The sequence below is a fragment of the Ambystoma mexicanum genome, chromosome 5q, assembly GCF_040938575.1.
Source record: "Ambystoma mexicanum isolate Mex_15411 chromosome 5q, UKY_AmexF1_1, whole genome shotgun sequence".
In the NCBI taxonomy this organism is placed as follows: Eukaryota; Metazoa; Chordata; class Amphibia; order Caudata; family Ambystomatidae; genus Ambystoma; species Ambystoma mexicanum.
The window spans coordinates 1,332,627,365-1,332,771,543 of NC_090933.1; the positions used below are offsets into that span (position 1 = coordinate 1,332,627,365).

Genomic DNA, 144,179 nt, shown 5'->3' on the forward strand with positions numbered 1-144,179 from the left:
GTGGCACCAGCTTCGTTCTTTGAGAAAGGTACTGTGTCCTGTTCGAGGAATTTTGGGTGAAATCCCAATTTCTCTACTTTAAGTCTTGTCCTTACTTTTCCCTCCTTCTTATAACTTTTGCTTCTGAACATTGACAATATCAAAGTACTCTTGGCAACGTTGAATCGCGAACTGTCCGACTGTGTGATCCTCGACAACAGGCACCCGGTGTCACTTGACTTTGGCTCCACCCTTTTGATTCTTGAATTCCTGTCTATGTGTGTTCATCGATTCTGTCTGCCTAACCAACATATTGCCTGTGATATTTGCCCCAACTCTCTCTGGGTACTTCGGGCCCTAAGTGTGTTTTTTGCCCCGGTAGCATTTCTTACACGCGTTTATCTAGTAGACCGAACTGTCAAAAGTGATCGCAATTGTATTCACGGTAACGTGTTCTGTTTCATAAAACCGGTCCATTCAAACACAGGGTACTTACCTCGAATAATACTGTAAAAAGTGAATTGGTTAGTTGTAGTATATTTTACGTGTGGTTTTTGAATTTATAGAAGTGTTGTGTTGATAACAAATGGTGTAAAAATGAAGGTACTTATATTTTTTACCTACAAACTTGAGTCAGTGTTTGCTTGAGTCACAGTAATTGTGGTCCCTTTGTGTAATCTCTGGTACTGCTCATATACTCTTGAGATAAGCATGGCTGCTCCGCTACTGCTACCACTCTAACATAGTAGTACAGGCTTGTACCAAAGGTAAAACTTGTATTGCCACCTGTAGTCTTAATTGTGTGTAGTGGTCGCTAAGGGCACTGCACAGGATTCTGCCTAACAGAGGGGTCCCAGAAGCCTGCTGCCTTGAATCTTCCCTTTGAGGGTCGAAATGTGTTTGGCGATACACTGGAGTCGAAGGTTCACCGGGTCTTTAAGGCAGATAAACATGCAGACAAATTGAGGAAGAAGGTGGCTCCTGCCTCTTCTTGTGCTTTCTGACCTCCTCGCAAGTCTTATGTCCCTTGTCCCCAGACAGATCGTAAGAGGCAGGGTTTCCGGGGTCCTTTCTGTAATCCCATGTCCCCCCCACCAAACCTCAGAAGTCCTGATGCCCAACCTTGGCTGGTGGGGGGATGGGCGTTTAGTTTAGTTTCTTTATTTATACCGCGTGCCCCTGGGGTAACTGGGCACCGGAGACATAGATGAGGTTACAGCAGAGTATATACATACATACAAGATGATAACAGGAAGTGCATTTGACCGGGTTACATGGTGGTTGGGAGAGAACGCTAGAGTGTCAGATAGCGGTGGAATTCTTGTTGGCGAGCCAGGACTTTGTTTTTGCTCTGAAGGTCCAGCAGGAGGGTTCTGCTCTGAAGGTCCAGAAGGAAGGTTCTGCTCTGAGGTTCAGCGGTATAGCGTTCCATTGTTTAGCGGCCAGGACAGGGAAGCTGGATCCGCCTGCTTTTTTTAGGGAGAATTTGGGGATGGAGAGACAGTGAGAGTACACCGTTCTAGTTGGTCTGGAGGAAGTGTGTTTGGTGAACTTGTCTGCAAGGTATTTGGGGGCGTCATTGGAGAGGCTTTTGTGGACCATGATGAGGGATTTTAGGGTGATTCTATCTTGTACAGGGAGCCAATGGGCATTTTGTCTGAAGCTTGAGATGTGTACGTGTTGTGGGATGCTGAGAGCGGCTCTGAGTGCATTATTCTGTAGCACCTGAAGTTTATTCAAGTTGCGTTCAGAGGATCCATAAAAGAGAGTATTGCAGTAGTCCATTTTTGAGAGCACTAGTGCTCTGGCTAAAGTAATGCAACTTAAGGGCGAGAGGAAGGGTTTGCAGGCATTGATGAGCTTATTTGTATAGGCCGTGGAGGAGGCTGTGGCATTCACCTGTTTTTTGAGCGATAGTGTGGAATCTAGATAGACTCCGAGAGGTTTCATTTCTTTGGCCACAGTGATTAGGTTACCGTCTATGTTGATAGATGCGTAACGGGGGTCCAGTTTGTTTAGCCGAGGTTGGGAGCCGACAAGAAGGAGCTTGGTTTTCTCGTCGTTGAGGCAAAAGCCATGTTCTGCCATCCAGGCTTGGATCTCCAGGTATAGGTTGTTGATCCGCATGGAATCCTCTTCATAGCAGCCTGATAGGGTGATGAGAACCTGGGTTTCGTCAGCATAGTTGGTGTATGTGACACCCAGGTTGTCAAGGCGGTCGAACAATAGCATGGTGAAGATATTGTATGGGGTTGGCGAGACGCACAACCCTTGTGGGACGCCACAGAGGATGGGGATGGGGTGGGCTGACGCCCCCAGAGAGAAGACCCAGGTGGATCGGTCGGCTAGGAAGGATTGAACCCAGGCAGTCGCCTGGTTAGAGAAAGCAGCTGAAGTCGTCAGATGTTCCGTGATGATCTGATGGTCGATGAGGTCAAAGTCTGCTGAGAGGTCAAACAGCAGGAGAATGGCTAATTTGCCCTTATCCTTTGTCTCGTCCATCTGGATTTTTAAGTCCAGGTTGGTTGTTTCTGTTCCGTGCCTTGGTCTGAAGCCAGATTGTCTAAGGCCCAGGAGGTTGTTCTCTTCCAGGTGCTTCTGGATTTGTAAATAGGCCACTCCATCTAAGATCTTTAGGATGTAGGGGACAGTGGTAATTGGCCTGTAGTTGGTTGGGTTATTAGGGTCTAGGTTGTTTTTTAGAAGGGGCATGACCCAAGCCTCCTTTAGGCTGCTAGGGACTGAGCTTGATTTGAAGGAGGCGTTAATAAGGGCTGTTGTGAAAGGGACCAGATTGTTGGCACCTTTCTGGATGATGGGAGCTGGGCAGGAGTCCCCTTGGCATCAGGAGGGCTTGAGGCCTTTGATGATGCTTTCCACTTCTTTTGTTGATACTGGGGTAAAGGAGAAGGGGGGCATGTGGGAATTTCAGAAGTGGGTGGAGGTGGATGGTTGTTTTTTTTGGCTAGGCTGAGCTTTTTCGGCTCGATTCTGATTGAAGCATGGCGATTTTGTCTGCCAAGGCTTTTTAAATCCTCTCACACCAGTCTGCATCTTTCATGCATGTTTCACAAGGTGTGGAAGGGGACTCGAGTTCCCTAAGGATGGTGAAGAGCTCTTTTGTTTTAGATTTGGCGCTTTCAATTCTGTTGTCATAGGTCTCTTTTTTGGCTTTGAGGATAGAGGTTTTGTAGGTGGTGGCAGGTATCGTGAGTAGTGTTTTGTTTGCCTAATTAGGAGTTTTTCTCCAAGTGGCTTCTGCCGCCCGTTTGGTGTTCTGAAGGGTTTTAAGGGTGAACCATTTGTTCAAGTGGGCTGCTGGTTTACCTTTTGTGAGTTTGATAGGGGCGATGATACCTACTGCTGATTTGAGTGTTTTATTGTAGAGGTCAGCAAGTTTATCCGCATCTAGGTTGGCATAGTTTTCGGGAGTGAGGATGTTGTGGATTAGTGGATGAAGGCTTTGTAAGGTGATGTTGCAGTTATTCCTGGTGAGGGTCTGCTGGATAGTAGCTGGAGGGATGTTTGGTTGAGTCATCCCTTGGATGGCGAAGTGGATGGCGTGGTGGTCTGACCAGGCAATTGGCTCATTTTTAAGGATGGTTGTGGAGCAGTTGTGGTCCGCTAGCCAGTCCAGGGTTCTGCCCTTGTTGTGAGTTGGAGCTATGATCCTGAGCTGGAACCCTAGTTGGGAGAAGGTATATTCCTTGGAGAGCGCATTGGCATCATTGGGATCCCCAAGGCCCATGTTAAGGTCTCCCAGTAGGATGATTTGAGATCCTATTTTGGTATTGTTGGACAGGCGGTTGGATATCTCTTCCTCGAATGAGGAGAGGGGGCATGGGGGTCTATAGATGAGATGCAGAAGAACAGTTTGTGTGGCCGTGAGTTGGAGCTTAGCAGACAGGAGTTCAGCAGACAGGAGGCTGGATGGAGGGGTCATTCTGAGGCCAAGGGATTGTTTTGGCGATAAAGGCTACTCCTCCTCCTTTGCCTAAGTCCCTGTCGTTCCTTAGAATTGAGTAGCATTCTGGAATAGCGAGGGATAGAGCTGGGCCTGCTGCCTGATGCAGCCAAGTTTCGGGGATAGCTAGGAGATCCAGATTGTTAGCAGTGATGAGATCTGCAATGTGAAGCGCATGGGCGACCAATGAGCAGGCATTGATGAGAGCACTTTTGATCGTGGGAGGTTCAGTTATGTTGATGGGGGTTTATGGGCGTTATCCAGAGTTTGTGTGGTACTGGCTTGAGCTTGGTTGTGACGAGGGTGAGGGGGCTGTTTTTTAGTGAGCGATCTGGGAGGTACGAACCGTGAGCCAAGTCTTAGGTTTCTGTCCTTCACTGGGCAGGGCTTCCACGGTGTGGGAGGAGCAGCAAATCGGCGGATCCCTTCTAATGGGCTGCAGGCACAAGTTTGCTGGTTAATTTTTTTTAGTATCGGCATACCCCATAGTTGTGGAGTATGTAGGATGGTGGGGTGGGGGTGATTGGGGAGGCGGGGTTGAGGGGAGGCCGGTGTTGTTAGGGTGAAGTAGGGAGAGAGTTACTGAGAGGGTGAGAGTGGGTAAGAAAAGGATTGCCATGAACAATCGGTTTGTGTCCACGAGTATAGTCAAAGTTGGCTAGAGACTGGGCAGTTCAAAATAGATACACTAGGCAATAAGTGGGCTTGAATCATAGTTAGCACAGTTCGAAATAGACACAGTAGGCAATAAGTGGGCTTAAATCACAGTTAGCACAGTTCAAAGTAGCAGAAAGCAAATAGTAGGCCTGCTAAAGCAGAATTCAAAATGGGCACTGGTGCAGTTAATACAATTGGATAAAGAAGGCTAGTTCTGGTTTTGACTAGATGAAGTAAACAGTAGCGCATTGGCAGATGCAATAGTTACAGGTAGGCAGGGGTTGTTTAATACTTGGCTAGTAATAATAGAAGAGCATTTGGTGACTAATAGGCACATAATACGTGACCCGGTGGGGTAGGGCAGTTGGGTGTTTTGATATGAGCCCACGCTAGATGCTGGCTGAGTGGGGTTCTGCACTTGTGGAGGAGCGGAGGTGCTGAGACGCTGCAGAAGAGTGCTTGCAGTGTAATAGGTGAATGGGGTACATTCAAGTGAGACAGTTCACTAGGCTCACTGAACATGAATCCTTATGGTATACAATAAGCTACATGCAATAGTAATCATCTTACATAGTGGGGGTTGGATAGCAAAGGTGCAGTTAGATTACTTACTCACGTAGGTTAGTCCATTGATAGTTAGTTTGGCCGGACCTGGGGCAATCGACATGAACTGCAGGCTGGCTGAAGGTGAGACTGGTGGGAGAAGTGAGTCTGGATGAGGGGCTGGATTTCTTAGATGCTCCCGGTGCACACAGGGGCAAACAGGGTTGCTTGGCCTTATAGTGGCCTTGGGGGGTCGCCGGCTGTTCCGCCTGCAGGCGGACGTGTTTGTTTAAATAGCAACAAACACACGTTACCTGGCAACGAGGCAGATGCTAAGCCTCGTTTTCAGGCCGCATCGCACCCGACATTTTGAATTTGTGAAATGTCAGCATGTGCGGTCCTGGTGAGGAATATGGGCAATAGCAGCGGTGATCTGCACAGGAGGGTGCAGGGTGAGGCCCAGGCAGGGCAGGGGGCGAATCCCTGATGCTTTCCTCGGGTCGCTGCAGATGGTCACATGGTTCCTGGATGGTGAGGCACGTGAGGCAGTGGGGCGGCTGGGCTCCTCAGTAGATGTGGGGGCTCCTGCCCTCTCCGCAGTTGGGGGCACTGTAATGTTTGTCTCACTTTTCTCGGATCTGGGACTGATTGGCCTCTGACTCCTGGGCCTGTTGCACGGGTTCACCTGGGGTACCAGCTGAACTTTGTTTCTTCTCCTCCGGAGTCTTTCTCAGTGTGACTCCTTTGCCCAGGGACGTTCGTCGCCAGTTGGCCTTCTACTCTGCTCTCCAGGACTCTCCATGAAAAGGCCACTTTCATGGTTCCATCGAGCCGGCAGGGGTCAGGCTTCTATTCCCGGTTATCTATGGTGCCCAAGCCAGAGGGGGTTCCCCTTTTGCCTCATCATCCACCTTTGGAGCCTGAACACCTTTGTGCAGTCTCGATGCCTCAAGATGGAAACCATGCAGTCCGTCATCCTTCTCCCGATGGCCAGCATCTACCGGCTCCAGACTCTTCTCAGGCATATCATCCGCAGGACTCGGGCTACGTCGAGGGAGTGTTTGTGTCTCTGGGGTCACATGGCTTCCTGTGGATTTGCATGTGCCCTTGGCCCCTGCCTTGCCGATCAATCTTACCACTGACGCCAGTGGCCTGGGCTGGGGGGGATTCTACTCGAATGGACTCATCAGGCACAATGGTCTCTTCTGGATGTGGGGGGGTACTCCAATTGGAAGGAGTTGGCTGCTGTTCAGAGGGACTTGGTGATCTTCCGTGTTTCGGTCCAGGAGGAGGATGTTCTGGTTCGGGCAGACAATACTGCTGCTCTGGCTTATCTAACAAATCAGGGAGGCACGGGGTCTCGCTCCAAGGAGGACCTGGCCTTGTTCATCAGGACACCTGGTCTCCTTGTGGGCTTTACATATCCGGGAGTGGATAATGTGACTGCGGACCATCTCAGCTGGGTGTTTTCTGGTCTTGGGAGAGTTGTCCTTTTGGCTGAGGATTGTCTGCAGGTGTGTCAGAGTTTTGGTCATCCCTGGTTGTAGCTCTTTGCCTCCCCCTGCAACGCTCAGCTTCCCCGGTTTTGTTCCCAGACTTCGTCTACAGGGGCCTGAGGGGTGGATGCTCTTTCCTTGGCCTAGCATCCGGGGCTTCTTTGTGCCTTTCCACCTATCTCTCTGGTTCTGAGGGTCATCAGCAGGATCAAGATGTGTTAGGGGATGTTTATCCTGGTGGTCCCTTACTGGGCTTGGTGGGGTTGGTTATGTTGTCTTCTGGAGTGGCAATTGGCTCCTCTGTGGATCCATACATGCCAACATTCTGTGACCAAAAATCTGTAGGAATCTTAAAGTTTCAAAAATATTGAAAAAAATCTGCATTTGTTGCCACTAAATCGGTAGGCGGTAGGACTGCTTAAAAAGCAGTATCCTATTGCCTAAATCGGTAGGGTTGGCAAGTATGTAGCAGGTGCCGGAGAGAGTGGCGCTGCGTTGTGCAGCTACGCTGAAGAAATAGCATATTGCACTTGCAGGCGGGTGGAAGTGGCGAGACTCGTGCAGGTGGTTTCCCCCCGGCTCCTGGCACAAGCTCACACCTGCCAGAACTCATTAGGAGGAGTGGCTCACCATTGCTTCAGCGGCTCGCGCCAGCATGTAGATGACTGGCACCGGGGAGCTCAGGTACAGTGAACCATGTGGCTGTTGATCTCCTGAAGTGCTGGAGCGGCTCTCACGGGTACCTCTGACAGTCTGGGGAGGTTGCACTGGCGCTTTGGTCTGCTACCTGCTGCCAGTAAGAACACACCATTATAAAAGCAGCAGCTTGGGCACATCCCCACTGAAGACCGTTCCTCGGATTCTGTGTACTTGCGCACCCTGCAACCATGGCTGAACAGGCTGCTAAATCCAGGCCAAAAAAATAAATAATCATGTTTGACGTCACATCAAGAGTCACAGATAAGAATGTCCCCAACTGGCATCGAGATCTCATACAAGTCTGTGAAAACATCCCCATTGTGCTCTGTGGCAACAAAGTGGATATTAAAGACATGATGGTGAAGGCGAAATCCATAGTCTTTCACAGGAAGAAGAATCTCCAGTACTACGATATTTCTGCCAAGAGTAACTACAACTTTGAAAAACCCTTTCTGTGGCTTGCAAGAAAGCTAATTGGTGATCCCAACGTGGAGTTTGTAGCAATGCCTGCCCTTACACCCCCTGAAGTTGTTATGGACCCAGCATTGGCAGCACAGTATGAACAAGATTTACAGATTGCCCAAACCACTGCACTGTGTTATAATGAGAGTTTCCTCTCATGTGTCTTTCCTGCAGTGGTGATGTCAGTGGAATGTGGTGAGGTCACTGTGCTGAGAGTGTTGTGATCTGAGTGTATGTTCCATGGGTGACAGTTGGAGATAGAGAGCTGGCTGGTAAGGATGTGCCGGTGTTTCCTACTATGAATGTAACTAATAAACCCTTATAACTTACCTGCTGGCTCAGGTGTGTTGATGACGGGTTCACCTTGTTACACACTGCCAGATGAAGACGACAATCTGTGAGGGAGAGCGGCTGGAGCCCAGCGTCAGAAGTCGAGTTGTATAGGCAACTGTCCTGTGATGTCGATGGTGCAGTGGGTTTGCCACTTTATTATCTAGCTGAGCAGAACATGTGCCTAATCTTTGGGATGCTGAAGGAGATGAATGGGCTTCGGAGTGAATGTGGCAGTAAAATGTATTCCTTCATATTTTGGACCTGCGTATTTAGCTGTTTTGGACTGCAATTACTTTAGCCCTCAAGTTTCAAAACTAATTTAAAGACTGCTACAGTCACATCACTTCAGTGGTGAACCCTGTTTGTTACTGTCATTCCCGTTCCTGGCTGGCAAGGATGTGCTGGTGTTTCCTACTATGAATGTAACTAATAAACCCTTATAACTTACCTGCGGGCTCAGGTGTGTTGATGACAGGTTCACCTTGTTATACTGGTGACGAGGATGGGATCCTGTCGTGGAGGGGACAGTAGCTGATCAGGACACCGCCCTCCAAGTGTCCACATCCTGGGAAGCAGTCCAGCTGTGCAAACCTGGAGTCCGGACCAGAGTTGCAGCCCAGCAGGCCGGGTGGTGCTGGAGCGAGTATGAGGTTCCTTTGAAGTTGGAGCCTGGTTCCGGTATTCAAGGAGGTACCGGCGTAATTTTGGCTTCACGTCCAGTGTTTTTTTACATCTGCCGAAGTGGAGGCCTGTGAGGTTACGGTGTCTCCAGGTCCAGCAGCTGGAGCGTGGCCTCTGTGGAAGACCACTGTGAATGCTAAAGCGGAGCATCGTGTTTGGGTGGTGTCGCCTCCCCACATTCTCGTATCTTTCCGAGACAGCGGGGCAAGCTCGAATATTGCCCCGTAGTCCGGTATTGGTGAGATGCCGGACGAGGAAGGACCGCTGTGAGGAGCAGATTGATTCTGGGATTGACAACGGAGTCTGTGTTGGCCGCCGTGGAAGGTCTGGTAATGGAGGTCTCCGGCTGCCGGGGTCTGTGTACTGACGCCCGGCATTCCATCCGCAGGAGAAGTGAACTCTGCGGTGTTGTTTTTGAAATGATGTTTCTTTGTGTTTTCGTAAAGTTCCTGTACGGTGTGCTGGAGCACAGAAGGATTCTGGAATGCTCTACGTGCCGCGTACGCAGACAACGTAATGACAGCCTCATTCCTGGGTCCGGAAGTAAGTTGGAACGTCCAGCGTCCATGGTGAGCATGGATTGTTTTGTGGTCCATGGGCAGCGATTTTGTGAAGAGCGCTTTGTCACTATGGATTGTTATGTGCTTGCTAATGGCTGCAACTTGGATTTACTTCGGGAGTACGGCACTGGAGCGTCTCCTCAGGACATGTGTCTGCCGGGTGGAGGACAGCACATCTTACTTCAGTGCGGGGGCACTGTGCAGCCTGACGGAAGGAGGACGTTTTGATTTGTGTTGGAACTTGGATTAGCAGTAAGGCCAGTGTGTGATGTCATGTGTACTTGTTGTGGCCTGCTCATTGTTAGCTCATTATCATGTGTCGGGCCAGTATGGTGAGAATGTACATGTTGTGGCCTCATAAAAAAAAAAAATCTAATGGTACAGTTGCTTTACAGTTTGTTTTAAACTGCTTTTGTGCTTAACATGTTTTTCATGCAGGTGGGACTGGTCAGATCTGGGGACGGGGGTCGTACTTTTCCCCCCCTTTTTGCTTATAATTAATTGGGTTCCGTATTACGGCTTCATTGCTGGAACTTGTGGGAGGGGAGTGTCCGCGCCTTTCGGATTTGCCCACCTTTGCTACTTTCGTTGCTGACATTCCATGGATTAACGGAAGAGTAAAAAAAAAAATGCAAGAATGTTATTGTAGCATCGGATTTTCATTGCTATGTGTTTGAGATGGGCAGTTTTTCCGTTCCGTAACTTGTGGGAGACACTGACTGATCTCTTTTGACCTGGGTTTCATACTGGCCGATATACTTTGGATCTTGTTTAACTAACGTGTTTTTTTTTGCACCATTTCAAAGATTCGTTTTCTTAAGCAGTGAGAGTTCACACTGTAGTTGTTTGCCAGTGTGCGAATAAACCTACGATTATTATGTGTCATGTCTTTTTGGAGCATTGCATTTATTTAAGAGCTCAGTTGATATTTCATTTGTAATGCTACAGTTGTTTTACAATTTGTGTGTCTTTTGTTGTGGTGTGAGTCTGGGTGTGAGTGCGCATGTAGGTTGTGCGCGTCTGGTGGTGCCTGTTGTAGTAGCCACCGTGGTAGCCTAGTAGGTGCTAGGGGTCCCATTTCAAGGTGATGTGTCTGTCATTTTGCACCTTGTTAATAGTTTGTCCATTGTGGTAGCCTGGCGGGTGCTGGGGGTCTCACATTAGGGGATGGTGTAGCGTGTTTGGCTGGGACCAAGGGTTCCGTGGGTGCAGTGGTGTTCTGTACTTGGCAGGGACTAGGGGTCCCATGGGTGTAGAGGTGTGTCACTTTCGGCAGGGACTAGGGGTCCCGGGGTGTATAGGTGTTTCGTTTTGACAGGGGCGCGGGGTTCCTTGGGAGTAGCAGTATTGTGGTAGGGACTTTGGTTCCTGTGTGCTAGGTGTGGTGAGTTTTCACAGGGATTAGATTTGCAATGTATTTTCTGGTTGGGTCTGGTCAGAGTTATAGTGTTCTCTGGTTTTAGGGAGTCTTTTTCTTTAGAACTGATGTGTTGGTTGTGCTTGTTGTTGCTCATTTGAGTTGGGTTAGTCCCCGGTGGTTGCTCTTTTGAGTTGGGTTAGTGCCTGGGGGTGGCAGCCCTGGTGCCCTGGGGTGGCGGACCAGGGTGGAAGGTTGTTGGTGCACTGAGGGGTTTTTGGTTGTTAGAGGTGTATCCGTTTTAGGGGGCTCTGGGGTGTGGCAGGCCCTAGGCTTCAAGGGGCAGCTTGAGGCAGGTGGAGTTCTTGTTTTTGTTTTGTTCCTCGATATGTATTCCAGTTCAGTTGAGGGGAGGTGCAGCCCTTAATTCATGTCGGTGGATTCCTCTGTTGTCAGTGGTTTGGTGGACAAGGAGAGTTGTAGTATTTGTAGGGTGGATTTGTGTTCCATTTATTTGGAGTAATTGTGCAAGGTTATGTTTCCACCTGTTCCATACTTTGGGTTTTATTAGTGGGGAGATAGTTTCAATGGTGTCAGTGTTTTTCTGAACCTTTATGGTAGCTTAGAGCTTTTGTGCTCTGTTGTGGGCCTTGGTTTGTGAATGGGCTTCATGTGGACCGTTTCCTGGGGTTGGGTCTTGTGTTCATGTGAGCTTGGGTGTTCCTGGGCAGGTACATGGTGGCCACGCATATTTGTATAGGTATTGTGTTGGATGGTAGTTGTGCATGAGAAGGATCAGTACTTTACAATGTTGGTGTGTCCTTTAATTGAATTAAGAGAGGGAGAAGTGTTATAATGAGAGTTTCCTCTCATGTGTCTTCCCTGCAGTGGTGATGTCAGTGGAATGTGGTGAGGTCACTGTGCTGAGAGTGTTGTGATCTGAGTGTATGTTCCATGGGTGACAGTTGGAGATAGAGAGCTGGCTGGTAAGGATGTGCCGGTGTTTCCTACTATGAATGTAACTAATAAACCCTTATAACTTACCTGCTGGCTCAGGTGTGTTGATGACGGGTTCACCTTGTTACACACTGCCAGATGAAGACGACAATCTGTGAGGGAGAGCGGCTGGAGCCCAGCGTCAGAGGTCTAGTTGTATAGGCAACTGTCCTGCGATGTCGATGGTGCAGTGGGTTTGCCACTTTATTATCCAGCTGAGCAGAACATGTGCCTAATCTTTGGGATGCTGAAGGAGATGAATGGGCTTCGGAGTGAATGTGGCAGTAAAATGTATTCCTTCATATTTTGGACCTGCGTATTTAGCTGTTTTGGACTGCAATTACTTTAGCCCTCAAGTTTCAAATCTAATTTAAAGACTGCTACAGTCACATCACTTCAGTGGTGAACCCTGTTTGTTACTGTCATTCCCGTTCCTTTTTTCGTTTAGACCATAATAAAGTTGTATTTCAAATACCTAAGCTAGTGAACTTTTATACACTGTAAGTACTTCTTTTAAGGATGCAGTTCTTGTGGAACCACCAGTACTGTTTTCTGTTTGTTTTAATTTATTTTCTGGTTCTGTGGCACTGTAAAGACACTAGTGCATTACCCTGTGTATTGAACATGCTACTTGAAAGGGCTTGTTGCTCTGCTGGTTAGTGTGACGGTGACTCCGTGTTGGCCGGTTAAACCATGCTGAAATGTTGCTCTTGTCTGCAGCTGCAGATGTTAACTCTTTGACAAGTCATTCCTACTCCTGTCTGTCTTTTGGACCTCCGCTAGGAAAAGGGTCACCTCGAGATACTATATAGCAGTCTAAAACATTACTGTTGGTGCTATCCAAGCAGGTGCAACCGCTGGCTTTGGTATCTTTGGACCATAGCATACAAGTTGCAGCTGGGTCATACGTGTCCAGACGCATGCCACTTTTAACACGCCAATTCTAGCTTTTCATTTTGATTGGTTTGGCAAAATGATAATTTGGGTGCTTTCAGCTGTCATCCGGGGTGTGTACAGAGATGGAATATTGAGCAAAATAGATTGTGTTGTGAATGGTTTGTAATATGGGAATTCAAATGTTGGAGAGCTTGGACTCACACGGACCCAATGTCCACATATTGGCTAATAAAATATTTAAAACCCATAAAAAAAATGTTTTTTTATTTATTTTTTTTACAAAAATCAGTATTTGTTGCCACTAAATCGGTAGTCGGTAGGACTGCTTAAAAAGCGGATCCTACCGCCTAAATCGGTAGGGTTGGCAAATATGTGGATCTTGCCCAGTTGGCCATCTCCCATGAGGGTGGGCGGTTCCCCCTTTTGTCTCATCCGTTGGGGGTCTGGAAACTGAGAGGAGGGTCTGCAAGCGTTAGGCCTTTCTGCAGATGTTGCTGGGATGGTCCAGAGGGCACATCGGTCCTCTACCCTTAATTCTTAAATCCGTTATTGGACCAATTTTCTGTCCTGGTGTTCTCCGAGGTGTGTTCAGGCTCTGGTCTGTGGGCTTCCTGACATTTTGCCTTTTCTCCAGGAGGGTGCTGAAAAAGGGTTGGCTGTTTCTGCTCTCCGTTCTCAGTGGGTGGCCATTCAGACCTTTTGTGTTTCCTGGTCTCCTCCAACTGGAGGGGAGGCTCTGGTTTCGAGGCTCTTGAAGGGGGTGGGCGAACTCTCGTTCTTTGGGCCCGGTTAGGGATCCTCCTTGGGACCTGCCCTTAAGGTCCTGGCTATGTTACAGAAGCCTCCCTTTGAACTGCTGGAGGATGTCGAGCTGAAGTGGTTGACTCTCAAGACTACCTTTGTTACTGCAATGTGAACCTTCCTTTGTATCTAAGGTCTCCTCTTGGTTCCATCGGTGCAGGAGGTTGTCCTTCCTGCCTTTTTCCCTGATCCGTCCTCTCCTGAGGTTGCTTTGCATTGCCTGGATGTCAAGATGGTCGTTCCGCACTGTCTTTCCTGGACCAAGTCCTTTCGTCTTTCTGACCATCTCTTGGTTACCTCTCGGGCGGGGGAATGTGGCCGCAGGGCTTCCAATACTACTATCAGCCTGTGGATTAAGTCCTTGATTCTCCTTGCCTATGATTTTTCTGGAATCTGCCCGGCGGGCCGGGGCCAGTGCACAAGGGGGGTGGGCCTCCTGGGCTAATTTGCGGGGGGTGCCCTTACTGGACATTTATTACCAGCTCAACGTTGAGGGGGCACCGTGCACTTCCTTTGGTGTGCGGTTCTGGGGGCTGTGTCTGATTTAGGAGGGGGCAGGGGACTTTGTCTTCCTGCTGTTTTTTCTTCCTTGAATAAATAGGTGTTGGGTTGCTTTTGCATTACCCTTGGTGTTTGTGTCTTTTGTGGTGTGCATGGGCATCCTTCCTGTTTTGCTATGGTATGACTCAAAGGTAAGTACTGAACAAGGAAGAGGGACGCAGAGGTAAAGACGAATTACTTTCTTTATTACTCCTAGTCTTACTCTTACTCATCCCAGTACGCACTACTCTTCCCGCCCGCCCATTGAGGAAGTTTGGATTTACTGCCTTGGATTAAGTAGGAGGTGTAATGTCCTATGTTTATGTCTATGGGGACAAGCGTTTAGCTTGCCCCATTTCACTATCTAGATCGGGTGCCAGCCGATCACGTAGTGTGGGCGGAGTTACTGCTAAATTGGCAGTTACAAGCCAGTGAATAAAGAAGCTACACCTTTAGCGCTGTGCATTATTTAGACTTCAACATGATTATTTTGAATACTGGTTCCCTGCACGCATGAATTTATCAGGAGGTTATACCAACTGGGGTAGGAGGGGCCAGAATGAGCTAGCTTGTAAAAAAGAGTTCCAGTGAGCAATGTCATACTCAAAGGTAAGTACTGAGACGAGGAAGAACACAACGAGGAGTAATGAAGATTACCGGTAAATAATCCGGGCATGCCTTTCCTTCTAGCATGCCCTGCCCTTCGGGATTCGTAATTTCTATTTTTGCGTATGCTACCCATGAGCATGCCTGCCCCACTGTGTTCTCATCCTGTCCTGCGCATTACACAGGTACACTGAGCATGTGCACTACCTTCCAAAATGTACGAAGCTCATCATTCTAATTCTACGCATGCTCGGGTGATCGGTGTCTCAGTGTCCCAACTGTTCATCACCGCTGCGTCGTAGGGTAATCACTGAGCATGCGCTGTGTGTGCCTGTGTTACTCGTGCCCGACTCGGTATCCTTTTACTGCGCATGCTCTGGATATTAGTGTCTCAGCAGTGCGCATGTCCGATCTTTAGTCTGCCCGATCTGCAGTCACTCACAGGGGTCCCTTATTGTCTCCCTGGGACCTCAAATACTGCCATTTAAAATGTGAAATACATCACAATATTATAAGAAATCATTGGGGAATAATTTGCTGTGGGTGAGAGACCGGCGACTATTCACCCCTGCTTTGGTGAGAAAGTGATCATCTTTTTTGGCCAATGAAGTATGGGGAGACAGGGTAGGAGTGTATATATATATATTTATTATGGAGTTACAACTAGTATTATTAAGTATTATTATTAAATAAGAAGGGGACATGAAATGGACGTCTTCTCTCCTTCTCTCCTCTTCCAACTGACATCCGAGCCAACGTTCCAGGCTTCTTCACCTCGCTCTCTTCCACGTGCGTCCCCTCGTGCGGATGCACAAGCTATGTACAGTGTACTAGGACACTACAGCCAAGTGTAAAGTTCTTCATAAACCTCCAGTTATTCCTGTCTTCTGTGTATGTGATGGAGGGTGCCTTCCTGGGCGGGGAGAGGGGAACGGCAGCTTCTTTTTGGAGGTTGCGAGTATATATGGTTATAGGATGTCTTGCATGTGTAGTATTTAATAACATATTGTCTTCCATTTCTAGATCTAAACAGAATATTGTGTCATCCTACTCTGCAAAGCGTAAGAAGCACAGGCACCAAAAGGTAAATAACTGCTGTAGTTTTTGTCTGCACAGGTTGTTCTATGCTTCTGAGATAGCTGGTCGCGCTCCCTGCGTTCCTGTACCCTTCATGTCCCCTTCTCTCCTGTCTCCATTCCTGCCTCTTCCTGAGACTGGTGTCCAGATCCAGGTTTAGCATCCAGGTCTGTGGCTCAGTGGACTAGTGCATTCTCTGGTAGGATCCATGGTTGTGTGATCTCATAGTCACTAGTTTGAATCCTGCAGGTCCACCCAGCCCTTCATCCATCCAAGATTGACAGAATGAGCCTCTGAGTTTTGGAACAATGAAAATCTGTTACCTTATGTCTAGGACATCAACATACATCAGTGTGTGTGTGGGGGAGTGGGATGCATTCTACAAATACACATATTATGTTATGTTAATCCTTTCCTCTGTGCCATCCTATTAAACACAATTGGTAATTCGCTCTTGGACCTCTATGGTGGTTCACAGTACACTGCTATAGGGGGTGGAGGACTGGAGTTCTACAAATGGATTAAATATGCACTTTGGTAGCTACAAGCAGTATTGGTTGTTCTCCTTCCAGATCACCTGGGGAGCAAGGGATTGAGGAGGGGCTGAATGAAACAGAACAACAGATCTGCACTTTGGTGGGTGACTACAGCATCTTGTCCATCTTGGTGGTGTTATGTGTATAGATATGAACGCGTGGGTGGTCTGGAGGGGTATTGAGAGCATGAGGTGGAAAGGATGGTGTGGGATGCTGACGTTTAAAACAATTATTTAGGTTTATTATTGGTTAAAAACTATTCACCCAGTTGCACCAACGACAATAGATAAAATAGTGTGGGAAAAAGAGGAAGCATTTCATTACATTACTATGAATAAACATGATTCCTAAAAGCACTGAGTTAAAAAAGAAACGCAAATTTCTCAAAACATTATATAAATAGCTTACATTGCTTTGAAATAATAAAAGAAAAAGGTACAAATACGTTTAATCTTTTTTTCATTCCATTATTATTAAAACTACTCCAGTAAATTGTAATCAAATCTTTAAAAACATATTTTCCCCTAACTATCGGCTGTGGAGTGCAGAAGTATGACAGACCCACACTCCCCTTGCCTGCCCACCCGCTAGAGGGGCACAACATGAGGTGATTTAAAAGGAAGCCCTTTTCTCATGCTTGTGAAGGAAGGTGAGTCAAGGACAGTGACATGCCTGCTTGCACCGGTTCATGACCAGTTAGCAAGTCAGGTGATCAGAATATTACAGGCTCCGGAAATCATCCGTATCCCTTATTTATTAACTTCTTGTGTCCAGTTATGGGAAATAAAGACCAAATGGCATTGTTAGGTGGTAGGGCCCCCTATTGGCTAGCACCCCATGCACATTTCTGATGAAGACCCACTTTGAAGCACTCTCCCACACATTGCCCTAGGAGGGAATCTCCAAGATGTGGCTCCATCAACTCGGCCTAGGTCTACATCATGTCCTCACAGCTCACACCCTGCAGATACTGTTGCTAACAGCAGCATGATTTGGCCATAACACCTCTCAAACTCTGCAAGATGTGCTATGTCAGGGATCTGCCCACCCTCGCTTCCTCCTCTTCCTGCTCCTCTACCACTCCTGGCCTGTCTGAGGCAGTCTCTCCTCCTCCTGTCACCTGTTCACCCCTGATGATGTTTCTAGACATGTCCGACCTATGAAAGTCTAATCGAAGCAGGTTCTCCCCTGCTCATCTAGAACTATCAAGGACCACATCGACACCCTTGCTCCAGCCTTGGCCGATTTCTGCAATCACTTCATTGCCACTGGCACTTTCCCCTGCCCCCTTAAGCTTTCTCTTGTGCACCCCATTCTAAAGAAGCCCTCGGCCGATCCTTCCTCTCCGGCTAACCATCGCCCGATCCCCATCACTCTGGGCAAACTCTTGGAAAAGCTGGCTATCTCCCAGCTTAACCTACATGCTGAATCTGTTGGTTGCCTCTATGACCACCAGTCTGGCTTCAGAGCTGCCAGAAGCACAGAAACTGTTCTCCTGAACACCTGTGAAGACTCGCTGTCCAATCTTGACTCTAATCTCCCTTCTGTCCTCATTCTCCTTGATCTGTCCTTTGCTTTTGACACAGTCAACCATGCCATCCTGCTCAATCGTCTCTGGGACAACCTTGATATTACTGATCAGGCCCTGGCCTGGTTGACCTCCTATCTCACCAACCGACCCTCTCGGGTCCAACTGGGGTTCTCTCTCTCTCTCTCTCTCTCTCTCTGTCTCTCTGTCTCTCTCTCTCTTTCTTTCTTTTTCTCTCTCTTTTTCTCTCTCTCTCTCTTTCATTTTCTCTCTCTTTTTCTCTCTCTCTCTCTTTCTCTCTCTCTCTTTTTGGCACCTCTTGCCCAATGCATCGCTACTTTCTGCTCCAATTTTTAATGTTATGCGGATGACACTCCTCTCTCTTTCAGGCTCCCCTCAGCCACCTCTGTTTCTTCTCTCATACCAGACTGTCTGGCCGCAATTCAGGAATGGTGTGCCGCCAGGGATCTCTGCCTTAATGCCAGTAAGACTGAGATCCTCTTCATTGGGACACCTGCTCCCTCCTTTCCACTCTCTCTGGCCGCCCACTCTGGGCCTTCTACCTGCTTCTTCCTGTGAGGTTAAGAACCTTGGTGTCATCTTCGACTCCACTCTCTGCTCTCTCCTCACATCTCTGACGTCTCTAAGAAGTCAAACTATCAGCTGCACCTCCTCAGATGTATTCTTCCTTTTCTCACTTTCCCCCAGATGCTCACTGTCTCCAGAGCTCTGGTCCTCTCTTTCTAAATCTTCCTGCCTCTACTCTTCGACCATTACAAAGTATCCAGAACAGGGCTGCGAGACTTGTCCTTGGCCTCAAGCCCAGGGATTGTATCTCTCCAGCTTTAAAATCTCTTTGCTTGCTCCCTGTTGCTGCAAGGATCAACTTCAATACCCTCTGCATTGTCCAAAAGGCTTTCTGGGTCGTGGGACTGCTCTACTTCCAAATATTTCTTCCAAAACAACTTCCTTCTCGAGCTCTCCGCTCATCCACCTCCAACTCTCTGAGGGGCAGACACTTCTCTAAGCAGAGAGTTGGGGGCAGATCTATCTCCTCTGCTGCGGCCTCCTTCTGGAACAGCCTCCCTGCCTCTCTCAAACTTGAGCGGAACCACATCCGGTTCCGGAACCAACTTCAGACCTTCTTTTTCGCTTCCGCTTTCTCTTCCTCTCCCCTGCTGGTGCACCTGACTGTTCCATGCAATTGTCACCTGGTCACCCCTGAACTCTGGCCCAGGCTCCTCCATGTCCAGTTGCCCTCGCACTGCTTCAGGGCTCCCCAGCACTTAAGGGTCTGTATCTGCAACTCTACAGTCCTTTCTGTCTACACTTATGAGCCACCTGCTCACTGCACTTGTACGTTAACTGCACTTCCCCCTTCCCAGGCACTTCTCCCCCTCCCTGCACTTGCGCGATCTGAATGACACAAGGCCTAGTAAGATTGTTATTTTGTCCTCCCTTGTTCCCCCTCCTTGTCTTATCGCGCCTATTTATTTATTTATTTTTTGTATTTGTAAAGCGCCTGCAACATTGAGGTGCTGTTTCAAGAAGATGGGCCTCATTACACAGAAGGCGGTAAGGGTTAACGGTCACTGGTAATGCTACCGGTGACCGTTAACCCTTACCGCCTTACTACGAGGTCCCTTTGTGGGACCCGACCTTAACGGCTGGTGTAGACCAGCCATTAAAGTAGGGACCCGCAAAGGGACCTTGGTGCTAATTACGGTACTGCAATTTGCGGTACGGTAATTAGCGCCTTCCCCATTCCCATTATGCCCTATGGGGCAAAAATGGGAATGGGGAAGGGCCATGGCGGCATGGGGAATTACTGCCCTGCCAACCTCGGAATGGGGTGGTAATTCCCCATTCCGCCATGGCGGGATCAGTAAATTACCGGCATGAACCATGGTGCTAATAGCACCATGGTTTAGCACCTACAGTGTAATGAGGCCCGATGTCTTAGTTGCGTGAACAAGAGGCATTGCAAATGTTACAGGGAGCAAGTGCATTGGAGAATACAGTCATATTCATATGATACATACAAGGGATGTCTTAGTTGTGTGAAGAGCCTCTGGGCCTCATTACACGGAAGGCGGTGAACCATGGCGCTATTAGCGGTTCATGCCGGTAAAATACCGGCACCGCCTTGGTGGAAAGGGGAATTACCGCCCCATTCCAAGGTTGGCGGGGCGGTAATTCCCCCTTCCACCATTGCCCTTCCCATTCCCATTTTTGCCCCATAGGGCTCTATGGGAATGGAGAAGGCGCTAATTACGATACCGCAAATTGCAGTACCGTATTTAGCTCCACTGGTCCCTTTGCGGGTTGGTTTTTAACGCCTGCAAAAAGCAAGCGTTAAATTCCCCAACCCGCAAAGGGACCTCATAGTAAGGCGGTAAGGATTTACTGGTACCAGTAAAATACCGGTACCGGTAAACCCTTACCGCCTACCGTGTAATGAGCCCCTCTGTCTTAAGGAGTACCGTTCTACATATATTATACATATAAGACCGCAGGTGTTTAGGAGCCTACACAAACAAGAGTGTTTGGATTGCTTTCCTGAATGCTGTGTGAAACTCGATGCTCCTGAGTGAGGGGGTAGAAGTTTTCAGTTGGTGGCCGCGTTGACTGGGAAACTTGCACCCCCTGCCCGTGCCCTGATGCTTTTGGGGATGGCCAAATGGTTAGTGTAGGCTGTTCTTGTGGGTCTGTCGGTGTGTGGAGGGTTGAATCTCTGAGCGAGGTAGAGGGGTGCTGCGTCATGGAGACATTTGTGAGTGATTGCCAGAGTCTTAAAAATAATACGCTCCTTGACGGGGAGCCAGTGAACAGATTTTCTAGTGGCCGAGATGTGGTCTCTTCTTGAGATGCCAGTGGAGGCTCTGAGGGCATTGTTTTGTACCGTTTGTAGTTTCCTGATGTTTCTCGCAGAGGTACCTAGCAGCAGTGTATTAAAATAGTCAAGTTGGGACCCAATTATTGCTCTGGAGATGGTGAGGCAGTTTTGTTGCTTCAGGAATGGTCTGGCTGCTGTGATTAGTTTTGAGAGATAGGCCGATGCTGAAGATATGGCGTTAACCTGCCTGACCATAGTGAGGTTCGAGTAGACTTCCAGAGTTTTTACTGCCTGCGATACAAGGATTTGAGGGTGTTGTTGATGCAGAAGGAGTTGTATTTTGCATCCAGTTTCTTGAGTGTTTCCGGTGAGCCAATGAAATGAGTAAGAGTTCTGTTTTTTGACTGTTGAGGCACAGCCAATTTTCGGCCATCCAGGTTTGGATAGTGACGTGGATAGAGTCAAGGGATTTCTGGTCAGCCTCATAGTCTCCTGTCAGGGGTGTGAGGACCTGAGTATCATCAGCATAATTAGTATATGTGATGCCTAGGGAGTCCAGATAATAAAATAGCGATCTCATGAAGGTTGCAAAGAGAGGGCGAGATACAAGATCCTTGTGGTACTCCGCATTTGATTAGTTCGGGCCTTGCACTGGCTTGGTCTGAGAAGACCTTCATTGCTCTTTCCTTGAGGAAGGATGAAATCCAGGCAGTGGTATCTGGCGAAAATGTGGCGGCTGTGGAGAGGTGGTGGCAAAGAGTATCATGGTGGTCAAGGTCAAAAGCCGCAGATAAGACGAGTAGCAGGAGGGCGGGTTTGCCTTTATTTTTTTTTAAGTCCAATAATGCTGTTTCCTTTCTGTGTTTTGGACGGAAGCCTAGTTGGTGATGAGTCTCCAAGTATGTCTGTAGTTTCCCGGGAGTTTAGGGTCCAGTGTAGGTTTTTTCGGCAGTGGATGCACCCAGGCTTCTTTGAGGCATGATGAGACACAGTTGGTTTTGAAGGAGGCGTTAATAAACGCTGTGATAAAAGGTGCCAGGGTGGGTGCACTGACTTTAATGAGCTGTGCTGGCCAGGATTCACCCTTACAGTTTGATGGCTTCATAGAGTTGAGGATTGCTAGTATGTCCTGTTCCTTCATCTCTTCAAATGAGAAGGCTGGGATTTCGCAAGCAGGATCCAGGTGTAGGTTGGATAGTTATGTTTTAGTGCATTTTGGTGACTGATGATTTTGTCTTGTAGGGTGTTCAGTTTGTCGAGCATGGCATCCTGAATCTTGTTACACCAGTCCTCGTCTTTGGTTAGGGAAGGCGGGATGGGGGCGGGAAAAACATGTCCGTAGCACATCTGCACTTCTTCAAAAAATCCATTTGAGATTGTCTATGGCCCTGTGAAATGACTAAAGAACCCAAGCACACTGTACTGTAAGGTACTCTGTGCACTTGTAACATGTTGCAGAAAAAGTATTAAAGGATTAAAGGAAACAAAGTCTCCCAGTACTGATTGTCTTTAAGGGCATGTCAGTTTCCCCATAACTAAGTGAGCAAAAAGCCCATTGGAGTGCAGCAGAAGGATGTACTTCACTGGCAATGTCAGACTATGGTGTTTAAACAGCAGCAAAAAGTTGGGGGGTTCACAACTGGAGAGAAAATTACACATGACATGGAAATCTTTCCTAACAATGGGCGGATGCAGGAATTGCAAAAGAAATGCGTTGCCAGACATTTACACACAGACACAACCCTGAGTCACAAAAGGTATGCCGCAAGGATCCAGGAAGGGATTTGCCACGCTCCAACTGGTGTAGCAGAATTATTGACCTTCTGAAGGGCAAGTCCTCTCTGAGGCCCTACTACTAACAGGGCTGATAAAATGCCAATTAATCACTAACTTTGATGGGTAGAGATTTGTTTCAGTTTGCCAGGGATGTGTCAGGGCCTTTCACCATTTTCAATTGAAATTATCCATGAGCCTCGAGAGGGTGTGGGGGCAAGCAGCTGCTCCATGTTGACAGTTTTATGACACTGCAACATGATCCTTTTAATTTGATTTGTGAAATTAATTGTGTGCCTTTCAATGCATACGCTATAGGCTGCCTTTGCTGGCACTATCAAGCCATCACCTCGCTCAGGCCTGAAGAAGTATCCAGCAACCTTCTTATGACCCTGTTGCATCCCTTCTGTCAACGAGTGACTTTTAGCTTTTTAGTGGGCATTTCGTTTGTCAGCTCCCCACTGGCTGCCTATCCATGATAAAGTCCAGATCTAGCGATACACACACTTAATATTGAGTTTTTACAAAAGATGCTGAATGTGTGTTGTTAATTCTGACAGAGTATGTTGTGGATGCGGGGGAGAACACGCAGCTCTGGCACTAAAAGCTGCTACTATGGAACAAGAAACAACTAGTGTCCCAATTAATGCACATTCCAGTCCTGTGTACACCAAAACTGTCTGGGAGAACTCAGTCAAGTTTCAAGCATGTTTCTATACAATTAGACAATCTATTCATTTATGGTTTGTTCTGACAAAAGTAGTGGTAGACCTTTGTTTACATAACGTCACTGATGTGATGTTCTCCTGCCCACATTGATGGGAAAACACGCCGGTTCTTAAAGCAGCCATTTTGACCACAGTGTGCAAAGGTAAAACCTGGTATTGTTTATTTGGAACTTATTACATACATGGAATAGCAATACCTATGGCTATACTCATGATACTGATCACTATATACCTCATATTTACAGAGTCAATTGAGCTGAATCCAGCCATTCACTAATTTGAGTTAAATTTACATCGACCACATCCAGATCCTCTAATTGACCTCTACATCCATGATTAGTTGAATCCTTCACCATGTGAGTATGTCTCACTGCTCTAGCATTGATATGTGTTTTTATATGCATGATTATATATTGTTAAGATTCTTTTCTGATTACAGTATGCATATATGTTTTCAGAATATCTATGGTGAATGCATATATGTTTTCAGAATATCTATGGTGAATAAGCACGGTTATAAAATGCCCATGAAGGGCCCCACTGCCTTCTACCTACTTGTGAAGTGGCTACCTCTATTATAAGGTAGGCATTACTCTAGTCAGACAACTCTATCCTACCAGTTTAAGTATACATTTTGTACATTGTACCATCCACATATTTTACAAAAGGTGGAGCAACATCCTTCTCCTTATGTTGAAACTCATTCAGAGTGCCTTTCCTTGGAAGAATTGACAAGTTTATTGAGTCGCAAGTAATGACCAAGGGGACGTTATATTGCGCTTATCCCACATCACAGTCGAAATTAACATACTTAAACTTAAAATATTGACTCTGCTAAAAGATCCTTGGACGTAAAGCATTTTTTTCCTCCTTGACCTTTTGGTAGGAGCTTGAAGATACATTGTCACTTTATTTAAGAAGTATTGCTCCTGATGAAGGCACTATGATCCCGAAACACATAGAGCGCATGATTTTTGTTCATCATTATTTACTACTTTTTGGATATCGCAAATTAAATTCTGCCTTTTGGATAATTGTCTAATTGTATATTTATTTTATTTCATTAACAAATCTTGCAGAAACTCGTAGGCATTGGGGTGCTGTTACAAACCAGTTACTTGCATAAGAGATAAACAGACAGGTGAGCAGTTTGAATTAGAACACAATGCAGCATGTCTTTAGTAGGGAAGGCAATTAGGCGAACAACCAGGTTTTGAGGTATTTCTGGAAATACTTAGTAAGAGGGTTCTGCGCTCAGATCGGGAGGAAGTGAATTCCTTTGTTTGGCTGCAATCGATGGGACGTTTGGACCTCTGGCTTTTGCACGTCTGACTTTGGATTGCAGAGGCGGTCATGGTAGGCTTTGATGACTGAGCGTTTCTGATTTTCTGAGAGTGGCGGGGGAGCACAGTGTTGGACAGGCATCTGTGAGTAAAGGGCATGCTTTTCAAAATTGCCTGTTCTTGGCTTGGCAGCCAGTGAGCTGCTTCCCTAGCGGCAGAGATGCGTTCCCATTTGGAAATGTTGAGAGCTGTTCGAGAGCGTTATTCTGAAAGATTTGGAGCTGTCGTACGTTTTGGAAGGAGGTCCCAGCAAATAGGACATTGCAGTAATCTAGCCGTGCCCAAATGAGTGCCTGTGGCTGTCAGTGGATAGAAAGGGTCTGGAAGCATTTATCAGTTTGGATGTGTAGGCAGCAGAGGAAGCAGTTGCACTCACTTGGTGGGTCACAGAGAGGATGGCATCTAGGTGTGTGCTCAGAGTGGACTGCAGCAAGTTTAGGCACTCTGAGAACATGAGCCACACTGCAGCATGCATGGGGAGAACATGACCCACACTGCAGCATGCATGGGGAGGAAGTCAACAGCACCCTCAGCACGGGGCCCTAGCAGGGGAACAAACAAGAACACGGTACCCCTCCCTGTATATACAGTACAGCAGCACTTCAAATCTGTGTGCACACGGGTCACTCACTCCCTGTGTACAGTCCGGGGACCATGCGTGAACACAGCACTCCTCCCTGTATATACAGGTTACAGCAGCACTTTGCATCTGTATGCACGCGGGTCACTCACTCCCTGTGTACAGTCCGGGGACCATGCGTGAACACAGCACCCCTCCCTGTATATACAGTGCACAGCAATCCTCCCTGTACATACAGTACACAGCAGCACTTCACACCTGTGCGCACGCGGGTCACTCACTCCCTGTGTACAGTCCAGGGACCATGCGTGAACACAGCACCCCTCCCTGTATATAAAGTGCGCAGCAGCACTTCACACCTGTGCGCACACGGGTCACTCACTCCCTGTGTACAGTCCGGGGACCATGCGTGAACACAGCACCCCTCCCTGTATATGCAGTACACGGCAGCACTTCACACCTGGGCGCACGCGGGTCACTCAGTCCCTGTGTACAGTCCGGGGACCATGCGTGAACACAGCACCCCTCCCTGTATATGCAGTACACGGCAGCACTTCTCACCTGGGTGCACGCGGGTCACTCAGTCCCTGTGTACAGTCCGGGGACCATGCGTGAACACAGCACCCCTCCCTGTATATGCAGTACACGGCAGCACTTCTCACCTGGGTGCACGCGGGTCACTCAGTCCCTGTGTACAGTCCGGGGACCATGCGTGAACACAGCACCCCTCCCTGTATATGCAGTACACGGCAGCACTTCACACCTGGGCGCACGCGGGTCACTCAGTCCCTGTGTAAAGTCGGGGGACCATGCGTGAACACAGCACCCCTCCCTGTATATGCAGTACACGGCAGCACTTCTCACCTGGGTGCACGCGGGTCACTCAGTCCCTGTGTACAGTCCGGGGACCATGCGTGAACACAGCACCCCTCCCTGTATATGCAGTACACGGCAGCACTTCACACCTGGGCGCACGCGGGTCACTCAGTCCCTGTGTAAAGTCGGGGGACCATGCGTGAACACAGCACCCGTCCCTGTATATGCAGTACACGGCAGCACTTCACACCTGGGCGCACGCGGGACACTCAGTCCCTGTGTACAGTCCGGGGACCATGCGTGAACACAGAACTCCAGCACCACTTCACATCTGTGTGCACATGCGTCACTCACTCCCTGTGTACAGTCCGGGGACCATGCGTGAACACAGCACCCCTCCCTGTATATGCAGTACACAGCAGAACTTCACACCTGTGCGCACACAGGTCACTCACTCCCTGTGTACAGTCCGGGGACCATGCGTGAACACGGCACCCCTCCCTGTATATGCAGTACACGGCAGCACTTCTCACCTGGGTGCACGCGGGTCACTCAGTCCCTGTGTACAGTCCGGGGACCATGCGTGAACACAGCACCCCTCCCTGTATATGCAGTACACGGCAGCACTTCACACCTGGGCGCACGCGGGTCACTCAGTCCCTGTGTAAAGTCGGGGGACCATGCGTGAACACAGCACCCGTCCCTGTATATGCAGTACACGGCAGCACTTCACACCTGGGCGCACGCGGGTCACTCAGTCCCTGTGTACAGTCCGGGGACCATGCGTGAACACAGAACTCCAGCACCACTTCACATCTGTGTGCACATGCGTCACTCACTCCCTGTGTACAGTCCGGGGACCATGCGTGAACACAGCACCCCTCCCTGTATATGCAGTACACAGCAGAACTTCACACCTGTGCGCACACAGGTCACTCACTCCCTGTGTACAGTCCGGGGACCATGAGTGAACACAGAACTCCAGCACCACTTCACATCTGTATGCACACAGGTCACTCACTCCCTGTGACACGGTGGCCTTCTGGAGAGTGAGAGGAAAGAGCAGAATTCACTCTTCCTACTGGACGGCATTCACACGTGATCTTTGGAGAAAGTAATTAGCTCTGTGTCCCTTCTCCTGGGCCCCCTGCGCCAGGATCCTATCCCATCCTCTGCACATGCGCACTGTAAGCCTAGATTGATAGCCAGGCTCGCTATAGAGATACTACTTTCTTGGACATGCGCACTGTAACCTTACGGATCTTCTGCACATGCGCAGTGTCTTCAGCTACTATCTAGGTCGCTTTCAGGCAGTTTATCTGCACATGCGCGGTGTAACCCTACGGATTACTGGCCAGGCTATCTATACAGAGAGCAATCATCGGTTTATCAGCACATGCGCGGTGCAACCCACATCCTACTAGCCAGGTTCATTTACTGCATCCACTCATCATCTTCCGAGAAAGTAATGCGCATTGTGTGCCTTCAGCCAGGCTACCTGCAGTAAACTGCTTCTCTGCACATGCGCACTGTAACTACTAAACAACACACTCACTGCAGAGACACGACCAGAACAATCTACTGGTCAGGCTCACTTCTAAAACACTGCTTCTCTGCACATGCGCACTGTGCTTCTATAACTACTTAACAGGCTCACTTCTAAAATAAAGCTTCTGTGCACATGCGCACTGTGCTTCTATAGCTACTTGTCAGGCTCACTATTAAAATAGCACTTCTGTTCACATGCGCACTGTGCTTCTATAGCTACTTGTCAGGCTCACTATTAAAATAGCACTTCTGTTCACATGCGCACTGTGCTTCTATAGCTACTTGTCAGGCTCACTATTAAAATAGCACTTCTGTTCACATGCGCACTGTGCTTCTATAGCTACTTGTCAGGCTCACTATTAAAATAGCACTTCTGTTCACATGCGCACTGTGCTTCTATAGCTACTTGTCAGGCTCACTATTAAAATAGCACTTCTGTTCACATGCGCACTGTGCTTCTACAGTTACTTGCCAGGCTCGCTGCAGACAGACGGCTTCTCTGCACATGCGCAGTATGAACTCTTACCCGCCCTGTATTTCAGGGCCATCAGATTGAAGACCCAGGGCCATCTTGTTTGCCTCGAGACCTCTTCTTCGGCTCTGGAGTTTTTCCCGCCTTTGCACCTCGTGGTGACATGAGAGAGGTGAGAGGTTTTTTATCCCGGACTGTAGCCTGGGTCCTTTAAAACGGAGGACGTGGCATTTGTCATGGCAATTGTACTAGCAGTGGGTTCGGAGGCAGTACTGAGAACTGGTGCAGGAGCCTTGCAATCATTAGGCACAGGAGCATTACAATCATTAGGTATGGCATTTGGCATGGCAATTGGGCTAGCAGTGGGCTCAGAGGCAGTACTGAGAACTGGTGCAGGAGCTTTGCAATCATTAGGTATGGCATTTGTCATGGCAATTGTGCTAGCAGTGGGCTCGCAGGCAGTACTGAGAACTGGTGCAGGAGCTTTGCAATCATTAGGTAGGCATTTGTCATGGCAATTGTGCTAGCAGTGGGCTCGCAGGCAGTACTGAGAACTGGTGCAGGAGCTTTGCAATCATTAGGTATGGCATTTGTCATGGCAATTGTGCTAGCAGTGGGATCGCAGGCAGTACTGAGAACTGGTGCAGGAGCTTTGCAATCATTAGGTAGGCATTTGTCATGGCAATTGTGCTAGCAGTGGGATCGCAGGCAGTACTGAGAACTGGTGCAGGAGCTTTGCAATCATTAGGTATGGCATTTGTCATGGCAATTGTGCTAGCAGTGGGATCGCAGGCAGTACTGAGAACTGGTGCAGGAGCTTTGCAATCATTAGGTATGGCATTTGTCATGGCAATTGTGCTAGCAGTGGGATCGCAGGCAGTACTGAGAACTGGTGCAGGAGCTTTGCAATCATTAGGTAGGCATTTGTCATGGCAATTGGGCTAGCAGTGGGCTCAGAGGCAGTACTGAGAACTGGTGCAGGAGCTTTGCAATCATTAGGTATGGCATTTGTCATGGCAATTGTGCTAGCAGTGGGCTCACAGGCAGTACTGAGAACTGGTGCAGGAGCTTTGCAATCATTAGGTAGGCATTTGTCATGGCAATTGTGCTAGCAGTGGGCTCGCAGGCAGTACTGAGAACTGGTGCAGGAGCTTTGCAATCATTAGGTATGGCATTTGTCATGGCAATTGTGCTAGCAGTGGGATCGCAGGCAGTACTGAGAACTGGTGCAGGAGCTTTGCAATCATTAGGTATGGCATTTGTCATGGCAATTGTGCTAGCAGTGGGATCGCAGGCAGTACTGAGAACTGGTGCAGGAGCTTTGCAATCATTAGGTATGGCATTTGTCATGGCAATTGTGCTAGCAGTGGGCTCGCAGGCAGTACTGAGAACTGGTGCAGGAGCTTTGCAATCATTAGGCATGGCATTTGTCATGGCAATTGTGCTAGCAGTGGGCTCGCAGGCAGTACTGAGAACTGGTGCAGGAGCCTTGCAATCATTAAGCACAGGAACATTCCAATCATTGGGAGGAGTTGTTGGGGGAGGGGGGGGAGTTAACAAAGTTGTGTTATGGGTAGGGTAGTAAAGAATGTTAACTATGTTAGAAGATTTGTACTATGACTAGTGCTGTTTGTGATATTATGCGGAACAATGCAAAAATGTGTGTGTGAAACAGATGCATATGTTCATTAGTTTTGTGCTCTTGATTTTATAAGAGAAATGCGGAAGTGAGGCAGCAGAGTGTAGCTGCAGACATTGGCAGACTGTGTCCTGGAACCCAAGTCTTTCTACTGCTACTATTGTGGAAGGTGGAGCCTGTTACCATTTAACACCTTTAAAAATCGATTGCGGTCGCGGAACGGACCACAGAGTGAGGCAACAGAGTGTAGCTGCAGACCATGGCAGACTGTGGTGGGCAGTGCGGCTTGGGCGTCTGCAAAAGGTGAAGAGGTGAAGGCTTTTCAATCAAGGATGACACGGTGTGTGTGCTTTGATTTTGATTCTGCTTCCTGGCTCGAATCTCGCTTTCCGCGAGTACCTTATGAGGTGTTAACTTATTATTGACATTAGCAACACTCAATCAGGGGCTTTGTCCCGTGTATTTAATTCTGTCTCACGACTATCTGCTTCAAGGTACTTTGCCTCTCGAACGGATTTTGACATTATCATTTGCTTTAGCTGATAGCCGCTGCAGCGTCTGTGATAGCAGCTGATAGCTGCTGCACCGTCTGTGTTCTGAGACGACACAGTGATACACATAGTCGGCTCGATTTGCATATCCTGAGAATAGTGCCCATTAGAGCTTCATGAGTCGGGTGGAGACTGCGAGTAACTTACCTCTGACCCACCCGATGGTTGTTGGGCTAGTTGCGGAATCACTGTGAAATTGCTCTCTTGCCGAGTAACCAGGCAAAGTCCTCTTCTGGGGCGGGGACTGCGAGCCGACTGCTCTCTGTGTTATCGGGTGGTTGCAGCACATTACTCTACTCTTCTGTGAACTCTGTGCAGTTTGGTTAAGTTTCTTTTCTCCTTGGGGGGGGGGTGGGGGGAGGAAAAAGGAAAGGAAGAGAAGAAGGGAAAGAGAAGAGAGCCAAGGGAAAAAAAGGGGGGGGGGGGAAAGAGAGACCTACCTTTTGATCTAATGAAGACCTATAATTTGAGAAGTGCATCAGCTGGCTTAGACCTCCGTACCCCCGAATTAGAGGATTGTGGCTCCAGTTCATCTATTATACCAAGAGTTAACAGATCTATTTTTAAATCTCTGCCTCGGAGTAAAACTATTATGCCTTTTTTTGGGAAGCAAAGCTTTTTCCCGGTTGATGGCCAAAATCCATCATGCTCGGATCTCCCGCAACTTTCTCTGTCAGTACAAAGAGAAGTGGAGGAGTCTACTCCAAAAGGGCCTCCTTATATCCATAATCTGCCTTTAAACAGCGATCATATTTTGACGGCCACCTCCATTAAAAAATACAATTTTTAACTACTTCCCTCAGGATCTCGGCCACATAAAGAACTGTGCTAGTGAGAAAAACACTAAAGGGAGTCATATGCCAGCTAAGTCGCCATCACAGGCTGTGACCTGTGGCAAATGGAGAATAGATCTCCCTGAGGAAGATTTGCTTAACTCAGACATTCTGCCGAATATGGATTTATCTTTTGAGCTGAATGCCATCTCTGCTCTCTTGGAGGTATCGAGAGTAGCCAAAGTCTTTCAGGAAAAAAGATCTGATAAAGAACTGACTGCTTTTGAGGAAGAAAAGAAGGAAACCTCCACCAGGATGGCCACCTCAATCCTCCATCTATGGGAGCCCCCAGCTTTGTCCTGGGTTCACTCGTAAAGGTCTGTGAAGACACGAAGACTGAAGCTCAAATAAATTCTGGTCACCTGTTGGAAATGATGAAAGACCGGGAAATGTATGATTCCTCCTTGGTTTCTCTAAAATCAGCTATAAATGACTTTATCAAAAAAACACGTATTGAATTGAGTCAACAAGCTATAACTCATGAGGTTCTCATGATCTGATTTTTCTTCAAGAAACATGGCTCTCCAAGCTTTTCAATATAGATGGTTTTTCATTTTACCACCAACTGTCCATGAGGGGGGAGGTTGGGCGCCCGATGGGTGGCTTATTTCTATTTTGTAGAAATAAGATCTTTTGGAGGTCAGCTGTGAAATCTTGGGGATCATCATAAGAGCTTTGCTGAAGAACATGAAAGGGGACAGGGGTTGGTTAATGGTAAATGTTTACTGGAGCCCTGCTCGGATCCCAATTATTCCCTTTGTGCAGAAATTGTGGCACTATTTGACTGTAAATACGACGCAATATCCAACATATATCCATATATTAATAATTGGAGATTTTAACTCAAACTGTTTAGTGGATAATATGTGTCATGTCACGCGGGAGACTGGGGTCTGCCGCTCCCATTTCCTCCTGGCGAGTCTACCCGCGCGTTCGCGTCTGGGGACTCGCCGGGAGGGGAGCAACGGATTACAGGGCCGGCGGCCTTCGGCGCATGCGCGGAGGTCCTCTCTCTCGGTTCCGCGCATGCGCCGTGGGGGCTTGCCTTCCAAGCCTCGTTCTGGGTTCGCCGGCGCCCGGAAACGGAACGGTTTGCGTTCCAGGCCTCTCGGGCGCCGGCGGCCCATAAAAGAGGCCGCTAGTCAAAGCTGCCCGCGTCTCAACGCGGTTTGCTTCGCTTTCCTCGTTGTTCTTGCCTCCAGCCTTACCTGTGGCCTGTCCTGGGCCTACCTGCCTCCAGCCTTACCTGTGGCCTGTCCTGGGCCTACCTGCCTCCAGCCTTACCTGTGGCCTGTCCTGGGCCTACCTGCCTCCAGCCTTACCTGTGGCCTGTCCTGGGCCTACCTGCCTCCAGCCTTACCTGTGGCCTGTCCTGGGCCTACCTGCCTCCAGCCTTACCTGTGGCCTGTCCTGGGCCTACCTGCCTCCAGCCTTACCTGTGGCCTGTCCTGGGCCTACCTGCCTCCGGCCTTACCTGTGGCCTGTCCTGGGCCTGCCTGCCTCCAGTCCTTACCTGTGGCCTGCCCTGGGCCAGCCTGACTCCAGTTCTTATCCGGGTCCTGTCCTGGGCCTGCCTGCCTTCAATCCTCACCTGGGTTCGGCCCTGGGCCAGCCAGCCTCCAGCTACTACCTAGGTTTTGCCCTGGGTCAGTCTTCCCTCAGCCCATTCCGGAGTTCTGTCCTGAGTCATCATTGTGTAGAGGGGACTTATCCCACACTAGCCTGCATTCCCCCTGTTCCATCTTGGGCACGTTCCTACAGTTCTCTAATTGGCCAGACAACTAGTTCCAACTGTCCTCACTCTTTCCTGTCTTGCCTGACTCCGAATCTCATCCTGTGTACCATTGGAACTATCTGCACCAGCCAAGCTCCTTTGCCTACTACGAATACCTTTCTGCTACACTGGTCTATCTATCAACTGTCGCTGCACTGAGGTTCTTGGAAGATTCATGGTCTGGACAACAAGCTCTACCTGGACTATGGTTCCCTCCATCTGAGCCTACATCCTCTTGTCACGCTTACCTGGGAGAGTGCCTTTGTGACATTGGGGGTTGGTCCATCCTTCACCCAGTTCCTCATTTGGGTGGTGGAGAGGCTGATTCCTCGTGCCGCTATCTCATCAGTTCCTGGACTCCAGACTGGCGACCTCTGCGAGACCAACCACCAAGACTACAGGTACGCGGTCCTCTCGGGCCAATCAGCTTGACAGATTGAGACGCCTTCCTCCTGATTCAGAGATGGATGAATCGCAGGACATGAGGAACGAGTTGCTAGCGCTCAGGGCCGAGATGACCGCCCTGCGTCAGGAGAATCAAACATTACGACAAATGATAACGCAAGGAGCACCTAGTACCTCTCAAGGAGAGGGATCATTGGCTCATACAACACCCATCAAATTCGACGGAGACCCTAGACGGGTGGCGGAGTTTTGTAACCACTGCAGAATACACTTTCTCTTCAGGTCTACCTACTTCAACACTGATAGGGCCAAGATTGGTTACATCTTGGGGAACCTAACTGGGAACGCATTAGCTTGGGCAACTCCGTTTGTGGTTACGAACAGTCCTATTTTGAATGACTTTGCTGCCTTTGAAAAGGCCTTTCTTGAGGTATTTCAGACGCCGAACCTGGCCTCCGTTGCACAGAATCAATTGATGGACTACAAACAGGGAAGCAATGACGTCATCACCTACATCAGCCGTTTCCGACTTTTGGCTACTGACTCCCAGTGGCCCGAAATTACACAGAAGACACTGTTTCGTCGAGGCCTGAGAGAGGAGTACAAGGATGAGTTACTTCACATCCCTGAACCAGAGAGCCTTCAACTCTTGATCGATCAAGTACTCCGTATTGACCAAAGGCTAGCCGAACGAAAGGCTGAGAGACGTCGGCTTGACAGAAGCGGTCCCCGGACAACCAACACACCTGCTGGTTCGTTTGGGTCGACCGAGTCCGGACCTGAGCCCATGCAAGTAGGAGCCATGAGGGGACCTTTGACGGAAGAAGAGAAGAAACGAAGGAGGTCTTTGCGTTTGTGTCTTTACTGTGGAGCAGCTGGACATTATTTGGGTACGTGTCCTTTGCGTCCGCAGAAGAAGAAGTCGGGAAACTAGGAGACCTGTCGTATACAGGAAGGGCAACGACAGGTCCCATTCCTTCCTCAGACCCTTCTGTTATTTGTTCTATACGTCTGCCCATGCAACCAGCGGTACTACAGACCCTGAAGGTCCGAATTAAACTACCAGACAAGAACCTGGAAGTATCCGGTCTACTGGACTGTGGGGCTTCCGGCAATTACATCGACGAAACGTTCGTCACCAGACATAAGATACCACTCGTTTCCAGACACACGCCTCTGTCGGTGGAGCTTATTGATGGTACTCCCTTGTCTTCTGGACCCGTTAGTCAGTTCACAGTTGGACTGGCCCTTCTGATTGCTGATCATTACGAGGAACTAGCCTTTGATGTTATCAAGTCACCGAACTACAAGATGGTTTTGGGATTACCTTGGTTGCAACACCACAATCCTTTGATAGACTGGAGAACCCAGACCTTGACCTTTTCATCCGAACGGTGTGCTCAAGAATGCAAGCTACCCGTTCCCACCAGGACCGTCTCGACTTCTCTAATAACGGACAGCAATGGGGTTCATCTATGTTCCACGTCTCTGGTCCCACAGGAATATTCCGAATTCAAACATGTGTTTTCTGAACCTGGCAACATACCCCTTCCTCCACACCGTTCTTTTGATTGCTCCATTGACCTGCTACCGGACCACGTTATTCCCCATGGGAAACTATATGCTTTGACACGTGACGAGAAGCTAGTTCTTCAGGAGTATTTGTCGGAGAGTCTAGAAAAGGGGTACATTGTGCCATCGAAATCGCCTGCAGGATTCCCCCTGTTTTTTGTAAAGAAAAAAGAAGGTACATTGAGACCCTGTGTCGACTACCGGCAGTTGAATGACATAACAGCCAAGGACCGGTATCCTTTACCCTTAATTCGCAGCATCCTTGAAACCCTGCATACTGCGCGAATCTTCTCCAAATTGGACCTCCGCGGAGCTTATCATTTGGTGCGCATCAGGAGTGGGGACGAGTGGAAGACAGCTTTCAAGACATCTTTTGGGCATTTTGAATACAGGGTTATGCCTTTCGGCCTATGTAATGCTCCCGCTGTTTTTCAACGATTCATGGACTACATCTTTGGTGACCTGTTAGGGTTATCCGTTTGGGTTTATCTGGACGACATATTGATATTCTCTAAATCCTTAGACGAGCATGTGGAACATGTTCGTGAGGTCCTTCATCGGCTGTCCGTCAATAACCTGTTCGCCAAAGCGGAGAAATGTAGCTTTCACCAACCCAGCATTGAATTCTTGGGATTTGTTATCAATCAAGAAGGCATTGGGATGGATCCCAAGAAGGTGCGAGCCATACAAGAATGGAGACATCCACACGATATCAAGGCTCTCCAACGCTTCCTGGGATTCGCAAACTTTTACAGGCGCTTTATCCCACAGTTCTCACAGATCTCGGCGCCCCTCACCAGGCTAACCAGCAGCAAGATCACGTTCGAATGGGATCTCGTGGCTTCCCGGGCTTTCGACGTATTGAAGTCGGCCTTTATGGCTGCCCCGATCCTGCGCCATCCCCAGGAAGAGTTGCCTTACATAGTGGAGGCCGATGCTTCCAGCTTTGCTGTAGGGGCAGTCCTTCTTCAGAAAGATCCTATCACGTTGGTAGAACATCCAGTAGCCTATTATTCTCGCAAGTTGAGTCCCAGCGAACGAAACTACGCGGTGATTGAAAGGGAACTGTTAGCCATCAAGACCGCATTCGAGGAATGGAGACATTTTCTCCTCGGAGCACGCTTTTCTGTGGAGGTGCGGACAGACCATCGCAATCTGCAATATCTTCGCTCTCTGCAATGTCGGACTCCTCGTCAAGCCCGGTGGGCCTTCTTCTTCTCTCCGTTTGAGTTCCATGTTACTTATATCCCGGGAACCTCCAATACGAAAGCGGATGCGCTTTCCAGGTCCCTGGAAAACGTAGATGGGACGCCCTGTCCAGAACAGCCACTGATTTCCCCTCGCCATTTTTTGCTGGCCTTGTCCTCTCACCTTAAGTCCATCGCGGAAGCCACTCGGTCGGATCCAGAAAGAACGTCCCTTCTTAGTCGGCAACTAGTATCAGAACGAGACGGACTGTTGTTTTTTCAAAGAAGACTCTACATACCCAGAGGAGCCATTAGAAGGGGCATTCTACACGGATTCCATGATTCACCCATAGGAGGACATCGCGGGGTCAGAGCCACTCGAGAGTTGATATCCCGACAGTTCTGGTGGCCTGGTTGGGCGACCGAGGTCCAGAAGTACATTGACAGCTGTCCAATATGTGCCCAGTGCAAGGTTCCCAGAAGACGACCATTGGGTTTGTTAATGCCCACCGAAGTGGCTCCCTATCCATGGCATACCATCGCCACCGATTTCATTGTGGATTTGCCTCCATCTGAAGGGTACACCTGTATAATGGTGGTTGTGGACAGCTTCACCAAACTGGCCCATTTCATCCCATTCCGGAAAATCCCTACAGCTACTCAAATGGCTTCAGCGTTTCTGCACGACATCTACCGGTTGCACGGCCTACCGGAGAAAATCATATCGGATAGAGGTACCCAGTTCCTTTCATCATTTTGGAGACAGGTGTGTGGTCATCTGGGAATACATAGAGCTCTAAGCTCAGGCTATCACCCACAGACAAATGGGCTAACCGAAAGGACCAATCAGACTTTGGAGGGGTACCTCCGCTGTTTTGCCAATGCCACACAGTCTAATTGGAAAGGTGGGCTAGATCTGGCCGAAGTATCCTACAACAACACTGTTCATGCCTCCATTGGAGTCAGCCCATTCTTCTGTTCCACTGGTCTACATCCTCGGTTAATGCCTTTTCAACCAGTTCCGTCTAGTACTGTTCCCTCTGCTGATGGTCTGGTCTTACACATCCGGGAACAGCAAGAACTTGCACACAAGATCTTAAGTGAAGCCAAGGATCGGATGAAGAGACAGGCAGACAGGAAGAGGAGTGCAGAACCTAATTTCCAGGAGGGCGACAAGGTGTGGTTGTCCTCAAAGAACCTGCCTCTCCGCAATCTGCCCGTCAAACTGGCCCCTCGATATTTGGGACCCTTTGTTATCACCAAACGGTTGTCCTCTGTAGCCTTCCGTCTTCACCTACCCTCTTCCTGGCGTGTACATCCCGTTTTTCACGTGTCCCTGTTAAAACCCTATGTGGTCGATGATTATGGCCGCACCTCTCCTCGTCCGGCCTCTGTTTTGGTACAGGGGGGCCCTGAGTTTGAGGTACACGAGATCTGTGATGCCCGGTACCGTAGAGGGGTGCTCCACTATTTGGTTGACTGGAAGGGGTACCCGGCCTGTGATCGTACCTGGGAACCGCGCCAGCACGTGCATGCTCCCCGGCTGATACGTGAGTTCTACGTACGGTTTCCCTGGAAGCCTGGGGCCCCGGGTCTTCCTGGGAGGGGGCATAGTGTCATGTCACGCGGGAGACTGGGGTCTGCCGCTCCCATTTCCTCCTGGCGAGTCTACCCGCGCGTTCGCGTCTGGGGACTCGCCGGGAGGGGAGCAACGGATTACAGGGCCGGCGGCCTTCGGCGCATGCGCGGAGGTCCTCTCTCTCGGTTCCGCGCATGCGCCGTGGGGGCTTGCCTTCCAAGCCTCGTTCTGGGTTCGCCGGCGCCCGGAAACGGAACGGTTTGCGTTCCAGGCCTCTCGGGCGCCGGCGGCCCATAAAAGAGGCCGCTAGTCAAAGCTGCCCGCGTCTCAACGCGGTTTGCTTCGCTTTCCTCGTTGTTCTTGCCTCCAGCCTTACCTGTGGCCTGTCCTGGGCCTACCTGCCTCCAGCCTTACCTGTGGCCTGTCCTGGGCCTACCTGCCTCCAGCCTTACCTGTGGCCTGTCCTGGGCCTACCTGCCTCCAGCCTTACCTGTGGCCTGTCCTGGGCCTACCTGCCTCCAGCCTTACCTGTGGCCTGTCCTGGGCCTACCTGCCTCCAGCCTTACCTGTGGCCTGTCCTGGGCCTACCTGCCTCCAGCCTTACCTGTGGCCTGTCCTGGGCCTACCTGCCTCCGGCCTTACCTGTGGCCTGTCCTGGGCCTGCCTGCCTCCAGTCCTTACCTGTGGCCTGCCCTGGGCCAGCCTGACTCCAGTTCTTATCCGGGTCCTGTCCTGGGCCTGCCTGCCTTCAATCCTCACCTGGGTTCGGCCCTGGGCCAGCCAGCCTCCAGCTACTACCTAGGTTTTGCCCTGGGTCAGTCTTCCCTCAGCCCATTCCGGAGTTCTGTCCTGAGTCATCATTGTGTAGAGGGGACTTATCCCACACTAGCCTGCATTCCCCCTGTTCCATCTTGGGCACGTTCCTACAGTTCTCTAATTGGCCAGACAACTAGTTCCAACTGTCCTCACTCTTTCCTGTCTTGCCTGACTCCGAATCTCATCCTGTGTACCATTGGAACTATCTGCACCAGCCAAGCTCCTTTGCCTACTACGAATACCTTTCTGCTACACTGGTCTATCTATCAACTGTCGCTGCACTGAGGTTCTTGGAAGATTCATGGTCTGGACAACAAGCTCTACCTGGACTATGGTTCCCTCCATCTGAGCCTACATCCTCTTGTCACGCTTACCTGGGAGAGTGCCTTTGTGACATTGGGGGTTGGTCCATCCTTCACCCAGTTCCTCATTTGGGTGGTGGAGAGGCTGATTCCTCGTGCCGCTATCTCATCAGTTCCTGGACTCCAGACTGGCGACCTCTGCGAGACCAACCACCAAGACTACAGGTACGCGGTCCTCTCGGGCCAATCAGCTTGACAATATGTTACATCTGGCTCAGCGAAAGCAAACAATGTCTGATGGTAGAGTGTGGTTTGAATTTATGAAAGAATCGGAATTGTTGGCCTTCAATGGTAATCTGGGGATGGATACTGGGGCTGCCCATCCTTGGAGAAGGGGCTCCTCACACTCTACCACTGATTACATCTTTGCCTCTCAGGGACTATTTGAGAAGTGTAGTCACTTTAAGATTGTAGAAGAAAAGTTGAGTGATCACACCATTTGATTGCTTCTTTCGATATTCCTCTAAATCAGAAAACTACCCACATGAAACTGATGTTGCTATCTAATGTAGCTGATAGTAGTTAGTAGTGGTTAGATTTGAACCTGAATGTTCTGCTGTAGACAATGATCTCTGATTGGAATAATTAGGAGCTATTATTCTATCTTGAACCAAATAATTTTGTAAAATTGTTATGGAACTTGGACCCACCAGAAGTCTGTTCTGCCAAAAAGAAAAAAAAAACTCATACCCATTGTTTTGATATTAGGATCCTAGAAAATAAGAGCGAAAGAAGAAGGGAGATCTATCTCCTAAAAAAATCCAATATGGCCAAATCTCAGTACTATCTACAGGCCAGGCAAATAAATAATACCTTTAGGAACTGGATAAGATCCCAGAATTCGTTAAGATTACAGAGAGATGGAGCGAACATGCTAAAAATGGTGTGTCTCAAAAATTCTCTTAATTTCTGGTCATTGATTAACAAAAGATCTATTCAAGGATAAGAAACGATTATACAGGAGCACTCCTGGGTTGAGCAGTTTACTAATATCTTTGGCTCACCAGAGAGTATTGCTCCAATTAATATATTTCCTGGGAACTGGGTCCTGTCCTACTCTCTGGAAGAGATCAGATTATTAATAATTAAATCATCAGTGTCACGTGCAGCAGGGCCGAACGGACTCCCCAATGCAATGTTTAAGTCAAACCCTGAACTTTGGTCCACAGTGTAAAAGGCACCATTCTATAATGTCATTAGAACAGCTATCATTCCAAATTCTTGGAGAAGCTCCGTGAACATTCCGTTCTTTAAGCATGGTGATCGCCTAGCAGCGGCCAATTATCATCTGATTTATCTACTGGACGCTGATAGCAAAATATTTGCTGGTCTGGTCCTTAGAGACCTTGAAGATTGGGCCACAGCTAAGGGAATTCTCTCTAAATTTCAGACGGGATTCTTCAGAGTTTTATCTACTACACTGAATAACCTCATTCTCACTTGTTTGAACTCGGGGAGTGCAGTTAAGAGGGGGGAGACCTCTCTTTGGGGCCTGGGTGCACCTATCCCAGGACTTTGATACTGTAAATAGAGAGCATCTGTGGTGGAAACTGAAAAGCTGGGGGATCCCGGAGTCCCTCTTGGCTGTGCTTAAAGAACTCCACCACAATTCCACCCTACGAGTGAGGTTATCTACAGCTGGCAAACTATCACAGGTGATCCTCATTCAGAGAGGGGTTGGCCAGGACTGCTTGGTGGCTCCCTTCCTATTTAATCTCTACTTATCTGATTTGCTTCATTGTTTTTTGACTCTGCTGCTGGCCAGCCCTAAGATCGGAGAGACCAGGTTATCGTAGTTAGTTTACGCGGACGATATCATTGTTCTGGATTATACGCAAATCGGCCTTCAAAGGCTCATGACGGCCCTGGGAGAGTATTCAAAATATAATGGTTTGAAAATTAACCCAGATAAATCCAGAGTTTTGATCTTTAAGCGTCCACTGACAAAAACAAAGCCATTTCCCTAGAAAATGGATGGTTACTCTGTTCCTCTGGTAGGGGAACTCGTGTATCTTGTCCAACTAAATTGGATCTGAATAACGCCTTAGATTTGGAAGCAATAAAGTTAGGATCTCATATGATCAAGATCCACTTAAAATATTGTACATTTTCACTTATCCTGCTGATAAAATACTATGTCGGGAAGGTTATACCAACCTTGTTGTTCCGACTGTAGTGTAACATCCAAAGCTTTGAAATAAACTGTGAACGTACTGAAGCAAGGATATGGAAGAGAGTATTGAATCTTCCCAACTCAGTTCCTATGGCCTTTATACGTTATGAGCTGGGTCTGTCTTCCCTTCTTTTATCAATGGAATTAAGATGGGTTACTTCATATAGATTGATCAACGTCCCTCAAATTGACTCTCTTTAAAAGGACGTTCGAATCCAAATGCTTAAGGGAGACAATGGGCCTCATTACGAGTATGCCGGTAAGGCAACAACAGCCCTGGTATCGCTACCGGCACCGTTGCTACCGTACTGCCATACTAGGGGTTCTGCTCGCGGGGGCCTTTGCAGCCACCCAGTCTGACATGGTGGCTGTACCGGCACCCGTGAGCAGAACATGATGGGAGCAACATTACTGTTATTAACAGTACAGGTGTTGCCATCTTCTCCATTCCCAATGAGCCCTATGGGGGCTCAAATGGGAATGGGGATGTACCAGGCCCGGCACCCGCAAAAGGGCAAATACCGGGTCTGGCTGGGCCCGAATAGCCGAGTAATTGCCCATTCACAGGTTCCGGACTCAGATGCGGGTTTGGAGGTAGCCTTGCCGGTAAAACCGCAAGGCTACCGCCAACCTCGTAATGAGGCCCAATATGTTTTTGGAAATACTTAAATCTAAATGTTCCGATATCCTTCGCACAGCAGACTCAGACATAGATACCCTGAATTGTAATCCTTTAAGATCTAAGGAATTTACCAAGAGAAGAGATTGAATCAGGACAATCGATAGATTACCATCAGCAAAGCTATCCATATATTTTTTTCAGCTTATGATAAACTTAGAGCTCTACCGACCTATGTACAAAAATTCCCTGAGGCCAGGATGAATTTCCTTAAATTTAAACTAAACATCCTGCCCTCCTTAGAAATTCTATACAATCGGGGATAAGACAGGTGTCAGGACTGTGAGATGAACACTATGCATACAGCAAAACATGTCCTGGGATCAGGGAATTGAGATGGGGGAGACTGCAGGGGTTCTTCGGTAGGGAGAAATGGCTGGACTCTGATGACCTGTGGGAGAGAATTATCTCAGTTAAAGTTTTCTTGACAATGGAAGTGGTAAAACCTCTCAGTGATTTAAATCTGGTTGAACATGTTCTTATTTAAATTGATGTTGTAAGTTAATGCTTGGTACTTGCACGAGGAGTCCATATCCTTGTATTTTTATCTTCTTTAGTTTCTTCTATATCCTTTGGCATATAGTCTGATGTTTATCTTTCGAGAGGATGGAAACTTTTATACTTTTTATCAAAATTGTTTTGTTTTATTTTTCTCTTTCCTTTTTATGCAGTTGAGCAAGTTCTATGTAGTTATTTCATTTCTTCATTTGTCTTCAATTATATAATTTAATATTACATGGTTTTATGCTCTTTGTATTCTGCGTAAAAAGTCGAAAATTGTTTTGGCTAAGATGCACAATACAATAAAAAATAAGAGAAATGCTCTGTTTGTGGTGCAATGCATTTGTAATGTGTTTTTAAAGAATAGGTACACTGGCCTAGTGGTAATGCAATGGCAGATTGTAGTTGGAGCAGTGTTTGGTGTCTAGTAGTAGTGGTTGGGAAAGAACAGTTGTATATATGTAAGGTGAAGTGTTCTATATAGACACTTGGCCAGTATACACACGTGTGAGCAGGTGGGAATGGTGGCACTGTAAGAGGTGCAATGAGAAAGCTTGGAAACTATGACGTTTTATATGGACTGAAAAAGGAAAAGTGCATATGTGCATTTACAGCAGCACTGTGTCTAACCTTTTTCTAAAAAAGATAAAGCAGTGGCACTTGGTTAATGTTAAAGGACATTTGTACCGCCAACTATCACCACTGAAATGGTCCCCTGGCGCTCTGGCGGCTCTGAAAAAGGGGAGGAGAGGGGGTGGGTTAGTGGGAATAAGCTGGAAAAGTGCAAGAGAGCAGTGATGTGCTTTTGGCAGCCTCAGCTCGGTTGGTCCATTGTCTGGGCTTGGGGTGTTTTACGGTCCGTAGTCGTTGTGTGCTGTTGTGCAAGTCTATGTGGTTTGTTTTGTTGTTGCATTGTTGTGAAGTTTGTGCGGATTGCTTCGTTTTAGGCTTGTGGTTGTGTTTGGTTAGAGTTTGAGAGGTGTATGCAGAGGGATGGAATTGTTAGTTGGTTGGTTAGTTGGCATTGCTGTCCATTGCAATGATGGGATTCCATCTAGGTGCGGTACATGCTGACATTACATTTCTATCCAAATGCAACGCGAGCCAAAGTTTAAAATTCTAAGTGTGGTGCATGTTAAGAATAACATTTCTATTTAGGTGCGGCACAAGCTAAACTTCAGAATTCCATATGAGTGCGGCACATGCTAACAGTCACACTTCCATCTGGATGTGACGCAAGCTAGGGTTCAGAATTCTAAGTGTGGTCCTTGCTAACTGTCACTTGGTGTGTGGAAGTTTAATATGCTGACTGTACATGTAAGTAACTGGCGGTATTCTCTGGGCTGCTTTCCTCAGCCAGTTTCCATGGTTAAGGACTTGGGGTTTAAACTTACCTTATCTTTGTCCATGGAGGCACAGGTTGGCACGGCCACTTCCAGCTCCGGCTCCTGCAATGGGTCATTCCCTATATTCCAGTGCGCCTATGTACTGGATCGTTTGCAAATTCTTCAGAATTTTGCCACACAGCTGTCCCATTTATCCGTAAACTCAGTTGGCTGCCGGATGCCAAACATGTTCAGTTGAAGGCCCTTTGCCTGGTCCACCAGGCTTTTTATGGCTGGGGCGGAATACCCTACGGCTAAATGTCTGCCTTATATTACGAGTCGTGCCTTGGGGTTGAAAATAGTTTCCTTTGAGAATTAATTAAAATATGTCCATAAGTAACAGAGATATAGAAGATTTGATGAACTTTGTGTCCATCCTTGAAGACATCATCAGTACTACATGCCACACAGCAAGTGACGTCGTGGAAAGTATTCCTCCATATCTAGTTTCTGATGATATGACTCCTGCCTCACATTTGCCTCACTAAAACTACCACAAAGTATATATTTTGTGCATATAATCGATACTACACATGCCACAACTGGAGCCAGTAATTTTTTGATGATGCCTGGAATTTTCAAGAACCTGGTTGGTCAGGGGGCACTTGATGTATCTGACCCCTTCATAACCAGCCTCGGCTTTCTTAGGTTTTTTACTGGAATGCAGTGTCTCTAAGGGTCCCCAGGAAATCTCCTCTAGTCGTGGATCTCTGACGCAATGCCTGCTTTAGACATCCAGATACTGCACTGGCCGTAGGTACAATTCTTGTGTATTACAGCAGACACAATTGCAGTTCTATCATGATTACGGACATGCATAACAAGGCAATTATCATAAATGTCATCTTATTTGTGTCTGACAGGCGTTTAGCTGAATGTATAAATATTTGCTGTTACAAAGGGAAAAACTGCATATACATTAGAAAAAGAATATCCATATCAAAGGTGCTCCATGGTGTATAGGACAGGCCTACTGTGATGTTTCTTCTTCTCCAAGATTTAGGTAGCATAAACAGCACCTTCCTCGTATCCTTAAGCAAGGCTGCATTCCTTAGATAGTATGTACCTTAAATGGAGCCCTCCTGGTCTCAAGGTCTTCCTTGTCCTCAGAAATGCTGGGGAGTTCACTAGCTAAGGTGGTTGGTGGCTGATCTTTCTCACTTCAGGAAAGACAGAAACTCATGGTTGCTTCTCATACTGCACCGGCTCTCATGGAAGACTGTCAGAGCTTGTGAAAGAAGATTGAGGAGGGTTTAAACTTAACTGCACATGTGGAGATAATGTTGCAGTAAGGGCAGTTTTGTGATTCTATCCTGTAATGCGCCAGATTCCAAATCGGCTCCCTTTTTTTTAAAGCATAACCTCACACTGATTATGCGATAGATCAGCAAGGGCTATTGCATCCCTCAAACCTCATTGTTTCATTAGAGTTATCCCGCTGTTATATCACCTCTTATAATCTTTGCTAGCAAAACACAGGTATACTCCTAGTGCAATAGTGATGTTTGGATTTGTAGGGGTGCCAAGATGGGTATTCAGGAAACATTTCAAAAGCCTTTTCTGGACCTGGATGGTTCTACTGATGAGCCCCAATTCATGTTGCAACCCATCACCCGGGGAACTAGTTGGGGGGGGGGGGGGACCGGTGACCCTCCAAAGCCCTGAGTTTTGGAGGCTTTCCAAGCATCCACAGGGAGATGCCCCCAAACCATAGAGGATAGCCGTGTTAATTTTGGACTCCATCACCTGGACACACTTATCCAGGAGTTTTCCCAAATTGAGGATAAAACCGAGAAGGCACTTTTAACCCATGGTTGCTTGCTTTGCCACCACATCTGCAGCCCCCCTCGTGATTCGTGATAAAAGGCCAAACCCAAATACCTGTATTCATCCACCACCCCAATTAATGAGTTATCCAGGATCCATTAAAAGTTTGACTTTCCTTTGTTTTAAGAAGATTTGGTTTAAGACCATGCTTCAAAAAGTACTTATGACAGTATTTTAAACTCTGTTGTAGCCAACCCCACTGTCAAATTGCCTCAATACCCACGATCATATCCAAGGCCTTCTGCACTTCCTTTGACAAGCCCCTCTTTACGATAAAATGGAAACATGGTATTGACTGATCCCAAGGCCCTCCCTTTTCAGCTCTACACATGTCTTGCATTTTAAGAATAAATCTAGCTGGGTCCTCATCATCACCCATAGTATTCTGCATCAGGAACTATACATTGGTTATCTGGGATGGCCCTCCGTAGTGCATCCCATACCTGTGCTCTTACTCCATTGAACGCTGCTCCATAATGTGCATCTTCCCCAGGGTTACTCCTGGGTATCTGGCCTTAACCCACATATCCCCAGCCTGGTCCCCAATTATAGCAACCATCAAGCTATTGAAATTCCCTATTGCCAGTGGCACCCCTGCTGCTTGCTTTTTCTAATTCATATATCCACTTGCTCGCCACTGCTGTAAGCTGCGGGAGGGCCTTAATTACATTATTTGTATCCATTTGGGGCGAGGGCACATACTTTGTTCTCCCTGCCCCCTTATGTATGAGGGTCATCTGCATCTTTTCCCTACTTCCCACACCCTTCTTCACAACTCCTCTTCTACTCTTTACCAATGCCATCCGGCCGGCCATGTTCCTCAACCTGTCTCCAGCCCACAGACATTCTACTTGAGGGTTTTTCTCACCTGCCCCTGCACCCCTTCCTTCTCCTTTGCTCTGACCCTCCGCAAATGTATCATCGTCCTCTTCCTCCACATTCTCTCCAAACATTGTATTTTCCTCTCCCAAGATTATCCACCCACCCGGGATTCTTCCTTTCTCAAGACCTACATGTCTTATTTCTTCAATGTTTCATCCTAAGCAGCACTTCCCCTGATTTCCATTCTCCCGACACTTTTCTCGATGCCCCTATTTCCCTTACTGCTCTTAGGGATGTCTATATCCTTCTTAGTTCTGTTAGTAATCCTGTCAGTCTGTCCTCAAACTCCCTTGACCTGTAACCCACTGATGCCAGTACTTCAGGCGGGTGAATATACAGAGGTGGGGAGCGGTAGCCAGCATTGTTGCTTGTGCTGCAGAGGACCCTACCACAGCAGAAGGGGTCCCTATTGCAACGGGTACATAGCTTGGATTGGTGCACCCTTCTCCGGGATATGCTGTCGAGGGATATAATCCCCCACACACCAATGGCACCACGCCCTCTCCTTCTCCCTTCTTGCACTTTCCATCTTTGTCTCTCCGCCTCTACTCCGTTCCCTTGATCTTCTGCGTCTTCAAACATACGCCAGAGATCTACATTTAATTTTCTATTCTGTAGCTGCTTTCCCTTATATTTTGCTAATAAAAATGTGGACATGTGTTCTAAGATGATGATGATGCTGCTGTTGTGTGAGCCCTACTCTGGCCATGGGCAGGGCATCCCCCCAAACCCCACGTCTCTGCAATCCACTGCTTATATTTTTCCACCCTGTCATGATACAGTGGCAGGCATTATACATATGTTCTATTGCTGTTCCAGCTCCCCATGCTAGTGGTGTCTATCTCTTACTGACCCTGCAAAGACGTACTAAGGCACCACACACGCTGCCACTTGCTTATAACAACAAAAACAAAGAAAATCAGCTTCAACCTTTTTCTATCCCCCTTCCTTACACACATACACCACTCCACAAAACCATCCAATACCATACCATACCACACCGCGATGCACACACTTACCGCCCCTTCTAGGGCCTACTCTTTATTCAATACAACACAAATACAATAAAATAAGCTAACAGGATGAACACTACTTCCAGGCCTATTATGAGACCACTGATTTTGTTTCTGTATTCCTCCTCTAAATAATATAATGTCTTGTGGTTCCACCTTCCCTCCGCTTCCGCGGAGGGGCTCCCTGCCTTACCTTTGCCTTACCGAACACTCTCTTCATAGTACATATTTTAATAACAAATAACTCTGACCTCACCCATGTCACATCGACCTCGCTCTCCATGTACTCAGGTCTTTCACACTTCCCCATGCATCTGTCCACTATTTGTTATCTCTTACAAGAGTCTACTCACGTGTGGCTCACCCAAACTCCTCAACAGGGTTCCAACACCGGCCTGCACTCTCCTCAGAGCCATGCCCCACTTCAAAGAACTCCTGCTAAACCACTCGGAAAACGTGTTTTTTCAGGACCTGTCTCTGTAGGTGGACACAGCTCCTTCTGGAGAAGCGGCCTGGAAGCCTCTGCAGGTACCAGGGTACTGGGATCACGTTGAGGGTCATCAATTGAATTCACACCCCTGAACGCTCACACCAGAGAGAATACAACCCACTAGGGAAGAAAGGCCAAAGTCGATCTTGTAAGGATAATACGTTTTAATCTCACACGCAGATGAGAGCAAAAGCAAAGAACTCTGCTGCTAAGAACGTTCTACTGAAAAGTAGTGCAAGCAGAATCTTATAAAGCAACACACCTATATAACGCAATTAAGTAGGGTAAAATACTGCACGGCGGTTGGTGTGTGCCTATAAAGAATCTGCCGACCCCATAAGGGATGGCAGGCTCTTGGTTCCAGCCCGTCCGTCTTTCATCACGTGGGTGCTATGGTGAGTATCTTCTCACATCGAAGGTCAGAAAACATATTAATTATACTCCTACCATACAACTATTTCATCACTCATACTGTGCACTTGGCAGGTCTTAAGACAAGCACAAAGGAGGTTCTGGGGCACTCTAACATTCACACACCCATTTCACTCACTCCCGTCCGTCTCCAAGCTCTCCACCCTCGTTTTGACCTATAATATATCCCTCCCAGCACCTCACAACATAAATCACACAATTGTCGCTCAATGATGTGCCCTGTCCGTCCTCTTGGAACATTTCAGGACTTGTTACTTTGGGGTTGGTGGTCAACAGGCACCGGGTGCCATGGAATTCAGGGATCTTAAGGTTTAGTCAGTTATGTGGGCTGTAACTTGTGGTCGCCTTGTGGAAGGGCCGGGTCATGCTTTAGCCAGTGTGAGATAACATGCACACCAGGTGCCGGTCTGTGATCACGGCCTTGTAGAACACATTCCTCCCGAACATCTTTGCAACACTATTAGAACAATGAAGAGGCGTTGTGGTGATTGGGGATGTGGGCTGTCCTCAGTGGAGCTCGGGCATGGCTGGAGATTTCTCTTGACTTGTGATTTTAGGCCTAGTGCATGCATTTCTGCTGTCCCCATACCCAACACAACTGAGTGGCGCTTTAAGTCAAGTGTTGCTGTCGGTTTTGCTGCATGGTGCTTTGCCTCATTTTTTCATTAGGCGCATGTTGCAATTGTGTTTTTGTGTATTTGTGTACCCTGACCACTGAGCACGCATTGCCATTTCCTTCTATGCCAGGTTTCCACATCTTGTGGCACAGGACTGGGAGCCGGATGGCCATTCTGGCCAGAGCACACCAACACCAAGCAGGAGCAGCTTGTATTGTCTTGTCCGGAAGCTCAAGATGACCATAACTACAGGCTAGCCAAGGTACGTGCAAATGTTTACATTCACAGCAATTTGGCAGTATGTGCATGCACGCACTGATAATATGAATGCTACATATGGTGATTCATTCTTGCATGACATTTTTATCATATTACAGTGATATTGTAACCATATTTGTCTTAGTGTACTGACGAACTGTGCTTAATGCCAGTTCCTGTTTTGTCAAGGTGTGAAAGGTTGTGTACCATCACTTTCTGTGATTCCACTTGGGGGCGGGGTCAAATGACATCACTTCCTGTGATATTATCACAAGTCAATGTTCATGCGATGTCACTTCCGCTAACCCAGTCATTTCGGTGAAATTACATCCCTTTACACGGAATATAGTAAAGTACTCACACAAATATATAAATCCTTATAGAAATATGCTATGCTAAAAGTTTACAATTGTCTCATTATTTCCACGCCTTGAATGGAAGACTACAAATACCAGAATGCAATTCACCAGAAGGCACAAAATGGCCTGTGTATTTTGAAAATGCACTTCAAGACTTAGGGCCTCATTACGAGTATGGAGGTAGCCATGCCGCTTTTAGCGGGTCCGAGTTCCTTGAATGGGGCCATTCCGACCTTGGAGGGCCCGGTATTTCCCCATTCAAGGAACCCAGACCTGGTACATCCCCATTTGAGCCCACATAGTGCTCAATGAGAATGGGTAGGATGCTAACAACAGGCCCGTTAATGATGTGCCCGTTGTCGCGGGACCCACTAAGGTTGCCTGGTTTTACCAGACGTCCTTAGCGGGTCCAGCGAGCCGACCTCGTAATGAGGCGGTAGAGGGGTAACGGTACCGGCAGCTCTACCGGCGCCATTATCCTTCTACCGCCTTCCTCGTAATGAGGCCCTTGGACTCCTAATAAAAGCTAATGTGTGAAAAGCTTACCTGTTTGTTTCGATGTTTGAAAAGGACATGCTACATTAATGTGAGGTAAATGCCACATTCTACCTAAAATATTTTTTTTGATGTGTTGAATATGAACATGTGAAAATAAGGCAGATAGTTTTAAACTGTTTTGTGTGTGCATTCAAAATAAAAATGTCCCTTTGCACTTCTTAACAAGGAAACATTACCATCATCTTGTCCAAAACAACGGTCACTTTGATGCGCCATCACTTGTAAATATAACTCCCACTTTGGATGCTCCCCTTTAAGAAAGGAAGTGATTAGCAGCTTGCCTGCATCATCTAGTGGGCTGCTGAGAGGGGTGGCATTTGTTTGGGGAGCGTTGCAGTAGAATGTTGAGAGGTAACATGTTGCCTCACTAGGACAACAAAAAAAGGGAGCCCCATAATTGGGAGCAGCACGACCCATTTTGAAAACATAAATTGAAATGCTGGAGGCAGGCATCTGGTGCCTACAGGCCCCCCATGACCACGAGCACACGTATCCTTCTTTTGTATATATGGAGATGGGGAACAGTTTGCAAGCTGTAACAAGGTGTGGCAAAAGGTGTCGGTCTAGGAAAAATTGACACCTCTCACGATGGACGGCAAATGCATTTTGGTGGCCGAAGGCCAAACGTCTCATGTACGTAACGATAGAAATACAGGTTTCCGAGTTTGACCAATGAACGGCCATTTTGATGTAACAAGAATCGCCATTTTGTTTTCTAACGATTGCTCATTGCTTTCTGTTCAAATTGCTTCGCAGCACATTTCTGCTTACACTGCTCGACTGTTAACATTGTTGTCTGAATGTGAAAGGACAAGGCCGCAAGGCCGCGAGGCTAATAAGAGTTTGTTGAAACACAACGTAGGCAGATCCGGAGAGGAATGCCCGGCTCCCTCCCGAATGTAGCCTTGAAGCAGAGCCCCAGGGCATTTAATCATTTCACAGATGCCAGCCAGTCTCGTTATATGGTAGAATATGTTAGAATAAAGCAGGTAAAGGCTTGAATTATGCTCTTCTTACGGCCCCCCTTTTCCGAGCCCTGTCGAACGTGTCGGCTCCTAGGACACAAATAGCACCTTATAGATCGCAAGGTCTGCAATGTGACTCTTCCCCTATTTGTAGCTCACTTAAAAGAACAGAAGCACTGTGTTCTGTTCAACAATGAAAAGATGTCTCCACACTTGCAAGGTTGCATACTGTTGCTAGAATAGATATTTGAAGGTGTCATATTCGTTGAAATTATCCATCATCAAACCGAGTTCAAAGAAACACAATAAAGGGGGGTGTTAAACATGTCACATCTGATTGTATGATATGCATTTTGTATATATGTAACTAATGTACGCAATTCACTCTCTTGCGTCCCTTGTGGTCTAGAGATGCACGTCGCAGGGCGTAAGACCGAGTTGGCCAACTGAGACTATTTGCTTTGCAATAAACCCTAGCTTTGGGAATACAACCTCGTGTCTGGCGTATCTATCGTGTGTGGTGACTCTCCTTGTTTGCCTAACGCTAGGGACCCCTAGGGGCCCCTTTCAAGATGGTGCCCGAATAGGGACCCTCCCCTACTTGTTCCATCGTGTACATTGTGATTGAGTAAAGGCGGAGAACGACGAGGACGGGACGATCGAGCCGGGATCAAGAGGTGTTCGGGGTGCCCTGTAGAAGTGATGAGAGATTCCTTTGCAGATCTGCACACATCTGATCCCTGATTGACGTATCCCACCAGAGAACAAGGAGGCGAGGGTCCCAAAATGAGGCAGAAGCCAAGAAACGCAGACACAACGTCATTGGTTGTGTCAGTATACAGACGAATTGTGTCCTGGTGGACAAATTGATTTATCAGGTGAGTCATAAATCACTCAGGTAATCCTGATATTGGTTGAGAGTTGACTTTGCAAAATCAAACGCCCTAGGTAAGGTTGATTAACCAAGGGGAGGTTGAAACATGCCTGGGGTATTGTCTACCCTAGTGTTTTTTTTTTGCTGCGGTAGACAATCTTTGGAAGATGGCCAAATTGCACCACCTGGGGGAATGCCGGCGTATGAGATGTATGTGAAGTTCGAAGTAGAGTGAAGCATGTGCGCAGGCATAAATTGAAAGGTGAAGTAGCGGCAGAAAAGGTGGAGGAGGAGTGGTCTGAGAGTCTAATGAGGTCAGGTAGACGTGACCAGTTGAATATAGAAAAAATATACCCACAACGAGAATTGAACATAGCAGATGAAGTGATGAAAAACATATTGATCCATACAAAACAAGGCCCAAGATCAGAAGCGAGGCCAAACACGTCAGTAACTATTGCTCAAGCATCTCCCGTAGCTCAAGCCCTCCCACAGCCACAGATCACGCACGTAACACTTCCTATTAGCCAACCAGGCCCACAGCAGACACTCCCCGTTCCTATTTTCCCATCTGCACCTCCCACCTTGGATACAGACTCGGTACCGTCCATCCCTCCAGGGGTTGAAGTTGAAACCACAGGGGCAAGAGGCGGGACTGAACAAGGTGCATGCACGAAGGTAACTCGCAGTGCGATCAGCAAAGAAAGGAAGGTGGAATTGCAGCAACAGGCAGAAATGTTAATAGACAGGAATGATGGGACGGCAGCATTGGCTTCGATATATGACTTCCGAAGAAGCAACAAAAGACAGGTAGTGTTGGAATGCATGGGTGAATATTTGGTGGAGAGATGGAAACAGTTAATTGGGAAATTACCACCGCAGCGATTGTTAGACTTTAATGCATTAGCACGCTGTAGACGATGAAGAAGTGAGGGAACATGTGTATGGACTTTTTGAGCTTAAAAATGAATTGGATAATGATTATGCTGAAATGTTTACTGCACCTGGGTACAGGGGTAAGGATATCGGGAGAGATAGGAAGGAAGCGGTAGAGCCATATATATAGCGACGACATTCAATGTCGTCTGTACAGAGGGGCGACAAATTGAAAGTATGTATACGAGAGGCGTTAGATGGATGTCCGATCCCAGTATCCCCACAATGGAGATACATGAGATATTTGATGAATATTCCATGCCCATGAAAAGAAAAGCACTGCAGTCAATGGCTGAACATTTAATAGACAAAGATATATAAAACGGCAAGGCCAGCCCACCCGAAATAATGGCAGTATATAAGAGAGCACTAGAGCGAGGGACAGGAGAAACAGCCCTATCGCTTGATCTGGGAATATTATTACACATGAGAGAAGGGGGAGGGACAGTAAGTGGGGCATTCCCTATGAGAGAGGTCCCACCTACCTTTGTGCCAAAAACAGAGGTTCCCGCAAAGGGCACCGTAACGGCGCAGGTAACGCCAGCCTATTATACCGCCCAGTGTGTACATGTCCCCTTTTCCAGACAAGAACAACATAAAGCAGACGATTCCCGATATAAGAAAGAATCCTGCAGGGTTTTACAAAGAAGTAGAGTCCTGCCTGCAATCATCCGTGATTACCATGGGTGACATAGACCTAATATTCCCAGTGATCCTGCCAACAGACATATGGAAGCAAATAAGAAAGGTGGATGACGTAACGGCCTATGGCGCCACATGGGCGGACTTGGTAATAGAAGACAGGAATAAAGCGGCTGGAGGGACACCAGGAACGAACATGGTAGCATTACCAGCACGCATAATACGGAAATTAAAAGAAATTGTCCCAGAGAAAAGAATTCAATGGGACAAGTTGACTGCATTTGTGCAAGGCAAGGATGAGTTAGCAACAGATTATTTCAATAAATTCGAAGAAGTATTCACAGACTTCAGTGGGCAGGATGTGAGCTCGGAAGCGGGGAAGAGGCTATTTGTTGATAAATGTGTGAGGGGGTTGAGACTTCCAATTCAGAACCTAATAATGACATCAGAAAGTGCATGGCAATCAAAAACGCTGGGTGAAGTATTGCACATGGCCCAATATTATGAGACGAGAGTGAATGCGGGAAAGGACCAGGAGGAGAAAGATAGAGTAAATCTGAAAACAAGGGTGTTACTGCAGCAAGTAGCAGGACATAATAGAGGAAGAGGGAACGCAGAAGGGAGGAGTAATTCGAATATGCACGGGGGGCCATTGGGACCAAATCAGTGTGCATACTGTAAGGAGGAAGGACACTGGCGAGCGCAATGTCCACATTTACAGAATAGAAGTGGACCTGGTCAGAGAAGACAGCACAGAGGGACCAAATAGGAATAGTATGCAGCAGCACCACAATAATGAAGGTAATTAAAACCAAGCCCAAAACCAAAGTGCTCCTAACCAGAGTCAGGGTCAGCAAAACCAACAGTATGGGAATCAGAGTGGGGGAAATAGAGGAAAGAATAGGAACATTTTCAATACGCAGCCAAATACGTATTACAGGAATAGTAGTGACTACACATCGGATGATGTGTTATTTCCCCAATAGGACAGCCCAGGGCAGGGGTTGGAACCAGTGTCTATTTCAGAGAGGACCCTACGTAAAAATGGGAGTTCGGGAATGAGGGGCACCGCTTTCTTGTAGATACAGGAGCGCAAAAGAGTTCAATAGACCATCACTTGGTTCCGGATATACCACTGCCGGGGCAAAAGGATGTTTCTGTACTGTTCGCAGGTACACTAGTAATAAACCCAGTGTCCCAACCAGTCCCAGTTACTATAGGACCATTCACTGAACATTGTCCCTTTCTCCTAACAGAAAATTGTGGGGAGAACTTGTTGGGATTGAACTTGTTGAAAAAGCTAGGTGCAATTAATTATACATTGTATGTCAGACGGGGTGTTTCTGACAATTTGGCCACAAGATGCCCCTGTGTCAGAATTCATGTCTGAAACCTTGCCAGGAGAGTTAAGAAAAGTGCCAACCTGTATATGGGCGATGCATGACAACGAAGTAGGATGCTTGAAGATAGAGCCAGTAAGGATCATTTTGAAAGAAGCAGTTACACTGCCAAGAATTCTCCAGTATAAAATTTCGGCAAACGGAGAGAAAGGATTGAAAAGTATTGTTTCAGATTTGGTGAAATTAGGGGTAATTGAAGAATTTCCAGGCAGTACATGTAACAGCCCGATTCTTCCAGTGTTTAAGAATGGAGGCAATGAAGTACCATATCGTTTCATAATTGATTTGCGCGCGCTAAACAAAGTAGTAGATCCACAATTTCCTTTGGTCCTAGACATCACTACAATATTGACAAGGATACCTGCCTCAGCAGAATACTTTAGCCTGATTGATCTAAAAAACGCTTTCTTTAGCATTCCGGTGGACAAGGACAGTAGATATTTGTTCGCGTTCACATTAGGGGGACGATCATTTACATTCATACGCATTCCACAAGGATACACGGAAAGTCCGAGTATTTACAGTACAGCGTTAAGAGCAGCTAGACATGTTAGAATTACCAGTGGGGTGTGTACTATTGCAATACATAGATGATCTGTTGATCGCTGCTGATACAGAAGAGATTTGTAAAAAGAGCACCGTATTACTACTGTCACACCTAGCGGCACACGGCCATAAAGCTGGTTTGAAGAAATTTCAATATAATCGAAAGGAGGTAGCTTATTTGGGCTACCTACTTTCGAAAGAAGGGAGAAGGCTAATGCCAGAACGCATAGAAAGTATTTCTTGTATGCCTATTCCAAAGACACAGAAAGGAGTCAGAGCCATAATAGGCATGGCTTCTTATTGCCGGCAGTGGATCGGTAATTTTGCGTTAATTGTGAAGCCAATGGTGCTATTAACTAAGAAGGATGCGGTGATGCATTTGCAGTGGAATGAAGAATGTCAGAGAGTGTTTGATCAATTGAAAACTGCATTATGTTCTGCTCCATTTTTGGGCACGCCGAATTATGAAAACGTTTTTAGATTGTTTGTATGCGAGAATGAAGGATGTGCATTAGCTGTTTTGACACAGGAACAAGGTGGAAGAAATAGGCTGTGCAGCTATTTTTCTTCTGCGCTGGACCCTGTAGCGCGCGCACTACCACGATGTTTGCGATCTGTCGCGGCGGCTGCTGCGTTGGTGAAACAAACGGAACGGATGGTATTGGGGCATACTTTAATTCTGATGGTGCCACATGCCATAGATGTCCTATTAAATAGGACACAGACGCAACATCTCACCTCTGCTAGACTGACAAGGTATGTGATTATCTTATTTGCGCCCCATATCCAAATTATGAGGTGTAGCGCCTTGAATCCTGCAGAATTAATGCCAATGCCCATAAAAGAAATTGGTGACAACAAATCACCACCCCATGATTGCTTAATGGTCACTGAGGAAGAAACAAAGGGGAGAGTTGATTTAAGTGTCTTACCACTAAAAGAGCCAGATGGAGAGTTATTTTGTGACGGCTCTTGTTTTAAACTACCTGATGGCACGTCAATTGCCGCTTGCGCTATCACTACCCTAGAGAGCATTGTAGAAAGCAAAAGAATGCCCTACAACTCGGCACAAGCCGCAGAAATAATAGCATTGACCAGAGCCTGTGAGATTTCTGAAAATTTGAACGTGAATATCTATACTGATAGTCAGTATGCTTTTGGGGTGGTTCATAACTTTGGTCGACTCTGGGCTGAGAGGGGTTTCTTGACATTGCATGGGGCCAGAATTCAACATGGCCCTTTGATTGTACGATTGCTGTCTGCACTCACGTTTCCAAAGCGCCTAGCAATAGTGAAATGCGAGGCACATAAAAAGGTAACCTGCAAAGTGGGAGAGGGAAACGCATTTGCAGACTGAATTGCGAAACATAAAATGATGACAGTCCAGACTAAGGAAGTACCCTGTATGATAGACAATGGAATTGCCACTGTCAAAGAGATGCAGGCCGAAGCCATGGCCGATGAGATACAAGGGTGGGCAGAGGGCTCTGCTGAGTTAGATTTAGAGGGTTGTCGGGTGGACAAGGGAACTAAAAACTGGATGTTTCCAAATTCTTATGTAACTGCAATGTTCACAATGGCTCACAGCCCTACCCACATCTGTGCAAAAAAAATAATACTGCACCTATCTACAGTATGGCAGAATGTAAACATAAAGAAGAATGCAGAGAGGTTGGTGCAGAACTGCATTACGTGTTTACAACACAATGTAGGAAAGGGATCATTGACTCCAATAGGCAGTTTTGGCCCGCCCTCTATGCCTTTTGAGGTAATCCATTTTGATTTCATAGAGATGGAGAGGTGCCAAAACTTGAAATATGTCTTAGTGGTGATCTGTGCATTCAGCAAGTGGGTGGAGGCGTATCCCTTAAAAGACTGCACAGCAATGAGTACGGCCAAAGTAATGCTTAAAGAATACTTTTCTCATTTTGGCTTGCCCCGTGTTATATGGTCAGATAACTGTCCACATTTTGTGGGCGCAGTGGTATTACAGATATGTGCAGGTCTTCAGATTGATAAGAGATTTCATAGTTCGAGGCATCCGAGTTCGGCCGGTCTTGTTGAGAGGCACAACAGAATCCTCAAGTCAAAAATTAGCTAGATATGTGCAGGAAGCAAGTTGAGTTGGGTGGATGCATTACCGATAGCGCTATTGTGCATGCGTACATCTGTACAGGCTCGAACTGGCCTCTCCACGTATGAGATTGTCATGGGGAGGCCGGCGAATGTTTGGTGCGCACCTCAGCCAAAACGACTGAGTGAAGTGGAACATCATGTACTTATCACTTATTGTGGCCTTTTAATGCAGAAATTGTGTTTGATTCATGAGCAGGTGCAGGAGACTCTACCCGTAAGATGTACTGGTCCGGGGCACGCGCAGGAGACTGGGTGCTGCTTAAGAACTTTGAGAGAAAATCATCATTAGCACCCAGGTGGCGCGGCCCCCATCAAGTGCTTCTGGCAACGCAGACGGCAATACGGGTGGATGGGAGGAAGACGACGAACTTTGTCATGAAAAAAAAGGACGGTGAGAAAAATGTCGGGACCGGTTTCAGCCTCCTCCTGCACCACTGCTGAGAATGAGTTAGGTATAAAGACTGTAAACTTAGGGAAAACGCATGATAAAAAAAAATGTATGCTGGCTTTGACAATAATCATGTGCTTCATGAGTGTGGTAGCACCAATAACGACAGCCTTTGTGTTATGGTATCTGGAGTCTATACACCCATTGGGAATGTTTTTACCAATAGATAATATATCCACTACTGAAAGCCCGGTTCAGGTGATTACTTATACTTTGTCCCCAATGGAAGAGAGACACAGAGAAGGGTATGGGAACAATACGCTATTACTCATCATGAACATGACGCATGCAATTCTAAAGAAAAATAATTGTTGGGTATGCGCCCATTTACCGCAGCATGCGGGGAAAGGAATAGGCTGGTATGTACAACCATTACCATTAAGTTCTGCATGCAGTGCATCTTTAAGTGCAATGTTTTATGGGAAGTGGAATAAGAGTCGTACGGGTCAATTAGATAGAACAAACATGAATGAGTTTGAGGAAATAATTATGAGGCCTGTGGGTTGTTCCATATTCCATAAAGCGCAAGTGATGACCCCAGAACCTATGTTTAGAAGTTCACGAAAAATAACACAACAAAATAGACAAGATAGATTGTCCGCGCCAGTTAAAACATCTGTGATGACGTTTCGTGTAAGAACAGACGGGAACAAAGATGCAATTCCCCCTTCTTACACGGTGAATTACAACCCAAGAACTGTCCCTTTCTGTCTAAAAAAGAAGGGCTCCTATTCAGTAGGAACATTTACTGGATGCATGAATACAGCGGTACTGAAATGGGAAATAGAACCAGTATATGTGTGAGATCCTATCTATTTTATAAGTGGAGAAAAAGCATATCCTTGGTTGCCCAGAAACTGGGGAGGTACATGTTACCTAGGTCTACTGTTCCCAGGAGTGTTCCTCTTAGAAACAGCAGACATGGCCATGCTATCCAGATCTAGAACCCAAAGGAGTAGCAAAGGTGTTTTGATAGCGAAGGACGTAGCAAAATCATTCATACCATTCTTGTCCCAGATAGTGAACTCCTATAACATAAGGCAGCTGTCCAGAATACTAAAAGATACCATAAACACGACGATAGATATACTATTTAACATGACGTTGGAAGAAAAAGGAATTCGGTTAATGACGCTGCAAAATAGAATGGCTCTCGATGTAATCCTGGTTGATCGTGGGGGAATTTGCAAGATTGTGGGATCAGCGTGCTGTGTATTTGTAGATGACTACTCCCCTACGATTTTTGAAGCAATAAAAAAAATGCATGTCCTAAGCTCCGAAATCCCTACTGAAGAAGGAGGCTGGGGAATAGGGTCCTGGTTTTAGGGAATACTGCGTTCTTGGGGATGGAAGTTGATTGCGATATTAGTAGTAGTGTTTGGAGTTTTTTCAGGCAAACAAAAGGTCTTTGTCAATAGCTGTGTGAGCTATATTTTAAACCACAATGTTCAAATCAATGTAAATTGTATCACAGAAATTCTGGGTGTTCTCATATGTACAGACTAACCAACAGATCTGTGAAAAACGTGTGCTGGATCCATAACCGGCCAGTGTGATACAGGTGGGGTAGCCTAAGTTCCTCCTTTTCTCTTAGTGTTCTATATAGGCCAGCTAATATCTCAAGAAGGGAAGGAAAGTAACACCTGAAAGAGAAGAAGCGATTATGAAGACTCCAAAGACTAAGACACTGAAGCAAATGCAGCAGTTTTTATTCCTATAGGGCCTGGGTGCTTGACTACAGCACATACACTAAATCACTTCTACAAGCACTCAAGAAAGCACAGATGGGCAAGGATGGAATAGTATGGACAGAGGAGATGGAGGATGGAATTGAGGAACTGAAAAGGGTAATGTGCATAGCTCCTGTGTTAGGGATTCCCAATTATAGTGAGGAATTTTATTTATTCTGACACACAAATGGAGAAGTGATGACAGCAGTTCTTACACAAAGGACAACATTAGGATACAAACCTTTGGCATACTACAGTGGGATTTTAGACCCAGTAATGCGAGCGCATTGACCTTGTGAGCAATCATTGCCTACTGCCACTTTTGCGATTGAATAGGCTACAAGAATAACTATGGGGTGTGCAATGACTTTGTATGTCGAGCATGCTTTGTTCGCCATTTTAGAGAAACCCAAAAGTACATTGACAACACAAAGAACGTCTGTATATAAGGTGATTATTCTGAACCCAGCCATTAAAATTGTGAGATGTAAAGTAGTGCATGCAGAAACATTCATAGCTGAACCCGTAGAGGAAGGTGATCATGTCCACAACTGCACAGATTATACTGAGTTCTATTATAACATTCCCCACGTTAAACAAAACACTTTGGGAGAAGGGGAGAGACTCTTTATTGATGGGTCCTCAAAAATAGACCAAACTACTGGGGAAAGACACACAAGATCATCAGTAGTAAGATATAGACTGAATGGTGAATTCGAGCTAGTAGCCTAGATTTGGACACCATAGATGTTAACTCATTTTGCTATATACATATAGCAATAAAGCTCTCCATGTATGTGACCATAGAGACTAAGTATATGTACATTGGCCATAATTGCACACATAGAGTTTATCCATGCAGTTCGACATTGATCGATAGATCATACATATAGATTCAATTGAAAGCCAAACATTCATAAGAATTAACGTCTGTATGGCCTCCGGACAATTCCCACGGTAAATACAAGTTCTAGAGTGGCTATTGTAAATGCACCAAACATATACACCCAAGAGGCTTGAAAACTGGATTCTGTTATTTTTCTTCCAACTAGGCAACGTTGCATGATGATTATGAGTCAAATGTAGTGCTATGATACACTAATGAGTGTAGCTAACTGGACACCGCGCTGCAATATGCAAAGAACAGATATGAGTAGAAGATAAGTCTCATTGCGTATAAGTAAATTGTGGTATATATGCAACACATTTGCTGCTATAAGGAACTGTCTCTATAAGACTACATTGGTTGTATTTCTTTGGAGCCGCCCTGAAGAAGGACTATCAGTCCGAAATGCGTTGGCCAGTGCTTCTGCATGAAATTAACTGAAAAAGAAGATTGTTACAATACAGAAACCCCAAGAACTGGTCTATTTTTTTGATAATTTAAATCTACAATTTGAACGTCTGTACCTTTTTGAAGTAGTATTAGCTAGACAATTGGCGTCTCCAGACTCAGTAATCGTTTCACTGAGCATTTTCTTCCCTGCTTTAACCATTACCATTCCCAATGGCTATAAAATACTCAGAATGGATCGCTCCTTGGGGCACGGAGGAGTGGGGGGTCTAACTGATACACAAGGCTTGTTTTAAAATACACACAGTGAGATTGGAAGTGCAAAATGATTGTGATAATTTGTTATGCCAAAATATTGATAAACCCCAAAACAAACACTGACATTGTTCTTATGGATCGCCCGCCCACCTCTACAGCGGATTTTCCTGTGTACTTAGCGGATATTCCAGCCTCACGCCTGAAGCCTTCATCCAGGATGGTTCTCTTGGGGGACCTTCATTTAGGGGTTCATGATGGATCAGGCCATCTGGCAGCTAGCACAGAGGCAACACTCTCCAGATCAGGCTTCGAACATCATGACTTTGAGGCAACCCAAATCAAAGGCAGAGCGCTGGACTGGGTGGCCAGTCTTAATGTGTTGATCAACAGCATAAATATAACCCCCGGTCCATGGTCAGACCATATGACGATCATCTTTAGGAATACACGACGGCTTCATCACTAGCCCCTTTTCTGGAATCCACACTTAACGAGCTACCTAACGTATGCACGGCTGATGCAATAGCGGATGCTAATTACTGTCAATACCGTGGCACCAGAAAAAACACGACATATGATAAAAAGGGAGATGAAAAGCTGGTGCTCTAGGAGGAGACTGACTGGGAGTATTCGGGTAAAACACAGGAAAACAGGGATTCTGGGATATGCATAGCATCTTAAACATGACAAAATGAACAGTTGTCTGCAAGACCTGGTAACTGTTGCTCCTTGCAATCTGGGTGAGTTCCCCTTCCCCAGATTCAATCAGGATGTCAAGCAACAGTTCAAAAGAGTAAGGAAATCCAGTATTATAACAAAGTTCAAATAGAGCTCCTCTTCTGCCAATTAAGTCTCCCACTTAGGAGTAACAAACAGTTCAGAATGTTCAGTAAGTCTTCTGCCGCTCTACAGGTGGTAGAGAGTTCCACACAACTACTTCTTAACAACAAAAAGGTATACTTCCACAGCGCATCAATGTCAACAAAATGACTTCTGTCAGGATGATTCTGCAACAGTTCACAATGCACTCTGATCAGCAATGTTGATTTGTCAAGGTAATTCCACAACAATTAATCATGAGCTTTGATAGTCTTGCCACTTCTTCAATACCTTTAATATTACCACAGTACTTCAATGAGTTCTGTCTGGTCCCCTCACTTGCCAAGCTTACACTGCAAAGTCCTTTGCCCTGGTGTACTCTCCTGCCAGGACAATAGGAAACTACTACTACTACTACTACTACTACTACTACTACTACTACTACTACAAGTACTTCTCTGGTACCATTCTGCTCTGTACAACTTATAAAGTCCTGGACTTTCCACAAGCTCAGTGTTGATTACTTCTTCTGGGAATACATGAGACACATTGGTGTTGTTTATTCCACACCCTTGACTGCCACATGCAATGCAGTTTATGCTTCTCTCCTCCTGAACACCTTCTGTGAGAAGGGCAGCCTTCCTGCCACTCTTATTCTCCCCCTCTGATTTTAACCAAGTGCTGATGCTGGGATTCTCCCACTCCTGTTCTTGTTTGGCTTTGGCAATGCTTCTTCAGGTCAGTTATTTCTATTGCCTCTTTTTCCTTTTACAACAGGGTTCATGTACGGCTGGTTGTTCAACTGCCTCTTTTTGACTTTGGCAATATTGGTTCTCTTCAACTAGATTCTTTATTGTCCTCTTTTGGCTCTGGTAATAGTTGTCTGCTCTAGTTTTTAGAAATAGTGCCTCTGGTGGCCATTATTCTGACCTATAAATTCACAATTACTCGGGCACTTCCTCCCCTTCGTATAAGCGTGTTAGGGAGGATTATCTTCTAAGGCTAATTTCCCTTACCTATAGAGTCCCACAGCAGCTTTGCTGGATTTGAAGGGTTTATTTATTTCTCCTGCTAAGAGTGAGACTCTTTTTCCCACTCTTAGACATGTTGCTGATGTGTGTTTTAGGCTTTTTTATCTCGTGTGCTTGTGATCTATGGGTTTTTTCTCACCCTCATAGGTATCATCTTTTTACATGTGTGTTACACAGCACCCTCAGTGCGGTAACACAGGGGTGTCATAGTGACCACAAAACATAGACTCCATACCCTGGGACTGACTACTGTCTCCCAGGGCATGCAAAGTCCCCATTGACTTTACTAGTCAATAATTATGAACAAAACCAGTACAACCCATCTTACTATGGAAGTACTGGAAAGGGTTAATAGTTATTCCCTGATGTTAATTTTCGAGGGGGTACCGTCCAGTCCCTCTCTCCAAAGTTTCTGGCTGGTGGCAGTGGTTTCTACCGTAAAAATTCGACCGCGAATATTTTCCTATGGGATTTTCCCATTGTTCGAGGCTACCACTTTTACTGACAGCCTCTAACATACCACCGGTTTATTTTAATATTAACTGTACTCCTGTAGGTTTTTATTGCCAGATCTTTGATAATATTTCTTTCTCGTGTCTTTCTCTGAAATCCTAACCCGGGACGGGATCCTTTGTTCGTCCTTTTGGCGGGCTTCTGCACAGAAGCCCTCCTTTTGGCTCCACTGAGTCTGGGGTAGACAGGATGTGTGGGAGAGGGAATAGGCACCCTGGACAGGGTTACCTAGGCAACCCAAGTCGCACTTTGTCCTGATAGGCTGCGGGGTTATCCCACCAGGATAGCCACCCCACTGTGTGAGTGACAGCTAGGCTGTATGAATGGGGTTTTTTCTGCATAAAAGCAGGGCTCTGAGGACTGGAGGACAAGACGTCACCACTGGAACTAAGAAACCCGAAGAGGAGAGAAGCTGAAGACATCTGCAACGACTGAACCACCGGTGAAGCCCTGCTGCATATCCTCACCACTTTTCTCCAATGACTCGAGAAGATCTTCACCTGCAAGAGTCTTCTTCCCTTGTGCTGGTGGGGCCAATCAGTTCGCCAATCACCTTCCAGGACCTGCCTTGGTCGAATCACCAGTGCCCAGCACTAGGAGACAGGATAGCCAGGCACCCGTCCACCACGACCGCGATTTAATCAATTCTTCTATCACCAATGACAAACAATTAATTCTTCGAAATATCTAAACCCCATGGCATGTTTCTTAGTGCTCAGATATATCACCTCACGTCCACTTAATGCCATACGTAACTCCACTGTTGTACCACCATAGACATGTCAAACAGAGCATTCTCATATTTTTGACACAGTGTATCCCATATGTCATAGATGTACATTTCTACCCTCGGATTCCAGAGCTTCATTGCCTAGTCATCATGTTTTCAGATTACGCAATTTAGGCAAAAATCTTCCTTCATCCCCCTGGGTTTATTCAATCTTCCATTCATCCATAGTTCAGCACATATGGCAGCGTTGCTGTTATGTTATGTTACTTTGCATTTATATAGCGCCTTATATACCATTGGTATGGTCTGAAGGCGCTGGTAGGTTGAACGCCCTTGGGAACCGAAGTTCAAGTCAGTAGAGAGAGTAGAGAGAGTCAAAGGTGCGTGTGAGCACCAGATATGTGTGCAGCTGGTGTGGCATTCGTGTGATAGCTGCTTCTTAGCGGTAGGTGTGGTGGTTGAGAGATCAGGTGTATGTGTTAGTTCTGGCAGGATTTGTCCAGACCGAAAGTGGCTGCGTTAGGTCTGAGGAGAACGCCTGGCTGGGGGTGTGTAACCAGCGGTGTTTACTTAGAGTGATGGGGAGTATGCATCAGGTGTTGGTATGAGAACAGTTATACCGAATGGTGTCATAGTATCTCTGTGTTCTAGTTGAGTGGTGGTGTAAGGAAGAGAGTAAGCGTGGTAATGTGATATGATGGGTTACATGCTCGTTCAAGCATTCTCTGCACTCCACTCCGGTCCACTCCACGCACTCTGGTCCGCCCCACGCCGCACTCTGGTCCGCCCCGCGCCGCACTCTGGTCCGCCCCACGTCGCACTCCAAACGCACTCCAAACGCACTCCAATCCACTCCACACACTCCACATGCTAAACATGCCTTCATTAATCGATTCAGTGAGGGACCTCTGCATATGCATTCACACCAGGCACACTTCCATTCATTCATTCATGCAGTAATTGTATTATCATATTATTTAATCACGTAGACCTCTGCTTCGTTCTGGGTTATTTGTCCTTGCAGGGATGGGCAGCTGCCTGCTCGTTGGCCCTGCATCATGCCGCAGCATTCTCTATACGGATATACGGAGGGAAAGATGTGCTCCTAAGCGCAGCTCGCCCTCCAGCAACAAGGCAGGGCACACACACTTTCTATGATCAGCCCTGTTACTTGTCCTGGGCCGAGCGGGCGACAACCCAGAGCACAGAGCTAAATAGCTCAGGAGGAGGGCGAAGTAAGGGGGTCACTCAAAAAGCTGCTTCCGAGCTTGCCGGACAACAGATTAAGCAGTCTGCTGTGCCGGTGAGTGCTCCTCTGCGAAGTGCGGCTGGCTGCTCTCTGCCGACTTGTACATGACTGCGATGCGTTCGGAATACGCAAACAAAGCCATGCATATTCCAGACGCAGCGTGTGGGATGCCCTGGAGGCTCACACCATGTGACCATCATTCTTTGTGCCAACAGCCTTTCAAGTGGGGAAATGTATAAGTGATAGCTCACTTAACAAGACATTGTTTTTACACAGTCTGTGCTTAACATTTCAGTGTTAAGAACTGAACATGGGGCATTTTTATTCACTAGGCCAGCACAAGTATCAGTTAGCTGACCAAATCTATGCATTCCGCAAAGAGAATTAACGTGCCACACAGACAAGTTTAACACTATTTTCTTTATTTTCATGTCTCTTTATTTGACACACCAACATTCTCTTTTGTATATTACTTTTTAGTTACATATGGCGCATCATTGGGAAGGTTAACTGTCATTTTCTTGATTAAGTATTCTAGTGGCTGCTTTGGGACATGGACTAAATGCATCCGCTCGGCATCAAAGGTCTTTTAATTTTCTAAACAAGCCAGTCACTGCCTAGTGCACACACCAGATTTGTCATGATGCCTGTCCCCGGAAGACCAGACCATGCCCAGCAACCCCAGAAGCAGGCATCATGCCACTTGGAGCATGCCCAAAAGCCCCAGTTAGGGGCTGTTTGGGTGCAGTCCTGGCGCCTATGGCGCCAGGCTCATAAAGATAAAGTCAGTCCTGGCGCCATGGGCGCCAGGCTCATTATTGATAACTTACCTGAAACAGACCATGCTGCACACTCACTTGAGGCAGACCATGCTGCATGAAGACTCAAGCCAAATGAGGCTTAGGAGGGACTATTTTACTGAAGGGACTATTTTGTTACTTGGGTGGGGCTGTGGAAGAATACTTACCTGGATCTTCTTCCATGGCTATTTAAACCACGCCCGGACAGCCACATGTGCTTCGCGTTATTCTGCTTGCTGCAGCGTAACGCTCACCGTGTTTTCAGAAGCTCCAGTCTTCAGCCATGCCCGCTTCAGTCCTGGGACTCCTGAAAGAAGAAGAAAAGAAGGATAAAGGTCAGAACAGGAGTTTTAACTTTAATCCTTACCTGAATCCTGATCCATTTTGCCACAGAACTGAAAGACCGAAGTCTTTGAAGCATCGCTTCGCATTCCTACGGCGCCGCGCTGAACTCACCTGCTTGGCGATACTTCAGCATTCCATCACGCTCTCTCCATCTCGCGGCCGCCCTCCAACACCTAAGGAGACAAAGACAGCAAGGTGAGCAAGGGGACTCTCTAAGGCTATACAAGCTACCCCCAAGGACTTACCTGATTTACCACGGGAGGTACTCACCTCATCTCGGGTCGGCGCAGTCAACTCTGCTTCATCGCCGTACCCCGGCCCCTAAGGGGAGAAAGCAAAGACAATACCAGTTACCCCCCACAAAACTTACCTGATTTACCACGGGGGTCTCACCTCATCTCGGGTCGGCACAGTCAACTCTGCTTCATCGCCGTACCCCGGCCCCTAAGGGGAAAACCACAATAGACTTATCTGAATCTTACCAATTGCCATTTGGAAATCTTCGAGTGGATTAATCGGCAACCTGCAAGGAATCGGACAGAGTGAAGATCAGACATTTGAACTCTTATGAACAATTGGACTTTAGAGTCAATACTGGAACTCACCAATTCCTCTACGCCAGTGAAGTAACTGGTCATCAACGCGCCACTGCGGTCGACGCAGGATGGAGAACTCATCCTTCCAAACCATCAGGTGAGACTAAGGAGGGGACATCAAGAGTGATCTGTGGGAAGACAACGGGAGTGGGGAAGGTGGGTTGACACTCAATTCCACGGGTGGTTAATTCCTCTTCTCCTTTGCAGAAGAATATTCTTGCGAGCTAGACAAACTGGGCTGAGCGGGCTAGTCCAGTCAGTCATCTCGGCGCTACACGTCACGCTGGTGGAAACAACAGCGGCCCAGTTCCGGTCGACGCCCCCGTGGGAACCAAGTGAGCGTAACAGAACGCGAAGCCTACCCACAAATACCCACCTGGGCTTCATGGAGACCTCGGAAACTGATCAGTTGGCCCAATTATTAGGAGAATTAAGGGCCGAAGTGCATTCCGCCCGCCAAGAAACCAATGCCCTCAGGAGGGAACTGATAGTGTCAAAAGAACGAACTGATGAGTTGGCCAGACAACTATTACAGAGCCAGGCTGGACAAACGCCTCTACCAGGACTTGGGGCAAGTCCAGCTCCTGTACCATCGAGTAACCCGGTGCAGATAAATTTACCTGGAGCCGTTCCTTTGGCTCCGCCTGAACGCTTTGCCGGAGACCCAAAAGGGTTTGCAACATTCATGAATCAATGCCGCTTGCACTTTTTATGTAGACCTGGAGCTTTCCCAAACGATCAGGCCAAGGTAGCCTTTGTACTGTCATATCTCAGCGACAGTGCGGCGGATTGGTCCATTCCACTAGTTAACCAGGATGACCCGATTCTTCGAGATTTCCAGGGTTTTCGAACAAGCATGGAAAGACTATTCGCCCGACACTCCCGAGGACAGGCTTTGGACAACAAACTTTTATCCCTACGTCAAGGTAACCAGGATCTTTTATCTTACATTGCAACTTTCAATAGATTAGTAGTGGAAACCGAATGGCCTGAAGCCAAGCGAATCACATTATTCCATCAAGGACTTCGGGGAGAACTCAAAGATGTTTTGGCCCAAATCGTGAGCCCGCCTCGACTGTGCTGAATATATAGATCTAGTGGTCCAGCTCGATCAGACTTCAAACCAGGAAGGCTGACTGAACCAAGTTTGAGAACAGGGAGTTGGTTAAAATTCACATAAGCTCCAAGGGAGTAGATGTCTCAAAACTTATGCAAATCGGGGGGGTTAAAGGACCCTTAACCCAGAAGGAAAGAGATAGAAGACGGCAACTGCAATTATGTTTATATTGCGGAACTACTGGTCATTTTCTTCGTAACTGCCCTGTAAAACCACCCAAGAAAGTTATAGGAGCAGCAGACGAAAACCTTGTGAAATCTGACTCGGGAAATGACCACGCCCGGCAAGCGTAGAGGTCCGCTTGCCGAGCTTAAAGAAGGACACTCTGACCTCGCATTTCACCATACCCATGGTCCTTGCAGATCCAGAGCAGCCATCACGCATGCCGCGGTAAAGGCGTACGTAGACAGTGGAGCCATAGGAAATTACTTGGACTGGGAATTGGCTACCAGGATGAATCTATCTCTCACCCGCAAGACCACGGCAGATGTTGTCACCACTGTAGATGGAACGGAAATTGCCTCTGGACCCGTAACTCATTCCACTGCAGAGATGACATTGCTGAGTCAAGATGGGCATCGAGAGGCTATGATGTTTGACTTAATCAAGGCCCCACAGTTTCAGCTGATACTGGGGATACCTTGGTTGGAAAAACATAATCCCTGTATTGATTGGCGAGAGAAGAGACTAACCTTCCCAGAATGTGCTCACACCTGCTACCCAAGGAAAACTCAAAACTCAGTCCTGGCCCCAGTAATTCCAGTGGCCATACAATTACCTGTTGAATACCAAGACTTTCAGGATGTCTTCCAAAAGGAACAGGCAAACACCTTACCACCTCACAGATCGTATGATTGTCAAATAGATCTTGTACCTGGAGCACAACCACCTTGCAGCAGAATCTATGCCCTTACGGAACCCGAAAATCTCCATTTGCGCCAGTACCTAGACCAGTACCTTGCTAATGGCTTCATTCGCCCGTCCAATTCCCCTGCATCTTCAGCTTTGTTCTTCGTACCGAAAAAGGAAGGCGACCTTAGAACATGTATAGACTACCGCGCACTGAATCAGATAACCATCAAGAATCGATACCCACTGCCTTTTATCCCAGAACTACTAGACCAGGTGAAGGACGCTTGTATATACACAAAACTAGACCTTCGGGGGGCATATCATCTGGTACGTGTCAAAGAGGGTGACGAATGGAAGACTGCTTTTCGCACCAAGTACGGACTATTTGAGTACCAGGTGATGCCCTTCGGACTATGCAATGCACCAGCAGCCTTCCAGTTCTTCATGAACGATGTCCTCAGAGAGCTTATCGACGTTTGTGTGGTCGTTTACATCGACGACATCTTAGTATACTCTTTATCAGAATCTGAGCATGTAAAACACGTCCGAGCAGTCCTAGAGAAGTTACGCCAGCATAAATTATATGCTAAACTGGAAAAGTGCATCTTCCACAGTACGGAAGTGGAATTCCTTGGATTTATTCTGACCCCGAGAGGAATCCGGATGGATACACGAAAAGTGGATGCCATTCTTAATTGGCCTTCGCCAAGTTCAATCAAAGGAGTTCAAAGCATGCTTGGCTTTGCCAATTTCTACTGCAGGTTTATCCCGGACTTCTCGCACATTGTACATCCCATTACAACGCTATTGCGAAAAAACAAACGCTTTGTGTGGACAGAGGAAGCCGAGAACGCCTTCCAAGAGTTAAAAGCTAAATTCACATCTGCTCCCATATTAAGACACCCGCGCCCGAGCTTCCCTACATAGTGGAAACAGATGCATCCAGTTCAGCCATGGGAGCAGTCCTTTCCCAAAAGGATCCCGAAACTAACCGGCTTCACCCAGTGGCGTTTTGGTCAAGAATATTTTCAGCCCCCGAATTAAACTATGCCATAACCGACAAGGAGCTGCTGGCCATCAAGTCCGCCTTCAAGGCTTGGCGGCACTATCTACTGGGTGCCAGACATACCATCACGGTCATCACCGATCACCGCAACTTACAATACCTAAAGACAGCCAAAGCCCAATCTTCGCGCCAACTCCGTTGGGCATTGTTCTTCGCCGAATTTGATTTTGTAATAACCTATCGACCAGGTTGTAAGAATGGTAAAGCAGACGCCTTGTCCCGGATTGGAATGGGAGAAGCAGAAATAACTTTAGAACCCGTACCCATAATTCCGGAACAGAGAATCCTTGGCCTGACATCCATACAGACACTGGAGGACATTCAAAACAAGATCCACCAACTCTTTGATTCCGTTGCCCTACAGGACTGGGCAAAGAAAGGTCCAGAGTACTCTGTCATCGATGATTTACCTTATTACCAAGGCCGGCTATTTTTACCGCAAAAAGAACCAAAGGAACTTGTCATTTCCCATTACCATGACACCTTAATAGAAGGGCATCCGGGTATTGCAAAAACCGAAGCTAAAATTAGGAAGCAATTTTGGTGGCCCACCTGGCGAAAGGATGTCAAGTCATTTGTCATGTCTTGTGGCATTTGCGCACAAAATAAAGGGCAAAAGAAAAAACCTGCTGGATTATTGCAACCATTAGACATACCACCTACCCCCTGGCATACCTTGTCATTCGACTTTATCACAGATTTACCCCCGTACCAAGGTTACAATACCATTCTAGTTATTGTAATCTTTTTTCTAAAATGGCCCACTTCATTCCTTTAAAAGGTATACCTTCAGCTTTAATCCTGGCCAAGGAATTCCTAGAAAATGTTGTCCGCCTGCATGGCTTTCCTTCAGTGTTAATTTCAGATCGGGGCAGTCAATTCTTTTCACATTTTTGGAGGAAATGCTGCCAACTGGCACAAATTGATATTAGGCTTTCGACCAGTCACCACCCTCAGACCGACGGTCAAACGGAGAGGACCAACCAGACTCTTGAACAGTACTTCCGTTGTATGCTACATCAGTCTGAGGGGAATTGGAAAGACATTCTGTGGATCGCAGAGTATGCGTACAATAACTCTGTACACTCAGGAACTGGACAAAGTCCTTTTTTTTACCATCCTCGAACCTCGGATTTGGACTCACCCCAGCATTTAGAGATGCCCGCAGTGGACCATCTCCACGCTGTTATTACACAAGCCTTTAAAGAAGCAACCATCCATTTGCAAAAGGCTAAGGAAAAATACAAAAAGGATGCGGATCAGCATAGAAGTGAAGCTCCTCAATACCAAATAGGGGACCAAGTATGGTTAGCCACTAAGCACTTACCACTCAAGGGACTCGGACCTTTAACCCCAGGTATTTGGGACCTTTTTCTGTCAAGGCAATTATTAACCCAGTGGCCGTCAAGTTGGACCTACCTGCTCATATGTGAATTCATCCCGTCTTCCACGTGTCTCTTTTGAAGCCAGTGCAACCAGGAACTAGGCTAACCACTCCACCTGAACCTATCCTCATAGACGGGGAGCCCGAGTTCGAAGTCAAGAATATTTTGGACTCAAAAAGAGTGAGAGCAAAACTCTTTTACCTAATTGACTGGAAAGGTTATGGTCCGCAGGAAAGGTCTTGGGAACCTAGTGACCACGTGCATGCACCTCGTTTAGTGAAGAGGTTCCATCGGGAATTTCCAGACAAACCACGGCCAAGGGGGAGAAAGACTTTAGGAGGGGCCTTGAGGGGGAGTGCTGTCATGATGCCTGCCCCGGAAGACCAGACCAGGCCCAGCAGCCCCGGATGCAGGCATCATGCCACTTGGAGCATGCCCAAAAGCCCCAGTTAGGGGCTGTTTTGGGTGCAGTCCTGGCGCCTATGGCGCCTGGCTCCTAAAGATAGTCAGTCCTGGCGCCTTAGGCGCCAGGCTCATTATTGATAACTTACCTGAAGCAGACTATGCTGCACACTCACTTGAGGCAGACCATGCTGCATGAAGACTCAAGCCAAATGAGGCTTAGGAGGGACTATTTTACTGAAGGGACTATTTTGTTACTTGGGTGGGGCTGTGGAAGAATACTTACCTGGATCTTCTTCCAAGGCTATTTAAACCACGCCCGGACAGCCACACGTGCTTCACGTTATTCTGCTTGCTGCAGCGTAACGCTCACCGTGTTTTCAGCAGCTCCAGTCTTCAGCCAGGCCCGCTTCAGTCCTGGGACTCCTGAAACAAGAAGAAAAGAAGGATAAAGGTTAGAACAGGAGTTTTAACTTTAATCCTTACCTGAATCCTGATCCATTTTGCCACAGAACTGAAAGACCGAAGTCTTTGAAGCATTGCTTCGCATTCCTACGGCGCCGCGCTGAACTCACCTGCTTGGCGATACTTCAGCATTCCATCACGCTCTCTCCATCTCGCGGCCGCCCTCCAACACCTAAGGAGACAAAGACAGCAAGGTTAGCAAGGGGACTCTCTAAGGCTATACAAGCTACCTTCAAGGACTTGCCTGATTTACCACGGGAGGTACTCACCTCATCTCGGGTTGGCACAGTCAATTCTGCTTCACCGCCGTACCCCGGCCCCTAAGGGGAGAAAGCAAAGACAATACCATTTACCCCCCACAAAACGTACCTGATTTACCACGGGGGTCTCACCTCATCTCGGGTCGGCACAGTCAACTCTGCTTCATCGCCGTACCCCGGCCCCTAAGGGGAAAACCACAATAGACTTACCTGAATCTTACCAATTGCCATTTGGAAATCTTCGAGTGGATTAATCGGCAACCTGCAAGGAATCGGACAGAGTGAAGATCAGACATTTGAACTCTTATGAACAATTGGACTTTAGAGTCAATACTGGAACTCACCAATTCCTCTACGCCAGTGAAGTAACTGGTCATCAACGCGCCCCTGCGGTCGACGCAGGATGGAGAGCTCATCCTTCCAAACCATCAGGTGAGACTAAGGAGGGGACATCAAGAGTGATCTGTGGGAAGACAACAGGAGTGGGGAAGGTGGGTTGACACTCAATTCCACGGGTGGTTAATTCCTCTTCTCCTTTGCAGAAGAATATTCTTGCGAGCCAGACAAACTAGGCTGAGCGGGCCAGTCCAGTCAGTCATCTCGGCGCTACACGTCACGCTGGTGGAAACAACAGCGGCCCAGTTCCGGTCGACGCCCCCGTGGGAACCAGGTGAGTGTAACAAGATGGCACCTCAATGTCACTTGGCACCTTGATTAGGAAAGCAGTGTTCACTGTGTGTTACCATGTAGACAGTAGTCCATGGCAAATCAATGCAGTAATAGGTGTGCAGCAATGATTTGTGTGCTGCACAAGTCATCTCCCTGTTGGTTAATGGCATCTATGTGGTGCTCCCGTATGTAACAGCACAAATTCCTGTTTTTGTCTGATGTGCCTGTTAGGACAGTTTTTCTGAAGTCCAGTTAAGGGCCTAGCAAAACCATTCTACTGAGGCAGTACAAGACTCCACTCTTAGAATAAGGCTGTACCACCTGAGTTCGGGGTAGCGTAGACAGAGCAGCCAGGCTTATCTTAGGAGGGAGAGAGGGCAGTAGATACAGTACAAGTGAAAATTGTAATACAAATGATCCAAAGAAACACTGAAACACTATGTATTATAAAAATAAAGGATTTATTTAAATACAAGTAGGCCCAGATAAATCTAGGGGTTAAGTAAATACTGAAACATTATATGAAATCACAATATAAAACACAACACTATACTTGAAAGTACACAGACCCAAGTATAGACCTTATTTGGAACACCTAACAGTAGTTCTAGGGAAGTCAAAACCTTGTTATACACATTTAGTATAGGCCCAGCCTATTCCTTGGGAGTAAAAGACCAATGGTTACTTTTAGATTACTTTTGGTAATACAAGGACAGTAGGCCCTTCCAGTTGTACAGTGACTCTTGGAACAAATCACATAAACAGTCAACTGGACACAATACTTTTGATGAATAGTGAAACACTTATTCTAGGTGCAGTAAAAACCTATCACTACTTTTGTCATAACACACAGTTATACCAGGTGAGCAAAACCTAATGGATGTAATATACAATTACAGATGCTTTGGAAATCAGGGAACCCCAGATTGAGATAAGCAATAACTCTTGTCACTTATTTTGGATGGCACACAGCTATCACAAGGTAAGTAGAACCCACTTACTTTAACTTCACAATGAAGGGGAAAGTAAAACCCAATGTCACACTTTACAGAATAGATATTCTAGGTAGGCAACAACCTATTGTAGACTTATTAAAGACAGGCTAGCAGCAAGTCAGGGGAAGCAAGACCCAGTTGGGGGACACTCATACAGTTATCCTAGCAGGACTAACCTGGTGATACCAACAGTTGGAGGACACTCATACAATTACCCTTCAGGAATAATCTGGTGAAACCAACACATTACTTTTGTAAAGAGGCACAACCTAATCACAGGAGAGTAAAATACCTTCACATCTACTTTCTTTTAGACTGGCAAAACAGTGGCTAAGGAAGAAAAGATGTTAACCATACTTTTAAGAACAGTGCATCACACATTCAAGATCAGTAAGAACTTTTGTAACTGTGCACTCTTAGAATTACAGTTACCAACCAACCAACTCTTTACAAGTAAGTAAACCACTTGATTTCTTTTCTAGGCAGAAGTCCCAATCCCTTCAAAGTCTTTCCCTTTGAGCATGAGTGTTCTCAGTGGCAGAAGGGGGGTCACTAGGACTAGTGACCAATAGGCAGTGTTAGAATAAGTTCTTTAGTAGCAAAAGTCAGAGTTTCCTTAGGAAAACTGGCAACCAAGTGAGTATTTTACTTCTAGGGTTAGAAGAGGGTCCAGGGGCTTCGCAGAAGGCACCCCAGCAGGATTCTAGCAGTGGGACTGGGTGTACTGGACGAGGGACCTCCCAATCACAGAAAACACCCCAGGACTACACAGAAATCCCGACAGGCTTAAGGTAAGTATATACCCAAGCCAACACAGTACCTCAGCAATGAAGAAGAGATTGCAGCAGGAGAACTTCAGGGACTGCAGCCAAATACCCGGTCACTGGATTCCTTGTCCTGGAGACTGAACACAAGACCTCAGAAGGGACTTTGCAGCAGGGATCGATGAAGAAGGCTCTAGGCAAGATTTCTCTCGCAGCTGAATGCGGTTCTGCGGGTTTGGCGCCTTTTCAAGGAGCACAGATGAAGACAGAAAATCGCGGTTGAATTCTCGTCGTTTAAAAGGTCCAGCACTCTTGTGAGGGGACTTTTTGGACTCGATTCGTGTCTCTGGAGATAGACCAAGATGCCCACGAAGTTTCAGCGAGATTCGGAATTCGGAAGACCATGCACCGCACAGTGGCAGGAGGTCCCAGGGTATTGGGGTATTGCAAGAACGCAAGGTCGCAGGAACCCGTGGGATGGCTCAAAATGCAGGTCGTCTTGAGTCTAGTGGGTCTCACCAGGCTCTGGGTTCGGGTCGTCGTTTTCGGAGACCCCAGGTCGATCGGAAGGAAGGGCTGCAGCAGGCTCCGGTTACAAAGCAGGCTCTCCGGCCGCTGGAAATCATTCCCGCCGCTTTTCCTTCGTCATCCTCTTCGGTTTTAGGTTCCAGTGGTCGACATGACTTCAGCTTCCAGGTTTCCAGTATTTATCAGGAACTGCAACACAACCTCTGCATTCTCTCCCCGCATTTTACAAGAAAGGGGCGTTTGGCTGTCCAATCAGGACAGCCAACCCCCCACTGGGATTTGGCCCAGTTGAAGGAAGACCTAAGACAAAGGAGGGGGAAGTTTGGGACCCCTCCCCCACTTCCTGTGCTTACAGACTGACTGGAGCCTGGGCGGGGTGTCCAGGGGACTCCCGCCGAAGACAAAACTCAAACAAAGGATTTTCCCGCCCTGGATGTCAGGGGAAGGAACAAGAAACGACAAGAAACACTAAAATGGCAGAAAAAGAAGACAGGGGCCATTTTGGTAAAAATGAGCACCCTTAGGTGCCTTTACTGCAGCTGTGATTACAGCACGCGGTAAAGGTGCACCAAATTAGTAAAAGGTATCACTGCCACCAGCCATTAAAGGTAAGCTTGTCACTGTAACAGAATTGTTACAGTTTAAATGTGAAAGGGGATACATTGTATCTCCCCAGCACTCCACATAAGGTGGGGTGTGCTGGTTTCACAGAAGTAAATGTAAAAGGGATCCAAAGATCCTTTCTACCCTTGGGAACTGTAGTTCACTCAAGGTTAGCACAAGAAAGTTAAAGGGGGAGCCCCTAGGGCAACCCAGCAACAACAGGCACTTATTGCCAATAAGTTGTTAGACATGATAACTTTAAAAAGACACTATGGAGAGTCTTAAAAATGACACCCATAAAAAGAGTTAAAGACAGGTGAGTGTGGAAAAAGGTTCCCACTCACTGAGGTATTAATGGAAAATATCTCACTAGAAAAGCAAAAAGTTCTGGAGTTGAACCAGGCAAGGAAGATTTACCAGCCCTGTGGAAATCTTACCTAACAGTGCCCAATATCCATATAATAGCACACCGGAATGGTCTGTGTGTGTGGCTCTGACGAAGCCTCCCAAAGTGGTGCCACTCTGTCTGGGTCTACAGGATGTGTGGGAGGGGGCAATAGGCACTCTGGACTGAGTTGCCTCAGCAACTCAAGTCTCACTCTTGTGTGATTGGCTCAGTGGTGAGCCGCCCGGCTCACCACTTAGCATGTTTGAGTGACAGCTAGGACTGATGAATGGGGGTTTTCTGCATAAAAGCAGGGCTTTGGGGACTGGAACTTAAGAAGTCGCCACAGGACCAAAGAATCCGAAGAGGGAGAAGCTGAGCCGACCTGCAAGGACGACACCACCGGTGGAGCCCTGCTGAACCGACTCACCACTTCCCAACGACAGAGAAGATCTTCATCCTGGAGAGTCTTCTTCCTTTGAACTGGTGGGGTTAACCAGTTTGCCCTCTTTTCGCCTTCCTGGGGGGTCACCAAATGTTTGTGCCCTCCCTGACTCACACGTGCAAAAGGATAGAAACGGACACACCCCTGTTGTGGAAAAAGGCAAAGAGAGCAGGCTGTGAGTGTTCAAGGAGAAGTTTATCTAATGAAGGACCTTCAAAAGATATCTGAGAACGCTCTGACACAATTAAGGTTACATCACCTTTTGTAGGCTAAATGACGCAACTAACATAGGATACTACGTTGGGCCCGGATTGGCCAGGTTGCCTGGTGCCTTAGATGTGGGTGGCATCTCTTCCTCCGGATTGGTGGTTTAGTTGGCGGGAGGATGGAGGTCAGACATCTGTGCTTCGAATGGGTGAAGGTCAGGTCACCGTGAAGCAGAACGGTCACTATCTAAGCTAACATAATAAATATATATATATATATATATATATATATATATATATATATATATATATTCTAAAACCTACATGCACTACATTATCCTTGCTTTGAAGTCAGGCAAACCCGTACTGGCATGTTGTTTCCGGACCGGCACACATGTAATGAGGCCAGTGACCGGGCCTCATTACGAGTTTGGCGGTAACCGTGCCGGTAAAACCGGCAGGTTGCCGCTGGACCTGTAAAAAAACTGTCGCCGCCTGACTTCCCAGTGCCGCCGGTCTATTCTAAGTCCGGTGGCCAGGAAGTCAGGCACCTGTAATATTGTTAGTCCCCATTCCCATGGAGTCCCGTAGGACTCCAAAGGAATGGGCACATGGGAGCACCGGCACCGTTAACAACGGTGCTGGTGCTCCAGTGAGAACTCTGCAAGCGTGTGCCGTCCCGCCCAGGTGGTCTGATCTGACAGGCAGGATGGCACCCGCCTGTAAAGTTGTACTGTGCCGGTCCGGAAACACTGGTGCCGGTAGGCTTACCGGCACCATTGTTTCCGTATCGGCACAATTGTAATGAGGCCCACTGTGTTTGGTCTTCACAAAGGGGAATTGTTTGGGCTGATGAATCCTTTTTAGAAATACATCTGTGAGTTGAAGGTGAGGTACCGAATTGCCTGGCCTTAAGATCTTTGGTTAAGGTCTTTCTATCTTGTTCCTCACCTTCAATATGTATTCATCCGGTTCATCCTGCCTCTCAATTGGCTTCTAAACCTCTTCAATATGTATCGGTTCATCCTGCCTCTCAATTGGCTTCCAAACCTCTTCAATATGTATCGGTTCATCCTGCCTCTCAATTGGCTTCCAAACCTCTTCAATATGTATCGGTTCATCCTGCCTCTCAATTGGCTTCCAAACCTCTTCAATATGTATCAGTAAATCCTGCCTCTCAATTGGCTTCCAAACCTTCACCTATTTTACCGGGATAGACAAAGCTTTAAAAAAGGATTTAGCACTTCAATTGGGGATCTTTGTTTGATGTTTTTAGATTTCTTTTGCAGTTTACATTTAACTTTTTCAAAATGTTTGGAAGGAGGACGGTAAGGTTCCGGGCCCAACCCTTACACTCTTTCTTCCACTATAAAAACCTCCTCTGTACTAGGATACCCTAGATGACCCATGACCGAGCCAAGATCAGAGTTGATTGTCCCAGTTTCTAAAACACTCTTGTCTGCCCATGGGGTCTTTTATTGGCAAATCAACATTCATTTTCTGTAAACTTGAGCCAGTGCAATTACATTTTTCCAAAATGAAACCTCAGAACCTGGTTTAATTCGATTTTAAATGGAGTCTGTTGCCCCTCCCACTGATTGATCAATGTTCCTGATTGTTGTGGACAAACGTTTATGTTGTGCTGGGGCCAGAGTTGAAGAATAAGAGGTTATTGAGGAGTCCGACTCTGTATCTGCAGCCTCTGAAATAACTGGCAGGGTATTAAAAATAAAAATACTCTGTACCGATCTCCTCTTCTTCTCCCTCCTATACCACAGAGAGTTCCCTGTCCGTCACCAAGGGTAACAAGGGATCACTGTACTCAGATCCTCTCTCCTAGCCGACGTGCTTGGTTGTTGCTGGTCATTCACTTTACTCCTTGGTATTGTAGAGAAATAGGAGGCAATAGAGACTAAGGTCTTATCTCGTGGAACGGGTGTGTCGTCCCCCCTCCCCAGGCATAGCCGGTGGCAATGGGATAGATAGAACAGGGACTTGTAAGGCGGGGGCTGTCACCATAACCAGAGAAATAGGTAAAGGAAGTTCCATTGTGAGAGTTATTTCTGCTGAGACATTCATTGCTCCTGCTTTGGCCCCACTCCTCAATTCATATATGGATTCTTAAGAAATAATCACTTGGTCTGCCTTATTTTCCTACTTTAGGAACATTTCTAAGAGTATAACCCAAAGTGGTCAACTTGAGAATACATTTCAGTCCAGTTAAGATGATTGTAAACATAGGTAAAAATAAGCCTTGATAAAAATGTTTATCCACAACTTTCCAAGCCCTGATAGCTCACCTGCCACTTTAAGAAGAATGCTGCTGACAGAAGAATATTTCAGGGCAAGCGATTCAGTCCTCAAGCCAGCAAAGCTGTAACAACTTGACTTTCTCCATGACTTTGCACGCCCATCGTGCTGGGTGGGGCTTTTGTGTAAGCAGTAGGAATTAGAAGAGCGTCTACCTCGCAGAGCTCGAGAAGCTCCCAGGTTCGATAGGTAGAAATCAGATACAGCGCTGAGGGGTAAAGAGAAAGAACTGGTAATAGGTTCAGTGGGGGCGGAAATAGGTGAACATGGAGGGAGCTGGTAGAGACAGAGGAGGTGGAGTAAATAGGAGATGGTAGGTTCAGTGGAGGGGTGGTAAGGAGGTAAACTACGGACCGGGTAGTGGCAGAGGAGGTGGGAATAGGTTCGGAGGAGAGGTGGAAAAGAGCTGAAGATGGAGGGAGCTGGTAGTGGGTAAAGAGGTGAACATGGTGGGAGGTGGTAGTGACAGAAGAAATGGGGTAAAGAGAAGGAGGTGATAATGGGTTCAGTGGATGGGTGTGATAGGTGAGCATGGAGGGAGGTGGTCATGGCGGAGGATGTTGGGTAAAGAGAAGGAGGTGGTAATCTTTTCAGTGGAGGGGTGGGGAAGAAGTAAACATGGAAGGAGCTGGTAGTGACAGAGGAGGTAGGTAAAGAAAAGGAGATGTTTACCTTTTACCCACCACTTTAGTGAAAATATTACAACCTCCTTCTCTTTACCCCTCCTGCTTTGTCACTACCAGCTCCCTCCTTGTTTACCTCTGTCCCACTTCTCCACTGAAAAGATTACCACCTCCTTCTCTTTACCCCACCTCCTCTTTCACTATCCATATCCTGAGTGTTTACCTTTACCCACCCCTCCACTGAAAAGATTAACACTCAGGTTATGGGTAGTGACAGAGGAGGTGGGGTAAAGAGAAGGGGGTGGCATTGGCTTTGGTAGAGGGGTGGGAAAGAGGTGAGCATGGAGGGAGCTGGTAGTGACAGAGGAGGTGGGGTAAAGAGGAGGAGGAGGAGGAGGATCAGGAGGTGGTAATAGGTACAGTGGAGAGGTGGGAAAGAGGTGAGCATAGAGGGAGCTGCTAGTGACAGAGAAGGTGGGGTAAAGAGAAGGAGGTGGCATTGGCTTTGGTGGAGGGGTGGTAAAGAGATGAGCATAGAGGGAGCTGCTTGTGACAGAAGAGGTGGGGTAAAGAGAAGGAGGTGCTAATAGGTTCAGTGGAGGGGTGCGAAAGGGGTGAGCATGGAGGTGAGCATGGAGGGAACTGCTTGTGACAGAGGAGGGGGGGGGTAAAGAGAAGGAGGTGGAAATAAGGTATAGACGAGAATCAAAAACAGTTTTGTCATGGAAGTTGCGCTCCTAGCAGCACTATCTCCTTTAGTGCCCATAGAGGTTTACATCGCTGGCTCAACGGAGACGTACCTGGATCTGAATGACAGCTTACTCTAGTTATCCTGTAGTATAACAAAAGAGGATGGGACCGCTATCGGAGCTGCTGCTAATGTGGCCAAGATTGCCTATCCCGTGGCCACCCTTTTCAACCATGTGGATATTACTCTAGGCGATCGACTGATTACACAGAGTGACAATATGCACGCCTATAGAACAGAACAATTGCATAAAATTCACTGTAGATCAAGCACCTTTCTTGGACCTTGAAATCTGCAAAAATCAAAACAACGCATTAAGCACCACCTTATACCGCAAACCTACATCAAAGAACACTTCACTTGAATATTCCAGCTACCATCTCTCAGGCCTTAAGATGAACTTTCCTTACGGCCAATTCCTACGTATCGGACGCAATTGTTCCACACTAAGTGAATATGAAACCAAAAGCAAAGAACTCGCGACCCGCCTAAAAGACCGAGGATACCCCAGCCACATTGTCTGTCAAGCAAGAAAACAAGTAAAACATACCTATTGAGATGCTTGCCTTACTCCAACTAAAAGAGAACAATCCAATACAAAAATGACCTGTGTCACTACTTTTACTCCATTGAGTAATTCAATCAAGAAAGTAATCCTCAAACATTGGGACAAGCTCAACATCGATTCCTTCAAACCAGATAAACCTACATTTGCGTTCAAACGCAGTTGCAATCTAAAAGACCACCTCGTACACAGAAGTAGACACCCCCGACAGCACACAAACTACTTTATGGCACCTTCCGCCAGTGAAAGGCCATTTTAAATGTGGCAATTGTTATGTCAGCCCTTTGACGAGGAACCTCAAGACAATCGACTTGAAAGGAAACCTATGGACCTTAAATTCCTTCACTAATTGTAAAGCCAAATGGCCCGTCTACATTATAAAATGCCCCTGTGACCTCATCTGCGTAGGCAAATCCAAGAGAGAGATCAGACAACGCATATGTGAACATCGTTCCTGCATACATAATCAAGTAGAAGACAAACCCTTAGTGGCACATTTTAACGCCATGAACCACACCCGCAATGACATCTTCTGGACAATACTGCAAACAGTGGGTAACCCCTTCTGTGGAGGCGACAGAGACCTCGCTCTCCGCAAACTCGAACAAAAATGGATCTACCGCCTTGACTCTGTCAGACAGGGCCTTAACATTTCCATTCAATGGAATCTGTTCTTCAATAAATAGATCTGTATCCTACTGCACACACCTAAGGGTTATCCGACCCCTCTGAGAAACAGGCTAGCCCATTGTGTAATACACAATTTGTGTCAAAAGTGTTAAAAACTGTTATCCCAATATGTCACATCACGACCAATTGGCCACCTAGATTCATTACGAGCATCACGCATGCGCACATGTTCGAAAAAATACTTTTTGTATCATAATTATTGTATGTACTTAAATATGTTCCGTTGCTTAAAAAACAAAATGCCATTTTTTGTGATCATCTCTATCGATTTAATTTTGCAGCCATAATAAGTATGCCATGTATCACTGTGATGTCTCAGCGTGTGCTAGATATGTTACTTGATTGTTGTTCCACATCACATGCAATACAATAATGTCTGTAGATCTCTGGTAAAACCACAACATGGCCAGTTTTTCATGTATAACAAACATGCCATAATCTATGATCCAGACACAAGTGGTGTGCCCTAAAAAATCGATCCATGTAATCCGCATCAACCTGGATAATTAGCTTTTAACTCTCGTCGCATTTTGTGACACTATCCCCGTGACACATGCGCAGTCGCCGCATCACGTCTTCTGCCTGAGTCTGAATGAATACGGCTTCCCATAGTCACACATGCGCACATAAACCTGCAGTGACACAGCTTTCTTTTTCTCATCGGCAGAAGTAAGGAAATCGGCCGCGATACAGCTCCATTTTCTATAATAGTCTCACTGCACTCCCAATCGCCTTTTCACTAAGCGCACGATCACCAACATGTAAGTGCCCTTTTTGTTTGTAAATTGCTATGGGAGGTCACTCCACGCAGTTTTTCAGTAATGATGCCATTGTTTTTATGCTTCTCTGCACACTCACGCCTTTCCCAATCTAACCATGTATACGGTTGCCACCATGTCACGGGGCACCTCGTATTCATACACAAATACTATGACCCCCTTGCACCGCATAGGCGCGGCAAAAAACGTCCTCCTGTGTCCTTTGAATAAATATCACCCTTGTCTAATCACTTCAGTCAACTATTGACTCCCTATTTATTAGATCCAGGCGCCTGACTATCACAGACAGCCTCCCCAGCCTCATGAAACAGCCGCTGGCAACTAAAGACCACAGCCATGGCGTCAACTTACCTAGACATGGTAGGTTCAGACTCCTTGCAGCCCTTTCGCCAATTGGCAATATGTCTTATCACCGTTCCCTAACGCAGCCTCCTTTCTTAACTATAGCATGACACCCACCTTTAACAAAGTCTGCACGCGACCTTATGTCCTGAAGACAGTTCGGTACAATTTTGCAGAGCTGCACCACCTTAGCCAGCCACTGCCCATTGCCATCAACTCACCGAACCAGAAACACCAATCTATGTGTCGACAATGTTAATGTATTGCAATCATAAACAATACATAGAATAAACTGTCACTTTATGCACTAACCCACCAATATGTAGACCACAAATGTACTTCAGTATGCATATGCCTTGTGCTACGGCACATGTACTATCCTGTAAATATGTTCTTTGTTAAAATAAACCTCTTTGGTTATTGTACCTCACAGTGATTTTCTTTCAAGCTAGCAGCCAGCTAGCTCTCCTGCAAGGCCCTGTTGATCCCGTGTCACACCTTTGGCCAGGGAAGCCTTTGACTCTATCCTCCTCTGTTACTGTACTCCTCTACCCTCTAGAGTCAGGCCCCCAAAAAAAGAGGGTTCCGCCCATATCTCCTTCTTCGCCTATAGAGCGTACATAGAAAGAATTCTGAACTACAGCAGTGACACTATGGACACACAGTTCACTTTTTTATAAGGACACGGCGGGGCATATGGCATCTTATGCTCTAGATGGAAACAACAAGGGGTTTATAAAGAGAGCATCATATGTGCGCGGTAGCAGAACTTTTGATTTACTAGGCCGTCTACACGCAGATCTATTTTTCCAGGAGAAACTTATGGTGAATGGTGTTCATCTGAAAATTAAACTCTCTCCAAATAAAGACTCCTTCTGTCTTAACAGTGATGAGGCAGAAGCATACAAGCTGGTAATAGTATCAGCTAGTGTATTCATTAAAAGGGTCAACATGTCACCTACGGTCAGACTCGCTCATGCTGATGCTCTGCAGGTAGCTAACTTGAAATACCCAGTGGAGAGGACACCTTGAAAATCATCAGTGTACCAGCGGGCAGTCATGTCGTCATTCAGGATAACTTATTCCTGGGACAGCTACCTAAAATAATCATTATTGGTTTTGTGAATAACACCACTTTTTCAAGGGATTATGAGAGAAATCCTTTTAATTTTAAACATTACAGCATGAACAACGCTGCTCTTTTTAAGGATGGGGTTGTCATACCTGCCAAAGCCTACAGCCCCAGTTTTGAACACAAAAATATGATTAGGGAGTATCTGGAACTAGTCGTCATCATGCGCGATAAAGGATTTGTGATACCTCGTGACGACTACGACTGCGGTTCCACCTTGTTGGCTTTTGATTTGAGACTCGATAATGCATCATCAGGCCATTATAATCTGATTAGGAATGGTAATTTACACATTGAGGTCCGGTATGCAGCAAATGTACCAAACAATCTGAATATTATTATTTTGGGCCTCATTACGAATCAGGCGTTAAGGGGTTAACGGCGCCGTAAACGGCGCCGACCCTTAACGCCTGATTACAAGGTCCGTTAGCGCCATGGTGATATTAACGCCTGCTTTTTGCAGGCGTTAAAATCCATGGCGCTAAGGGACCATGGTGCTAATTACGCCACCGTAATTTACGGTGGCGTAATTAGCGCCTTCCCCACTCCCATTATGCCCTATGGGGCAAAAATGGGAATGGGGAAGGGTAAAATGGGAAATGGGGATTTACCGCCCTACTCACCTTGGAATGGGGCGGTAAATCCGCCATCCACCATGGTGTAAACATAGTTTACACCATGGTGGTAAGGGTACGACCCAGGCGGTAACTTACCGCCTGGGTCGTAATGAGGCCCTATGTCTCTATTTGACTCGGTCATAAAACTCAACAGTCAGCGGCAGGCGCTGTATGATATGTAATGGTTACCTACCAGATCATGCGTTTACTACGTAAAGATAAACAGGCTAGGAAAACATTCTGGGGTATGTATTCGTGTGATAACATTCCAAAGGATAAACCTGGTGAGCGGCCTGTCAGCTTTGTGGTGAACACCCATCTCCAGCATCAAGAAGGCACCCACTGGATAGCAATGGCACAATAACTGTTTCTGATAGTCTGGGGTACTTCCCATTCCCAAGCCACCCTATATTTGGCAGTGCTCTACTGGCCTATGTTAAACATATAGCACCCATAATACATTATAATAGAACACAGGTGCAACATTCTGAAGATATGACATGCGGGCAGCACGCTTGGTACTTTGTATCTAAAATGTCAGAGAAACCGTTGTTGCGGGCCATTATACAGACCTATTCTCTTGCTCTCAGAAAAGATGATCGGATGGTGAGTGATTTTGTGAACAAGATCAAATATCGCCGACCCCCTGTAAATGTAAATAGCTTTTGTCAGAAATGTACGCTTGTTACTAAACATTAACAGTGTGTACATGTCTAAATAAAAAACAAAAAACATATTGTACTTTTAAACAACAGCCTCTTTTCTTGTCTAATTTTTTATTAATATTTTAAAATACAAAATGTTGTGGTATACATGCTTGAAATAATTAGACACAAGAACTTTTGGTTGGTATATATAATCAGTGTATTTTATTACAAGCAGATACTTTGTTTATACAGTTTGAAGGGGTATACATATAAAAGCATTTACATAAGGACATATTTTATTACAAACAACGCCTTTGTTTAATCAATCTGGCTGGTTATACTTATAAAAAATCATTTACATGAACACACACACATATATATATGTCACTGACAAAAAACCTTGTTAAAGGGAAGTTATGGGTAAGTTGCACTAGTAAAAACCTATGCCATTCACTCACAAAAAACATTGTTAAAGGGACGTTATGGGTAAGTTGAACTACTACAAAGTTATGTAATTCACTGACAAAAAAGTTGTTAAAAGGGCCAATTTGTTTCAGTTGCCCTAAGAAAAACCTATCAAATTCAGTGCAACAAGTACTTGAAAGGAACATTACACTTACTTTGCACTAATAACAAACTATCCATCTTATGCTTACAAGTAAAACCAAGAAACCCTACAAATTCGCCAGTTAGTATAACCTAAGCAACCATAACTCGTGCCACCACTTTGCACTGCTAAGACTAACACACAGGGCATCAAAAATGGCATCACATTACAGTAACATTTTACAAGAGAATAAACTTAATTACATAAAATAAGACAAACACACATATAAAAGAAACAAGAAGGCCAGGTCACGGCTAGAAATATTATCTAATCAAAAAGAATTAAGATAAAGGACATAGGTCAAAGGACATAAGATACAATGAGCACAGCAAACTTACATAGCAGGAGGAATGTCGGAAGGAAGGGTACTCACCCCTACGTATATCCCTAAAATGCCTCCTCGAGTAGAGTGCATATCTCTGTATCAGTCACTTTAGTCTTTGATGACATCATCATCCTTGCTTCAGCAATGATTGATTCTGGGGTTACAGGTAATTTTACTGATGTAGAATATGTGCAAGCTTTGATACCATTACAACTCAAGAAGCTAATTGAACCTGTGCAATCCATGGATTGGTCTTTGTTGGCATTGGGACCGATCACCACTTGCACTAATAAATGAGCATGAGTCCCTAATCATGAAGAAAGCATAGTGCTTGGTTTAATTGCAGCACCCCAGTTCATGATCATGCTAGGAATGTTCTGGTTAGTGTAGTGCAATCCCACTATAGACTGAACACTGAGGGTGGTGTATTTTTTGTTTTGTCTTTGTTTAGCTGAACATTGAGGTCATATTGACGAACTGGAGAGACTGTCAGTTATTGATTGAAGCAAGTCACATTAAGAATAGGAACATAATTTACTTTACTTTGTTTCGTATAACGTGCCAGCACACCCGAAGGCCTCAGGGTGCACAAAAAACAAAACAAGGCAGGGAGGACAGATATAGAAGACTGTTCTTAGTCAAGGAGGTAGTTCATTGGACTAATCTACTCCACTATTAAAAGACAAGGTTTTGGAAATGCTAAGAGACCACGGTTTGAATTGTATCACTCAGTTTATGGCCGAAGTCAAAGAGCTACTCCAAATTACCATCTTGCGAACTTCTGTGTACCATCCTCAAACCAATGGTCTGGTAGAAAGATTCAATAAGACCCTAGAACTAATTTTACGGAAATTGGTAGACAAGGGCGGGAAAGGCTGGGATCGAATGATCGCATGGGCACTATTTGCAATGACAAACCCCCCCCCCCCACACCCCGAGAGCCGAGAGATGTCTTGGGTATGCTCTGGGAAACCTGGGAAGAACTGCCCCCATTCAATCTCTCAAACCGCCATTAGAATGCAAGAACACATGACGTTGGTTGGGGACTTGGTTTGTACTTATATAAAGGCCCAGAGCCAGCAATATGCCAGTTATGATAGAAAAAGTAGATTTAATATAAGACAAAGTACTGGCCCTCTTACCCACCTCAGAAAACAAACTTGTCTCCAAGTGGCACGGACCTTATGAGATAATAGAACAAACAGGAACAGGCACGTATACAATAGCCCAACCAAACAGAAAACAGAAGGTTCCCTTATATCACAAACCTCTTGAAGGAGTGGAAAGAGAATGCCACCTATGCCAAAGTACTAGCCTGCCTGTTTCCTGAAGACATAGATCACTTTGACTTCATTCCTTCCACGTTATCTATCCAACAACGAGAAGATCTAAAAGATGTAGTCATCTCATTTCCTGATGTATTCTCAGAATACCAGGAAGCGTAAAAGGTACATACCATTTATATTCAAACACCTAAAGATAAAGTGGTTCACTTAAAACCCCATTGTCTACCAGAAGCCCTTAAACAGATGGTGATCGAGGAAGTAAACAAAATGTTGAGCCAATATTATTAAGCACTCCTCGTTCATGGTCCTCTATCATGCTGGTCAATAAACATGACAGTTCCTGGAGATTCTGCACATACCTCCATCAGTTTAATGCCATATCGAACTTCGATGCATATCCCATGCCACACATCGATTGCCTAATTGATAACCTCAGAACAGCCTCCTTTCTATCCACCCTAGATTTGACCAAGGGGTACTGGCAGGTTCCTGTATATGGGCCAGATAAGGGAAAAAACTGTGTTCTCAACGCCCCTAGGATTATTTCAGTTTAAAGTCCCCTCTTTTGGACTACAATGTGCACCAGCTGTGTTCTAACGCCTCATGGATAAAATCCTACAGCCCTGTTCTCATTTCTCTGGAGCTTACATTGATGATATTGTCATTTATAGTAAGACTTGGAAGGACCATCTCTTCATCGTTATACCATCGGGAAAGTCTTTGCTTCTTCATAGGGAAATGGGAATGTACAGCCCCAAGGTAAAAGATGTCTTAGATACACCAACTCCCAAGACCAAAAGACACCTTGGAGCTTTCCTTGGGTTGATAGGATATTACCGTACATTTATCCCCATCTTTTCAGACAAAATAGCCCGGCTCACATACTTAAAAATACTGTACCCCCAGAAACTTTATTGGAACGGCAACAATGAAGTATCCTATAACCTCCTAAAGCAAACTCTATGCCAGAACCCACTCCTGAAGGTAGTCTACTTCTCAAAGGAATTTGTGTTACAGATGGATGCCTCCCTCACAGGGTTAGGAGCCACCATGCCCCAAATTTGCGATGGACTTGAACATCCCATACTATATACCAGTGGTAAGTTGTTCCCATGTGAAAAAGATGACTCTGTGGTGGAATTAGGGGCCCCAGCCATCAAGTGGGCCATTATCCATCTTAGGTACTACCCATTGGGAGGAATGTTCACACTTGTTACAGACCACTAACCCCTTGTTTGGATTAGCCAACGCAAAGAGTCGAATCCTCGGGTCGTGCAATGGTTTGTAGATCTACAACCCTATTGTTTCACAGTGGAACACCAGAAGGGAAAAGACCAGGGAAATGTGGATTTTCTTTCCCATTTTCCCCTGTGAACAAATGTGGCTACATCGCATGGAGGAAGGGTATGTGAGAAACCTGACGGTGTCTCCCTAGCTAGTCCCCGGGGATCTGTCATCCAGGTGGCCTAGGACACGGCCATCGCTATTGGATCCAGTTCCTGGTGGTCGACCAGTGAGGGCGGAGCAACTGAATGGGGGCTGGGGGGAGTTGTCGGGGAGTGGGACACCGGATGAGATGCGGTATCCCCCCATTCTTTCAACACCTTTTCCCTATCCTACCACGTAGGATATTCAGAAACACTCCCCCCCCCCTTTTTCCGACACAAGCACACACCACAAAAGACAACAGACTAACACCAGAGCAATTTACCTAATTGTTAGGCAGAAACCTGTGCAGTTCCCTCTGGGACCACTGCAAAAGATTTAGGACTACAGGCAGTAGACCCACTTGGTAGCAGTCTGTACCACACAGACTCACTTGGTAGCTGTGGCTGAGCAGTCAGACTTCCCTCAAGAAGAGTTAGGCATTATACAGAGTATTCACAATAGGTCAAAAGAACACAGTAGAACAATTACACACTGACCAGAGCTTGGTGTAAAAGAGATATAATTATGTATTTAAAACCACATCTAGAAAAACACACAGGCACTAATAGTAAGCAATTCAAAAACACGGTCACTAAAAGATATACACTCCCTTAAAAGAATATTAGTCTCAAGTAAAGCTCCACTTATATTCAGACACAGGTGAGCGCTTAACGTAGATGGCACTCTAATAATTCGTTTTTAAAAAGGGAGAAAAAAGCAGAGAATCAAATGTAACAGATCCCAACACTTTTTCACGAACACAACAAGAGAGTAAGGCAAAGTAACACCGTGAATTCAGAGTCAGTAGGCCGGACCCGCTTTAAGAGGATCAAAACGAAAGGTGTCCAAGGTCACACGGTTGCAGTGCACAAAAGTCTTGTAACGGTTCAAAAAGGAGTTGGACCAAAGAAAGGGACCAGTTAGAGGGTCAAGGCAGCCAGCCCAGTCCAGAAGGTTAAGCAGTTATTATTACCTTGTAGCAATCTTTCGAAAGGGAGGCCTGGCGGACACGGTACCTTAAAGTGGTGAGAATACTCCAGCGGGGGCAGTTGTTCCTGGCAGCGGATGCAAGTCGGTGCTTCGTCCGGGGGAAGAGACGATCTTGTCGGGGAGGAAGACAGGAGTCCATTGCACTGCCAGGGAAGAAACCAGCCGCAGAGTTTCTCAGGTACAAGGAGCCGTCCGTTGGTTCGCGGTCCAGTGGTAAGTGGCTATCCGGCTGCCGAGGTGCTTGGCACGGGCAATTCGACCACAGACCGGTCTGGGGTGCGAAGAGAAGAAGGTAAACTGGTTGTGCCCACCAGTCAAGGGAAGAAGCCTCTCCAGCCGGGAGATCTTCTCTGTCGTCGGGAAGTGGTGAGTCGGTTCCGCAGGGCTCCAAATGTGGTGTCGTCGTGGTAGGTCGGCTCAGCTTCTCCCTCGTCGGATTCTCAGGTCCTGTGGCGACTTCTGAAGTTCCAGTCCCCAAAGCCCTGCTTTTATGCAGCATACCCCCATTCACTCAGCCGAGCTGTCAATCAAACATGCTAAGTGGTGAGCCGGCCGGCTCACCACTTGGGCCAATCACACAAGAGTGTGACTTGAGTTACCAGGGTAACTCAGTCCAGGGTGCCTAAACCCCCTCCCACGCCCCTTGTGGTACCCAGACAAAGTGGCACCACTTTTGGAGGCTTCTGTGGAGAAGCCCTCCAAAAAGTGGAACAAAGGACTCGACTTGGGCTGGAGTCACAAAAGAGAACACAAACGCCATTTTAGAATCGAGTCCTGGCAAAAAATACCAACCGGCGAATTAATATTAATTAAATAAACCGGCGGTATGTTCGAGACTATGAGAATTAAATAATTAAAGTGGTAGCCTCGAACAATGGGAAAATCCCATAGGAATATATTTGCGGTTGAATATAAAAAGTAGTATCCACTGCCACCAGCCAAAACTCGATCAGGGGGGACGGAGACGTGCCCTCTTGACTAACAGACCCCCGGGCAATCAAATTGCCCCGACCAGTACGTCCACAATATGATGGTTTGTACAGGTGTCTGCTAATAATTTGGGACTAGTAAAGCCAATGGTGACTTTACATGCCCTGGGAGACAGTAGTCAGTCCCAGGGTATGGAGTCTATGGTGGGGGGGTAACTATGATACCCCTGTGTTACTGCACGGAGGGTGCTGTGTAACACACATAGTAAAAACACATGAGACCCTATGGAGTAAAGGACCCCATAGCCCATAAAACACATTAACAGTCAAAGGAATACCATAAATCATGTCCAAGAGTGGGAGAAAAAGAGTCTCACTCTTGGCAGGAGAAAAAAAAACAAACTCCAGAAATCCAGCAAAGCTGCTGGGGGACTCACTAGGTTAGGAAATTCTGCCTAAAGAGAGAATTCTCCCTAACACTCCCCCCCACCCCCCAAGACTAAGGGACAGGAGGATTTAATCCACTCCTGGATGAATCTCATACCTCTAGTCGATGACATACATCCTAGAGAGACCATCAGCATTTTGGTGGTGACACCCTGACCAGTGCTCAATGGTGAAATCAAACCCTTGCAGGCAGATTGACCATCTCGATAGTTTTGGGTTTTCCCCTTTCATTTGCATTAACCATCTCAAGGGTTGGTGGTCAGTTTGAATGACAAAAGTAGAACCATACAAGTATGGCCTACGCTTCTTCAGAGCCCACACAATAGCAAAACACTCTTGTTCAATGGTTGCCCACCTTGTTTCAGGATCCTTCAGTTTTCTACTGATGAAGCAAATGGGGTGCTCCCTACCTTTCCCATCCAGTTGACTGAGGACTGCACCTATTCCTACATTTGAAGCATCTGTTTGCACAACGAAAGTTTGGTGATAGTCAGGAGCTCTGAGTACTGGGGCTTGGCAAAGAGCCTTTTTCAGGGTTTCAAAGGCCTGATTGCATTCCTCATTCCACCTAACCTTTTTAGGGAATTTAGGAGAGGAGATGACATTCAGTGGAGAAGCTATGGACCCATAGTTCTCAATGAAATTCCTGTAGTACCCAGTGAGGCCTAAGAAGGCTCTCACCTGGGTCTGAGTAGTAGGTGTTGTCCAATTTTGCACAGCTTCAATCTTACTGGGCAAAGGCCTGGTTTCTCCACCTCCTACCTCATGTCCAAGGTAGACCACTTTACTCTGTCCAATCTGGCATTTACTTGCCTTTATGGTCAGATTGGCCTTTCCAAGACCCTGCAAAACATATCTCAGGTGGTCCACATGTTCTTCCCAGGAATTGCTGAACACTGCTATGTCATCCAAGTATGCCATGCAGAAGTCCTCCATCCCATTCAGAACCTGGTTTACCATCCTTTGAAAAGTAGCAGGTGCATTTTTCAATCCAAAAGGCATAACCTTAAACTGGTATAAGCCAACTGGGGTAGAAAATGCAGTTTTCTCCTTGGCATGGTCTGTCAGGGCTATTTGCCAATAACCTGACATCAAGTCAAATGTGCTGAGGAACTTGGCTGCACCAAGTCTATCCACCAACTCATCTGTCCTTGGCAAAGGGTGGGCATCAGTCTTAGTGACTGCATTAAGAGCTCTGTAATCCACACAGAATCTAAGTTCTTTAGATCCTGCCTTTGGTACTAACACAACTGGGCTAGACCATGGACTAGTAGAGGGCTCTATTACCCCGAGATCAAGCATCTTGTTGACCTCACCTTTGTGGGTTATTACATTTTCTGACATTCGATATCCTCTGCTTTTGACTGGCAGACAGTCGCCAGTGAGTATGTCATGCTGTCCCCAAGGGGTCAAGCCTGGTGAAAGTGAGAACAGAGAGGCAAACTGATTTAACATAGACTTGCACTCTTCCTGTTGCTCAGGTGTCAGATTTGAAGAGAGATTTACTCCTTCAATCTTTTCGTCTAAAGGTAAGCCTCTGAGGAGATCAGGAAGAGCTTCACTCTCTTCTTCTTCCTCTGATGATGCTAGAAGCAAAGCTCCTACATCAGGTCTGGAGACATACGCTTTTAGTCTGTTGGTGTGGAAGACGGTTGGAGCCTCCTTGGGATTGCCCAAGTCCACCAGATAGTTGACCTCTCCAAGTTTACCCACAACTTTGAAGGGTCCCATCCATTTGTCTTGCAAGGCCCTCTGCCTTGTGGGGATCATAACGAGAACTAGCTGGTCCTGAGTAAACTCAACCATGTTAGACTTTTGGTCATGCCAGTGCTTGACCAATGCTTGTCCAGCTTTCAAGTTATCGCTTGCTTCCGTCATCATGTGCGACATTCTCCTCCGGAGACCTATCACGTAGTCAGTCACTCTGACTGGCTTGGAGGAAGGAGCACTCTCCATCCTCTCCTTGATCAGGGCCAATGGACCTCTGACCGGATGACCATAAAGAAGTTCAAAGGGAGAATAACCTACTCCCTCCTGAGGGACTTCTCTATAAGCAAAGAGAAGGCATGGCAGTAGAAGGTCCCACTTTCTTTTAAGGGGGTCCTCTAAAGCACCTATCATGCTCTTCGTGGTTCTGTTGAACCTTTCAACCAGCCCATTTGTCTGTGGGTGGTATGTGGTTGAGAACTTGTAAGTAACTCTGCAGGTTTTCCACATGGCTTTCATGTAGTGGGACATAAAATTCGACCCCCTGTCAGACATTACTTCCTTAGGAAACCTAACCCTGGTAAAAATACCAAGGAGGGCCTTAGCCACAGCCGGAGCTGTAACAGTCCTCATAGGAATTTCCTCAGGGTACCTAGTAGCATGGTCTACAACAACAAGGATAAACCTGTTGCCTGAGGAAGTTGGAGGATCAAGGGGACCAACTATGTCAATCCCTACTCTCTCAAATGGGACTCCCACTACAGGGAGAGGCACTAAAGGTGCCACATTCTTGGCGCCAACCTTACCAGAAGTCTGGCAGGTGTGGCAGCTCCTTCAGTATTTATCTACTTCAGCCCCCATCTTTGGCCAATACAAGTAGTTAGAGCCTTTCTTTAGTCTTCTTGAAACTCAAGTGACCAGCCAAAGGAATCTTATGGGCTAACTGCAATAACTGAGGTCTGTTCTCTTGGGGTACTACAAGTCGTTTGTTGTCCCCAGGTGCAGACTCTGTTGGTTCACTGTAGAAGAGGTCATCTTGCCAGTGCAACCTATACTTCCCAGGCTCTTGCCCTTCAGCCTGAGCATCTGCCTGGTAGCGAAGACCTTCCAGAGTTGGACATTCTCTCTGTCCCTTACTTAAGTCTGCCCCGTTGGGTCCACCTTCTGCCAGTAAAGACTGCAGCTCAGGATGGTCAACAGGATCCAGATCTCCAATGAGTTCCTGGCCTTCCACTAGCTCTTCTTCAGAGTCTAGTTCAACCACACAGGGTTGTACCTCCCTCTCAGCCTCAGCTGGAGGGGGAGTTACTGGTGTAACTTTGGACAACCTAGGGGAAGTCCTTGTTGGCTGCACTGGAGTGCTGTCTGTGAGGTTCTTTTTAGAAGTTGTAGGTTTCCCTTTTTCTTCTATTTTCTCAGAGACAGCAGCTGACATCTCCAGTGGAGCAGGAGTGATCTCTTTCTTCATCATCTCCTTGGGAGTACCTCTCATGGTTCTCTCCCTTGCAGGTCTGGTGAGCTCCTGTAACCTTTTACTAGGAGGTCTTACACCCATATACCCTGAAGCTCTGCTTTTCGACTGCTCAGCATGCATCCTAACTGTTTGAACACCACCCCATCTGTGCCCCCTTGTGACTGTCTTTTTTAATATAATGGTTTTGTAGCTGTAATGTAATGTGTGACACTACTCCAAGAGTTTTCAAGTCATTACCCAGCAGAACCCTTCCTGGCACCTCACTTTGTATGCTGACAGGTGTCTTCACAGTAATGTCATTACACTGGATGAGAACTAGTAATTGGGGAAGCATCTGCACCGGCCCTCCAGCTAACTTGGTGAGGCGTTTGGGTGCCTTAGCAACATCCTCAGCCTGAAAAAACGATTTGTCCACCACAGTTATGCTGGCCCCAGTGTCCCTGATGGCAGGAGTCTCCTGACCATTCACCTGGACACTGTCCTTATAATACTCTTTAGTATTATCTGGGATAGAATTATAGACATCTAAGTTCTGTTGTTCCCACAGACCCAGAGACACTAAAGAAACACTGGCTGAGACTCCAATGGGTTCATCAGCCAGTAATAGAAAGTTTCCACTTGCCATTTGTACTTCCTCCTCTGGAGCGAAGGCTAAGGAGACAAGCTGGACCCCTGGAGGGTTACCCTTACATCTGGGATCTCCTTTCACATGGTCAGTAGAGCCACAAACAAAGCATTTACCAAATGCTTTTTGAAATGGTGGCTTGTTCTGACCTCCTTCTGGTTTGGCACCAGGAGGTACACTAGCCTGATTTGGTTTCTCTGGTGGCTTACCGTTTTGGTTCTGTTTAGGGCCCTCTTTGGAATTGGAATTATTAGAGTTCTCTTTGCAGTCCTTTTTCGGCTGTTTTCCCTCATCCTTTTTCTGAGTTGCCCCAGAATCCTTGTGAGTGGCCCTGTGAGCAACCCACAAGTCAGCAGCCTTAGCTAACTTCCTGGAATCTAATTCCTTTGAATCAGCCAAGTGCTGTCTGAGCTCAGGAGAGCAGGCATCATAAATTGACTCCAACGTTACAAGATTCTTCATTCCTTCATAAGTGTTAACTCTGTAACCCTTAATCCATCCCTCTAAGTTTTTCAAACTTTCACTCACCCAGGTAGCCCAGGGGGTACCATCATGCTTTTTGAGGGTCCTAAACCTCTTAAGGTACTGGGAAGGGGTCTTCCCAAATCTAGCTATCAAAGCTAGTTTCACACATTCATAATCCTTCTTATCCACCTCCCCCAACTCCATTACCACATCCGTTGCAACAGGGGGAAGCCTAGAGAACAACCAGGAAGTAACTCATTCCCTGTGATGTCCTGGAGCCCATGATTATATTCAAACATGTTCAACCAATCCAACACATCCAACTTAGGTTCATACATACCCACTAATTCCTTAGGCATCCGGGGTCTTTTGGGACTGGAACTCCTAGAAGAACCAGAGGAGAGAGAAGCATTTTCCACAGACAACTTTTTCATTTCTAGTTCATGATGAAGCTCTATTTCTCTGAGTCTTAACTCAGCTTGCTTCTGCTCAGCCTGGGCATTCATTCTTCTGAACTCTAGCTCTTGGTTTCTTTCAGATTGAGCAACAAAACGTTTGTACTCTAATTCAAGCTTCATTTTTTCAAGTTCAAAATAAGCAGGGTTACATGTAGGACCTGGTATAGGCCCAGTAGGTACAATAGGTAAGGCAGACAGAGGCTCAGAGTGGCTAACTTCATTAGGTTCACTTTCCTCTTCTGACTCATTATCAAGACTTTGATTCAGATCAATACCATCATTGTTTTCTACATTTGCTGGGGGGGGGAAGTAGATTCCTCTGTTCCACCCAGACTTTGGTTTTCTAACAATCTTTCTATAAGTTCCATTTTCCTGCCCTTCTAAGAGAGATTCTTATGTCTACACAATACTTTCATGCAATCAGCAGTTTTGGCAGACAATGATTCTAGGGTATAACTCTCCATAGCAGACATAGTAGAAAATCAGCTTTTTAGTGCTAAGCTCTGTGGTTAGTTGTCCTAAAGTGTTCAATACAAATCCCACCTCTGTACACCAGTGTTAGGCAGAAACCTGTGCAGTTCCCTCTGGGACCACTGCAAAATATTTAGGACTACAGATGTTTGGCAGTAAACACACTTGGTATCATTCTGTACCACACAGATTCACTTGGTAACTGTGGCTGAGCAGTCAGACTTCCCTCAAGAAGAGTTAGGCAGTATACAGAGTATTCACAATAGGTCAAAAGAACACAGTAGAACAAGTACACACTGACCAGAGCTTGGTGTAAAAGAGATATAATTATTTATTTAAAACCACATCTAGAAAAACACACAGGCACTAATAGTAAGCAATTCAAAAACACGGTCACTAAAAGATATACACTCCCTTAAAAGAATATTTAGACAAGTCTAAGTAAAGCCCCACTTATTTTCAGACAGCGGTGAGTGCTTAACGTAGATGGCACTCTAATATTCGTTTTTAAAAAGGGAAAGAAAAGCAGAGAATCAAATGTAACAGATCCCAACACTTTTTCACGAACACAACAAGAGAGTAAGGCAAAGTAACACCGTGAATTCAGAGTCAGTAGGCCGGACCCGCTTTAAGAGGATCAAAATGAAAGGTGTCCAAGGTCACACGGTTGCAGTGCACAAAAGTCTTGTAACGGTTCAAAAAGGAGTAGGACCAAAGAAAGGGACCAGTTAGAGGGTCAAGGCGGCCAGCCCAGTCCAGAAGGTTAAGGAGTTATTATTACCTTGTAGCAATCTTTAGAAAGGGAGGCCTGGCGGACACGGTACCTTAAAGTGGTGAGAATACTCAAGCGAGGGCAGTTGTTCCTGGCAGCGGGTGCAAGTCGGTGCTTCGTCTGGGGGAAGAGAGGATCGCGTCGGGGAGGAAGACGGGAGTCCGTTGCCCTGCCAGGGAAGAAACCAGCCGCAGAGTTTCTCAGGTACAAGGAGCGGTCCGTTGGTTCGCGGTCCAGTGGTAAGTGGCTATCCGGCTGCCGGGGTGCTTGGCACGGGCAATTCGACCACAGACCGGTCTGGGGTGCGAAGAGAAGAAGGTAAACTGGTTGTGCCCACCAGTCAGGGGAAGAAGCCTCTCCAGCCGGGAGATCGTCTCTGTCGTCGGGAAGTGGTGAGTCGGTTCCGCAGGGCTCCACCGGTGGTGTGGTCATGGTAGGTCGGCTCAGCTTCTCCCTCGTCGGATTCTCATGTCCTGTGGCGACATCTGAAGTTCCAGTCCCCAAAGCCCTGCTTTTATGCAGCATACCCCCATTCACTCAGCCTAGCTGTCAATCAAACATGCTAAGTGGTGAGCCGACTGGCTCACCACTTGGGCCAATCACACAAGAGTGCGACTTGAGTTCCCAAGGTAACTCAGTCCAGGGTGCCTAAACCCCCTCCCACACCCCCTGTGGTACCCAGACAGAGTGGCACCACTTTTGGAGGCTTCTGTGGAGAAGTCCCCCAAAAAGTGGAACAAAGGGCTCGACTTGGGTTGGAGTCACAGAAGAGAACACAAACGCCATTTTAGAATCGAGTCCTGGCAAAAAATACCAACCGTCAAATTAATATTAAATAAATAAACCGACGGTATGTTCAATTCTATGAGAATTAAATAATTAAAGTTGGTAGCCTCGAACAATGGGAAAATCCCATAGGAATATATTTGCGGTTGAATATAAACAGTAGTATCCACTGCCACCAGCCAAAACTCGATCAGGGGGGACAGAGACGTGCACCCTCAACTAACAAACCCCGGGGCAATCGAATTGCCCCGACCAGTACGTCCACAATATGATGGTTTGTACTGGCGTCTGTTAATAATTTGGGACTAGTAAAGCCAATGGTGACTTTACATGCCCTGGGAGACAGTAGTCAGTCCCAGGGTATGGAGTCTATGGTGGGGGGTCACTATGACACCCCTGTGTTACTGCACGGAGGGTGCTGTGTAACACACATAGTAAACACACATGAGACCCTTTGGAGTAAAGGACCCCATAGCCCATAAAACACATTAACAGTCAAAGGAACACCATAAATCATGTCCAAGAGTGGGAGAAAAAGAGTCTCACTCTTGGCAGGAGAAAAAAAAACAAATTCCAGAAATCCAGCAAAGCTGCTGGGGGACTCACTAGGTTAGGAAATTCAGCCTAAAGAGAGAATTCTCCCTAACACTAATATGTCCCAATATGAGGGTCAGGCAATTGACCAAAACCATGCACACCCAACAGCCCTTCCCCCACCCCCGTGATAAAAGGTGAAGCAAGAGAGCACACTATGAGCAAGGCAAACTGCACAACGAGATGGCTAACCCATCACGGCAATTTAAGAGGAGGCGAAAGGTGGCGAGAACCGAAGGGGCAACAAGGAGAGATGCAACCTTGCCCTTTCTGATCCAGACCCGCGGAACCTCCCTGCAAGGAACTGTAAGACCGTGGACGATAGCTAATGTGTGTAGCAGTAGATGTCAATGGAACACGGAGCATGCCTACGCTGATAAGCAGGACCGAGAGAGACACTTGCTACCATGGTACTGTCCTTGACTCCAGATACCAGAGAAACCAAACAGTTCATCACAGTCAGTGAGTCGAGGGGAGAGCTGATACAAAACTGAACTGTGAGTGAAACTTACAAAGTAGCAAACGAAGGGAAGTTCAAAGAACTGTTTGCTTTAAGGGAAAACCAGTTGCGGAGGGGTCTGGCACCACGTGGGTGTGTACTTGAAACCACTCTGGTGAATTCCCCATTTTGGAACTACCGATACCAGAAGGCCTTAATAGGACCTTCACCAAAAGGTCCAAGTGGTCATACAGGAGTCATACAAAATCGTCTGTACAGTCAAAAGTCTTTGACCAACAAAATAGTGGGAACGAAAAAAGGTCTCTGTGTACTAGGGCATAGTGAACCTGACGGAGGGAGGCTGAAAATTGTCCACAGGAGTTGTTTAAAAAGACCTTGAGACTTGTGAATACAAGAAGACCAAGTGTTGTTGTGAGACGCCGTAGTGAACCCGACGGAGGGAGTTGATTAGGCAAGAAGTGTCTGAGCGCATCAGAGGGGGATCCTAGGGTGAAAAGACATCACCCAAAGACTGGAGAAAGAAAAGGAGAAATCACTCTCCATTAGTCTGGATTCACCAGAGAGGGGAATCGAACCCTAGGGTTATGTGGTGTTTTTGGGACCACCAACCATACTGCCTCTCAGTGGAACACTGGGAAGGACAAGTGCAAGGGAATGTGGACTTCCTCTCCCTGTTCCCCTGTTAAGCATGACTGTCCCCCCTGCATGGGGGAAGGGTATGTGAGAAAGCTGAAGGTACTCATGAGGATAGCTCAGTGGCAACGTGCTCACCTTGGAAGCAAGACGACACAGAGCAACACAGTTTCGATCCCCAGGTCCGCGATTAGAAACCTTATTAAGCGCGTTATAAATAACCTATCATACTCTCTCAAACACTCCCAGGGATTTTCTATTCAGGTGGCCAGGGAATGGCTATCACTTTTGGATCCTTGTCCTGATCCTGGCGGCGGACAAGCGACGGAGGATTATCTGGGTGGAGGTTCCTTGGATAGACTGGGGATAGACTTGACCTACCCTACCTCAACCTTTATGGGTGTTATGCAATCCCAACCCGTACCTCCCCATTGACCCCTACCTAGTACTGAGATGATGATGAAGAAGGGGACTGGAGTAGTGCACACTTCCTATATGAAACTCCACTCTAGTACTGGGCCGAAGAAGAGGACAGGCATCCACTATTGAAGGATAGGCATGTCCCAGAGTTCCAGCCAACAACACACACCAAATCTGTTGGTCATAAATCCTACCTGTGACTCATAAATCAGTGTTCCAATACATGTTTCTAATCTATTTGCCATTATGTTAGCAAATGATTTTCACGTTCACATTCAGTAATGAAATGGGTTTGTACTTCAATTTTTACAATCGCTTCCATCTTTTGGTATCAAAGGTATTATTGCTCCACTCATCGATTGGCATATTTCCCCTTCCTGTATAAAAAGATTGACTAATTTACACAAAATAGGTGCTAAAAGTCTTAAATCTCCTATAAAATTCCAGCGGCAGACCATCCATTCCTGGGGATTTTCCTACGCTAAGTTGTTCAATTGCCAGCAGGATCTCGTTAGCCTCCACTTCCGCTTCCAGACATGCCTTTTCCTCTAATGTTAGCTTAGGGATATCTAAATTTGCAAATAAATCCTCCAACGGAAATACTTCTTCTGTATACAATTTCTCATCGAATCTCTTGAAGCATTTACATATGTCCGTATTTTATAACATACAACCTTGTTCAATCTCAACGCTCTGAATAAGCGGCCTCTCTGCTATCCCATTTATTCTGTTAGCTAGCAACTTTCCACTCTTATCCCCGCATTCCCAGAATTTCTGTCTCGTAAAGAAAATACCTTGTTCTGCTACAACGTCCATTTTACTCAGCAGCATTCTTTGGGTCTGGGCCATCTCCAATCTATCTTCAACATTTAACTTAATGTTGGCATTCTCCTGTATTTTGGTAACCCAAATCTGGATGTTTCTAATTCTGCTGCCCTTTTTTAAATATTGGCATCTTTCCTGCAGCTACGAAATTCCAAACCTGGATGTTTTTTAAATCTGCTTCCCTTGTTCAAATTCCCTGCACCTGATTCATTTGTTGCTGTTAAGCCGCCTGGTGCCTTCTTTCGTGCATTGTGCAGTTCTCTCTCTCCCTCTCCTCTTGGTATGCCTCTAGAGCCCCGGCCCCCCATGGTGCTCTCCATCTCCCCTGTCTATTCTAATTGCTACTCTATTGCCTACCCTCCCTCTCTTATGAAGCCTGGAAGGAAAACGTTTAAGAAAGGTCTCCTGGTCTCTAACCCAGGCCTTCCCATTGCTGGCACCTATGTCCATGTTTCCTCCAGGCAGACTATTACTGACATCCTCTTTGTCGTTCTCTTACTGGACCTATGGACTCCCCATATGGTCTCAGTCCTCTCCCCTTTCTCTTCTTCGATCATTAATGGTGGAACCAGATGGGAAGTGCTTTTGGCTCACTTCTCATCTAAGTGCCAATCTGGTACACATGATAAATGCACAATCATGGTCATGGTCCAAGGCTATCAGCCCAACCTCCTCCTTCTTGACAGACTCCTCCCATCTTTCAATAACTTCTTCCCTTCTCCTGCCACTCCTCCGTCTGCCACCCTGCTGGCCTCTTCGCCCCCGCCGACGGGTGTACTTCGTCCCTGTACCCCTCCTCGGAAGACCTTTAAATTAAAGGTAGCAACCAGCTTCACTTAGCTACCATCAACTCTTGATCTGCTGTTAAACATTCTTTTGTCATCCGTCAGCTCCTTGACGACTTTGGCCTTGACCTCCTCGCCCTCACTGCACAGTGGTTCAATGCTGTCACTGCTTTGACAGTCTCCTTCCTGAGGGCTACATGATCCTCTCCAAGCCCAGGCCTAACCGGTCGGGTGGCGGAAGGCCACTTGTTTCCGTGAATGGGCCTCTGCTTCCATTATACCCACACAATCCTTCTCTTCTTTTGATTGCCTTGTAATCAAGCATTGTGTCACCCCCACACTTGCCACCATCTACAGGACCCCTGGGCTGGTCTCCCTCTTCCTCTCGGCGTGTGTCAACCTGGCCTCTTCTCTCCTGACCTCTAAGCTTCTCTTCCTCAGAGACATTAATATTCATCTTGATTCTTCTGAAGCGGCCACATTAATCTTCTGCAACCTGACTATGCCCTCACCATTCTTTCATCTGGCCCGACTCACTCAGCCATGCACACCCTGAATGTGCTCATCTCTACGGACATCAATTCTTGGATGTTAGCAGTGATGGGGCAGCATCCCCATTGGTTACTAGGGATGTGATGAAAGCAGTTCTTGGTCACAGCACACAGGGGCGCGCTGAGGTTCATAGATCAGAATCCACAAAAAGGGGTCTTGTTGTGGGAGCTTTGGTAAGTAACAGACCCATTTACACCCACTCCTTAACAGTAAAACCAAGTGTGTACCACCTCATGAAAACTACACTGTGGTATTTTGAACAGGGAAAAAGACGTGGGATCCTTCTGGCCAATTAAATTTAATACCTGGCAATGGGACATTTATTTGAACAATTAGGAAGGCAAATGGGATGATATTTTGGAGTCTTTCATAAGCTTTATTCTTTTGGTCTCTGACACAAACTCAAAACCATCCCTCATCTCCAGAAAAACAAGCTTATCAAGGTTTAAAGTCAATGTTTAAAGTCAATGTTTGAATGTAGTGGCAGCACGGCCTGTGCTGTTCTCACCAGGGGAAGAGATTGTTGCCTTCCCTTTAAATCACAATCCCAGTCTCCTCGATGGTGCTGTTGGTTACATTATTCATGTTTTGGCCAATACACAAGTCATCAGTTATTACACAGTTATTACACAGTGGACTGGTCAAGCCGACGTCCGATTGGTGGCAAACTCCTTTTATCATTTGTGTGTGGAAATTGGGATCTTCCATGTGATAATGTAGTCATTTCTGAATAAATATATTGTTAGAACATATACATGTTGTTGATAATATGCATTTAAAATGTTTGTTCACCCAGGCTGTTTTTTTCCCCTAGTGTTTTGGATGCAAAACATTTCTAAATAAAAATGAAACACATTATTCCTGCTGCATGTTACCTCTGTTCCACTAAGTGTTCCCATTGGAGCACCACTTCTCTGCCACCTATTAGGGTGCCTTTCCCCAATAGATGGCACTTCAAAGTCAAATAAATTACTACCTGAGGAGTTACTACTGAGTAGTCTTATTACGTGTGCTGCCTGTGATTGTGAACATGTTGAAACTAATAATGTGTGTCTCCTTTTATCTTAATAGGTGACTGATGCCCCAGAAATGCAACATTGATTTTGATTCTCTGGACTATCGCAGTGAAAAGCTTCATTGTTAGAAAATGCAATTTCCAAGCATGTTAGAAGATTGAACGTTTGGGGTCCAGTTGCCTTTTCAGAGTATTCAGGAACTGGGATTGCGAAGCCTGGTGATAAATGATGGCTTCTGTCCATGCAATCACTTCGTAGTAGCAACCAGTAACCAAGTGTGTTGATTCTGTAAATCCTGGGGGAGGGGGGAGGGCGGGGAGAGGGATATCTAGCACAGCCATGACAATGTGGTATGTGCAGTAAGAAAAGCATTTCTCATGTGTGCTCTGAATTTGGAAAAGGTTAATTGAAAAGGCTCCTCTTAAATCTAGGCACCTGACAAATTAAACTGGCAAGACACTTTACACGTGCACAAAATGTGGGAACAATTGCCATTTCAAGAACATACTTATTGCCCACATGAGGACATAGGTGAAAAACCTTATCAGTGCACTGACTATGAGAATAGTGTCCATTTGCATGATACACTTATCAGCCACCACCAAATGAATAAAGGTGACAAACCTTATGAGTGCACTGAGTGTGGGAAAGGGTTTGCTACAAAGCGAGTGCTTACTGTCCACCAGAGAACACATACAGGTGAAAAGCCTTATGAGTGCAGTGAATGTGGGAAAGGGTTTGCTTGGAAGGGAAAGCTTACTAGCCACCAGAGAACACATACAGGTGTGAAGCCTTATAAGTGCAGTGAATGTGGGAAAGGGTTTGCTTGGAAGGGAAAGCTTACTATCCACCAGAGAACACATACAGGTGAGAAGCCTTATGAGTGCATTGATTGCGGGAATGGGTTTGCTACAACGGGAGAGCTTACTAGCCACCAGAGAACACATACAGGTGTGAAGCCTTATGAGTGCACTGAATGTGGGAAAGGGTTTGTTCAGAAGCAACAACTTATTAGTCACCAGAGAACACATACAGGTGAGAAACCTTATAGGTGCACTGAATGTGGGAAAAGGTTTGCTTCTAAGGGAGAGCTTACTGTCCACCAGAGAACACATACAGGTGAGAAACCTTATGTGTGCATTGAATGTGGGAAAGGGTTTGCTCTGAAAGGAAAACTTACTGACCACCAGAGAACACATACAGGAGAGAAACCTTATGTGTGCATTGAATGTGGGAAAGGGTTTGCTCTGAAAGGAAGTCTTATTAACCACCAAAGAACACATACAGGTGAGAAACCTTATGAGTGCACTGAATGTGGGAAAGGGTTTGCTACAAAGGGAGAGCTTACTAGCCACCAGAGAACACATACAGGTGAGAAACCGTATGAGTGCACTGAATGTGGGAAAGGGTTTGCTACAAAGAGAGAGCTTACTATCCACCAGAGAACACATACAGGTGGGAAACCTTATGAGTGCACTGAATGTGGGAAAGGGTTTGCTCAGAAGGGACGTCTTACTATCCACCAGAGAACACATACATTTGAGAAACCTTATGAGTGCACTGAATGTGGGAATTGGTTTGCTCAGAAGGGAACTCTTACTAGCCACCAGAGAACACATACAGGTGTGAAACCTTATGAGTGCATTGAATGTGGGAAAGGGTTTGCTAGAAAGGAAGTTCTTACTATCCACCAGAGAACACATACAGGAGAGAAACCTTATGTGTGCATTGAATGTGGGAAAGGGTTTACTCTGAAAGGAAATCTTATTAACCACCAAAGAACACATACAGGTGAGAAACCTTATCAGTGCACTGAATGTGGGAAAGGGTTTGCTACAAAGGGAGAGCTTACTATCCACCAGAGAACACATACAGGTGAGAAACCTTATGAGTGCATTGAATGTGGGAAAAAGTTTTCGTATAAGGTAATTCTTCTTGACCACCAGAGAACACATACGGGAGAGAAACCTTATTGGTGCACTGAATGTGGAAAATGCTTCAGTCGGAACAGTCACCTTATTAGGCACCAGACAAAACATGCATGCCACGGTCCATTTCAGTTTAGTGATATGGCGAATACTTGAGTACACAGGATGTTCTTATTTGCCATGAGCAGGACATGGAAGTGGTGACATCTCTTCTGCAATTGAAGGTGCTGCTGATAGAAGGAGGTGCTTCTACAATGCTACTGAGTTTGGCATGGCTGACTAATACTGTGAAGAACCTGCATCCACAGTGTTTCTCGGTTTCCTTTGGCACACGAATGATGACTCATTATGATTGTTGTATCACTGCTGTTTGGAATGCATCCCTTCTGGAATATTCAGAAGGGAGACTGTACCTTCTGTATTACGGTAACAATCCTATGAAACACTTTGCCTAAGGACCTCATGCAAATTTATGGGCACCAACATTTTGGAAAAGCTTAAAGAGTCATTGGTTGAATCAATAACTATAGACTCATAGGATATATGAGGTGTCCCTTGGTACCCTGGCAGCTAGTAAGGGCTCTGACTTTAAGGTGAGGATCCCCCTCCCCCATCTCTCGGCTAAGCTAAGGTCTAGCACCCTCCTCATGCAACAGGGAAGCTCCCATCTACTGAAATGGAACCCAGACGGCATCTTGTCTTTTTCAGGACTGATATTATCCTCTTGCTACATAGATTCTAAAAGTGGATTTGGAGGGGCTCAGAGTGCATTTCCCTTCTTAACTCCATTGCACAGCTCTATCAACGTACAACCCTTGCAACTTACTGCTAGGTTCTCTGGTTCTCTAACACATCCACGGTAGTTCCTGTTGCATCTCATGCACATATATAGGGATAGAGAAGGTTTTCACAAAACAGAAAGGCTTCTGGGAGAGAAGCATAGTATGCATTACATAACCGTGTTATCAGTTAGCATTTCACTGTACCAACGTCTTAGAGCGCAGAATGTAAAAAGGAAGTATTTGTTTACACATATACAAATCCTCCCATACTTTCCCTCTAGAATAACACAATATTCTAACTTTCCACATTCACATAGAACGTGTACACATTTGTTTGTCTGATAAAATATCTCATCTTCTCTAATCAAATCAATTTACATCACTTCTTTAGTGAAGGACATTCAAATTGACAAAGACACTAACATAACATCCTGTCAAGCTTTATCCTTTCTGCTTCAGGAAAATCATAGTCCCAATTGACCTGCTCTATCACTGAATCAATATGTATAAAATGGCATTGCATTTCTAAAGGCAAATCACAAAGTTTAAACCTAAAGTAATAGCTTGTATAGGCTTGTCAAACCTATACAATGGCAAATCACCATATATCAAGTAATACATTTCAATGTATATCATAATGTCCAATGCTTAGCGAAATTGGAGTACATTATTCAGTCAAGCAAACCCCATTGCAATACTATCCCAATCATGACTCAAAAGGGCAGCTTAAGGCGTGTACCCCCTGCTCCCTCTGACAGGATCCCAGCGTAGCATCGCCTCAGCAAGTCAGCCAGCCCTTGCAGAGATGCTTTGCAACCTTCATACTCTGTCAGTTGTTATAACCCTAATTATTTCCACATTTGACTATGGCAGTGCCATTTCTTTTTTCCTGTGCTCCTTGGCATGTGTGAATAACTTCAGGTGGCACAAAGTGCCAACCTGCTTTTTTTCATCCATTAAGAAATGTGGCCATATAACTGTTTCATTACAATACACACTGGCTTCCTGTGATCCCCTCAGATTGGGTTTAAGGTGCTTTGTCTAACTCATTTTGCTTTTTATGGCAAATTCCTCTTTCTGCATTGGATCCGTCCACCCTTGTCCTCCCTGTATTTTTAAATCTATTCCTCTAGATATTTTTTTTTTTTTTTTTACTTTTGCTCCCTATATCTGGAATGCCCAACTACTGTTAGAACCCATTAACCTTTAGGTGAATAAGTGCCATAGAGAAATATTAAGGCAACTCTTAATGCCAACCCTACAGATAAGCGGTGTATTAACCATTTACTCCCCAAGAATTGGCAAACACTCCCTTAAAAAACGTAGCCAAATTCCCTACTGTACATTTGGAAGCAATGGACAAATTGGTGCCAACCTTCCTGCTTTCTCCCACTCAGTTCATGAATATGTTCATCCCAGTGATACCAGCCAGGCAGTACCAGTGGATGGTGGTTTACAGGGATTTCTGCTTGATATGCAGAGAAACTATAAAGTAATGTATATTGTATTTTACATGAATTGCTAGTCATAAATAGGGTTTCCTGTTTTAGGGGTTTATTTTTTTTTACTTCCGGGGGTGTTTTTCCAGTTTTTTCAAAAACTTTGGGAATCTGTGTTTATCAGTGTTTTCCCGTTTGCCCCTTTCAAAAAATCGCGGACAACTTTTTTTTCAGGTGTAAACACAGAAATGTTCTTTTATTGCTTCGTTGCGTGCATATGTAGGGTTATCTCTCAGTGCAAGATGTTCTAAGCAATTTCATGTTAATCAAGTAATATGTTGCATTCCTACAAGTCAAAATGATTGTAATAAATCATACAATATTTCTTCAAGGACTCTTTGCCCATCCGTGCCCTTTCTTTTCTTCCCATAAAGACTTTTATTTGGGAAAACGACCTTTCCACATTGGCACTGAACACGGGCAGGGCCAAAATATCCAACACACAAGCTGATAAATCTGCCCACTGTTGGTGCTTTCCCACCCAATACTCATGCATCCGAAGCTGCAGATTCTCAGGCACAGGCTCTGCCAAATAGGCGTTAAACTGGCTGCACACAGTCTGTGGCTTTAAAATGGTTAAAAATAAATGCATATTTTTCAAAGTTTTGACTAAATTCTTTTTTGCGGAAGGGATCTAGTACTTGCACGGCATACCACAAAGAGGCTTCACTCACTTCGAATGACATGGTGGCTGATGGAATGTTTCGACAAAGCATTGCTTGCCATTTTACATGCATTGTTGCGTAGAATATCCTAAAATTTTCCTCAACAGTCCTTTGTTTTCCAAGTGGCAGACATTCCAAAAGTGCACATGTTACTGGACCAAAGTCACTGAAAGTGTCACCCAACTTTCTTTCAAATAAGAGTTTGACCTCCACACCAATGACATTGTACACTTGGTAAACGTATGTGTTTTCGGATTCCAGCCTCTTCATTATATCAACGACAGCGGTCATGTTCTCCTGCAAAAATCGGAGAACACAGTAGACTGTACTTTTATTCACCTCAGTATCAATGTGCGCCCTCAGATCCTCACATTTCTTGCCTGAGGCATCATCACTAAGGAGGAAATCGGTAAAAGGTCGCCACATCAATAGTATGGCATTCACTGCCTCTAATACAGAAAACCACCGACTAAAGGAGACAGTTGGGATAACCTTTCCTTTCATGCCATACAAAGTGCAAAATGATAGGTATTTGCGTTTGAGTTCACGTGCATATCTAAATAGAGCACCAGAATGGACCACAAAGTCAACTACACCCCTAACCAAATCTGAGGACTTTAAGGCTGCTTTTAAAACTCCATCAAGTAAGTGGCAGGGGTCTCGCATGGGGAATGCCTTGAAATCGGCATTGCCCTTGGACAGATCATCACATAACTTTTTCATATAACTTGCCGAATCACTACAAACGCACACTACATCTCCAGTCCTTCCCAAACTTGCAGAGGACTTTCTGGAGTAATGCCGCTACTGAAACCGCATTGCAAGTTTCAACCACCTCTAAATCTGCCATGATAGTACGGCGCGCCCATCCACTTTTTGGGTCACATAATGTGAAGAGGACTGCCACTGCTGGATCACCATGCATCTCGGGCATTTCATCGATGTGCCTGGGGGGCACATTTGCCATTAAAACGCATGGAAGGGGGCTGGGGAGCTCGGGGCACACGGGGGCCTGGGGGCACTTTGGAGGAAAAACGCGTGGAAGGGGGCTGGGGAGCACGGGGCACATGGGGGCCTGGGGGCACTTTGGAGGAAAAACGCATGGAAGGGGGCTGGGGAGCACGGGGCACACGGGGGCCTGGGGGCACTTTGGAGGAAAAACGCATGGAAGGGGGCTGGGGAGCACGGGGCACACGGGGGCCTGGGGGCACTTTGGAGGAAAAACGCATGGAAGGGGGCTGGGGAGCACGGGGCACACGGGGGCCTGGGGGCACTTTGGAGGAAAAACGCATGGAAGGGGGCTGGGGAGCACGGGGCACACGGGGGCCTGGGGGCACTTTGGAGGAAAAACGCATGGAAGGGGGCTGGGGAGCACGGGGCACACGGGGGCCTGGGGGCACTTTGGAGGATAAACGCATGGAAAGGGGCTGGGGAGCTCGGGGCACATGGGGGCCTGGGGGGCACTTTTGCCATTAAAACGCATGGAAGGGGGCTGGGGAGCTCGGGGCACACGGGGGCCTGGGGGCACTTTGGAGGAAAAACGCGTGGAAGGGGGCTGGGGAGCACGGGGCACATGGGGGCCTGGGGGCACTTTGGAGGAAAAACGCATGGAAGGGGGCTGGGGAGCACGGGGCACACGGGGGCCTGGGGGCACTTTGGAGGATAAACGCATGGAAAGGGGCTGGGGAGCTCGGGGCACATGGGGGCCTGGGGGGCACTTTTGCCATTAAAACGCATGGAAGGGGGCTGGGGAGCTCGGGGCACAAAGTGGTCAAAAGCGGAACACACATGACTCACCTTACTGAAGATACTGAATGGGGGGGAGAGGGGTGTGTCGCGACTCCCGCGCAGGCTGCAGGCTGGATCCTCTGGGGACTGACGGTGATGCCGGGCAGTAGCAAAACAAAGAAGAAGCTGGCTCAGGCTCACTGGAGACGGCAGACAAGTGGCTGCTGTCAGTGCTCTCTGCTCTGTTAGTGACACTGGGGTGTTTTTAAGCGCTTTTTACGCGGGCAAACTGGTGCTGGTATGAATGAGTCACAGAGTGTTAACTGATGACAGTTGCACACCTGCAGAGAGGTAAAGCTGCCTAGAATGCAGGCCCACTCCCCATGCACCGGCACACCTCCCCTACCATTACAATAACAGCACGAAACCATTCAGTGACTAATGGCCCATCATTAGCAGTTTGGTGCTGCATTGTAATGGGAGGGGCTGATCTTAGGTGCAGGGAGAACTGAAGTGTTCTTATTGTTGTGCTAATGAAGAAATAAGCACAACAATAAGCGACTAAAACACACGATAAGCGGACAAATCCCTCGACAAGCGACCTATGAAAAAAACACGCAACTTGCTTCAAAAACAAGCCCAAAGTTTGCAATGTGAGGTCCTTATGACCAGGCAGTCAAATCGGCATTTGGCCACAAGGTGGCAATATGGGATAATAAAAAATGATCATTGCAGGGTCAGTAGCAATGTCAGTTCCAATAGACAATGCTTTAACAGAGCTGCTAGGATAGCCTACTGGCAACGTGTGTGTCTTGGAAACAAGACACCATGGTTTCGAATCCCGCTCCCAGCACTATGAAATACGGGGTTTATCGGATAACCCCGAGAATTGTAAAATTTTAACGGGGGTCACATATTAGGCACTTTCCGGTTATCCCCGAAAACCGGACACCCTAGTCATAAAGTAGTGTGAATTAAAAAGTTGCAATTTCTTTCAACTTGAGTAAAAAGAACAAATTACTTGCCTCTCTGTAATGTTTTTTTCTGATGGATTTACCTGCCATAGATGCCTCATCTATGATATCCATATCCTTGTGCAGCTGTTCTCCAAAAACGCTTCTGCCGATAGGGGGCACTGCAGAAGCTCTGTATCGGTCCAACCCTCTTCGCACCTCGCACCAAAATGATGTCTGGGCCAGTATAAGTAGCCTGGCTGTGCCCCACACCTCAGTTCCGCCCTTCTTTCCTAGTACTCTTTATGCTGAGGGACTGTAGAACTGATAGTGTACTAGCTTCCCAGAAGAGGGGCAGGTAGGCAGTGCAATGAGGAATCCATGGCAGGAACATCCATCAGAAGGAACATTACTGAGAGGAAAGTCATTTTTTGTACTAATGGATTCCTTCCTGCCACGGATTCCTCATCTCTGATGGACTCCCAAAGCAGTACGTAATCTGGAAGAGGGAGGAAAGCAAGCACACCACCTAAACCACAAAACTCGGAAGGACTGCCCTATCAAAACGGGCATCCTGGCCGGCAAGGGGATCCAAGCAGTAATGCTTAGCGAGCGTGTGCAGAGATGCCCATGTTGCTGCCTGGCAAATGTCCAGGACAAGGGACCACCCTCAGCAGGGCAAAGGTGGCAGCCCCTCCTGGTAGAATGAGCCCCGAGACCCTTGGCCAGATCCTTCACACCCAGATTATAGCATTCTGAGATGCAGAGAATGAACCACCTGGACAGGGTCTGTTTCGTCACAGCCCTGCCAGCACGAGCACTGGCGCAGCCAACAGAAATCTGGTCATCCTTCCTAGCCTCTCGAGTTTGAGAGAAGTAGGCCCTCATTCCGAGTAGGGCGGTAAGTATAGGTGATTATCTGCATGGCGAAAGAGCGTTTCCGTGCTGGCACAAGACCGTAAAAATCAGCCTATTCCGACTACGCGTGCACACGCTTTGTGCCATGCCGGTAACGCACCTCAGCGGCATGCCGTAAAAGGGCCCCAAAAGCCCTTACCGGCAACAAGCGCACCGTACATAATACTACCGACAGATGAATTAACGGTCACCGTTAAAAAACGGAACCTGAAAAAACGTCATCGCACAGTAACGGGAAGGAGCACGGCGGCCATCTTTAAAATCACAATCCATTGCCATCCTCTCCATACAGGACCCGGAGCCATACAGTGATCAGAGAAATAGGCATTGGAGACCAGCATCATGCCCAAAGCATTAAAAAAGGGTGCTGCACGCATAAGAAAGGAGCGCTTTACCCAGGATGAGCTCCAGGTACTGGTCGACACTCTGCACAAACATGCAGACACTGTACTCAGCAGTGATATGCGGAGGCCCACCGTTGTCAGGAAGAAACAGATCTGGGCCTTGGTGGCACAGAGGGTGAGCACCACCAAGGACTGCAGGAAACGTTGGGATGACCTCCGGGTGCGGGCCATCCTCTCGGCAAACCAAAGTCAGGCCCTGGAGACAGGAGGAGGGCCAGGGTCCCCCATCAAAATGATGCTGTGGGAGGAAACGTGCGCAGCCATAATGGGCACAGAAGCCATAGAAGGTGTTGGAGAAATGGAGTGTGGTGCAGCGTCATCCGCTGATGGAGGTGAGTGTCATGAGTCAAGACAGAACATGGATTCCTAACGTAAGTCACTGCCAAGGGCTGGGCAAGGTGTCACGTCATGGTTGGGCAGCCTCCAATGAAATCATGCTGTAACAAGTGGGACCCAGGCTGATGTCAGGTGCAAGGCTGTAACCCATATGGCCCATACCACACAAAGAGGCCGAATCTGTGAGGCACACGGGGCAGTGATTGTAAACATTGCGAATGTGAGTCATCACAGTACTCCGCCAACATGAGTAACCCAGACATCTGCATGCATTGACCATCCAAGCCCAGATCACTGTCCCACTCACCACCCAAATGTCAACAAACCGCTGCAATCCCTTTGTGATACCATAGGCATGTAGAAATGCTGACCCCCAAATCATTGCTCATGCCGTCTCTCTCCCCCCCCCCACAGGCAGCGAGCATGACAGCGAGGACCAGGAAAGCACCCGGGCCAGTACCTCCAGGGGCAGAGTCGGGGGCCGCCGCATACCTGCAAACAGGAAGACAACACAGGCAACACCACCTGCTCCAGCAACCCCCATGGAGGGTGCAGAACCCCCACCTGCACCCCTACCCATGCCTGCAGTGCCGCTGGACACACGTCCCACGCTGCACTCTGAGGAGTCCAGTGTGGCTGGTGAGAATGCAGCCATGTGCCTCCTCGATGTGCCAGACAGCCCCTCATCAATATCGGGAGCCACCGTGGAGGATACCATTGACATTGGCCATACCCCTGACACACCATCATACAGCCAAGTGGCACACAGCGACTCCGGGAAGAGTGATACCCCAGGGCTCACAGGGCAAGGAGTACAACCAGCCTGTCCTGTATCCACTTCCCCTGCAGAATCTCCGGGAAGGCCTGCAGGCCCAATACCAAGCCTGCCAAGCACATCGGCCATGGATGTAGTGCGCTCCCAGCATCTCACAGGCCTCATTGAGGAGTTCATCAGGGACAATCGCGAATCAAGGGTGGAGTGGCGCAATGACCTTCAGGCTCTGGGCGAGGTGATCACAGCGAACACAAACCGGCTCTGCGACGTCCTTGGCCGGATCGCAGATGCCCTGGAAGTAGCACACCCCACACCACAGCCCCAGCGGGTGGAGCCACCTTCACAAAGTTCCTCCACCCAGACCAGCCCGGTCCGTCGTTCACTGCGTACATTGCGCCGCCACGACATGGATCCCCCTGGCTCTGGGAGTGCATATTGACCATGCCGGCACACACATGTGGCCTATGTTGCCCTAATTGAACTATTGTGGGGTTGTTGTAGGGGGAGGTGAAGGGGGGGGTGAGGGTGTGTGTGGGAGTTGGGGGTGAGGGTGTGTGTGGGAGTTGGGGGTGAGGGTGTGTGTGGGAGTTGAGGTGGAGGGCGAGTGGGGTGAGGGTGTGTGTGGGAGTTTGGGGGGGAGGCGGAGGGGTGTTGTGGTGGAGGTTTTGTTGTACACGTTAGAACTTTATTATTCAATACACTGGTTGATCATCCAAAAAAAACAGAGTAGACATTGATCATTGTGCATGTGTCTTTTAATGTTCCACAGTGCATGGTGTACATGCATCCCCACACCCAGTGCCTGATGTCCTGTCATCCTCACACCCTCAGCTGACTAGTGAGTCAGAAATATTGTCCAATCAATGATTGCCGCACGGCACGTCCCTCCTGTGCATCGGTACTGTGATGCTGTCCTGCCATTCCTTCCTCCTCCCCCTCATCATCATCTGGTGGTAGCAGTTCCACGTCAGGGGCTGTGGCACGTTCCGACGGATGCACATGTTGTGCAGCATTACACATGACATGGTGATCTTGGACACCTTCTCGTGGCTGTAGATGAGTGCCCCACCCGACCGGCTGAGGCAACAAAATCGTGCCTTCAACAGGCCGAAGGTCTGCTCTATCACCACCCGTGTACGGGTATGGGATCTATTGTAGTCCTCCTCGTGCCTGTTCTGTGGGTTACGGACCGGGGTCATGAGCCACGGCTTCAAAGGGTAGCCAGCATCCCCTGCATAAGAGTGGAATGAAGGTAAGTGTTTGTAAATTCATGGTGGAGAACTGTACTAGTCTTACATGGCAGCAGGTGATTACTGGCCATACACACATGTCCCAGGATGCATTCACCCCATTACTGGCCCGGCTATATGTCCTGTGCAATGGAATGATGGAGGGGGTAGCTTCTTCATGATGGGTTATGGTGTGCACTCACGTCTTGTTGCATGTGCATCGTATATGCATGCAGCAGTGTTGGACTGCATTCATTGATGTGTTGTGCGAGTTTTGGTGACGGGGGGGTTGGCTGTAGTTAGTAGCATACTCATCATTCTGCACTGATCTGTGCCATGGTGACTTGCAGCAATCGTATGGGTGTGCAGGACCAGTCACACGCTGTGGGATCCCTGTTAGACTCACTTCTATACACTCTCAGGGATGACTGTCCTGTGTGGTGAGATGCAGGAGTCTTCGACATGGTGCTATTGCACTGCATGGTGCAGGATGCCCTTACGGTGTGTAAGGGCCGCGGATGAGTGGTGCATGTGTTGTGGTATTTGGGCAGGTTTCCTGTTAGTCATGTTGTGTTACGTGTCAGCTCTAAATCATCACTGTGTGGTTAGGTAGTCATGTGCCGTGTGACTTGCCTTGGGGCACAGTGTTCTGTGAGGTGCACATCGTGCACTAGCGTGATCATTCCCACACAGGTGAAGTAGGCACCTCCCCCCCACCCCCATTCCCACCCAGGTGAAGTAGGCTTCCCCCCTCCTTTCCCACCCAGGTGAAGTAGGCATCCCCCCCTTTCCCACCCAGGTGCAGTAGGCATCCCCCCCTTTCCCACCCAGGTGAAGTAGGCAGCCAACATACTCACAGCCCCAATGCACTGCCATGGCCCATTCAGGTTACTCACCAAGCAGCCAGGCACGTCGTCCGGCATGTCGCTCCATGTAGCGTGGTAGTGTGGAGTTCCGCAGGACCAAGGAGTCATGAGTTGATCCGGGGTATCGGGCATTGCAATGTGTGATGGCTTTACTGGCATTACACACCATCTGGACGTTGATGGAGTGGTATTGCTTGCGGTTGCGATACGGCACCTCCATGGCATGCAACGTGGGTGCAGTCGAGGGCACCTATGCAATTTGGCATGCCTGCCAGTGCATGGAAGGCAACTTTTGTATCATATATCTCCTGGGGAGTCAGGGGTAGGGATATGTAGTCCCTTGTGTGGTTGAGCAGGGCATCCAGCACTTGGTTGAGTATCCGCATGTGTCCGACTGTATGCTGGTAGGTGCCTGTGGCAAGGAAGTGGAGCACAGACACTACCTTCAATAGAGGGGGGATGGCAGTGCTGATTTCTATGAGGCTCACTATATCGTCATGTATCAGGTCCACTATGGTAGTAATGGTGTTCCAGTCAAGCCGGTACAGGGTGTGGATCTGTTCTGGTGTGAGGTTGAAGGGGGTAGCTCTGATGCAGGGAATTGGGGGCTGCACCGGTAGGGCATGCTGGGCCTGTCTCACCCTCCTTCTCCTCCTGTGTATCCTCTGTGGGGGGGGGGCTGTGGTTGTTGTTGCTGTTGCTGTTGTTGTAGTTGCTGCCTTGCAAGCAGGGCATCCAGCTCCAGGAATGCTGCTACAATTTGTATCATCTTGGTGTGGTAGGGGGTGTGGTGTGTGGGTGTGGTAGGGCAGAATAGTCCGTAATGGGAAACGATGACGGTAATCCTTTTCCGGCATCGTTTTCCCCTTACCTCCCAACTCGGAATGACCCCCATAGAAATTAAGGACCTGTATTGGGTCCAATCTATGACATTTTTAATCTGCATTGGAAGGGTGAGGTCGAGGGAAGAACACAGAAAGATGGATCTGAGAGATGGAAATCCGAGATCCTCTTTGGCAGAAAGGAGGGTCACCTTCTCTTTGGGGAAAAAACAAATGCAGAGGTGAAACGAAGCATGGAGCTCACTCGCCCATCTCGCGGACGTGATGGCAACCTGAAAAATCACCCATAAGGGTGATCAATCTAACAGGAATGAAAGGGTCCAAATGGAGCGCACATAAGAAAAGTTGGAAATAAATTCAAATCCCACACTGCAACTACAGACTGGCAGGGAGGTAACTGGTTACACCAACCCCACAAGAACTGCATAACAGTGTTGATTGTGAAAAACAAGCCCTTTTCTAGGGACCTATTGAACAAAGAAATAGTGGCAAGGTAACCTTCCAAGTGTCAATCTGCAGGCTTGCTTGGGCCAAGGAAAGCAGTCAATCCAACACATTGGGGAAGAGGACAGGATAAAGGATCCAGGGCCCTCTATGGCACCAAAGTGAAAGTGTATGCTGCCTGCAGGCATAAATGGATTTTGTAGCTGGCCTCAGAGTTGAAAGGAGCACTCATTTTATCATAGCACCTCAGTAGTCCAGCATGTATGGTAAGGCTGCAGAGGTTCAGGTGGAGAACCCGCCCCTCTGACTGGGAGAGCGAGTCTTCTCATTGGCACAAGGGAGGGCAGATGGACCTGTCCAACAACTCCAGATACCACGTTTTCTGGGCCAGTCCAGGGCGATCAGGATCAGTGTGCTTTTGAACAGACTGGATCTCCTGAGGGCCAGCGGGGTGACTGGGATCAGTGGGCACTCCATAAATGAGATCAAAAGTCCACTCGATAGTCAATACGCCCCCCGATAGCTCCCTACTGAGGAAATTCCCTGCAGTGGAACTCAGTTCCGGTTGACACTGGACGCGAAGAGGTCCACTTGATGAGTCACCCCCGTAAAGAGAGATCTCCACCAGAACTTCTTGATGGAGCTCCCATTTGTGGTAGGCCGAGGTCTGTCTGCTCAATGCATCTGCTGTGATGTTCTCTTCCGTGTGGCCAGATGAGCTGCCGTGAGGGACACCTAGTTCTCCAGAACCACAGTCTCCTTGCTTCTCTGCCCTCTGGAGCATGCTCTGCTGCACCTACTACAGCCGACCAGAGGCCAAAGGAGAACTTCACCATGGCACATGGTGCATTCATGACACTTCCTAGCCCCATGCATCCAGCCTTTTGCTTTACCCGACCGGTGTAAGGAAGGGAAAAGGTAAAGGTTTTCAGGATCACTGTAGTGGCCTGTACCACCATGCTTGCAGGTAATGTTTGGGCGGGTCAGAAGGTGCAGGACAGTGCTTCCATGCTAGATACGTGTCCATTCGGGGCCAACAGAGGCAGGTTTCTCCCACACTTCCAACACTGGTGCCTCTACCACCACGTTGAAGGGCAGTAGTGCCTCTTTGGTGCATCGTCCAGAATTTCGCAGAGTTTGTATTGCACTCTGGACCTGGGCGGCACAGAGGAACCCAGGGTATCGCCCACCTTTGCCATCAGGCACTAAAAAGCAGCTTGAGTTTTACCTGGTGTTGGTGCTGGTAGAATGTCCAACTACAGGGAATTGTCCAGACCGCTTGCCCCTGGCAGGTTAGCTGCCATGTCCAGCATGTCGCCACTCCCATAAAAATCCTCGGGAAGTGTCTCCTCTCTAGAATCCATGGGCTCAAAACCTACAGGATCTCGTAAATGTCATACTTTTTCAACATGAAAGTGTTGATGGGAAGTGGGACATATTCCTACGGGGACCATGGTGCGGTGTCGTTGAGCCGTGAATGCGTGGAAAAAGGAACTGAGGTCATGGGGCGTGGCTACACTACTTCTACTGGCCTCAATGTTTTTTCTGGTGCAAAGCGCATAGAGGCTTTGGACAGACCCGACACAGAGCTGGGCCGAAACCCCTGACTGCATACATTTTTCTAGAGAACTGCTGTGCTAGGATATGGATATCATAGATTAAGAATCTGTGGAAGGAAGGAATCCATTAGAAATGCCTCTACTGGGAATTATTTTTGTACACCTTCATAAAGTAGTTTTACTTTAAACATCAACACATAGAGATTCTGGAGCCCTTATGTATACTAAAAATGGAGAAGTCCATATTCTCACATGGCAATTGGACTACACTTGGCACAACACATGTGCAAAGACTGTTTTACAACAGTGAAATCATGGAGAGTGGCATCCATAAAACTGCAATCTACAATATTACTCCAGAAGTCAGTTTCCAAGAAATGCATCCCTCACCTGGAGTGCCATCCTCGCTGAATGCTGCAGTGTTGCGACTTTGTGTATCATGTTCTACAGCTCTAGTTTCCTTTTCTCCCCAGGATCCCCTCTAATGTGTTACACTATTGCCTATCTCTATTGGAGCATTTAGGATTAGTAGATGGTTCCCTAGCCTGGGATCGACAGGTGGAGGTGAAATTACTGAAGGGCAGGTGCATGCCCACTATTAAAGCACTATCTTATAAGAAATGGATTTGATGTGAAAGGCCCAGAGAAGATGTCAAGTGTTTATTAAATTATGCGGACTTTAGAAAAGTGACGTTTTGTGAATAGAGTCGAACGAGCCGGTGGAATAGAAATATCCTCTGTGGTGTGAGACGATAAACGTCGTGCACATCTGGAAATGAAATGGTGCCTTTCTGTCTGAAATGAGAGTTGTGGGTGTAATGATATCACAGCTGTTCTCTAAATTCCAAGAAGGAATAGTGGAATAAATGTTTACAAAATAAAGCTGGTCTTGGATAAACTGACATGTCTGATGTAAATGTCTCTCACCGGGATTCATACACTGAGTGAAATGCTGATGAAATGAATATTGAGCTTCAGCCAATATGTCACTTTGTTAACATTAAAAATAAATTGTTAGTAACTCCATTTGTGTTAAATCCTTTCCCCTGACTTTTTGTGTAAACTGTGTCCTGGAACGATTAATTTGTTTTAATTAGTGGGGTGAGCACCTCTATTCCAGTTTTATGCTGGAATGAATGTTATTGTCCACTTTTTAAACTTCCTTGTCCATGGAGGGGGAGTGGGTAGAGACAGAGGAGGTGGGGCAGTAGCGGTGGGAAAGGCGTGACCATGGAGGGAGCTCGTCGTGACCGAGGAGGTGGGGCTAAAGAGAAAGAAGTAGTAATGGGTTCAGTGGATGCGTGGGAAAGGGGTGAACATGGTGGGAGGTATTAGTGACGGAGGAGGTGGGGTAAAGAGAAGGAGGTTCTGGTGTTCAAATCTGCAAAGAGTTCCCTCCCATACCTTAACTCTCAGCTAAATGAGATATGGCATTAAAGAAAAAATGGAGGAAATTAAGATGTGTTCACAAATCAATGGATTGATACACAATTGAGTAATCGATTCAGTGAATTAAACCCACCTTCTACATTTCCTGTCTTTGTATAAACATTTGCTAGCATGACCTGTCACTTTTCTTACGACAAAAGCGATGGATGAACTTTCTTTTCCATAGGATTTTAATAACTGAGGAGTCAGGAATGATACTGGGACAAAAGTTAGATAGGATTTGGCTGAAGACTTTTGTTTTAACACCAACTAAGTTGGGAAAAGGGCTCGCTGTCCCTGCACTAGTGGAGTTTTCCCTCCTAAACTCAGAACTAATGATCTGTCAGTGTCAGAAGTCCAAAACCAAACCATCCTGTGTCCAAAGTATTATTCTGACCCTTGCACTCTAAACAAATTAATTCTAAGGTGAAAAGGATAATGTGTTTGGCCTTGAGTGTTTAAATGTTCAAAAGAAAGGAAAAATGGTTAACTCCCACAAAAAAGAAGTCTTTCAAGTATGGACATCCTTGCTCCAGGGGGTTCTTCCCTTCCCCTGGATTCTTCATCACTTTTTTTGGGTGACAGATCTAGCTTTAACGCTTTGCCGCTGGGGCGGACGTGGTGTTTATGGCCCGCCAGCCCGAGCTTTGTAGGCCCAAACAATGGGCTGTTAAACCGGGGTACGGATAGCCTTTTTTTCTTTTTGTTTTTGCCTGACGGGAGATGCACTCCGCGGGAGCGCATCTCCTGAAAGAGAAAATAAAAAATGGCAGCCGCCCTTAAAATGGAAGATGGATAATGTCCATTTTTGGATGACGGCGGGAATTGGAAATATGTTCAAAAATGGCAGTGAGGGCAGAATCTTTCCCGGGAAAGGTGGATTCTGATTGGTAAAACAGTCTTTCCCGGGTGCGAAGAACAGTTCTTGACGTTCCCTTGGGTCAACAACAAAAGTTCTCTTCAAACTGGTTGTCTTCCTTTTTATGTGGTATGCGGATACCTGGTATACTCTCCTGCCAGGGCTTTTCATATGTGAACTCCTGCCCACTCTCCCACCTTTTGAAGGTTCTGCTTTTTAGCCTCCTTGGCTAATATAATTGGTTTCTTATATATGGTCTATTTGTCTCTGATATAGCTTGCAGCATGCATTGACAAACTTGAAAGTCTCTCCTCTTAGAAAACTGCCTCTTCAGTCTTTCTCTGGTTTTAGAAACCGTCCCTTTTCTCTCTTTCTTGTTTTTGCTATCAGTAAAGTTGGATGCAGCCACCAATACACCCCATTTTTCTCTGGACGCACCAGTTCTTGATGGCAGCTCATTTCTTCTAAGGTCCGCTGTTGATGGTGGTCTGCTGCTTTCTGGCGAGCAAAGTGATGTGCTCCAACGCTAGCAAGTGCCCAGTAGCCCTCCACTGGCTTTTGGCATTTTTTGCTGTGTCTCATCTGCTTCTAGTAGCCGTCTCCCTTCAGGTTCCTAAGCAGGTTAGCTTCACCAACTTCCTTCCAGACCTCACTTTGCACGGAGATGAGCAACACTCTCCTGCCACCAGCCTGCTTGGGTTTCTTGCTTCAGTGATTTAAATGTCCCGGACTGAGAAAATCCTGAAGGTGTCTCACCCGCTAGTCCCCTAGTATCTGTCTTCCACAGCCATCGCTATTGGATCCAGTTCCTGGAGGTGGACCAGTGCGGGTGGATCAACTGGATGGTTGAGGGGGTCTTCAGGGAGTGGAAGTGGGTCACTGAAAGGTGAGATGCGGTATCCCCTTATTACAACACCTTTTCCCCATCCTACCCCGTAGGATAAGTAGAAGCTCTACCCCACCCCCTCGTCCAACCCAAACACTTTGAAACAATGTGAAAGAATACGGACTAACACCAGAGACGTTTACCTGACCTGTCCCAACACAGGGGTCAGGCAATTGCTGATAACTACACACACCTGACTGCCTTTTCCCTTCCCCACTGGGATAAAAGGCAGAGCATACTTGAGCAAGGTCGAACGCAGCCATTCTGGGACAGCAGTTAGAACAGGGGAGAAAGGCTTACAGATCTGAAAGGACGAGCAGGCGGGAATTACCCTTGCACTTTTCAACACAGACCTGCAAAGCCTCCGTGAAAGGAAACTTAAGACTGGGAATCACAGCTGGTGAGTGGTGTCGGATGTCAGTCGTAGGTGGAAATCTCCCGCACTGATTGCCACGGCGGGGAAAAGTGGTTGCCATCGTGGTACCGTCCTTGACTCCAGCGGTTAAGGAAATGCCAACGAGTACAGCACAGCTGGTGAGTCAGAAGATGCTGATAGTAGACAGTCTGTGTTCGGCTCAAGGTTGCAGTGGCAACATTGTATCTGAAGATAATAGACAGATGTCTTTTCTGAGTCCAATTGGTACTTGCAATAGAGTTGTCTGTTGCCACGTAGGTGCTCATTTGAAATACTCAAGCTGGTACCCCTCTCCTAAAAGAAAGAGAACATTTTGATCTAAGAACTTTTTGGTTATTGAAACTACAGCAACCAGGTGGCCTAGGGGAGGTCAGCGTGAAGTGTCAAAGTGGTCATACGAGGGTCAAGCCAAATCCCTTGTAAAGTCAAAAGTCTTTGACACGTTTTGAAAACTAAGTGATCTGTTATAATTGGCAAACGTGAACCCGACTGAGGGATGCATACAAATTGGGGTAAATAGTAAGATACCCGTGAACATTGTGATGACAAGCATCAACCCGTCTGAGAGATGTCCACAGTGAGTTGATGGTCTGAGCCCGATCGAGGGAGGCTAACGTTGAGGAAAGGTTTTGAAGCTTGTGTGAGAGAGATCAGCGGGTAAAAAATTATCGCCCGACATCAAGATTAACAGAAGGAACTTTTGTTTTGTGTCTATAACTATCAGACCCTCTGAAGCAAGAGACTTTGCGTGAGCGAGACTTTGGTACAGAAGGCCCTGATATTGTGGAAATTAATTGTAAGCTTGTGCCGGAGAAACCCTAAAGGAGGAGACAAACTGGCATTTCAGTAGGTAGGTACCAATATAGGCTTGGGCACTGACCTGCAAGCTGTGGTGCAACAGTCAAAAAGGAAGGTGGCAACAGTGCAGAAGGCATCAGAAAGCCAGGAGACTGATGGGAGTGGTGAGGAGGTTTGAAGCGTTTCCGAGTGCTGTTTCATTGTGGAATTCAAATGGGATTTGGGCGTTAATGTGCTGCTGAGTCCATGCATCACAATTTATGACGATGCAGCTGAGCACCTTGTGCTCATGAAATCTGAAATAGTTGAGAAGTGAGACACGACATGTTAAGCAGAGTTTATGGCATCAGCTGTTATATATTTACCCTTCCAACCCCCCCAAATAGACCCCCATCAGAAGTATTGACAGAATAGAACAGCAGGCAACCTATTTTAGGTTAGGAAGATTGCAGTGAACCAGAAGATGTTGAACATATGAGAGCAGTAGGTGTAAGGCAGGGGTGTCGGCACCTTAACTGATCCTGGGTGACAAGGGATAAAAAGAAACACAGGAGGTGTCAGCAGACCAAAGGACGAGTGCTGTTCCTGCTAAGGTAGTGGGGATAAAAAAGAGATTGGCAGAAATTAGAAGGGGGTGTGTAAGTGTGTTGTGGAGAGTGTCACTGATGTTTTAGTAGAGTAGTAGTAGACAGTAACCGAGGGGAGTAGAGCGCAGGCAATTGGGGTGGCAAGAATGGACTGGGGTCCTTGGTAACTTGCAAGGCTGGGAGCAGAGGGTGTGAAACACTTGTGTATAGGCCCGTTATTATATCATATTTCATAATATGTGGCAATGCCTAACATACAAGCAGCATTTATCATACTGACTACCATGGCTCTTCATAGCTGTGAAAAAAATGACTCCTGCTCTACATGAGTACCTGCTAAACTGTCTACTCGGCCCAACATCTCTACTAAACCAGCAGTGATCCAAATGAAACGAGCATAGCCTTATAGGTATATCACCTTCACCTCTTTTGTTAACGTGGCCTGAGGATGGGCTTAATCTTCAGGAGAGGTGTGAGCTGATAAAGTTGCAACACGAACAATATTACGATGGTATCAAAATAAAAGAATGTCAATCAAGGGTCTGAAAATAGGAACATTAGTAACAATGATCAATGGACACAACAAATTAAAACAGTTAGACCAGGGAGTGCTGCGAGTGTGTTTATTGTTACTGTGACTGTAGCTCTACACTGATAGTCCAAACAGGAGTCTTTCTACAGTCGCCCTCTGTGTGAAGGCGGAGCAACCACGCTAAAACCTGAAGCTACAGTGAAGCGGATTGCTGCAATGTGTGTTACCTGCTAGTTTCCTGATGTTCCCAGCCCTGCTCTACGGAAAGGTTACATCACCCGAGGGTACATTTGAGCCAGTGTTGTCAAAGAGGCAGTGGACGGAAGCCAGCGGAGAGAAGGAGCGCTTGCTGGTGAGTAAAGTGAGTCACACGGGTACACTGTGCCTGCTAAACGGTTCTTGCATCAATATAAAGGTTGTAAACCAGAAGGGAGCATTCATTTCTATGTTCTCCCTCTATACGGACTAGCTCAATCTGGCCAGCCTGTCACAAATGAGTATATACTCTTTGGAGCGGTGCAAAGATCTCCCACACCGAAAACCTGGCTGAACACACTGGGATAACCGATCAGGAGGCAGACTTTCAGAAACAAAGCCCCACTGTATCTCCAGTGCTTCCCCATTTTTTACAGACACTGCGTGGCACAATGATTTCTAGAAAGCCCCCTCTCCCATCATCCAGCGCTGTGCACAGCCAGCCCGGACACCCCACCACCTCCTCCCCTGCCTGCGCCACACAAGCTCCTTTTTTCACAGAAGCCCAGGCGCGCATTGTTGCTTACAGATACAGTATTTTTTCCCATCCTCTGAGCTCATTGCCCTGTGTGTGACCGGGCTGAATCTTGTTCTCATCCGTCGCCACAAACCTGCTCCTGCTCCTTTGACCCCCACCTTTAGAAATTATTGCCTCTATGACCTTTTGCTCCTCTACTCTCCTTTCATGTGACTGTTTGGAAGGCCTTTCCCCCACGGACCACCCTAAATCGCCCACCATATATCTAATCCTGTGCGATCATATATTCCCCTTTAAACCAACACCCATCAATCCATTTGTTTGAATCATGAGGCACCAGGGGAAATTAATCACTGATCAAAGCCCCCCAGATAAGGTAATAGGGCCACTGTACCCCTGTCCCATAAATGCCTGGGTCAGAATGTGACTACGCTAACCCACGATTTACAGGCGACTTCTCATTCATGGTGCAAGTGTTATGTCCAGCATTACTCTTTGCATGCCAATCATTTTTGTGTGGTTTAGATTAGCTGGAACAGTTACATTTTGTGGACCCAGCCTGACCTTCACCCGCAGAGATGAATCCAGCTGATCCACGTGCTCTCAGACCACCCTAACCACAACAACCAATTGGAGTCTGGCACTGTGTATTGTTACATACTGGGCCATAGTGGCCCACCAATGAACACTGTTATTTTACACTGTATGTTATGACATGTTTTTGCTTTATAATGTAATGTTCATGTATTATTTGGCAGAGCGCTCTCAGAGCAGCAGAGTCCTCTGCGTGCATCTCTTACCTGATATAAACTTTGTTCAACTTGCAATCTATCTCCTGGTCTCATTCCCTACTGGGGTGTGCCCATTTATTCTGAGTTTGGGATCTGCATTTGGGGAATGAACACCTTCACTTGTTGACCCCCTAGATGTGATTGATCCGGTAAGACCCCCATACTCTGCAAAGAGATCAGGGGCACCCCCATCAAGGCAACCCCCACCTACGGCTGACCAGTATTAAAAAGCGTATGCTCCTGAGCAGGTTCCGCATGTCCCAACTATGCGAATACCCAACCGCTCGCCTGAGCACGGTGACAGCTTCATTTGGGGAGGCACCCCAATTGTGGATAGACCATGACAGAGGCTCTTGGATCACCACGGACATGTGATCGCTGACAATGACACTGATGGGGAGATAATAATGGAAATATGCATGCCATGTTATATAATGGTCCAAAACAGACGAGTAATGAACCCCCTCATGGCCATTGTCAGTGCACCACCATCATTTTTTGATGAAGACATGCAACAAGTACCCACTAAATTATGGACCACCAATCCCCATGAAGTAGGGCTCTTACAAGAGGTAACTCCAGTTAAGATTAAACTTAAGCCTGGTGCATTGCTACCCCATGTGAGACAATATCCCCTGTCAAGGGAAGCAGAGGAGGGAATAAAAGAAATGAAACGCGCATTATTAAAGCAGGGTATCATCGTGCCATCAAATTTCCCTTGTAATACGGCAATCTATCTGATTAAGAAAGCAAAGGGAGGGGCTTGTAGGATGGACAGGATTGACGCCCCTTAATGACGTCATACAGAAAGAGTTTCCCCTTGTCCAAAATCCTGCATCCATTTTGTGCAGCATCCCAAAGACAGCCACACACTTTACAGTGGTAGACTGGAGCAACGCTTTTTTCTCGGTGCCACTCAGCGCAGGCTCGCAATACCTTACTGCATTTACCCTGGCAGGGATGAGATATGAATATTGCAGACTGCCACAGGGATACTGTGAAAGCCCAAGTATTTTTAACAGAATATTACATGAAGATCTTGGCAATATTGATGTTAAAAGCACAGTAATACAATACATGGACGACCTTTTGATCTGTGGTGAGAATGAGGGACAGTGCAGAGCAGACTCTATAACCTTACTGAATTTGTTGGCACACAAAGTATACAAGGTGGACAAAGGGAAGCTGCAGTACTGCCTAGCAGAAGTACTCTATCTGGGACAGCTAGGCCCCACACAGAAAAAGACATGCAAAGGTTTCTCGGCATATGTAACTATTGCCGAGCATGGATACTTGACTATGCAGCATATACAAGGCCCCTGCTACAAGCACTAAAGGAAGAACAAAAAGAAAGCACAGCTATTACATGGACACAAGAGATGCACACTGCTTTTACAGCGCTAAAAGAGCTCATTTCCACTTTCCCCGTTCTAGCAACCCCAGATTACGAACGAGAATTCTTCCTGTTTTTACACTGCAATGGAACACTCATGACAGCCGTCCTAACACAGAAAACATCCTTAGGGCACAAGCCATTGGCCTATTACAGTGGCACCCATGACTCTGTAATGCAAGGGCACTTTGCATGCGAACAAGCTCTCGCAGCCGCCTTTGCGATTGCAAAGAGCACCACTATAGTGATGGGGTGCTCAGTCCCACTGTTTGTCGAACATTCTTTGTTTGCAAATCTAGAACGGCCTAAATCTACACGAATGACACAAGAGCAACAATTTTTCTAGCTCTAACATTCACATAGTGCGCTGTAAAACAGTAAATCCAGCCGCATTCATCACTGAGCCATGCATGGTAGAAGACATGCAAAATCATGATTGTGCCACATACGAAGGGGAACGACATTCCCAAAGCAAACGACAATGCCCTAGAAGAAGGTGAAGTGTACTTTGTAGATGGGTCAGCATCCATTTTCTCAGAGACAGGTGAGAAGCATGTGGGAGCAGCAGTGTTAAGACTGGAGGAAGGGCAGTATGAGGTCATCGTACAAAAACGTTTACCAATTGTCATGTCCACGCGTACGATCTGTCCACGACCATACGCGTATAGCCCTTTAAGAATGCTGGAGCCAGGTGCCTGGAAGTTGGCATGGCAACGTTGGCGTCCCGTCCTTTCCTGTTCCTGGTATCGTCAACGGCGAGTAGCACGTAGAGTCATCACATGACCTGTATTTACGCACCTCCTACTTGTTGCCCAGTGCTTCTGATTTGCATTAGTAGCGTTACGAAAGTTGCTTGTGTTTTTCCTTGTTTCCTTGCCCTGGTTTTTCCTCTCCTTGCTTCTGGAACTCTTGTGTTTTGACCCAGACTGTTTACTGGATTTTCGCCTTGGATTACCCCTTGCTACGCCTCTGCTGCATCTGTGTTTTAACCATGGAAAGCTAACGGAACTGCCTTGCTTCTGGCCCTCTTGTTGTTCCGCTCTTCGATCTCGATCTTGTCCATTTTTGAACAGTGTCTTCCTTCTGTGGATTTTGGGATTTATGAACTTGGATACTTTGGAGTTTTCTGGGATATTTCGGAACAACTAACTTTTGTACACGGACTAGAGACTGCCTCAGTGTACTTAGGCGTCCTCGTGCCGTCGGGTTAGGCTGTGTTTCTTCCTCTGGAGACCGGACCTGTCCCACCTTGCCTCTCTGATTGGAACTTTCAAAGACTGCACAGGCTTTACTCCGGTAAGCCCGTAAGGGGTTTTCTTGTCTATTTGATTTAGCCTTGGATAAGGGGAGGGGGGCCTAGACTTGTATTGACTAGTATTTTCAATTATGCATCCCGTCTAACTGTATACCATTGCAAACTACTGTCTAGGTTCCCAAAAGAGTGGTTGTCCTGCATATGCACATTGTGATCAAACCTCGCACTTCGCTTGTAGGTTCACTGTGTGTTCCTGCCCTACGCATCTTGCCTTCCCGTCATCGGCTTCTACGACACTGATCCTCTGGAAGCAGTCTCCTAGTGCAACACACGGATCTCATCTGGTATACTCATCTGGTATCCTTCTTTCCTCTGATTAGCTGCTCTGGTTGTCTGATTGCAACACCAGAGGGGCACATCAAGTGGAAGAATTTGTCCACTACACTACGTGGGCAACTCGGATCCTGACACCAATGCATTTCTCAGCACAAGCAGCAGAGCTCGTAGCACTAATTGAAACATTGCATGCAGAAAAAGGATACGCAGTGACAATTTATTCAGATTCGGCCTTTGTAACCACAACGGTACATGCTGGATTGTCGAAGAGGAGAGGGTTCAGAAGGGCAGACGGGTCCCCAGTACAACATGCAGAAATTTAAATGAACTAATAGAAGCTCTAGGAGAACCATCCGTAGTGGCTTTGGTAAAATGCCAAACCCATACCCATAAAAGAGACATAATCTCATTGGGAAGCGTTGTTGCAGACGCCGCTGCAAAGCAGGCAGCATACTTCCAGAAGCCCCAAGCAACAGAGTATTTGGTAAAAGGAAGTGTACAAGAGGAAAGAGAGGTAGGATATAATTCACTGCCCATTACACAGGTAATTGACTTACAGAAAAGGGCCCCAATTGAGGAACAAGAAATGTGGTCAAAGAGGGGTTGTACATAGTCACCCACTGATCACGTTTGGTGGCAAGAAACAACAGGAAAAGTAATAATGCCAATGGAATTATTACAGCTTGCATTCCAAAAACTACCTTTTCCAGCACACACAAAGAAAAAACACATAGCTGCAGACATTCAGGAAGACTGGTTTGTACCACATCTCCAAGAGCACCTTACCAAAATGACAATTGAATTAGTAACTTATCAGACATACAACTCTGGAATGACCCCCAGAACACTGCGAGGGAGGCTGCCCCGCCCCATCTGACCGTTCCGTCAACTGCAGATCGACTACGCAGACATGGGAGCAAGGTGCAATGGAGCAAGATACCTAATAGTGGTGTTCTGCCCCTTTTCACGCTGGGTGGAAGCAGGCCCCTGCGCACACCCAGATGTGAAATGCACTGCAACATTATTGGTGAGAGAAGTATTCACACAGTGGGGCATTTGTATTTATTTATTTATTTATTTGCAAAGCGCGGCTGAGCCCTGGGGCATTTGTGATGTCATACGCTCCGACAACGGATTGCACTTTGTTAATGACCTTTTTAAAGAAGTAACATCCCTTGTAGGAATTAAAAACAAGCTGTGTTCCATTTACCAACGGCAAGGGAATGGGGAAGTCGAGAAAATCAACGGCCTCCTTAAAAGTAGGCTAGGTTATGCCACACCCTCAAAAAGAATTGGGTGTATTGCCTGCCCTTAGCATTATTTCTATTACAAACACAACCAAGCAAGGACTACCACTTGTCCCCGCACAAAATAGTAACAGGGAGACGCATACAAACCCCCTCTGTCCCCACTGAGAAGGGCATCAGATGCTCATCGAACTGTCCCAATCCTGGGAGAGGAATTTAAGGAATACTTGATACAGCTTACACAGGCAGTGAGGAACATAGCCAAACAAGCAGACCCGCCCTTCAATAGGGAAAGTAAAACTGACACAAACACTGCAGCAACAGATAGTCCCATGACACAGTTAATGCCTGGGGAGTTGGTATACGTGCAGAGTTTTGTAAGGAGATGGAACTCTCCAAGATTTCACGGCCCTTACAAGGTGGTATATTGCACACCTTCCGCAGTAAAAGTGAAGGGCCTGAGATATTGGATTCACTTCTCTGATGTTAGAAAAGCACATGGCAGCTTAATAACAGAAGGGGGACAGCCAAATGAGCAAGACGTGGCTGTACCCTGATGGGATTAATAGTGTTAAATGAAATACTTGAAAATGATGGCAAGATGTAGAGATGTAAATATAAGAACTAAGTGATTAATGAGTTGACAGAATTGAATAATGATTGAATGTATCTCTCTCTCTCTCTCTCTCTTTCTTACTGTCTCAATATGCAATCAAATATTTTTGCATAACTGAAAGTGCACTTAACCCTTTGTATTCCACTCTGTAGGTACAAACATGGCAGAAACGAGGGCCCTCAATGACAATACGACAGAAATAGTTAGCAGTAGGGGAAATGTTATCACTACTAGAGCTTACACGTCTGAATGTGGCCTCTATTTTATGGCCATTATGTTTTCAATGATATTATTATGTTTAGGGCTTTACTGGAGCATGTCTTTTATTTTAGAAGGCATACAAGAAGGAGGGATGGGGCACAACTGGAGCAAGAGGGAACCCAGTTAAAATGGGATACGGTGAAATTGATGTGGGCCCACAATGTCTCTGCAAATCTTACCTCTCTGAACAAGAATCGTACAATGAAGGCCCCACAGTTTGAGTATTCAACCATGAATATTGATGTAAATGTACCGTAGGCCTATAATGAAGACCATCCAATTTCTGATGTATTAATGGTGTCATATGCTTACCCACAGACAACCTTTGAACCTACCTCAAATGACAGTTACATGCACTTTAGATCCCCAACACCCACCTGGAACACTCCTCCTGCTACACAGCATTGGCAACATACTTACAATCAAAATTAAAACATGAATTTAGGCATTTCTCCTATTAGTTTTCAACGAATTTTGAAGTTACAAAATGGCCTGGGTGGGAGAAACGGAAGGAAGAGGGAAATGAAATGAACAAGATATGATGCTTATCATGGCCTAGGGTTGGATGCAGTAGAAGACCCTCGTCACCCAGATCAATCTAACAAATGGTGCTCTGACATGAGCACCATGGGTAAACAAGCAACAAATGAAAGTTGCTACGTGTGTTCCCTGATACCTCAGGCAGCAAGAACACCTAAAGTCCTATTACCACAAGAAGTCCCCTTGTCTAAAATTCCCCAGTGTGTGAAAATTTACCACCCGATACTCAATTTCTCCAAAACTCAGGTCATCACCACGAGCACCATTCCTAAAATTCTCGCCTCTTTCCCTCCACCATGACAGGTTCACATTCCCCATGACTGGGAAACCAGAGTGACCTTTTTGACTCCAATAGGAAAACAGGTGGATTCTGGCTTGGCACCATTTTATATGCCCTGAATGAGGCAGGAGGCTGAAACATTTTTAAGTACGACTTCTGTCAGCAGGTGGAGCACCTTCATGAGAAGGTGCTGGGACAAGGAACTTCTATTTTATTTATTGTTTCCGTGTTAGGCGGTTTTAAACAGATTGAATTGGCTGTATAAGAGCCCACAGGGTAACAGCGGGGGGACATGGGATTGAAGAACATTAAAAACACAAATATAAATACAGTGGGGGAAGGAACGGTCGAACCTACGATGCCTTGTGAATATTCAGACCGTGCAAGTGCAGGAAGAGGGCAGCGGAGTAGGTGCTGGGGTGTCCCTGCTCATGGGTGTCTACATGGAGGTAATGCAGACTCCTGTGCAAAAAACATCAGGGGAATCGCTATCCCGTGCAAAAAGCATCCGTTATGTGATTAATCTGATGGTATCATCACTCCTTTACTGGCGGTGACCTCCTCCCATGTGGCCAGGGGATGGCCGTCGCTACCTGAACCTGACCCTGGGGACGGTTATATGAGGGAGGATCACGTGGGGGAGATAGCCTCCAGGAGATGGTTATGGTGTCAGCGGGTGAGACATGGTATCCCCATTTCCTTTCTGAAGATACTTCTCCAATTCCCCAAAGCCTATTGTAACACCTTGCCTCTTTGCCCCATGGAGAGTAGTACCAATCTTGTTACACCCCGAAGGCCAACTCTCAAACTCTAAATGGCCATGTAAAATTACAAAACACTTTTTTCAACTCCACCTACTTGTATTCCAAACGTAGTCTGCCTTTAAAACCCATTGCAAACATTCATACAGTGCATTCAGGAAGGCACCACTATTCCCACAACACTGGGATGAGGAAGAGGAGCAGAGTAATGCAGAGCACAGGTATCCACAAGCATAGGCAGTGCTAGTGGCAGCAAGCGCACACCTATGTTCTGTAAGGCAAGGCACGACTATTCCCACAACACTGGGATGAGGAAGAGGAGCAGAATAATGCAGAGCACAGGTATCCATGGGCACAGGCAGAGCTCTAGTGGCAGCAAGTGCACACCTGTGTCCTGTATGGAAGGCACCACTATTCCCACAACACTGGGATGAGGAAGAGGAGCGGAGTAATGCAGAGCACAGGTATCCACGAGCACAGGCAGCGCTTTAGTGGCAGCAAGTGCAAACCTGTGTCCTGTAAGGAAGGCACCACTATTCCCACAACACTGGGATGAGGAAGAGGAGAGGAGTAATGCAGAGCACAGGTATCCACAAGCATAGGCAGTGCTCTAGTGGCAGCAAGCACACACCTATGTCCTGTAAGGAAGGCACGACTATTCCCACAACACTGGGATGAGGAAGAGGAGCGGAGTAATGCAGAGCACAGGTATCCACAAGCACAGGCAGCGCTCTAGTGGCAGCAAGTGCACACCTGTGTCCTGTAAGGAAGGCAAGGGTTCAAAGTAAGACAGACACAAGTGATCACAGTTCAAGAGTGTTTTTTAAACTGTACAAAATGTGTGAGATAAATGCTTAATCTAAACCTAAATCTAAGATGGGAGTAAGCTACAAACATCAAACAATAATAATAAAGTCCTAGGGAGTCTAGTCAAATAAAAAGGGCCTATACTAAAAAATAAAACTATTGCCAATCCTTACTGTTATGCTACAAAATAGTGTGGGATAATGTTCACAAGAAAAAAAAGTGTTCACAAACTGATAAGTCAGGATGCTACGGCTGGAGTCTCCCTTCCCCACGTTTTTAGCACTGGACAAGGCGGGACTCTTGAGCACAGCACACTTTAACGTTTCTCCGGCACAAGCTTACAATTCCTTTCCACAATATCCGGTGCCTCCTATACCCAAGTCTCGCTCATGCAAAGTCTCTTGCTTCAAAGAGCCTGATAGTTATAGACACAAAACAAAAAGTTTGTTCTGTTAATCTCCACGTCAGCCGATTATTATTCACCTTTGGATCTCCCTCAGCTGGGCTCCGATCCTTATCTCAACGTTAGCCTCCCTCGATTTGGCTCAAACCATCAACTCACTGTGAACATCCCTCAGTCGGGTTCATTCTTGTCATCACAATGTTCACGGGTATCTTACTATTTACCCCAATTCGCAGGCATCCAACAGTCAGGTTCACGTTTGCTAATTATAACAGTTCACTTCGTTTTCACAACATGTCAAAGACTTTCGGCTGTACAAAGGATTTGGCTTCACCCTCGTATGACCACTTTGACACTTCACGCTGATCTCCGCTAGGCCTCTTGGTCTCTGTAGTTTCACTAACCAAAAGCCTCTTTCTTTCAGTAGATGGGTACCAGCTTGAGTCTTTCGAATGAACACCCACGTGGCACCGGACCACCACATTGCTGGTAACGATTTCACTCATAAAATACCTCTATTATCTTGTCATACAATGGTGCCACTGTAACCTTAAGCCGAACACAGACTGGTCTACTATTCGCTTCTTTCGACTCACTGGCTGTGCTGAACTCATTGGCATTTCCTTCACCTCTGGAGTCAAGGATGGCAACCACTTCACCCCGTCCTGGCAATCAGTGCGAAAGGGTTCCACGTACCGCTGACATCCAACACCACTCACCAGCTGTGATTCCCAGTCTTATGTTTCCTTTCATGGAGGCTTTGCAGGTCTGGGTTGGAAAGGGCAAGGATAATTTCCTCCTGGTCGTCCTTTCAGATCTCTACACCTTTCTCCATTTTAACTGCCGTCCTGGAATGGCTGCTTCCTCGTGCATTCAGACTTGCTCAAGTGTGCTCTTTTGATCCGCCTTTTATCCTAGTGGGGAAGGTAAAGGGCAGTCAGGTGTGTCCAGTTATCAGCAATTGCCTGACCCTGCCTGACCCTTGTGTTGGGACATGTCAGGTGAACGGCTCTGGTGTTAGTCCATTGTCAGTGTGAGAAAGTGTTTGTGTTGCAAAGGGAGCAGGGCTAGAGCTTCTAGGTATCCTAGGGGGAAGGATGGGGAAAAGATGTCATAAGGAAAAGAATATCGCATCTCACCCTTCTGTGTCCAACTTCCACTCCCGAAGACCCCCCGCCCACACATCCATGTGAGTGATGGCCGCATCCTGGCCACCTGGAAGACAGATACTCAGGGACTAGCGAGTGAGACTCCTTCAGATTTCTCACAGTCCGGGACATTTAAATCACTCAAGCAAGAAACGCAACCAGCTGCTTGCAGGAGAGAGTTACTCGTCTCCGTGCAAAGTGAGGTCTGGAAGGAATTTGGTGAAGCCAACCGGATCAGGAACCTGAAGGGAGAAGGCTGCTGGAAGCAGATGACACAGCTTGAACACCAAAAGCCAGTAGAGTACTCCTAGGCACTTACTGGCGTTGGTGCACACCGCTTTGCTCACCGGGATCCCATGCGATGCAGACAAGCACAGCAGAAGCTGCAGGAAGCATGAAAACAGTGGAGAAACAGTTGCATGGAGAAATCAGCAGGAGACCATCAACAGCAGACCGTAGAAGAAACAAGATGCCATCAAGAACTGGTGCATCCATAAAGTGGCAGAGGAAACCAGGCTGCACCAAACTTAAATTACTATTAGTGAAACCAAGAAAGAGAGAAAAGGAATGGTTTCTAAAACCAGAGAAAGACTGAAAGACAGTTTTCTAAGAGGAGAGAATTTCAAGTTCGTCAATGCAAGCATATAAGAGACAAAGAGACCATATATAAGATACCAATTATATTTTCCAAGGAGGCTAAAAAGTGGAACCATCATAAGGTGGGCAGGAGTTCACATAAGAATAGCCCTGGCAGGAGAGTGTACCAGGTTTCTGTATCACACATAAAAAGGAAGACGAGCAGTTTGAAGAGAACTTGTGTTGTTGACCCAAGGGAATGGCAATAACTTCGCAAAAGGGAAAGACTTTATGACCAATCAGAATCCACCTTTCCTAGGTGAGATTTTTCTAAAATACATATTTTCAATGGCCGCTGTCATCCGAAAAGGGACCTACTCCATCTTCCATTTTAAGGTCGGCTGACATTTTTGTATGTCTTTTTTTTTCCGTCAAGAGATGCACTCACGCAGAGTGCATCTCCCGTCAGGCAAAAACAAAAAAAGCTATCTGTACCCCGGTTTAAAGGCCCACAGCTCGGGCCAACAAAGCTCGGGCCATAACCGCCACGTCCACCCCAGCGGCAGGGCATGAACGCTATATCTGTAACCCAAAAAAAGTGATGAAGAATCCAGGGGAAGGGAAGAACCTCTGGAGCAAGGATGCCCAGACTTGAAAGGCTTCTTTTCATGGGAGTTCTACAGGTTTCCTTTCTTTTGAACAATTATAAAACACTGAAGGCCAAAGACATTATCCTTTTCACCTTCAAATTCATTTGTTCAGAATGCGAGGGTCAGAATAGTACTTTGGACATAGGATGATTTTGTTTCAGACTTCGAACACAGGCGGATCCCTAGTTTTGAGTTTAGGTAGGGATACTTCGCTAGTGCAGGGACAGTGAGGCTTTTTGCCAGTTGATGTTATAACAAAAGTCTTCAGCCAGTCTAACTTATGTCCCAGTATCATTCCGGAATCCTCAGTTATCACAATCCTATGGAAAATAAAGTTCATTCATTGCTTTTATGGTAAGAAAAGTGGCAGGTCATGCTAGCAAATGTTTATATATAAACAGGAAATGTAGAGTGTGGGTTTACGTCACTGAATTAATTACTCCATTTTGTATTAATCAATTGATTTGTGAGCACTTTTATCTTAATTTCCTCCATTTGTTCTTTAATGCCATATCTCATTTAGCTGAGGGTTGAGGTATTAAGGGGCACACCGTGCAGATTTGAACACCAGCACCACCTCCCCTTTACCCCACCTCCTCCGTCACTACCACCTCGCACCATGTTCACCTCTTTCACACCCATCCAGTGAACCCATTACCACCTCCTTCTCTTTACCCCACCTCCTCCGTCACTACCACCTCCCACCATGTTCACATCTTTCCCACCCATCCACTGAACCCATTACCATCTTCTTCTCTTTACCCCACCTCCTCAGTCACAACGAGCTCCCTCCATGTTCACGTCTTTCCCACCCGCTTACCCCACCTTCTCTGTCACTACCCACTCCCACCATGGTCATGACAAGAAAATGTAGACATAAACATTAATTCCAGCATAAATCTGGAATAGAGGTCGTCACCCCACTAATTAAAACAAATGAATCACCTCTGTTCCAGGAAGCAGTTTACACAAAAAGTCAGGGAAAAAGATTTACCACAAATGGAGTTAATAACAATTTATTTTTAATGTTAACACAGTGACATATTGGCTGAAGCTCAATATTAATTTCATCAGCATTTCATTCAGTGTATTAATCCCGGTGGGATATATTTACATTAGAGTGCTTTAATAGTGGGCATGCACCCTCCCTTGTGTAATCACACCCTCACATGTCGATCCCAGGCTAGGGAACCATCTACTAATCCTAAATGCTCCAATAGAGATAGGCAATAGTGTAATACACATGAGGGGATCCTGAGGAGAAAAGAAAATTGTACTGCTGTAGAACATGCTACACGAAGTAGAAACACTGCAGCATTCAGCGAGGATGGCACTCCTGGTGAGGCATCCATTTCTGGGAAACGGACGTCTGCAGTAATATTCGATATTCCAGTTTTATGGATGCCATTCTCCATGTTTTCCCTTTGCAAAACAGTATTTGCACATGTGTTGTACCAAGCTTAGTATAATTGCCATATGAGAATATAGTCTTCTGTATTTTTATTATTTAGGAAGGCTCAGGATGATTTACATTGGGGGTATTTTAATCCCTATGTGTTGATGTTGAAAGTAAAATTACTTTATGGGGTTGTACAAGTGTAATTCCCAGTAGAGGCATTTCTAATGGATCCTCCCTGCCACAGATTCCTCATCTATGAAATCCATATCCTAGCACAGCTGTTCTCTAGAAACATTTCTGCTGTCAGGGAGCTCGGCACGGCTCTGTCGGGTCTGTCCAATGCCTCTATGCGGTTTACACCAGAAACAACATTGAGGCCAGTATAAGTAGTGGAGCCACGCCCCATGACATCAGTTCCTTTTTCCTCATTCATGACTAAAGGTTATTCAGTTCTAGTCATAGTAATTAGTATGTATTGGTAAGCACATGAACAATGTTATAAGTTAAAGGTACAAACCCATTTATTTCTTTTAAAATCAAGACTATGGCCCTCATTACAACTGAGGTGCTAAGTGCACCAACTTTACCACCATGGTGTAAACTACGTTTACACCATGGTGGATGGCGGATTTACCGCCCCATTACAAGGTGAGTGGGGCGGTAAATCCCCATTTCCCATTTTCCCTTCCCCATTCCCATTTTTGCCCCATAGGGCATAATGGGAGTGGGGAAGGCGCTAATTACGGCACCGTAAATTACGGTGCCGTAATTAGCACCAAGGTGCCTTAGCACCATGGAACTTAACGCCTGCAAAAAGCAGGCGTTAAGGTGGGAAGCAGGCATTAAGGGTTAACGGTGGCGTTAACCCTTAACGCCTGAGTTGTAATGAGGGCCTATATCTACTACACAGCAGAGTTACCAAGCATTTGCTTGAAAGGGAAAAGTTGAAGAGGAGCCATTAAGAATCACTACAAAATGTGAGTATAACAATGTGACCATTTTTGATTCAATGCTTGTAAATAAGACCTACCTTATGACTAAACCAGTTCCCACACTCAACACAGTTATGCAGTTTTTTCACCTGTATGTGTTCTCTGGTGGCTAATACGATGCCCCTTCCAAGCAAATCCTTTCCCATATTCAATGCACTCATAAGCTTTCTCACCTGTATGTGTTCTCTGGTGGCTAATAAGATGTCTTGGCGCAGAAAACCCTTTCCCACATTCAGTGCACTCATAAGGTTTCTGCCTGTATGTCTTCTCTGGTGCATACTAAGCTCTCCCTTTGTAACAAACCCTTTCTCACATTCAGTGCACTCATAAGGTTTCTCACTTGTATGTGTTCTCTGGTGGCTAATAAGGTGTCCCTTCTGAGCAAACCCTTTCCCACATTCAATGCACTTATAAGGTTTCACAACTGTATGTCTTTTCTGGTGCATACTAAGCTCTCCTTTTGTAGCAAGCCCATTCCCACATTCAATGCACTCATAAGGTTTCACAACTGTATGTCTTCTCTGGTGCATGCTAAGCTCTCCCTTTGTAGCAAACGCTTTCCGACATTCAATGTACTCACCTTTATTCATTTGTTGGTGGCTGATAACTGTGGGCCTCATTACACAGTAGGCGGTAACCATGGCGCTATTAGCGCCATGGTTGCCGCCGGTACCGTACCGAGTCCGCCATGGTGAATGGCGGAATTACAGCCACATTCCAAGGTTGGAGGGGGCGGTAATTCCCCATTCACCATGGCACTTCCCCATTCCCATTTGAGCCCCCATAGGGCTCAATGGGACGGGGGAAGGAGCAAATAACCGTTATTTGCTCTGAAGTCCCTCAGCGGATCCCTTCCTTAACGTGTCGTCTGACCACACGTTAAGGACGGGACCTGCTGAGGGACCTCGTAGTATGGTGGTAGGGGATTACCGGCACCAGTGCCCTTACCGGTGCCGGTAATCCCCTACCGCCATCCGTGTAATGAGGCCCTGTATCATGTAAATGGACGTCATTATCAAATTCAGTGCACTGATAAGGTTTTTCACCTATGTCCTCGTGTGGGCAATAAGTATGTTCTTGAGATGGCAATTGTTCCCACATTTTGTGCACATGTAAAGTGTCTTGCCAGTTTCTTTTGTCAGGTGCCTTGACTTAAGAGGAACCTTTTCAATGAACCTTTTCCAAATTCAAAGCACAAATGAAAAATGCTTTTCTTACTACACATAACACATTGTCATTTTCATGCTAGATATACCTCTCCCTCAAGATTTACAGAATGAACACGCTTGGTTACTGCATGTTACCACGAAGGAGTTTCATGGATGGAGGCCATCATGTATCAACAGGCTTCGCAATCCCAGTTCCTAAATACTGTGAAAAGGCAACTTGACCACAAATGTGCGCACTTCTAAAATGCTTGGAAATTGCATGTTCCAACAATGAAGCTTTTCACCACGATAGTCCAGAGAATCGAACAATCACTGTTGTTGCATTTCTGGGGCATCAGTCACCTATTAACATAAAAGGAGATGCACATTATTAGTTTCAGTTTCAACACGTTCACAGTCGCAGGCAGCACATGTAACAAGAAGACTCTACTCAGTACTAGTGATGTTAACTCCTCACGTAGTAACTTATTTGACTTTGAAGTGCCATCTATTTGGGAAAGGCACCCTAATAGGTGGCAGAGAAGTGGTGCTCCAATGGGAACATTTAGTGGAACAGAGGTAACAAGCAGCAGGAATAATGCGATAGATTTTTATTTAGCAATGTTTTGCATCCAAAACATTAGGAAAAAACACAGGCTTGGTGAACAAACATTTTAAAGCATATTTTATATATTTATTCAGAAATGACTAAATTAGCACATGGAAGCTCCCAATTTCCATACACAAATGATAAGGCAGGAGTTTGCCACCAATCGGACGCCATCTTGACCAGTCCATTGTGTAATCACTGATGACTTGTGTATTGGCCCAAACATGAAAAATATAACCCAACAAACAGCACTATCGAGGAAACAAGGACAGAATTGAGATTTAAAGGGAAAGCGCCAATCTCTTCCCATGGTGAGAATGGCACAGGCCATGCTGCCACTACATTCAAACATTGACTTTAAACCTAGATAAGCTTGTTTTTCCTGTCAATCTTGGAGCTGAGGGATGGATTTGGAGTTTGTGTCAGAGGCCAAAAGAATAAAGTGTATGAGAGACTCTGCGAACTCCACAATATCACCCCAATTGCCTTCCTAATGATTTATATAAATGCCCCATTGCCAGGTACTAAATTTAATTGGCCAGAGGGATCCCACTTCTGTTTCGCTGTTCAAAATACCACAGTGTCATTTTCAGGAGGTGGTACACACTCTGTTTTACTGTTGAGGAGTGGGTGTAAATGGGTCTGTTACTTAAGAGGCTCCTCTAACCCGACCCAGACCCATTTTTGTGGATTCTGATCCTAGCACCTTAGGTTCAATCTCAGCATGCCCACACACCCTCTGTGCTGTGACCAAGAACTGTTTTCACCACATCCCTAGTAACCAATGGGGATGTTGCCCCATCACTGTTGATATCGACAAATTGATGGCACCATTTAGTGATTACACACATGATTCCCGTTGATCTACTGTGGATATTCTACTCAACCTACTCCAGGGAAATCCGCTCAACGTAATCCCACAGATCCATGATCTGAAAGGGACGAGAATTCCATTGCCAGCACCTCTTGCAACCCATATGGCAGCGACCCTGGAATAAGATGCATGTAGATGTGAATAGTATGCATAGTCACCGCACAATGCGTGAGACACTAACTGTCCACCTGCTTGTCAGTCCTACATTTATTGTGGGTCCAGTGTAGGTATAAATGTTTCATCTGACACAAATGAGAGAAGTGTACACAATCGGAGTTGTCTTTGGTGTACACACGCTGATTTTTGAATATTAATCATTGATCGTTATTAACGATTTCCAATGCTCTATGGTTGTCACTGTGAGTTTTGTTTTGTTTTGACAACTACACGATTTAATAACTTTTTTCCTTTGTTAGCAACTAATTAAAACTTTATGATTGATTTTAAAGTGGTTTTTGACCATTGTTAGTTATTTCTATGGTTCCACCTGTTACTCGAGCTCTGTTTTATGTATAATTAATGCCGTCTGTGCAGTCTCCACCTTAGGCTGTGCGAGCTTACCCACCCTCCAGAAGCAACAACTCTATATTTTTAGGATGTCAAGGCCCACAATATTGAACAATCTTGGCCTAACCATATCCTTCTGTGGCGCATATCAATCTCGAGTCCCCTTTGAACCCAATTTCCGTGCTCCCAGAATGTTAATCCATTTATCTGGCCACAATGTACTATAATAAGCAATTGGAATAAAAAGTAGAATGCCCTGATGTACCTCAACACCCTCCATCCTAGTCTCTACATGCGTGCTTCTGAACTTGCTGAGTGAAAAAGAATTAAAAACGTCATCATTGAGGTTCTTTACTAAGAAGCAGAATGAGCCAGCGTCCTGCCCTTGACCCAGTCCCCCTCCCGACATAGCAAATTACATTGATTAATTAATGAGAGACAATCATCTTCCTCTACCAGAAATGTGATGCACATGTTTTCCCAGATCCTTGCATTGTTTCACAAGTTGGTGAAGTGCTTTCAGTTGGGCTGTCAGGAACCTACAGCTGAACACTACCACAAGTTGGCAATGTAATGCTAGCAGGAGTAAAGGCTGTGCATGGCCCAGGCCCTCCACTTCCCTGCATCATTAATATCGCATAAGCCTGCTGTGATACTGTGAATGACTTTATGTGCAATTACTTGGTCTATTAAACAACCCCTTCCTGCTGCCTTCAGCCATGCCCTTCTCTGTACTCTAGTGCCAGGCTATCATCGTCAATGCTTCCCTTTCCCAGATGGTCTGCCCAACAGAGCATCCCACCATGGTAGGTCTGAACCTGCAGGCGGCCCAAGCAACTGGTTGGTGGGATGACTCTGGGAAGCCTAGATATGGATTGCTCCTTAGTTCTCTCCTCTGCCTCGAAGGTGTTGTATTGTGCAGTTGCCTTCCACACACCCTCCTCCTCTGCATGGGGTATGAGTGAGGAACAAGGCATACTCCTCTCCAGTCCAGATGATCACCGTTCACTTGTCTTTCCAACATTCATCTGCTGGGTAGTGTTGGAAGGTGTGGGAGTCTGTGCAGAATCACACGAGATGCCATTTTGGCAAGCATATAGTCTAAGAGACGGTGTATATGCAGAACCTATCATAGTATAAAATAATTGGCGAGCACTAACGTTACTTGAGAAACTAAAAACCAAACTGGGGTGACATCTGGGAAGCAAATCTTATTAATGCTGGTTTCAATTTAATGTTTTCTAATGCAAATTATATGCACTCCATATATATATATAGTTATAAGCAAAACTTTCTCAGTTGGTTAACTGTTGGCTCTGTTAAGCCCAAATTGTCTGGTTATTGCTTACAATCTATTACTGTTGTGTTTTTACATTACAAGAATGCACGATAATTAATACAAATATTTCCTATAACTTAAAAACCCACATTACCTCAGTGTTTGTTTAAATCATCCATCTTAATTGATAAGCACTAGAAAAGGTAAACTCAGAATAAAGATTGATGAAGTACCTCGACGCCACAGGTCCAACCACTTATAAAACACAAAGTCAAGGCACCTACATTTGTACTGAAATGATTCCATGACCCTTCTTTAATAGAGCAGGCCCAAAAGCCTCCTTTAATCCATCATTCTGGGATGAGTTAAATCAACTCTAACTTTCCCAAAAACACACACACTTAAGGCTAATCAAATAATGCCTAATATGTCAGCACACCTGATTACAAAAATACATATTTTATTTAGAACAAAATTTTAAAATACAAAATCTCAACAATTCATATCTTTCAAATACCACGGGAACCTGTGTGTGCATCATCATGCCAACTGTTTAGCATAAAAGACTTCACTGCAAAGCAATGGACACATTTGAGGACACTAATGAGATTGTTATATTTAATGAGACATTGATATCTTATTATATTCTAAGGCAAAACATTTGCCTTCTAGCACCAGCTAATACCCAAAACTAGGAAGGGGTGTGCAGATAACATGCAATCATCTGGTCACCCTCCTTTAGTAATAAAGGGAAATAAGTTGGTCGGTTTTCACAACATGATTATTCAATTTAGGTAAAGAAAGAGAAATGATATATTTTTCTTAGGAGGAGAGAGCTAGTCAATAATTAAAGTGGTATCCATATTTTGCTAAAGAGGTGCTAAACCTTTAAGGTTTGGTTCAGTTGTGTAACTATTGAATTGTCAAAGATGATCGTTGCACGAGACGTGACTGAAGCGTGATATAAAAGGGCAGGGTGACATTCTTGGTGTGCCAACCGCATAGAGAGAAGTACACAAAAGGCAACAGCTTTTGCTTTTGGGTAGTACAATTTTTTTTTCTCCAGGTATTGGTATCAAATGGAAAGTTAAAGACATCAGGCGGTCAATGCAAATAGAAGGCACTCAAATCTTTATCAGGTATTGCTATTATGTGCCAGGTACACACACAATTTGGCATGCGTTTTCCCCTCTGGCGCCTTCACACCCCTTCCCACGTTTCGACACCTCTCACCCATTACCTAGTCATGGTCGCAAGTGCTGAGAGGTGTGACACGATGCGAGAATGGGATGGCCCTGAGGTGTCAGGAATAAGCCGTTTTTTGTTTCTCGCGAGAACCCAAGCACTTCCGTGAAGATGGCAACAGCGGGCTGGAGCATGCTGCTACCCACGTGCTACAAGTTGGCCACCAGGGGCCAAAGTGCCCTGGGGCAGAGGGCCCCATGGTGGGCAGCCTCCTGCTGATTCTGGCGTGGCCT

General features: G+C 46.5%; 2 protein-coding genes across 3 annotated transcripts; one reads left to right on the forward strand and one right to left on the reverse strand.

The window, feature by feature from the left end:
• Positions 1 to 14,993: 14,993 nt before the first annotated feature.
• Positions 14,994 to 108,205, forward strand: LOC138498083 (zinc finger protein 84-like). 2 transcript variants are annotated; one of them, XM_069621931.1, is made up of 5 exons: positions 14,994 to 15,147; positions 15,595 to 15,655; positions 23,295 to 23,405; positions 48,656 to 48,787; positions 103,718 to 108,205. In XM_069621931.1, exon 5 carries the CDS (start codon positions 104,139 to 104,141, stop codon positions 105,744 to 105,746), a length of 1,608 nt encoding a protein of 535 aa, XP_069478032.1. In that variant the 5' UTR covers positions 14,994 to 15,147; positions 15,595 to 15,655; positions 23,295 to 23,405; positions 48,656 to 48,787; positions 103,718 to 104,138; the 3' UTR covers positions 105,747 to 108,205. The 2 variants fall into 2 exon arrangements, with proteins under 2 accessions (XP_069478032.1, XP_069478033.1); XM_069621932.1 differs by lacking the exon at positions 23,295 to 23,405.
• A 29,810-nt stretch (positions 108,206 to 138,015) lies between these two features.
• LOC138498089 (zinc finger protein 614-like) lies at positions 138,016 to 138,932 on the reverse strand. Its single transcript, XM_069621937.1, has one exon. It carries the CDS (start codon positions 138,922 to 138,924, stop codon positions 138,298 to 138,300), a length of 627 nt encoding a protein of 208 aa, XP_069478038.1. The 5' UTR covers positions 138,925 to 138,932; the 3' UTR covers positions 138,016 to 138,297.
• Positions 138,933 to 144,179: the final 5,247 nt, after the last annotated feature.

Bases quoted from the DNA above. Each gene is read 5' to 3' on its own strand.
- LOC138498083 (XM_069621931.1), top strand. From the start codon at position 104,139: ATGTGGGAACAATTGCCATTTCAAGAACATACTTATTGCCCACATGAG.
- LOC138498089 (XM_069621937.1), bottom strand. From the start codon at position 138,924: ATGGTTACCGCCTACTGTGTAATGAGGCCCACAGTTATCAGCCACCAA.